Raw genomic sequence first — 144,179 nt, forward strand, 5'->3', positions numbered from 1 at the left:
TGTAAATGAGTACAGATTTTACCAATAAACATGAAGTAGACACGCAGAGAGGCCACTTAAAATGATGTTGGGGACCAGATCATGCCCTGGGCCATAAGTTTAAAATTTGAGATTAGGGCCCGCCATTATTAAAGCTACTGAATGCGAAAAATTAAACTGCATTTTCCCTTCTTCACATAAACAATGCGGACATGACGTCACATCTGAAAACAGAGGGCTGGAAATTCAAACCCTAATCTTGTCTAAATCCTAACTATTGGCCAGAGGCTGTTCCCATTTTGAACAGTTAAGGTCTTAATCTACTAACTAAAAAATGTTTCAGTCATAAATGGTCAAATAAAATAAAAACATTTGGGGGTGCTATTTTAAATGATTGGATTTATTTTCTTCTTCTTTTTTTGGGGGAATAATATGCCTTACACATAATTTGAATTAACCTTACAGTAAATGTTTAAAAAGGACAACAAACATTTTATATTGATCCCAATAACAAAATGCAAAAGAACTATATAAATTTTTATATTTTGTAGTTTTGCCCAATATTAGCCGGGCTCCAGTTTAGCAAAGGTAACATTTAGTAATGCATGAGTACACAGCCAAAGTCTAAACACACGTCCTGGAGATGTTCTTGGAGGAAGCCAGGAAATAAATGTAAGGAGATGTTTTTATTCTTTTTTTCCTCTTGCTCTCTCTTTCTCTCTCGGACTTAGAAGTGATGTGAGACTATAAATGCTCACCAGAGTCTACCGCGCCATCACAAAGAATTTACTGGAGTTGACTCAACAGTCGCATGAGATTAACTTGGGTGAACCTCGGAATAAAGTCACACTCACTTTTCCAGGCGAGTAGAAGACTGAAAAAGTGGACCGGGAAGGACGTTTTTGTCATTTGGTGACATTTTATTTATTTATTTATTTTTTTAAAAAATCAAAATGTTACTGCCAATGAGTAATGTTCCAGGAATCTCTTTAGTGTTTGTGTTTGCTTCTTGTCTGTCCCTCTTTCTTCTTTTGAGCAATGGATGCACAGAAGCTTCTATATACAACATAAAAGGTACGTTTTTTTTTCTTTTTCTTGAATCTCTCTCTGGCCATGATAGAATGAATCAACACTTGCTTTGGGACATTTCGCATTTGGGAAGAAAATAGAGCTGTCAAACAATTACATTTTTAAATCAGATTAATCACATCTCAGAATTTTGATTAATCATGATTAATTGCTTAATTAAAAATACTTTTTTATCAACTTCTTTTGCCCACCAAATTTAAAGAGCAATTATTATGTGTTCTTTCGACATTTAATGTTATGAGGACGTCTTCAAAATTTTTGATCCACTGTGCACACTCATCCTCCTCTTTTGCTAATCAGTTAATTACTTGCATAGTTTAAAATGGAACAAAAAATGACCCAAATATTTTGACATGAACAAATATTCTGAATGTCATACACAAACATTTATTAAATGCTTTAGTTTAATGCATGTGTACAGTCAGCCAAAGGAGTGATTAATCTGCGATATTTTTTGTGATTAATTAATTAGTTAACGCTTTAATTTTGACAGTACTAGAAGAAAGTACAGAGGAGTACAGCGTTAGTAAACAAACAAAAATAATAATACAATGTGGGGAAAAAAACGAGAACATCATTTGAAATAAATGAACAAGAAATTATCTTTTGAAATATAAAGCTAAATTTGTGATGTGGATAAGGTTGTAATTTCCTGTAAACTAAAGTAAATGAAGTCGTAACATAATGACGCCGAAAAAAAGGTAATTTAACTCAAATACAATTGTATAATGTGAGGGAAATATGGACAAGGTTTTGATTTTAAGTGACTTAATTTGTAGTTAGAGATAAAGACATGAAAATGTAATCCGATGAAATTAAAGTATACTTGCTAACCCATTAATGTTGGTACTTTGTTTGATTCTCAGGTCTGTGTTCATATAAGGACAAGTACTACAAGCCCGGGGATTCATTCAGAAGAGGCTGTGACAAGTGTTATTGCCACAATTTTGGCTCCTACTGCTTTGCGTGAGTAGCCTAAATCATTCACTTCAGGTTGTATTAATTAATTCCACTTATTTAATCATGTTTCATTCATGCGCAATGCTGTCTGGGTGGCTGGTTCTCATGGAGTTTTCCTTCTCCTGTGTGATCTTGTCTCACCTCTTTCCAAGCAGGCCCATGAAGCCCACTTCCTGGCCCAGGAAGTGTCAGCGACTCATGACTGAGTGTGGTTACAAGGTCGTCTATAAAGAAAATTCTCTGGTGGCATGCCGAGCATACAGCTGGATAGGATGAAAGGCATGGAGAGGTTTTGTTGATAATGAACAAATAGGAAACAACTACAACAAGAATAAATGTCAGAAAAGTCTGAGGATGCCACTTCAGTGTGTTGTTGTTTTCAGATCGGAAGTTTTCATCATTTGCCAGTTGAAAATGCGATTTTCTTTGTTGATTGAATTACATTTCTCCCCCTTATGTTGCCCCTGGTTTTGGGCTGTGCAGAAATAAAGCCTTATAGGATGTCACTCATGTGTGAGTGGAATTTGGGATTTTAGGAAGTCACAAATGGACAAAATAGAGCTGCTGTATGTCAGTTAGTTAGTGAGAAAAAACGTCATCCAAATAAAATGTTTTTTTTTTAATTATTATTTTTGTTATTTGCCACTAAGTGAGCATTCTAATCCAACAGGCCTTGTTTTGGCATTTGGAGACAGTGAATGCAATTGTTTGGAACTATTTAAACGTGTTGAATAATAGCTGGGTAATGTTATTATCACTTTTATAATCTCACTTTTTATCAGTCCAAAACCTTTTCCATTTAAAATGGCCGCAACAGAGAACTTTGTGTGAAAAGCAATGCACTGTAAAACACACTTAAGCACATTTAGATGATTAACAAGATCAACATTCTGGGAGGTTACTTTAAAAGTATGTTTTGAAAATAATAGTACTTTTTAATTAAAATCACTTCAGGATTATGACAAAGTGCAATAATGTTATTTAGGCATGTCCAAGTCGCTGATAGAGGAGTGGATCACTCGCCTTGCTTCTTTAGGATGGGTTCAGGTACCACTCCCACTCAGTTTGATGTGAATGAGACCCTAAAGACAATGAGTGGTAAGAAGATGGATGGATGGATACTCTATATTTGTGGACTGAAAAAAAAAAAAAACTCAAAAAGAAGAACAAACTGCTTGGCCAATGGCCGCATTGTAACCCACCTTTCATCCTCTAATTATGTTAATAAAACATATGTATATTTAAAATTGTAAAAAGAAAAAAAAAAGGCTTTCTTCTTACCTCCTGGCCACAACTTCAGTCTAATCTCAGATGTATAAAAAAAAGAAAAGATAACAATGCTCAATTTTGATTGACACTGTAATGATAATAATAATAATAATAATAATAATAATAATGCATCGGATTTATATAGCTCTTTTCTACCTAATTAGATATTCAAAGACGCGTTACAATTGAGCGGATACATTATTCATGCACTCACACATTCACACTGTGGTGAAGGTAAGCTACTTAAGTAACCACAGCTGCCTTGGGGCAGGCTGACGGAAGCGTGGCCGCCACCAAATCGCCACCAAACCACCACCAAACATTCGCACCTTCCATTCACCAGTGTGAATAGCACTGGAGGCAAAAAGTGTGTGAAATGCCTTGCCCAAGGACACAATGACACATGACTTGAGGAGAGCGGGGATCAAACAGCCAACCTTCTGGTTACTGGATGACCATCTCTACAACCTGAGCCACGGCGGCCACTGTCACAAAGGTATTCATTTCATTTATCCGATTGCTGGCATATCACGTTTGGTCTAATCACAAGGGGAGCCTGTGGACGCACTCTATGGCCTTTCCAGCGGGTTACATCAGCAGGTCAGCCAAGGGTGAAGGAGGCACTGTGCTGCAGTAGCTCTTCTCTTTGGGTAGTAATCCAACATGTCAAGTAAGAAGTCAGAGAAAGTGGTGGCCTCGTTCAAGTGGAAGTGGTATTTCTCCACCAGAACGTCGTACAGCCTCCAGATACGCAGTGGTCCAACACGTCGCAGGTCGCCTAGGTAACGACAAACATTGACACTAATGATACCGTCTTATTGTTATTCTTCCATTTGTTATGAATGCACACATCCAAACTTGAAGGACATAATGTCGCGCTTGTTTACAGTAGTATAGTAGTTCCTTTATTTATTTATTTTTGTTTTTATTTTTTTATGTATTTTTTTATTATTATTATTATTATGTTTTAATTTTTTTGTATTATTATTATTATTTTTTTAATTATTATTTTTTTATTTTTATTATTATTATATGTTTTAATTGTTTATAATTGTTTTATAATTGTTTTATTTATTTTTTATTATTATTTTATTTTATTTTATTTTTAGTTTATTTAAATTTTTTATTATTAATATTATTATTATTATTTTTATTTTTACTTACTTACTTACTATTATAGTTATGTGTATTAGGTGGAAATTGGAGGGTTAGGTCAGTGCTTCTGCCTCACAGTTGAGAGTTTCTGGGTTTCAAACTCAGGTTCGACCTTCATGTCTGGAGTTTGCATGTTCTCCATGTGTTTATGTGAGTTTTGTCCAGGATCTCTGCTATCATCTGTCACACAAGGAGCGCAATCAAGGGTGGAAGGCGATCTCCAAGAGCTCACCATACGGCAGCCAACTTTACACCATCTGCGAGTGGAGATCTTCTTGCAGTTCCTTAGAAATGTGATTTACGTGTCAATCTCCTGCATTGATTACATTTAGTCTGTATATGTCTCCGCCATGTAGACTATGCTCATATCCTGCGCTGAATTTAAAGGGAATGATTGGCCAGGAATAAAGTTGGCTGTGTTCACTCCCACAATGGTGCAAACACTAATTTATAACTGTGCCCGTCAACGAATATACCTAAAAAGTTAGAATTCTTTTACGCTCAGCTTGCGCTAGGCATGAAAATAGGGCCCATAAAGTCAACACAGTTCACGCAGTTGTCACTTTTGAGGCAACATGACTGGAGGTGAAATTTGCTGGTGTTGGAAAATTTGAATTCACGGCTGCATCATGGCGCGAACAGCTCATCAACATCATGAATGTGTTCACTACTTCACACATTTAGCAGCAGATAGCGGCAAACACACACATACAATATGGTGAAATAATCAATATAGGACGATATAATGGTCTGTGGGACCAAGAGGTATACAATGAAATGATCTGTATTACAATAGGAGATGAAATCAAATGCACTCTTACCTCGGTGGTTGAAGTACTCTGCAGAGTATTTCCCAGACATAGCCACGGCAGGTGGGATTTTGCCAAGCAGCTCCATGATCTGGGCAATGTGATCTAAGCATACAGATTGCGTTACTGACGGGTACGAAGGATATTTCATTTAATCTAGTATGACTCATCATCTGTAATGGACACGTACCTTCCTCCAGAGAGAAGGTGGCGCCTGCTTTGGGTTCAAACAGAGAGTCTCCTGTGAGTAACTCAAAGGCCTGAGTAAATGCAAAAGGAGATTGCATCATGAATAGTGTGAACTAGCGAGTATTCATTCAAAATAACCTGCCGAGACATTCAGCATGTTGAGCAGCTGACCACAAAAACCTATTGTATGTCATATGACTTTTCTGCCATGTCGAGATTCCAGTGCGCGACTAGTGAGCCGCATTTCAAGGAGCCACTTTGATAGGCTATGATTGAAGTGGAATGTGACCACCACGCAGCACCGCATGCATCACAGATCTGCCGGCCTGCACTCATCTGCAAAATTACCAAGGTTGGGTCTAACCTGCCTCTGAGCATTTGCCACATGTCGAGCAGGATTTACTCCAGTCATAAAAATATAGCGCTAGAAAACTGTATGAGTAGTTTATTGATTGAATTCTTAACTGACTACTTTCTAACACGATGAGTGCCTGAACAAGCTAAAACCATAACAAAAAGGAACTCATGCATATAAGTAAAGGGTAAAATATATATGTTTTAGCATCCTATTTGGAAATCTCACTTACTGCCAAGACGCATTCATAATTGGTTTCTCACCATGCAGGCGACGCTCCAGATGTCTGCTGGCGGGCCGTAATCGGACCCCAGTAAGACCTCCAGTGAACGATATTGTCGAGTTTGGATCTCCTCACAGAAATGTTTGTACTGTTCAAAGAAACAGAGCAGAAGAAGATAAATAAAAATATTGGCAAGCACATTTTGGCTCAGAAAACTTCTTTTTTTTAACTCTGAATTATGTTTACCACTATCCATTTGTTTTTACTAGAATATCAAATTATAATAGTAGCATGATCCCTGGAGCAAAAATAAATAAATAAATACATAAATAAAATTGTTTCTTACTTCTACTTTGATTAAAAACACATTACAGTACATGGATAATCTCGTTAATACTACAGTGTCACGTATGCTAATGAAGCTGAAAGAGGCTCTCCTGTCAACATGGTGGGAGTTATCCACTGATCCACTCACTACGTCACATTTCACTCTTTCATTAGTCCACCTTCTCTCTACTCCGATTCCATGGATACTTTTCCCCAATAACTATCAATCTTTTTGTATTTGGCTCATATACATAATTACTGTAGATGGATGCTGTACATTTTTTGCATCTTCTTTTTTTATTCCTTTGTTTTGGGTTAATTGATGATATGTTATTTCTTTAGGGATCCAAATGACCCAATTAAATTAGAATAAATGGAAGCAATATGAGTGACTGACCACCCAGCAAGAACTGCCAAGGTCAGCGATCTTCACTGTAGCATCGTTTAACACGCAGGGAATCAGATCCTCTTCTCCTAGAAGAAAATGACGAGGAAAAATAATGAATCCAGTTTTAATCCATTGCAATAATTAATGAAATTTCATCAGAGGAAAGTTGTGAAAAGGTGCATTGACAATATTGATTAGAAATATATATACATATACTGTATATATTTTATTAGGGGTATTAAAAAAATCGATTCTGCAATATATTGCAATATTGCAGCGCACAATTCTCGTATCGATTCAAATATGCAGCCGAATCGATTTTTAAAGATCACTTTTTGATGGAAATATTCAACAAAATGTGTTAATTAAAGTTGGGGTTCACACTTGAAGCATGGAAGAATGTTATATTAATGGAACATTAAGCCTTAAAATTTGATTTGTTTGTTTGTTAAATACAGTGGACCACAGTTTATAAGCCTGAAGTACATTTACAGTGTACATGTCCAAGTTTATTGATTAGTATTTTCTAATTTTGAGTTAAAAAAAAAAAAATCACAATAATTGACTTACAGATTCGTATCGGGATTAATTCACACCCCTAATATATATATTTATATATATAGAAGCTTACAGTAGAATACAGGACACTGAATCTCAAATTAATATTTTAACATAGTTCCTTCAACTGTGTGGCAGTGAGAATTCATTTTTGAACATCACTCAGCATCTGTAGCAAGAAAATAAACAAACGGTGCCTGTGGACTCAGCTTCATTTCCACTCGGTACAGTGGACACAGTGCCTTTTCCCACTGGACCGGGATGCGACTGCTTTTTTGGACACAGCAGGATGTTCTCTGGCTTGATGTCTGTGTGGATGATTTTACACTGAGCGTGAAGGTAATCCAAACCCTGCAGAACCTAAGAAAGATACATTATTATTATTATTTATTTATTTATTTTATTTAAGATTGCTTCCACCGTACTTTACTCATTGTTTGTCACTGATAATGTTTATGTGTATGAAGATGAATACATAATTAGTGGTCCAAAACTATATGGTAAATATTTTCTTCTTTTTTTTTTAATTTTTATTGAGAACATTCAATCCATCAAAGTGTAATTAAGAAATGAAGTAGTTTGGTGAGACGGTGACAGATTTCAAACAGATTTCGTGCTGGCCCAAGTGTGAACATTTCAGGCACAATTTTCGGATTTTCGGATGTGTTAAGTGTTTTGACTGCACAGTTTCTCCCAGCTAACCAGTAGATAAGAATACTCAGTCATCGAAATGTACCTGGGTGAGGATCTGTTTGACAAATGGCTGCAACACTCGTGCATTCCCAGAGCGCATCTGCAAGCTTCTCAGGTCTGGTCCGAGCAGCTCCAGCACGAGACACGTGTCTAAACAGCTCTCATTAAGGTCCATCCAATGACCAGGAGTGCAGTGGAACCTCCGATATGAAACACCTGTTATCAACATCTGTTCTGAAATGCGGCTTCACCTGCAGCCATTTATTTACATTGGGAATTTTTTTTAAAATAGGAAATAGAAATAATATGTTACACCGTAAAACTCTCACCCTCATAAAACCTTTTGTTTATTGTCCAGTCAAATATTTTAACAATTTAACATTTTTAACATCTATCTATCTATCTATCTATCTATCTATCTATCTATCTATCTATCTATCTGTGTGCTGAAAACCTGGTGTTTGACCTCAAAGGTTCCACTGTACACAGGCTTGGGGAGTAACTGAATACATGTACGTAATTAGATTGCAAAAAAGTTTAACTGTATTCCATTACAGTTACAGGAAAAAAACATGTAATCAGATTACAGTTACATTTACTAAAAATGGGGATTACTTGGAGGATTACAATTTCTACGATGAGAGAGAGAGAGAGAGAGCATGCACGCCCGCGCGATTGGGACCGTTGCCACATGTCGGGGAGGTGGGAATGAACGAACTGACAAGTCGTGTCCTCCATACGCAAGCAGTTTGAAAAAGCTTCACGGACGGGAGGAGGAAATGGCGACCGGTATTCACTGGAACTTACTCGGAACGAAAGTTTGAGCTGAGAGTCCAGCGGCCTGCTACGCGCTGTAGCTTCTTGCTAGCTAGTCCGCTAGCCTACAACCATAATGTAAGTTACACCTTCCAAACAAATCTTCCTCCCACCAATTCACTATTTAAACATCATACACGACATACAAACGGCTAAACTTGTGACTGGGATAAAAGTTAATTTTGCAGTTGATGTCACACATTGTCATCCTCATTGGATGACTATCTATCTATCTATCTATCTATCTATCTATCTATCTATCTATCTATCTATCTATCTATCTATCTATCGATCTATCTATCTAGCCATCTATCCATCTGTCCATCTATCTATCTATCTATCTAACAGAAGGGGTGGGGCTGCTGAGACAGGGGTAAAGAGCCAAGCAGTAACTGGTACGTGGTGGGAGTGGCTATTCGGTGCCAAAACAGCCCTTTAAGTCATGTGATTGCAAATGAGAGCACTTTCAACAGACTTAACCAAATCAAGGGCAATTACAGTAGAACGGATGGATGAACTGGTCTGTGAGGATACGAACACCATTGTCTCCGGCCACCTTGAACTCATCCAGCAGACGAACGATCCTCAGACTGTGCGGATGTCGGCTAGCGGGACCAGCGGTCTGTGAAGAAGCCAGTGTTGCGAGCAAGAAGCGAGTGAGTCAAAAGAATTAGCCGCCGCATAGGAGAGGAATAAAATGCTTGCACTGACACATTTTAGGAGAGAGAGTTCATCGTGTCCTGCTTGAGCAAAACCGTCTCCGCTCTTCAGAACTTTCACTGCAACGTGCCCACCCAATCTGAAAACAGCATCATTAGTATGATTATTGTTAACTTATTAGTACGTACTGTAAAAGGCAATAGTACTGTTGTAGTCTTTTTTGCTTAAATTCTACTCTCCATGTCGAATACTCATAGGTAATGTAGTGCAAACATTTTTGTACAATTTCCTAATAAATTCTCCTGATATCATGTTGACTTTAAATGCAGGTAATGAAGCCCTTCACTTGTTATTATTATAATTTTTTTTAACATTAGTCTAAGCGACACCTGATGGTAGTATATGGTACTGTTTTAACTGCCTAACTACTGTGACTCTACTTACCTAACCATAACCGTACGAACCCTACAGGTAGCTTAATGCATAATATCAGTTGAAGTTTGAATCTACCCGAGGTCCACGCAGAGCCAAACAGTGGCAAAGTAACCCCAGCCAAGCTTGGAGAGCACCTTGTATCTTCTGTTGAACACGTCACCGATCTGAACACGGTGGTAGCCACCTGAGAAGATAAAACAAATATGAGGATGATATTTTGTGGCGAATATTATCTTCAAGTGATTGAATCTCATCTCTTGTTATAATATTGGATGTAAAGATAAAGACTAGTCCATCCATCCATGTTTTCTTCAGCTTGTCCTCATTAAGGGCATGGGAGATCCCAAGCTTGACTACAGTACATAATTGCAGTGGGAAACTAAAACCACATCAAACAAAAATGGGATCTTCATCCAAGATCAGACCGGCACACCAGTTTCTTCCGTTGAAGTCAATCCTTTTTATTCCAGTCATCTTGTGTTAACTCATTCACTGCCATTGACGGCTATAGACGTAAAAAAAATATTGGAACTATTTCTTAGTTTCACATTTTTTTCCACTTTTGTTAACACGAGTATGAAAACCTAGAAATAATAATAATAATAATAATAATAAGCGCGTGTGTAAATGATCACGGTGTAATAGGGGGAAAAAGGAAACGTGGTCATACCATAACAGTATTCTCTTGGGTTCTCAGCGTCCTTGAGTTTCAGCTGCTTCAAGCATCCCAGGGCCGCGGCACTAAGAGATAACCCAGATTTACTCCTGACACACACACACACAAACACACCATCGACAACAACAAGCCCAGTCATACTCAGCATATTATAGCTCCATCAAGGCCAAACAATTCTAATTTGAAGCCGCCAATATAGTACCAATTGTATATGCTTGCATTTTTTCTCCTTTTCATTAAGATGCATACATTTATTCACTGAGATCTAAAGACACAATAGATTTTTTTCCTAATCCTGCTGCGTGACAGCAAACACAAAACCTCCAACATGGAATTGCCTGCATTGGTTGATTGTGCTGACGTCACAAATTTCGGGTGGGCTGGTGTTGCGATCGGGTCCCTGAGGACGAAGGAACTACTTTTAAATATAAGTCCTCAGCGACCCCGCATCTCTTCATGGAAACTTGGCTTGCCGCAAAGCCTGCCAAAAGCGGATGTGCGCAAGTCACACTATTTACAACTCAGATGTGAATGCACTCTGTAGCCTGACAATTAGCTGCAACAAGAGAATAATGAGACCGAGAAAAAATGGAGAGCACTTTGCATGTTGATTAAAAAATACCTTCATGTCTCAAACTGGCTGCCTGAAATAATGATGACATTCTTCTTCTGTGTATTTCAAAATTGTATGGCCAAGTCATAACACACTTCAAATTCTATTGGAATTACTCATGACTTTTTTTTTTCTTCATAGAAATGTTAATTTAATTGAATTAACAGCAGAAGGGTCAACAAGACACCAAATTGCACAACATATGAAATTTCACTTTCAACAAAAGGCTTGCGACTCACGTGGGATGTTGAAGAGGGGCGACGTAGCGCGAGCGGCGACTCCTCTCCATCGTGTCCGACCCGCAGAAACAACAGCGGTCCAAGTGCAAACGATCTCTAAGTGATAAAAGTCATCATCAGCTCCATTCAGCCACAAATGGAAACTGAAACTCTTCCTGGTCCTGGTTGCTGGTGTGTTTCTCTCTCGTGGAAATCCAAAGTCCAGTCTGACAAAAAAAAAAAAAAAGAGTTCCATGAGTTAACAGCTGCTGTTGCTTTTTATGTTTTTAATTTTAATTATAGCTGCTTTGACCTTGCGGTTATATGAGTCACCTGGCACGAGAGCGGGATCCCCGTCTTCCAACACACCAAAAATAGAATAGCAGACATATGGCAATGTATCCTGAGACGTACAATCCATCTTTCGTATCTGTTGGAATGTTGTCACTGGGATTCATTTGTCATTCTCTGATAAATTTCTTACTAAACTTAACTGTAGGGCGGCACATCATTGAATCAAATCCAGGCTCTGGACTTCCTGTGTGGAGTTTTTTTGTTCTCTTCGTGCCTTGTTTGCTTTTAACTCATTCACTGCCATTGACGGCTATAGACGTCAAAAATTCATTTGATCTATTTAGTTTTACTTTTTTTTGTTAACAAAAGTATGCAAACCTAGAATTTTTTTGTATTAAAACAGATATAACATTTATGATTAATCGTGAGTTAACTAGTGAAGTCATGCGATTAATTACGTTAAAAATTGTAATGGCCGACGCTCCTAATTTTTTCTTTAAAAAAAACCATTCATTTTTAAAAAATTTAAATCTGGAGTTAACTAGTGAAGTCATGCATAATAACATTTAAAAATTGTAATCGCCCGACGCCCCTAATTTTTTAATATTTTTTTCTTTAAAAAAAAAAACATAATTTTTTTTGTTTTCATTTAAATCGGGAGTTAACTAGTGAATTCATGCGATTAATTAGGTTTAAAAAAAATTATCGCCCAACACCCCTAATTTTAAATATTTTTTTCTTTTAAAAAAAAAATAATTTTTTTTAACAAATGTTTTAAAAAGAAAACATTATTAAAAATTAGGGGCATCAGGCGATTCAAATTTGTAATCGTAATTGATCGCATGACTTCCCTAGTTAACTCGCGATTAATCACAAATTTTATATGTGTTTTAAATGTGAAAAAAAAATCTAGGTTTTCATACTCTTGCTAACAAAAATGGAGGAAAAAAACTAATAAAAATAGTTTAAATGATTTTTTTACATCTACAGTATAGCTGTCAATGGCAGTGAATTAGTTAAATGAAGACTCTAAATTGCCCCTTGTGTTTATGTGAGTGTGAATGTTTATTTGTCTATATGTGCCCTGTGATTGGGTGACGACCAGTTAGTACCAGTTAGTAGGCCTACCCAGCCACTAGCCCAAATTCAATCGAGATAGGCTCCAGCACACCCGTGACTCTAGTGAGGATAAGTAGCCTAATTAAAAGGGATGTGCCCCAAAAATTGACTCTCATAATAATCGCTATTCTCATTTAGTACGATTCAGAATCGATTTTAAATGTCCCGAAATCGATTTTATTTCAATTATTTTATACCGTCTTGCCCTTGAAGCGTTTTTTATGAATAGCCGTTCTTTTGAGAGATAAAAGTGCCGCAAGTAGCATTAGCGAGTCCGACTGGAGTAGATCATGACGATTCTTTGCTCATCTATGAATTGAAGCAGAAATCATTGTTAATCAATTCATTTTGAATGGAAAAGCGATTCTGAATCGAATCACAGACCCAAAAATCGGGGTCAAATCGTGAGAAAGTCCGTGATAGAACTGTGGAAATGTACGCCTTGCCTTCCATCTTGTGCACAGCTGTTTTCTCAGATGACACTATGTGGACGCACATTCACTTGTACTATTCTTACCTTGGATCACAAGGAGCCGCTATCACCTTGAAGCCAAAAGCTAAGCAGAGCTGCAGTGCTGTTGGATGCACACATTAGTGTTACCTAAACTTGCAGATAAACAAAAATAAACATTGTGTAACGTTACACTAGCAAAACCACCGCAGTCAGAAATTTTTTACGAGTTTTGTAACGCGGCCATCAGTGGCTGAAAACGACGCTGATGTGTGAAACCCGGAAGTCGGAGGTTCGTGGCATCAACCCCATTCTAGCCACTGAAATAGCAGCAACGGCCATTTTTCCTTTTTTTTTTGCTTCAATGCTTAAAAATGTCTGTGTGTGTCTTGAAAGGCTGTATAGGCAGTATATAAAGTGCATTTATTTTTATAATTATAAATAAAAAAGCGCAATGTATCTACGAGTAGAGTAGAGTAGAGAGGTCCACCTCCTGTAAAGTTTGGTGATGATTGAAAACAGTTTTCGGACATTATAACAGAAGTGTTTTCAACGGTGCTAATTGTCTCTAGTTCTTTTTGCTGATGTCACACCAAAACTTGGATGCTATTGATTATGGCAATAAAAAAAGGCGTGTTTCACATCCAATTATTGATTTACAAACGGCTCCAAAACAGAAAAATTAATGCCTGTTTCATTTTGTTGAGCAAAAAAAAAAAGAAGTAAAAAATACATAAAGCTTATTTGTGAAAAATTGACAATCTTGACAACACATAAAACCTACAGTATAAGTCGAATTTTTTTTCAGGGAATTTACTTTTCTGACAGCTTCTTACTTTTACTCTCTACATTTGAAAACAGATTTCAGTACATTTAATTAATTAATTAATTTGTCAAAATAAGATTTTGGCAGATAAAGACATAGCTTAAAAAAAGACAACTAATGTCAACAAATTGTCAGGTGTTAAGATGTTAACTCATGTTATGTACAGAATGTAAACACTTCCCAAATAAAAACAACTATTAATCTGTTGTGCGCCAATGGATGATAAGAATTCAAAGCATTGTTAGAACCGGGAACACTTTATTCAGCCATTGTTAGGTCAAGATTACTTTGTAAGTGTGTGCATCTACAGGAACAAAGTCACAATTAAGAGTGATTTTGCATCCGCACGCAAGCTACAAGCAACACTAACGTGTATGTACAGGGTGAGGGCTTGCAAAAATACACGTACCACATAAAAAAAGCGAAAATTTACATTTCTTTTGTTTGTTTAAATCACAGCAAGAGCTCACATCTTAACTCATTCACTGCCATTGACAGCTATAGACGTCAAAAATAAATTTGATCTATTTCTATTTGTTTAACATTTTTCCCACTTTTGTTAACAAGAGTTATGAAAACCTATAATTTTTTAAATTGTATTAGAACAGATATAAAATTTGTGATTAATTGTGAGTTAACAGTTGAAGTTATGCGATTAATTACGATTACAAATTGTAATGGCCTGATGCCCCTAATTTTTAATAATCTTTTCTTAAAAAAGAGAGAGAAAAAAAAGATTATAAAAAATAAATAAATAATTACAATTATTGTTTTATTTTTTTTAAAGAAAAGATTATTATAAATTAGGGGCGTCAGGATTTTAATTGTAATTAATCGCATGACTTCACTAATTAACTGACGATTAATCACAAATTTTATATCTGTTATAAAGGTACAAAAAAATTATAGGTTTTCATACTCTTTTTAACAAAAGTGGGGGGAAAAAAGTTAAACTAATAGAAATTGTTAAAATGAATTTATGACGTCTATAACCGTCAATGGCAGTGAATGAGTTTAAAAAAAAGTCTAAAATAAGCATAGCTCTTTTTTTGTTTTGAAAATAAAAATGACATACATTTATGTTGGAAGGGCATCTCAGTGGCAAAAATCCACAAACGTTTATCATCATAAGCTATTAAATAAATAAACAATAAATTAAAACAATCAAAGCAAAATAATTCAAAGAGGAACAAAGGAATCTACGTCAACCTAACATAAGACGTTGAAACCAGCCAAAGAACGAGTTAGCTGTTTTGCGGAGACACGTTTTACGCACGTTTGTCTTAATATGCTTTAGTTTGGAGAGAGAAAAAAACTGGATGTATGCTGCAAAGAATTTGATGATTATATGACAAATCACCAAAATAATCATGAACAGAATTTGGCACAGAGGTGCTAAATGCTAATGTAAGGATGCCAACAGCAAAAACAAACACTGTCTCTGTCGTGCCTGTCGACTTACTCACAAAAATGAACTGCACAATTAAAAACAAATATTGAAAATGTTTTTTAAGACGAGCGTCAATGACGTTCACTTGACCTCTTGTTCTTAGTAAAAAAGAAAAAATAACAAAAAGATACACAGAACGTGACCTTATTCATAAACTCCAATAATTCTTTTGTAACTTTTTAAGGATAAACTGGATCGACTTTGTACCGATTTCAGAGAAGGGGAGGCCCAAATGATTTATTTCACATGTTACATGTTGGACGGATCAATTTTCGAGTGAAAAGTTACAGTATAATGTTTTGGATCGATAAAACCTTCAAAATTAACTTGGTTGAGTTATTTGGCGTTTCTGCGAGTGACAATAATGAGTACAGTATATCCAATAAGAAGTAGCAGTAAGTGGGTCCACATTGAATTGAGTAAGACTTGAATGAATGACTAAAGGAATTTTGTCTGGGGGGCAGTTTTGCGGTAGCCGTTCAAGTCAAGTAACTCTTGCGTCATTTTCTTCATCTACTGTGTCTTCTTAGAGGACTAATATATGTACTTTGTACCTTTTTTTTTTTTTTTAAGGAATGTTCCGTGTGGTTTTTCGTCAAGATCCACCAAGGAAAGCAAGCATCCTTCCTTTTCCCATCTTTCCCTTTCTCAAAAATGCTCCACCACGCCTCCTCCTTGTTTGTGTATAAAATTGTTCTTTCCAAGAGGTGTGCATATTTTCCTTCCAAAGTCTTTGTCGTTAAAAGGGATGCTGGGTCATAGGTCTGTGACTTTGTTCTCGACGGCTGCAGCAATCTGTTGCAGCCTGTATCCAAGCTGCATCTTCTGGGCTGTGCAGTCCTCCTCCAGGGCTGTGACGATCTGATCGCGTTGGATAGAATTGGTCAAATTTGAAAGAAATATCATATGAATTGCATTTTCTTTTTTAAACTACAATACAATATTCCTTATTATATTGATTGCATTGACATTCCTTTTATGATGTTAAATTACTATTATTAGGATTTTGTGAGGGATTCAATATTTAAATAATAATCCAGCATGCCCGCGTCCCTCGTGAGGCGGAGCGGTTCCGATAATGGATGGATGGATAATAATAATAATAATAATAATAATAATAATAATAATAGTAATGAAGTCTGGATGTGAGACTTCCATTCACAGGCAAGCGATGTGGCGTCTCGCTCAATAGTAACCACCGTGATGGGTGCGAGTGACGGCCTGTCAACGCGGTGACGTCACATCCCGCCCCAAACTAGGCGACGAGTATTAAAATTACCGAGCCAAATTATTTGGGCAGACAAAAGACTAAACACAAAAAAAGTGGCAACATCGGGTATTTATCAAATTTTACAATATGTGCTGGGTTTCTCCATTAATAGGCTTATCTTGAAATGTAAACGAAATGAATGGAAATGTTCAAAAGTAACTTATCACCAAAACCAGTGCCCTGCTAATTTTTTATTTTTAGCTTTACCCACGAATGTGTGCCAGTGATGGCAAAGAGGAGAAAATGCTCTCGTCGAAAGAAGCATGTATAGAACTTCTCACAATGTAACGGTACACATATGTGTCCTAGACATACAGTCCTTGACAAAAGATATTCTCTGCTACTGTATATAGCCTACAGAAGTCTTGATGTGCTTGTGTGTCAGCTTATACACGGCACCCACTGACAGCTGCTAGTGCAAAAGAAAACAGCTTTCAACAAGCTGGAGAATGCATGAAAGTGTTAAATTCATCTTCACGCTCATATGAAATATTAAAACTGACTATATTTTCTAATTGTACACTCTAACTTGCGAGAACGTTACCATCTACACAGTCTACATGAAATCGGCAAAATGGATGTTTTTTATTTTTTTGGACACTCACTTGATCATAGTACTTGTTGATGTACTTGTACAGCTCGTGCAAAGCCACCAGGAAGTTGACCTCACCGGCGTAGTTCTGTGTTAGACGGGTGGAAACAGAGATTAACCATCGGGGGAGGGGTGGGGTTGTTGGGGGGTGAAAGAGCCGCATTGGTTTCCATTCATAATTGATTTTAAATGCCACAACCATCTCAAAAGGAAACCGCAATGAATGATTCACAGGTTCTAAGCAAGGACAACATTTTCCAACATGGGAAGACATGGAAGGTAACATACACGGGAGAGCTCTGCCAGAGCCGAGTTCATCTCCTGGTCACTGGCTGAGATGGTCTGACGGATGTCGGCGTAGTACCTGCAGCAGACAGCGGAAGGTGTAGAATGTAGAAATAACAACTAGTAATTATATTTTCATATTTTTTAACTATAAAAGGTCAACTGCTCAATCCCACGGGAAGGTCTTGCCGGTATATATATATGCTTCAAATGTGTGTTTAAAATATAGAGAACACAAGAGCCACCCTTTCTACAATAACAAGACTAACTAGACTATGTGCAATTTCTGCAGAAATTGCGTGGGAATTAGCTGAATGCTAATAGCTGAATGCTAAGGTGAATGCTTATGAATTAAATTCAAAGATAAATCATGTGAAAATTACAAAGTATTAATTGTAGATGAAAGATAAATGAATAAAAAGAACATTTGAACCCAGGAGGCGTGAATTTTTGAAGCAAGTCGACATTTATATGGAAAAGTGGAAATAATAATATCCAATGGAAAAATGCAAAAAATAAATAAATAAATACATAAAACTACTCAATAGCGCCACCTAGGCATGCAGTACCCTCCATTCATTTAGATGACAAAGTGGAAATAATAATATCCAATGGAAAAATGCAAAAAAAATTAAATAAATACATAAAATTACTCAATAGCGCCACATAGGCATGCAGTACCCTCCATTCATTTAGATGGAAAACTATGATAGTCTGTTGGTTAGCATGTAATCACTTTGCATAATTACCATGTATACATTTGCAGTGTACAGTCATAGGTGGTAACTGAACCCGCGACCTCCTGGTTACTGCACAATACATTTTACCAAGTGCGCCACTGAGCAGTATCAAAGAACTGGTAATGATGATCAGTTGTATGTATGGAAGTGGGCGTGTGAAGTGGGACTTAGAAAAAGTCCAATGTCAGTCCTATTGAAAATGAATGGGGAAAAGTTGATATTAAACGTTAAATTGTGCTAATACTGTAAGTAATGTGGAATCAGACGATAAATACCCCGGAAGGCGTGAATTTTTGAAGCAAGTTGAAATTTGAACGGTGTAAATCAAAAGTATTGTTATTATTGGGAGTTGTTTCTCAGCCAAAAAAGTGAGAAAAATTCCAGCATTCCCACAATAAAGTAGACGTTTTTAACAAAAAAAAACAAAAAAAAACTTGTCTAATGAAGCTTCAACCCATCAACAGTGTAAAGTGCAGCAGACAGCAGTGAGTGTGGCATGTCTGCTTCGAGAGCATCCAAGCATGGAAGCCTCGCAGGCCTCGTCTACCCACTGTCTGGCCCTGACTGATTGTCCCAGACCTCTCTCTCCTCCAGTGCCCCGGGTCAGTAGGCTGCCTGCCTGCCCAGCATTTCTTACCTCTCCACCATCTGTTTGTAGCGTGGGATGTCTCTGGCGTAGAGCAACTTGTTGATGGGGGAGTCCTGTGAAAGCAAGACAAATTGAAATGGTGTCCTGAATAAACATTCAGGAATGTTATACAGGACTACTGACTGACTGGCCTCAAAAAAAGAAAAGAAAAAAGTTTCATGGTCAAGTAATGTAATGTATAAGAGCCGTGCACTCACGGATTTTAGTTTTAAGTACATCTGCTCTGTGGAATGCTGGCAAATACAAACCACAGAAAATGGAATCGTGTATTTGCTCTCATCAGACTGTACAGGTGTACCTAATAATGTGGCGAGTGGATATGCAGTAATTGCAGTGACATACTGGCGTGCTGCTTTAAGATTGCTCTGCGCAGCGGTTTTATATTGGCTGACTATGATTAGCTCACCCGTCCCAGTTTGTGGTCAGCAATTGTGCAAGAGTCCATAAAAGTCTGAGCGATGACAAACAGCACAGCGTCCACGTGCTCCGAGGTCTGCACGTTGAAGATGAACTGCGGATTCTTCAGGATGTTGATCCAAAATCGCAGCGGTAAGCTGTTTGGTGAGACAATAACACGCATCAGCTGTATCGAAAGAAAAACTAAGCACGAGAACCATACAGAATAAACAGTTCTGTAAACTGTATACAGTAAGAAAAGGATCATTTTGGTTTGATTTATATATTCAATGTTACTAGATGCTCCTTTTTTGTCAATGTATGTTTTTATTGCAACAGTGCATTTTAATATTATGAAACCTTTTGCTTTTTTTAAGATGGTCATTACCTGTTGGTTTTCCAGATATGGATGGTCTCCGGGTCGCTGATATTGTGCTGCAGGGCCTGCTCATCCAACAAGTCAAAAAAGTATTTGACAGCCAGAGGGACGGGACGACTGGTACTGAGGATGGCCGTGAATAAATCATCCACAAACTTTTGCAGTGTGCCCTGACAAAGAGTCGAGCAAGTCAAATAGATTAGAAAAGAATATACATTCAAATATTTCAGTTTGCGGCAGGACAAAAGTGTCACGCGTGCACTTAAAACAGCGTTGATCAGAATTTTTGGTTTTACCGACATCATTATAACCTAAACTGTTTTCAAAATGCATGACAAAACCATCTACAGAGCAGCTGCCTGTATCTGGATTAGAAATCATTACAGTGCATCACATTTTCACAAACTTTAACTCATTCTCTGCCATTGACGGTTATAGACGTCAAAAATTAATTTGAACTATTTCTATTAGTTTAACTTTTTTTTTTTTCACTTTTGTTAACAAGAGTATGAAAACCTAGAATTTTTTTATTGTACATTTAGAACAGATATAAAATTTGTGATTAATCATGAGTTAACTCAAGTCATGCAATTAATTACGATTTTAATTGCCCGACGCTCGTAATTTTTAATTGTAATTAATCGCATGACTTCAATAGTTAACTCACGATTAATCAGAAATGTGATATCTGTTTTAAATGTACAATAAAAAATGTTTTCTAGGTTTTCATACTCTTGTTGACAAAAGTGGAAAAAAAATGTTAACTGATAGAAATAGTTCAAATGAATTTTTGATGTCAATAACCGTCAATGGCAGTGAATGAGTTAATAATGAACGCTGGGGTGCTCTTCATTTGTGAGGTTTCACTCAGTTACCTTCATGGAGAGAAGTCGCGTGAGGTAAATTTCGGGGATGGCCTTGGCTCGCTCACCGCCCTTCTCCCTCACGCTGCCCCTTCTGTGCTTAGGCAGCTCCGACTCCTCGCTGGCTTTCACCAAATGCCACAATTTAACGCCTCCTTCCTCACCATCATCCAGCATAGGAGTCTCTGATTAGAGGTGAGGGGAAAAAAAGAGACCGAAATAGTATTAAACACAAAATGTTAAGGTATGACTCACAAAGATAACATGGGTGTGAGCGTTGCATTTAATTAGCATTATTGACATAAGCAACTACAGTGATTTACAAAAAGTAATTGCAATTATTTATAACCTTATGCTTAACAGTTTACTCACGGGTTTTAAGTCACAAGGTATCCAAAAATTGCCAATTTAATCCTGCAACAATGCAGACTCTCTACAGTATTTAACAGAAATTATTTATGCAGTCAAACAGCGCCCTCGTGTGGTTTTTTACATCATCTTATTTTCTTAGCCACTGCCTCCTTTAAGTGTGTATTTGTATACTATTTCTGTATGGAAACAAACTCACTCTCTCCCGGCATGTAATCATGGCTGTCATGGAGGTGATTTTTAGTGCTTCTGGGGATGAGGGCGACAGTGGCTCCATCGGGGACCTGCACCACCGCAGAGGGAAAGGCATACTATTTTCAGCGCGCAGCATCAACAAAGAAAAGCTAAAAACAACATCGTCATGTTTATTTATAACTCTTATTTCCAGTAGTTTTGCCCAGTTGTATTCAGTCGGCTCATGTTGGGCTGATTTGCATTTACAGTATGTTTGTGTGAGTGAGACTGACCTTGTAGTGTTGCAATGTATTGAGGCGCTTCCACAGACCCTGCACAACTGATGTCAGGTCCTCATCTGAGAGGATTAGGTGACCTGCCACACCCGAGCGCCACTCTGAATGGAAAATAATCATCACATTATAATAGGCTCTTCTTATGATAACTTGTGTAAATGAAAACAATTTGCACCCATCAAGGGACTCTACACATTTTAATGGAAAAAATATCGGCCTCAAATAAAAAACAAATATCAAAATTCATAGAAATATGGTCTACGTATATAGAATATTTTAACCTAATTCTGGTTATTTAATTCTGCCTGTTAGCGAGAGCCACCACATTGTGATAACTTACATTGATGTCTCTGCATTTGGCAGTTTGTTACTAATGGTTGTGTTTTTATAGTCAGGAACCCAGTTGCTGCCAACAGGATCGAACAGATTCACCTCCAATGGGCACTAAAGGCTAATATTCGGATTCACTGCATGCCAGGGGACTAACGCTACAGGTGCTGTCCCCCCTGGCTGGGCGTGGGCGGGTCTGCCCCTCTGTTGGCTGCTGGGTGGCGGCTGCGTCTTGGTCGTTCCCTGGGTCTCGTGGTGGGTGCTGTGTTGCGGGGCTCTCCCTGGTGTCCGGGGCGGCGCCGCCCCGGCGCGGTCCGTCGCTCTGGGTCCGGCGACGCGGGTCGGGGCCTGTGGGCCGCCGGGGTGCCCCGTGGTTCCCTCTCCCCTCCCCCTTCCTCCCCCTTGCTTCCTCTCCCTCTTCACCTCTCCCCGCCCGTCCTCCGCCTCCCTGTCCCTTCTCCCTCGTCGCCCTTCCTCCTCCTCTCCCCCTCTCTCTGCGGCCCTGCTGCTGCCTCCTGCCCTTCCTGTCGTCTCCTTCCCCCGTCCCCTCCCCCTCCCCTGTCCGCCCTCCTCCCCCTCCCCTAGGCCGGGGGTTCCGTCCGTGGCCCGGGTCTCGGCGCTCCGGGGGCCGGGGGAGTGGGCGGGATTGGTGTTGTGCCCGCCCCGCTCTGGTGGGCCTCCGGGCACTTCGGGCGGGCCCCGGTATCCGGGGGGCAAGCCCCGCCGGGGTCCCGGTGGGGTGGGTGGGGGTTTTGGTGGGCGGGTGCGCCTCCCCCCCCCCGCCCGGTTGGGGGGGGCCCAGCTGGTCGCTCCTCTTAACTCACTGCACTAGTTTTGCACAATACATTTTAGGGCACATAACACACTTTGGGGGGGAGTGGGGTGGGGTGGAGACACCGTCTCCGCCCTGCAGCTCCCCTCCAAATTTTAATGCACCACACAACTGGGGGGGGGGGGGGGGCATCGGTTGGGGCGGCCGCGGTATGAAGCAGTGCTGCGGTCGCCTGTCCGTGTGCACCCCCCCCCCCCCCATTAATTTATTTTAATGCACCACATACGCTCATTGACATGCCTGGGGGGCGGATGGATCGGAGCAGGGGGGGATATCATTTCCCTCTGCTCCGGTTCACCTGCCCCCAATTTTAATGCACCACACACACACACTTATGTATATACACTGGGTGGGGTCACACACACGGTTTAGGGGTAGAGTTCGCCAGTCGGCGAGCTGGCGAACTTAGTAACAGGGTTAGTTTTTCACTTTGATCGTTGGGGTGACGACCGGGGCCTCTCCCCGCTGGGCCTGGGGTTCGGGGATGCCGCCCGTCCTCCGGTGCCCCCATCTCCCCTTCTGCCCCTGGTGTTCCGTCCCTCCGCGTGGTGGGGTGGGCGCGGGTGCCCTCTCCGCTCCGCTGCCCGGCCCCCTCTTCGGCGCGGATGCCTGGGTGCGGTGTGTCCCCGGGGTCTGGGTCGGGGGCTGGGGGGCTGTCGGTTGGTGGGGGTGGGGGCGGGTGGCGGGGGCGGCTTGGTTGGTGGGGGGGTGGTGGTGGGGGTGCCGGGGTGGGGGGTGCTGGGGTGGGGAGGGTGTCTGGGGATTTGGGGACCTGGGGGCGGTTGGGGCTGGGTTGGGGTGGGTGGCGGGGGTGGGGGGGGCGGGGGGTCGCGGGGGGAGCGGGGGTTGTGGGCCGGTGGGGTGCCTGGTGGGCCTGCAGTGCCCCGTCCTGCTGCGTTGGGTTGGGGGCGCGGGCCGCGTTGGGGTGGGGGGCGCTCCTGCTCCGGGGTTTGCTCTCCGGCCGGTGGCCCCTGCGGGGCCCGGGGGTCGTCCTTTGGCGCGGCCGCGGCCTGGGGGGCCCTGAGGTGTTGCGCTTGCTCTGTCCTGGCGGAGGTCGACGGCTCCCCTCTTTGGTGGAGATTTTCATGCATGCTAGATCCACCACACCAGCATCTATCGAGACTCAGACACAATTTGTTTCTCCCTCAGGTCATTGATTCGGTGGAGGCTGGTGTCTGTGGATCTCACTCTGCTTCGTCTGTCCTTTCTACCTTTCCTCAGTTTCTCCTTTGGGCCCTTGAGGTTTCCCTGATTTGTTGGAGTTGGGATGTCTTTGGGGTTGGTGAAGGTTAGTGGCCCGGTGGGTGGTGTCTGGTCGGTGCTGGGCTTCGCTTTTCTTTCTTTTCTTTGGTCCCCCTTTGGGTCTCCTGGCGGCCCCACGACTCTGGCTGGATTTTGAAGTGTTCGGTTTAGGTGAACGGTATGGGAATTCTTATTTATTTTTATTTTTTTTCGCACGCACGCACGCACGCACACACACACGCACGCACACACGCACAAACACACATACAAAAAAAAAAAAAAAAAAAAAAAAAGGGAGAACAATGATGATGACATTTCAAATGATCAATACTGAGATCTCCCAAAGAAGAAGAAAAAAAAAAAAAAAAAAAAAAAAAAAAAAAAAAAAAAAAAAAAAAAAAGGGACTCTACACTGATGTGTCTTTTGTAAATTAGAAAAAGGGTACAAGCATAATAGCATCCTGAAGGTGAGAAATCCCTTTGGAGACAATTTTGTTCATTTATGTAGTGATTTATTTATTTATTACAGGAAAGGCTGAATAAAGAATATTGTACCTCCTTCAGAGGCCTTATGGAGCACATTGGCAAAAATTGTACAATTAGGTACACCTACGTACGGTATCACGACCTTTAACATTGGGGAGTTTAACTTATTGGAAACAAGTTATGATCCCGGATACAAGCGGCCGAAATGAGTTTCCTCCGCAGGGTAGCCGGGCTCTCCCTTAGAGATAGGGTGAGAAGCTCGGTAATCCGAGAGGGACTCAGCGTCGAGTCGCTGCTCCTCCACGTTGAGAGGAACCAGTTGAGGTGGCTCGGGCATCTGGTTCGGATGCCTCCTGGACGCCTCCCTGGGGAGGTGTTCCGGGCATGTCCTACCGGCAGGAGGCCCCGGGGACGACCCAGGACACGCTGGAGAGACTATGTCTCTCGGCTGTCCTGGGAACGCCTTGGGGTCCCGTCGGATGAGCTGGCTGAAGTGGCTGGGGAGAGGGAAGTCTGGGCTTCCCTGCAAAAGCTGCTGCCCCCGCGACCCGACCCCGGATAAGCGGAAGAGGACGGACGGACGGACGGAAACAAGTTATTTTACATTGGTATTATTCAATTACGTAAAATGAAAAAACATTCAACTGAGAAAATTTTTGTGATCCAGAAATATCCTCAGTACTCATAAGGAAAATTCTTCATAGCTTAAAAATGAAAAGGGAAAAAAAACATATAAATATATACCATTATATATTTGAGTTTCATTTTTTTTCTTAAATGATGTTCCACTCACCAATTTCAGCTGCACTTTATTTTTATTTTTATAAAAGGTGCTATGGAAGCAATGTTATCACAGATGAACTATTATTTAACAGCAACAACATCTTTCTATCCATCCATCCATTGTCTGAACTGTTCATCATCACCAGGGTCGTGGGCATATTTCTATTTCTAATCAAGTCATGTCAAATCACAAAAGAGCCTCAAAAGGCTTCAGAGGCCAACAGTTGGCAAAGATCAGAGAAGATAATGTCATTGATAAATTTATTTGGTCAGTTTTCACAACATTCGAGGTCTATGCTAATGATATAAGCAATAAGGTGCTCTAATGTGTTCAGTTCATTCTTAGTGACTGTCATTGAAGATAACACTGATATCAAAACTACAAATTTATTGACAAAAGGTAAGAAACATATTTCTATCCTACAAGAAAGATTTCATAAAAAAACAACAACAAAGAGCCTAGTGCCCACGAAAATGTTTGTTTTTTCTTGTTTTCCGAAAACATTCAGATCGAACTTAGGACAACTATGCTGTTAGGCTAACGGCGCACACAAGACTTACCAAGGTGTAAGGAGTCAGCATGTGGCCTCCGAGAGACGGATGTCCCCTTCCAAGTTTGGTCCAAAAGTTTCTCCTTGACTTGGGTGATGGTGTCACAGTCCAGGACCTTGGCGGGCATCGTCTGAGTAGACGTTCCTCCAATGGCAGCAGCAGATGGCATCACAACATTTAGGGTCTGCATTGATAGAAAACAATTGTGAGCATTACTGAGGAAGAAAACAAATCCCTACCTTGTGCCTCATGTTAATGAAAGATTTTTCAAACGTTGACTAAAACGCTGCAGCAACAGGCGAAGTCTTAAGCCAAATATCAAAACAGACCCATGTATATGATGTGAATTTAGCTTCAATCAATTTCAATTCTTCATCAGATTGGAACATAACATTCCCCCATTGCAAGGGAACAATGTACAGTAATTATACTTCAAGTGTGTGCTCTGACCAAGCTGCGGTACTCCACATCTTCTCGCAGCAGCCGGTTATCATTCAAAGTGTACTTGGCTTTTCCTGTTACAGCATCCACAGGTCCCTTGTCCACCTGGTGCTTTATTGCCCGGAACAGCATGTAGAATGACTCCCCTGCTGATTCCTAGCCAGAAATTATTATGGTGGGTCAACAATGTCAGAACGCAACAGAATTTCATTCAACACTTGTTCAGCGACTGTACTGAATGGAAATGAAATTCCCAATTTATAGCGATGAGTAACCATCCAGTGAGCATGTGAGTCAATATTATTAAACTGTATTCTGTGTGATCACAAGTAGAAGCAAACTAATGTTTTATTTGAAGCATCTAATACACAGTCAACATGCTACATACCCGCAGGAAGTTAAACAGGCAAATGGACATCCAGTTTGTCAAGAGCTTCTCAACCACAGATTCAGTTCTAGGAAAATAAAAAATAAAGTACAGGCAGGTATAAAAAAATCAGCAAAATAATAATTATTATAAAACCATTTATTAATAAACAAATTGACAACTGTGCTGCCCTTCTGACCTCCTAAGCATCAGCTTTGGGTTTTTCGCCACATACTGTTCCACCAGGTCATTAAGTAGAGTCTTCAGGATGTCTGTGAAGTACTCCAATTTACCGTGAAGGGCCACCGTCAGCAGAGAGGCCACATAAGCCCGGTCCCTTGGGGAAAATGTCTGCTGGGCCTCCAGTGTGTGAATAAACTGCAAGAGCAAGACATAGTGAGCGTCTGTAATTACTACATTTCAAAACCACCCGCAACTGGTGAAAAGTCACAATATAGAGTACCCATTCAAATAAAAAAAAGATTTACCCCTCATCCTCTCCTTTAATTTAAACACATTTAAACTCATTATAACACACTTTCAGTTATGAAAGCACACTTTTAAAACACATTATAAACATAATAAACACACAGAAAAATGCAAGCATAAAATGTATACAAAAGGTGGCAAGTAACTTAGTACAAATACTTTGCTGACCTTGGTGAGAAACAGTTTACTGTTGAGCAGATGAGACAGCTGAACAAGCCCTTGTTCCACAGTCTGCCTTCGGCTTTCCGGGACATCCAAATCTTGCCTCAGTGGCGTCTCCTGGTGGCCTGGGAAGAAAATGCGCTCTGCATACGCCTTATATTCCAGGAAGGGAATACCTGAGCCCATCAAATCACTGGACATGTCCATCATCTCGGTCATCAGGTCTGATGGGAGAAAACGAAAAATTGACATTTTGAAACAACAGCAGATTGTAAAAATTCATACCAGTGAACTCCTTCTTGCAGCGGTCTCGCACACTGGTCTCCAGATTCTCCAACTGGATCTGGACCTTTTTATAGTCCCTCATAGCCTGTTTGCTCTTCTTCCTGGCAATCAACAAATAATAATGACACAAAGGCTGGGCTACATGGAAAAAAATAGTTCCAAGGTGTGCTCTGTGCAACCTGCAGAAAAACATTGATATCTTATAACACACGCTGTAAGCAATATTTGACTTAATTATTACCTGTAAATGAGGACTATTATGAGCACAATGAGAACCACTATTGAGGCTCCCACTCCGACTCCCACTTGTGCTTCCAGAGGGAATATGGACAGGGCATTGCTGTCATACTGAACCCTACCTAAGGAGAAGTTCATGTTGCCCATTTTCACCTGGAAAACACAAGGACAGAGAAAATAATGAGTCTTACCCATTCACACTGGGCCAGTATGTAAAGTGCTAAAAAAAAACACAGTATGGCACACTAACGTAAGCACGTTTTAGCATGATATGGAATGTCTAGTGTTAGTGCATCCATATGTGTCGGCAAGTAAGATTATCATTCAAAACATCATGTGCTGTTTAAGAATGATCATGATTCCACAATACTGCTGTTTGTATTCTTCAAAATCTATTACAGATCTTGGGTGAGTCTGGACGTAAAGAGTTGTGTTTACTCACGGTGAACTCAGGCAGACTGTCCATAACCTCCTTTTTCTGGTTGGTGCGTACTGATGGCTGCTTGGCTGGTGGTTCACAGTACAAATGGTTATGTGTCAGGGTCTTCACTGAACATAGGCCGTCCCCGATCCGGGCCTGGACCTCATGTTTGTAGATGGCCAGGTCCAGATTCTCTCCCTAAGAGAAAATGATTGTGAAAAATGAATAATCTGCAAAATACATTTAAAAAAGATTCAACCTTATTTTTACACTTTTGCGATGAATACAGTTTGTTCACAAATATTTGGTTTCGGAACAGCAGGGGTAGACGAGTGAAACCAACATTTCCATTGGAAAGGTTAGCGCAATTAATTAAAAACAAAATGATACATGAAAATGATAATAACAAACGAATCATGAATGTGCTAGAGTCTATCCTAGCTCACTTCGAAAGGCAGGGTACACCAAGGACTTGTTGCCAGTCATTTGCGTGGCACATACAGACAAAAACAACAAACATCCAAACTCACATTCACACTTGAGACTATTTAGAGACTTCAGCAAACTTAACATGCACTCTTTTAGGAATGTGGGAGAAAATCGGTTTGTAAATCATGTCCATCACTACACACCTCAACAGAGATGATGCTGCCAGGTTTGTGGTGGTAAGGTTTGTCAGGGTTATTGCGGTTCAGCATGTACAGCTTTGGGTTGGGTTCATAGCTGAACGCTTCACCGCCCACAGTGTTAAAGTCAAAATGAAGACTGTCCAACAGGAAATGAACTTTGACCCTCGCTCTCCTGGCATCCGAACCCACAGCCGGCGTCGGGCACAAGATGAGGGAGGAGCTGTTCACTGTACAGCGAGACTCATACTGGAGTGGGCAGAATGAAGAAAATACAATAAATATTCATTTGTAGAAAGAAAAAAAAAAAGAATATTTTTGCCACTTTGCAAACCTGTTTGACATGGCAAAGTGCACCCTGAGAGCAGTCCGCCTCTGGGATGATCCTTCGCCGTCGCTTGAGTGGCGTCTGCTGACCCTGTCCTTCTTTCAATCGAGCTGTGTTCCGCCTCCTCCTGGGAGGAAGAGAATCAGGCGGGCTGAGGGTGACCCGAATTTTTGGGTCTTGAACCACATCCAGGTTTTGACCGGAGACTCTGATGATTCTGCCTCCGCTGCAAGGAAAAAGCAAATGCTTGATAGATAATCTTATGTACTTTGTCATCTAAGTGACATTTTGCACAAAATAGGCACCATTTGATCTCAGTTGCATATACCAGCAAAGTTCAGAGACTTTTCTTCTGATGTTGATTTTTTATTATGTTATGATGGCTCACATCCTAACATTTAAACTTGAAAAGTGTTCAATGTCTAACTTCAGCTAAATAAAAGGTGAGAAAATCATGAAAACTTGTGATGGAGCATTCTCATATAACATTCCTTTGATATGAATTTAATGAAAGGGATAATCATATTGATATTATTGTTCATGTAAATGAACACAAAAAATCAGATTTTATAAATACCGAGTAATTTATTTTGGGCCAAATGTTTTGCGTGTTTAATCGTACGTTTCACTAACTTACTGCTTCTGTTTGAGTAATGAAGACGAAGGGTGAGCATTATAGAGTTTTTACAGCAATTCTAGAGAAATTCATTATCTCAGTAGATAATAAAAACATGACTTACATGTCTCATTCAAAATGTGATGGCAAAACATTTGACCATGGCAAGAAATTAAGTGTAAATTATAAATTGAATTTCATTCTGTTAAGATCTTTTTAAGTACTTTACATATTTTACAGAGCAAAATGCTGCATGCGCTACTTACATAAAAACAAAAACAAAAAAAAAAAAAACAACAAACATAAAAAAAACATTCAGAACAATTCTGAATATATTTTCAATCAACTGAGAAGCACCTGAGAAAGCTTTTGGATGGTGCAGCCCACGAAATGTTGGGGTTGGACGTGTAGTGATACACAATGCCCTGTAGGTGGCGTTCTGCTCCTCCAAATCGCACCAGGATTCCATGTTCGCCTGTTCTGTTACTGCCTCTGGTCAGACAGCAGATCTGATTCTCCTCAATGCTTACCCTGAGCAAAGACAGCTCACATTTTAGCAACCGTGAGCTGTATCCATGAAAATTTTAAAAAAGTACTACATCAATAATGTTGGTCCGACACGTACACCATACATGGTATTCCTCCGATGAGAACGCTGACATCACTTGGGTGGCCCGTCTTAAGGTTACGACCTTTGATGGTGACAGACGAGCCCCCTGCTTTAGGCCCTCTCTGGGGGGAGAGACCGCTCAGTATGGGATCCTAGCAATGAGTAACAAAAATACAGCATGAGCAGAATGCACAAAGAGAATAAAAATGTATGCTTCAATAATCCACTAGCAGGCGGCCATGTGGTGATTTATTGTCAAGATAAATGGGGCAGCGGAGGAAACACTGGAGGGTTGTTTCACAGCCTACAGCCTTCAATTTGCTTATCACTTTGTGCTAATTAATTAGAGGCTGGTGTCCTTTTCCTGTTAATGCAACTAAGGAGGGACAAGCTGCTTGATTGAAAGCAGGTTGCTCACCAACTATAATTTTGACACCTCGTAAAAAAAAATTAAAAAAAGAATTGCATAAATACAAAATATTTTTAAGTAGTAACAAACACGTCGTTAGAAAAATATTTTAAGCACATTTTAACAAATATTTTGTATTTACCTGAAACCTGAAAGTCTGAGCAGACACTCCAAGTCCTCCGCCCCTTACTTTAACGGAGGCCTGTCCACTCTTCTCTCCATGGCTGATTGTAGTTTCACACACGATCCTACATGACAAATGTGTAATAAACAACCTTGAATATGCAAATTTACCTTTGGCATACATTACTCACCTTGAGGAAATCTCATATCTGCTATGGATGACATTGCAGGGAACCTCAGCAAGCGTGACAGAGTTGTGGATGTCCTCAGCCCTCTGGCCAAGATTGGAGCCTGAAATAGTCACCAAGGTTCCTCCTTCTACAGGGCCAGACACGGGATCTAACTGAAACACAAGACAAAACACTCATTTGATAGCTTTCTGATTTACACATTATTTCACACACAGTCAAAGCAACCTTGTCAATCTAATATAATAGCTCACTATAACATGTCAAGAAAGATATCCGGAAGAGAGGTGCTAAGATTGATAGAACATGAGTTTATGATTCTAGGTGAATGGTGAAGTTGATGGATGACTGTTTCCTATTTTGCAGCTTAGTGTTCACTGTCTCTCAGTGGGCATATTATAGAATTGTGTATGAACTGGCAGCCTTTCTCATGAAGCAGTTCCAAAAAGGTTGGTGACCGCTGCTTTAGAATGGGTGCTCCAATAATGTACTTACTCTATTATTGGCTATTATCTTTTCTATATTTCACTTTGATTTTTAAGTCAACAAGTTTAAAGACAATAACATAACATTCAAAATAATTCAATGGAATAAAAGAAAAACAGCGTGAACAAAAACTGATAAATGAGTAATGGGAACTGCTTTTTTAGGCAAATTTGGGGACACCCATTCTACAATGGGGGTCACAAACCTTTTAGAAACTTCAAACTACTTCTTGGGTATTGATGAATGAGAAGAGCTGCCAGTTCATATACACTTATAAAATGTAAAAACCTAAAAAAAAAATTTTTTAATTATCTGCACGACCTTGCCCTCTTTTCTCCACTAACTCTACACTACAATCCCTTCCTTTGAACAATCCTGTAAATCAGTTAACTATAGAAAAAAAAAGTGTCACAAATGAGATCAAATGCCTAAAAAATTACTAACCAGCACTGATATAATAATCAATAAATCAATAAAAAATAAAAATGGTTCATGCTGAAATTTCGGACATCAACACAGTCAGTAAAACCTTAAAGATGATTTATGTAAATGAGGTAACAATGTACATCTTTGAGTGGAAACATATCGGCAGCAACACTTCAAACAAACGCATACAGTATTTATATATATGACATATGCACAATAATTATGTATTGAAAAAATTGTTGATGTTGGTATTATTACTCATATTATTTTTCTACAAACTACCCCTAAAAAGTCCAAAGAGGATATCAAAACTTACAAAATGAATGACAGGCGCAGGACAGGTGTGTTTGACGTCATTGGTACAGGACCCGCGGTAAACACAGTGGGAGCTCGCAGGTCCCCCGCACCAGACGCAAGCATACTTGGGGTCTGCCGTACGACATCGACTACAGTCGGATCTCCCCACGGAACAGTTATACAGAGTCACTGTAGCAGGAGAGAGAGGGGGAGATCAGTGAGCAAAAAAAGGTCACTGTTTGGTTAACACACAGGACATTCTGCGTGGAAGGTTGCCCACGTGTTTGATTACTTGTGACACATAAGGAATTAGCCCCCCACCAAAAAGGTCATCGGCGCTGTCAATGAGAAAGTTATCTTTCCTTCTCACGTTGACCATGGCTGGATATTCCTCCATCAAAGCAGAATAAGCAAACTGAAAAATAAGTAGTAAAACAACATATATGTTATTGGGCTTATCAACTAATGTTATGCAAAGTCAGGTGCGAGGCACTAATATCGTCTGTCTGGTTAAGGCTGATAATGGGTATCATTTATGCAAACACTACAGTATATTGATAAGGAAGTGCAATTTACTGATTTTTCAAAACAAAATGTTTTATTGGTGTACAACTGAGTCCTGTTTTGCTCTGTTTAGACTACTGAAACACATCATTCTAACAATTAGCAAATTGGATCTTTATAAATGTAGCTTAACAAGCCGTAAAAAGAGAAGGGTCAATTCAAAAACGTATCCGTGCGAAATTTAGGTTTCATGTATATAGTGTATAAAACAAAAAATGCTTCAAACAAATAATGAAAATGATGGCCTGGAAAATAAATATTCTGACCTGATGAGGTTTACAGGTTATCAAAAAGATGGAAGGCTGTCTGGCATCCGGTTCCACAGACGCTTCGACCACCACTGACTGATTGTCAACGTCCAGCACACACTCGTAGTCCAGATTTTCATCCTATATGTAAACAATGTATTTTTTATTCAAAACTTTGAGAGGTACATATCAATGACAATATACTTCAAACAACCTGCTTTGCAAAAAAAAAGAAAAAAACTTGTAAGGTTAACCTAACCTGAAACAGATTGAGGTGTTGCCCAACCAGTGTAATCTTCCTTTCCACATTGACAGGAAGGAGGGAGGAATCCTGAACTTTCTCCACGCAAGGACAGTCCTGGAAACACATGGACTCAATTTTAAATTCAAGAAAATCAAATATGGAAAGAAATTTAAGGAAAAAAAAAACATTTTGTCCTTATAAAAATGCAGGTTGTCAAGCACATGGTAAAGGAATACAGTACACGCATGTTTGTGTTAAGTGCTTCGTATATTGTGAGGCTATCGATGACGATACTGAGATGGGAGTTTTGGTCGTACTGCACCTAAAAGGTCAGTTTTCAGTGATGTAATAACTAAAATAGACTACTAACAAAAGTTTGAGATACTTGACTTTCAGGCAACATTTTAGGATGACCAATGTCCTGGCTGTAAGTAACATTTACAGGTGAAATTCATTTGACCTTTATGAAACTTTTAAATGCACATTCAACCAACTATTTTTCCAGAACTTGCTGGTCTCTCTTATGGATTCACAACACATTTGGTCCATGAATGAACCAATAAATGCCCTGCTTCATTTAGAATGGGTATTTAATTATATTTGATATGTTCATCATTTTGACGTCATGAGACTAAGACTACATCTAACAATTGATCAACGGTATCTCGCCGCTGTGGATGTTCTCAGAGCGAAGTGGTCACAGAAGTTAAGAGCTCATGATGTCATCAGCAAGTTATGGACACAGAGAGACTGGAAGAGTCACACAAAGGCAAATAAGTTGACTTCCTTAAAAACATCAAATAACACCTGTTTTAAATGTTGCCATTACATTTGTTATTAGAGAACTGCAAGTTAAGTAAAATGTATTGAAACATTTGGACAGCTTGACATGTGCATTTAAATGTTTAGAGAAGGTCAGACTAAAGGTTTTTATAGTGGATTTTACATTCACCCTGACGTTTCACCTAAATCCGACTACCCGACTTATCCTATTTGGTCACAGAATTTCTTGTTCTTTTGATTTCCAATGAGACTTTGCCTGCCTTAATACGATCTAATCAACTGGGGTGAAATGTGTCTACACAGCTTGTAAACTCACCATAAAGTAAGAAACAGAGGAATCTGCCTGGTAATTTTCATCAGACTCAGAGTTGGGCTCAAACCCCATGTCAGGTGATTGTGTAAAGGTGACGTTTTCGTTTGTACCTGTCAGAAAAAAGGGGACTTTATCCCCATCTACCCCACCCTCAGGCCTTGCCCACTCCCATGTTGAAGTGTCACTCTTATCAGAGCTTACTACTGGGATTTCCTCAGTGGAGTCACTGCCAGCAAGGTCTGGCAAAGTAGCAACTTCACCAGATGTGCTTGAGCTTATACCAGAGGAAGAGCCTGCTACCTCACTGGAGGGCTCTACAAGGCCCACTTCAGTGTCTATGGGCACAATTGTGCTGCTAGGTAATGTGTGAGATACGTTGCCAGCGTTCCCTCCACTTTCCATCAGCCAATCAACAGTCTCATCCTCTGAAATATGTCTAGTTGTGGCCATATTTCCATTAGGAGTTGTGAGCATGTCAAAGATAAGGCTGTCTGTGGTGCTGGCATCTGAGTGCAAACTGGTGGCCTGGCTGAAGGTCCCGATGAAGTGGGGTGTGGTGTCCGTGGCATGGCGTAAAGTGGACTCGCTGTTAAGAGTGGGAGGGGTTGTTGCAGTGGTGGCAGCTGCAGTGGTCGTAGCAGGAGTCATGGAGGGTGGCAGCTGCGTTGCTGTCACTGCTGTTGTTGTTGTTGTTGTAGCAGTCGTCACAGTTAAAGTGGTCTGCTTTCTGGTGGGTGGTGGAATGGTGGGTGTCGGCGGTTTGAACTTGTTGATGGAGAAGCGCAAACGAACAAGCAGGAAAGGGCAAGAAAAAAAGGCAGGGGAGGACAAAATTAGGATAAACAAGAAGACTGAAGAATCCAAAATGATAACAAAACAAGACTGGAAATGGAAAATGTACATACAGTAGGTGGAGCAAATAAGACAAGGCACACAAATGTACATACATGGCGAGATGCAAGCCGGTGATACTAGACAGAGCCTTGCCAAAAATCTTCACTCACATTTTGATTGTAGATGGTGACTCCTTGGCTGCAGGTGTGTCTGTGCGTGCAGACATGCTCATGAATACACCAGTTACACCCCCAGCGACTACTCACACACCCTTGGCATCTGGTTAAAAAAAAATAAAAAATTACACACAATATGCTAAGGTGAAATGGCTCATTAACATATCTATGACAACATATGGATTTTAACAGTTCATAAGTGTGTCACTAATAAAAATCCAAAGAGGAAAATGGTACTCCTAACACAAACTAAAGCAAATGTATCATTGAAAGTGTCGTCTCATGAATGTCATTGTGCTTGTTGGCTGAATAAAATAGTCTCACTCAGGCAAGACAGCACATGATGTATCGGATGTAATTATCTTCTGGTGACACATGCAGTGTTGTGTGTGTTTTTGTCTTTGCTATCATGGGGCCCATACTCCCGTTTTTTCCCCCCGGTTTAACTACCATTGTGGGGACCGACTTGTCCTTGTGGAGATATTTTGGTGGACCTCTTGAGGCTCAAGACTTTGTTTTAGAGTTTATGTTCGAATTGGATTTTGGTTAGGGTTAGGCTAAGGTTTAGGGTTAGGCAATCGTTTGTGATGGTTGGGGTTACGGTAAGGGGCATTATGTCAATGAGATATCTCCACTAGAAATGTAAACCCAACATGTGCAATGTGTGTGTGTGTGTGCCCCTTGAGGATGCATATACTCACGGCCTCCGTTCAGAGAGCTTCTGCACAAGGCTACAATCGTACAAGGTAAATTCCGTCTCTGCTACCGTTACGTTGAGAAAACGTAGGGAGAGGATCACCATCACAAATTCTGGATGACAATGACGACATTGATTAGATTCCTATACTAACTAAATAAAGTGTATTTTAATCATGGCAGCTATATTTGTATGTGCGTACAGTATGTAAGTTGGAAAAATATGGTGGGATGCTCAAAGGTAGCTGTGTTTGGGGGGAAAAAAATCACTGCACATAGCCATTGTTTTTGTTTTTTTAAACAGGATTTTCAAGACTTCATTTTGAACTGTAATTTTTGTAACCTGATGTTAGGGGGGTGAAGGGAGGGGGGTGTACTTCTAAAATATAGCCACATACAAGTGGCCAAAACCTGAGGCTCACCGTCTCCATGACCAATGGGGGGTAGATTACTGGCATCAGGAGTGGGGCATACAACACCAGCGTTTGTGAACAAGGCATGAGTTTTTGTATCATGAAAGAAGCATGAGTAAGCCTCTCCTTCTCCCAAACTAGGAAGTCCTTCGACTGACACTGTTATCTGTGGGAAAGGAAAATAATAATCATTAAAAAAAAAAAAGTGTTAAAGCTATATTACTGTAACTCAACCTTGAAAACACAGAGATTACATTGTCTAGTTGTATGGCCCCAAAAAATAAGGAATTTATGAAGTAGTTATGATTAAAGGTATTTTTTTTAAATGCATCACAAATTGAAAATCAACAACATTTAGAGATGAAATGTAAATTTCATAGTGAGTATAGTGAATACTATTGATAAATGATCATGGTTATCAGTATTATTGCAATATTGAATGACTATGGTTAGAGTGATCTCGGATTTCTTTCCCGCATTCTCTGCACACGATAAATACATTGGATTAAGTTGCCATTTGTAGTCTAGTCCTCTTTGTAGATGGAAAAAATATTGCCATGACCTGTGCTGGCTTCCATCATGTTTTATAGCACATTAACATGTGTCTAACATCGAGTCTTCTTCCATGATTAGGTATTCTTCTTTTTCCTTTTCATTTATGTGCATCAGATGGGAAAAGCCAAAAGACAGCTGCAACTCTCAAATACACTTACTACACTAGTAACAATAATTTCAGTTTCAACAGTAGCTTCACTTAAAATTGTTATTGCAGTTAACCCCCCCACCTCCCCAAAAATAAAATGAATAAATTATTACATCCCAATGAGCATTTGTTTTAAGGTTAGATGACCCCTAATGGAGCATTAAGGACAAAAAAAAACATTCACATAAGACTATGGTTGGCTATTTTCCAGTTATATTTAGGGCTACCATTAGAAGATGTTACTTCCTCTCCCCCCAAATTACATTTGTTTTCTCCCCGCGGCTGATGTTGTACAGGCTGAGATGCTGGATGCTGAGGCACTGCTGTGTGTGGTTGAAACTCCACAACCACTGACCCTTGACTGACCCTCGCCGGCACTCCCAGCGTTGGCCACACCTGAAGTACCAATGTGAGTTGTAAGAGTCAAATGCAAGGATATAACATGAGAAAATAATTTAATTAAAGAGTGGCCCAGTTTGCCACAAACAAACTAGCACACAGACTCACCGCCCGTCCAGGACACACCAGCCGCAGTATGGGTCATTGGCCGACAGACAAGACTGGCAATCCAGGTGATCTCCACATTCTGCCACAGGACGCTTCTCTACCTGAAGATTTTTTTTTTTTAACCAAGGTGTATTATGGTTACGGTACATTCATTAAGGATCTGAAAATTTATAGAGTGAACCCTTTCAAAAAGAAACAGTTTGGCGGTCTAAATCACTGAAAAAGCCAACAAAATGTTCAAGGTAACAGGTGTTCAAAAGTGAAGTCGGTATCCCATTAGAGGATGAATGTTTGTGACGCTAACGAATGTTGATTTCACCGCAGGGTTCGTTCAGGGTCACAGCGTTTCCTAAACGTTCTCTGCACAGCCTTCATGTTCATGTTCAAAATTTCCTTGCGAGAAGAAAGTCCATTAAGACAGTTTAGAGAACAATTAAGGCCGTTTAGAGAATGCTGAGGAAACGCTGCGACCTTGAACGAACCCTGACGTGATATTTGTTAGCGCCGCAAGTTTGCCCATCAGTGGGATACGGGCTTTAAGAACAACTTTGTGTTTACTAACTTTTAAGTTAAAGTGTACAGAACCAACACATGTTTTCAAGATGTGGAAATCCAAAAGCTACTGTTCAGGATGTTTATTAAGCCATGCTGTGTGTGTAGTACTGTATAGCAAAAAGCTGTTGCTGTAAAAAAAGCATAAGGAGTTGGAGTAATCCCGTCAGATAAACCAACTCACGAATATCAGTTTCCCATACATCAGCATCTCATAGTTTCCCACACAGACACTGTATAGGGAGTGTTCCTTCACAAAAGAGGCCACGTTCTCTGATCAATACTATTGTTATCTGACCCCCCACACCTCCCGCTGACTTTTATATCCAACACAGAAGGTGAGTGCCCTTTGAACTCGACTGCCAGCTGCTCTCATTTTGCTATTATGCTCTTTGCCTTTTAATCCTTTATGCCATTTTTTTCTATGGGAGACGCAGCTTGAGGAAGAATCAAAGTGTGGACAATTGTGACAAACAATCAATTATCTGGTGACAAACGATGGACCATGTTCAGTCTTGTGCATGGAGGCATCTGGGTGAGTGGTTGAATGGACAGGCCACCACACTGGAAAGGCTACAGCTGTTAAAGTATTTCAAACAGAGCACTCCGAGAGAGCCAAGATTTTAACACCTGCGAAATCAATAAGCTGCTAAAATGTTAATACCTGAAATGGAATCAAATTTCATCCACATCCAGAGCTTCCTCTGAATGGACCAAAATGCATATAAAATGGACTTGCAGCCAAATCTGGACCAGGTATAGATGAAAAATGAGCTGGATTTACACTACATGGCGAAGTAAAAGAATTGCAAATTGTGTATGCCTATGTCGCCCAGTTCAATAGATCACAAAGCAAATTTTCACCCCAAATGGATAAAATTTGACCAAAAAGTTCCAGTCATTATAATAATGATTAAAGAACAACAGAGAATACCTTCTCATCATGACAAAAAAAATTCAGGTTCACAAGCTAAAAACTGTAGACTGGTACCCATACCTCCTTGATTAAGGTATGAGGAAAGACGTGAAAACAGACTTGCTAAATAATCTCTTTTATCCATGAAAGTGTAACTATCCTCTGAAACAACTTACAGAAGCTTTGGTCATGATGTAGATGTGTGCGCCTTTCTGGTCCAGTAAGAGGTCACGGTTAATGGGGGATTTGGGGTGGATATTCACATTGGCATACACCTCCACTTGGCTATCTTGGCCCAGATACACCTGAGAAAGACCATCAGAGGATAGAAGATATTTCATGAAATGCACACAGTAGATTGATCGAACATCAGTAACTCTAACATCAATTATTAGACACATAAATTATGAGGTACAGGATTGTATTTTTGCATTGCATTGCATTGACAAACATTCAAGAGAAGTATTTATTGGTTGCTTTGCATCACAGTTTTGAAAGTACAAGTATACACAGGGCCTGATTTCTTAAGATTCCAAAAAGCGGGTGCGAAATTTTAATGCACCACACACACTTGTATATACACTGGGAGGGGTCACATCCACGGTGTAGGGGTAGAGTTCGCCAGTTGGCCTGGTGGGCCTGCCGTGCCCCGTTTTGCTGCGTTGAGCTTGGGGCGCAAGCCATGTTGGGCTGGAGGGCGCTCTGGGCTCCTGGGTTTGCTCTCCGGCCAGTGGCCGCCACAGGGCACGGGGGTTGTGCCCTGGCGCTGTCGCAGCCTGTGGGGTCCTGGGGGGTTGTGCTTGCCCTGTCCTGGCCGGGGTCAACGGATTCCTTCTTTGGTGGAAGTTTTCATGCATGCCAGATCCATCACACCAGCATCTACCGAAATTCAAACACAATCTGCTTCTTCCTCTGCTCGTTGAATCGGTGGAGGCTGATGTCCGTGGATATTACTCTGCTTCATCCATCCATCCTTCCTTCCTTTCTTCAGTCTTTCCTTTGGTCTCTTGAGGTCTCCCTAATTTTTGGGAATTTAGATGTTTCTGGGTTTGGTGAAAGATTCTGGTTTGTAACCCTGGGGGTAATAGGTGGTGTCTGGTCGGTGCACTTTTGTTTCTTCTTTTTGACTTCACGACTAGCGGTATTCTGAAGTATTCGGTTTGGGTGAAAGGTATGGGATTTTTAATATGTTTCAGGTGAATTAATTAGCACAAACTCACACGCACGCACATACGCAGAAACTCGCAGACACTACACAAAAACAATTTTAAAAAAGAGAGAGCAATGATATGTTCAAACGGTAAGATTACTGAATGAACAATACTGAGCTCTCCCCCAAATTTTTTTACTGATGGTTTCCACCATGGAAATTTTGGGAGATCGCTGCAAGTGCAAAAGGAAGTTTGGAGTGATAGAACTGGAAGTGCTAGTGGAAGGGGCAAAAAACGTATTACAAATATTAAAAATAATATTAAAAATATATTAAAAATATTACAATAATTTCTGGACTACAAGCCGCTACTTTTTTCACTTGCATTCGACCCTGCGGCTAATACAAATGTGCTACTTATCCATCAGATCACAATGGGGTACACTATGAAGGAAGCGCAAGAGCGTCAGCCAGAGCAAAACAAACCAAGTGAGCCCAAATACAGTAGGAGAGACAGAGTGAGAGCGAGACAATTTGCGCCCTTGTTATGGGGGAAAAAAGTAGCGGGAACCCTGTGTGGTAACATTAAAACACCTGCGGCTTACAGTCGGGTGCGGCTTATATGTGTAATATATTACTAAGTTACTGAAAACTAAAAAGATCACTTTGACAAGTTTGGGGAAGAAAGCAAGTGCAAAAAAGCCATGTTTAGAGTTAACTCGCCTTGCGTGTGTGGCTATTCAATGTACAAGTATGTACCCATTCTGCGTAAAAGTGCGTTTAAAATTTGGGACAGCACACCCAGAAAACTGCTCTGGGAGAGGCCAACACCAATTATCAACAATTATCTGTTTCAATAACCCAGATATACGAAAATGCACAGTTGAAAGGATTTTTTTTTCCTGTGGGCGATATGGCATGACCCCTTCTCGTGACTGGCACCACGTCAGCCTGGGTTGGATCATTCAGAAGCTCAAATACTCCATTGCGGAATAGGCCATATGGGATGATACTTTGTGTTGATGGGATAAAAAATTTTTTTACATGGGTGGAAAAGTTCTTGCCGCCACTTCTTACTTTTCCGCCGTTAAATTGGCACTGCTTTCCATGCGTGTTTGTACATGTCTTATTCAGAGACACTATTTAAAGATTCAAAATAAGCCTGCAAAATTCATCTCAGGTTTGATAAATCATAAAGTCAATCAATTTGTACATATTCTTTCTAAAACTCACAAAATGAAATCCATAGCAATGTAGCGTGTTTGACACAACAGTTACGCTCGGGTAGTAGATCAGATTGTTACTTATTTTTACAAATGCAAATGTTTTGCAAATCAGGCCCATAGGGGGAAAAAAAGTGGACTTCAGGTTGACAGTGCAACCGCAATATGATTGGCAATGTACTTAAACATTTTTAAGTGTAAAGGTTTAACATTTTAAGTAAGATAAAATAGAGTAAATTTAAGATAAAGTACAACAAAAGAAACATCTTGTGTAACATGCAGATGAAACCTAAACCCAATTAAACTTGTGGAGTATCACAGTCGAAGTGGCTATGAATGTGATTAGCACACTGAAAAAATCCAATACATGCACAGGAAGACACCTCTGGTTTCAAGTGATTCCCCAGCCTTTAAACTCTCATATTACCTCATGTTTATAAGATTAGGAGACTTTTTTTTTTTTGCCTCTCTCCATCTGGAGGCCACGTGATCACTGTGAGCAGAATACCATTATGAGGATGCACTCAACACATAATGGCAGTGAAAGTTGCTTTGTAGTGCTTGGTGGTTTAGAAGTACTCCTGGAGATTTTATAAATTCAACCTGTCATTATTCATTAACTACATCAGTTTTGAGTCCTTATCAGATGGATGAATAGTGATCTACAGGTGGTGATACTCAGCTGCTGAGTTGGCAGCTACGAATTAAACTCTTGGAATAATATTTCTGTATTTCCAAAACAAAGAAAAATATATTTCTAACTTACAGTTTCAGCACAAAAATGCATTACTTCCAAGTGGCCAACAATCACATAATGAAGTGCACATAATAAAAACCAAATGGATTGGACACAGGATATGGAGCTATGCTTGTCTGTGTATGCTGGAGTACTTTGAAGCATGGAATGATCGGAATCTTGAAGGTATTTTAAAGTCATTTATCCAACTTCCAAAGACAAGGTTTCAAATAGCCATTTTAAATATTTAGTAGAAACATCTTGGAAATAATTATTTTACCACCTAATAAACAGTTTAAGGACTCAAGGGTGCACACAAACTGTAGGTAGGTAAGTACTGAGTGAATGTGTTGAGCTACCTTGTGAAGTGTCCCTTTGGAGTCTCCCAGGAAAGCAATACTGTGGTCGTACCTCACACTGACAGCCACAGCAGTGAGGTGGGAAGAAAATGTTTGCCACACAGCCTTGGCTACAACAGGTACTCTGCTTGCCATTGGACTTGGGGTGTGATCAGATCCACAGGGATACGCTTGAAGGGTGTTCTACAAAATATACAGACAATTGAGGACTTTAATAAAACTGTTTTTCATTGATCCCAACTACAATTCTTCAGTTATTTCTGTGGCCATGTTTCTAGCATCCCTTTTATTTTGTCCTTTCATGTTGTCCTTATGTTGGTGACCTTGTTCCTCCTTACTAGACCTCATTACATTTCTGCACAGCTGATTCCAAGCTGCCTCGTTTTACTGATCTCTATTGATCCCATTCAAAGATTCTGAGGGCTGCCAAGATGTAAGCATCTGTGGACAGCACAGGGGCTGAACTAGACGGTTGCAGCTGGCCAAAGCTACTTCTGGGGCATCTACGCTTTAGTCCTGTGGCCTAATTACAAGACGTGACTAAAATTCACTTCACTTCATTGTGCATATCATGAAGCAGCCTAATCCCTGTTGGCTGGATTTATACGATGTTTACCCTTACCGATGTTTACCCTTACCGATGTTTACCCTTCCGCTGACCACTGAAACCAATTGAGTCAATCTACTTGTACTTCAGGTAAACAGCAGAAAATGATTTATGGTGATGGCTTGCATTAAGTTATTAGCCAGTGTACAAGCTGTTAGAAGAACATAAAAAAAACTGTTTCAAGTGCAATTCTTCAATGAAGCAGGATTACAGACACAAAACATGTCTATTTTATGCTATTTCTATGTACTGCGTGCATACCCGGAGCAAGTTGGCACAGCTAGACTTGACCTCATACTCTATGTAGGCCACCTCTCTTCCATCTTCCAACATCCCGTCTTGGGTGTAACACAGGTCTCTTATGGAGTCAATGCGTCTGTCAAGTGCATCCAAAGGGAAGATGCACAGAGCTGAGCCATCCAAGGGATTTTGGTTAGTGGAGCTGACACGGGTGGAGAAGACTCCCAACAAGTCCTCACCCTCTCTGTCTGCACCATGACCCACCTGTTAGATAAGGTCAAAATACAAGAAAATTCAAACAATTAAGTGTCATAGCAGTGGTATCTTCAGGGATGTGATTTGACCAAAGTGAAATTATCTGAAAATTTAGCCGGGGGTCTGGGGGCCCTGAGCTCATGGGTTTTCCGTGTTTTTAAGTACTTTCAATGCACTCACATGACAAAGAAATAGACAAAACAACAGCATACATTTTCAATGTCTATTGAACTATCCCATATAAAATGGCAGTTTTAGTCAACTCAAAATCAGTCACATTCAAAAACATTGGACTGCCTTTGCTTTTAAAAACTATCACTGAGAATATCATCATATCTAACTAATGTGATTACTAAGTTAACACATAAATAATGTTGAAGAGTTCAAATTTCATGAACAAATAATTGTATCATGACCAAATGAAAAGTAACTCATATTAGAGCATACCACAAATGTCTTTGTTATAGCAGAAGATGTTATCTGTCGGAGTCATGTGCATACACAATGAACTACTAAAAAAAAAAAAAAAAAACGGATTTTTTTTTTTGGGGGGGGGGGGGGTAAAAAAAGCGGAATTCCGCGAATTAGCGGAAAAATCACATCCCTGTATCTTAAACTGAAGACAGAAGCTACAAATATGTTTTTTCTAAAGCAACACCTTTCAAAGATAAATTATAAATTTACCTGGGCTGCTTGGAGCAGGTTGTAAACTCTGGAAGGAGAGGATGGTGATCGACAAACGAGAGGAACTTCCACATAGGAATAGTAAGAGGTGTCATCAAGGCAAACTCTGGCTGCATAGGTCTGATATTCCCTTGAGGACGACTTTATGTCTCGGCGGTAAAACAAGAAGTACACATATGTTCGTCTTGTGAATGTGGCTACAAAATGGTGATCATACTCTGACAGACGGCCTGCGACGGCGAGCTTAGCCGTCTCTTCGTAGGAAAAAATAGGCTCTGATGAAAGATGCCGGGTGGAAATTGGTGGCTGGCTGGCGGTGTAGCCCCTACCCACATACATCACAGACTTTTCCTCACCCCGAAGCCCCACCACAAGCCCCACGGTTGAAACCAACGGATCATTGGCTGCCACATACTGAGTGTCCATTGGCCTCTCGGTGGAGAAAAGAACCTCACTGATTGACGTCAGGCTCCGTTTTTGGCAGGTACCTTGGTAAACACTGCCACAGGTGATCAATTCCAATCCTTTTGGATCCACTAGCAGTAATTTGTTGTGGTTACTGGTTCTCCGGGCCTGGGCACAGTTGGACTCTGTGACAGGAGGGATGCAGTCTTTGCTGTCCCTCACAGGACCTGTCCTTTCCTCTTGTTCCAAACGAAGTCCATCTAATCCATCAAGCTGGAATAGGTGGTCTCTGGCCCCCACATAAACTTTCCCTATGGATGGGTCCGGATGGAGCACCAGGTGCTGGAATTCTGTGTCATCACGGGAAAAACTTGGGTAAGTGTGACCATGGACTAGGGCTACGATGACGATGATGAAAAACAAGAGTAAGGTGGAGTTCTGAGCCTTCCCATGTATCATGGCAGATATTCTGAGGAGGGAAAAGCAGCAGGATTGATTACACAAATGTTTTTGTTGTGTTTAAGTTTTATGCAAAAATGCCATTGCTTATTTAGGTGGGGATCTGTTGTACAGGGTACAGGGACAAAATTATAGCGACGGAGGGGAAAACTTAATTATGCACACTTCCGTCCGCCCTCCACCATTTTTTTCAATAACTCCAATGACGAGTGCAAACTAAAGTTATGCTATTGAGTAATGCATGCTTGGTCGAACCTGACAGATTGAAACACGTCAACAAACCACGTTACACTGAGTGATATGCTAAGACCACCACAGCGACTCCATATAAACTTGTTTTTTTGTGTCATCCATCCTTAAATAAATCATTGTGGAAATCTAAATATGCAGAGGTTCATTAAAATTGCAGCTCAGAACGGTTCTAAACAAATGCTGCAGATGCCAGTTGCGTAAGAGATTATTTAACAATGATAGTACTGTAGTTGCAATTATATTAACAGTCCGACTTACCATCTATGTTCTTTGTTAAACCGAAGACTCCCACCTCCTAATCATATCCCATTTCTTCTAAGTCTGTCAAGCTGAAAAAAAGAAAAAAAAAAGAATTAGCCACCAGGTGCAAATGTTAAATTGAGAGACACATAAGACATGAGCATTCCTAAAACGATTGGGGCAAGTTGGATGATGACCACATAATTACATTATTCATCTACTTGTCACCTCTATCAGATTACTCACACAGCTTTGAATATGGACAGTGTTCTTTACAGTTTGAGGATTCAAAACAACTCTCACATCCCGTCTCAAGAGTCATCACTCAACACCTCTGAAAGAGTACTTTGCGAATACTGAGAGTATTCCCATTTGTGCTAAAATCTCTTTAATTATTGAGCAGGTTATGCAGCCCTTCCACTGACCTCACAAAGAAAAGGTCAGAGTGATGAATGAATGAAGTCCCAAGCACCACAGAGTTTTACCAAACCTTTCAAACCGCTTAGAGACACAAGACACTTACAAGGATCATCATTAAGATTGATATTCATTTCTAAGTGTTGTTTATAGCTTGATACTCAACAATGGCAGTGGAATCAATGTATGTGTGACATAAAGCCTATTTGTACACCATTACATAAAATTATTTTGAAATCTGACATGATTGTCCAGACATGAGACATGCACCTATCCATCTCGCTTAACACTTCTCCACTCACAGCAACAATAAGGACAAAGCAGGGGAGGGTTGAAAAAGGAGGAGAGATGAAAGAGTGTCTAGATGAGTACATGACCGCAGGCCATCAAGGAGCAGCTGCAAGTGTTGTGCCACACGTCTGGTAAGGGGGGTGCATAAGGATTGTTCTTCACTTATTCATGAGCTGAATAAGTATAATCCTGCATGCCTGCTGTCATCGGGTTGGCTAAATACTGTATGGACAGGAATTGGTCTATTATAGAATCTTCAACAGGCCGTAAGCACTTCTGAGACTTTGAAATCTGGAAAATGAGTTTTCTCTGTTTACAGCTCCCTAGAAATACTTTAATTTAGAATACAGTGCTGTAAATACTGTATACTGTAAATACTCAATGTGGCTGGGAAAGATTCCCACTATGCTGGCGTCCTCACCTGCTCTTTGACCAGTAAACACGCAGCGGTCAACTTATTTATAGCTCGCAAATGACCCCATCACCATGGGAACTTCCTTTTGCCAGTTATGATGGTTCCCCGTGAGCGAACATGTGGTCGGACTACTTACTACGAACAGGGAGGGAAAGCCTTGGGATTTTTCTTTTTTAAATCACCTTATTCATTGGATGACACACACAAATTTATAATTACCCATGTTTATCACTTGTTTTATGATGCGAAATATGGCACAGCCCAAGAAGATTTATATTCTGTGGTGGTCAGTAATGACATTATTTTAATTTCGTTTGGATCACGTGCTACCTTAGCTACTTTATGCTTGTATGTTCCAGCAAATGTTTCTATGGATTTCTATAATAATGTGTTTATCTGTGACCCCTTGGCCAACCCATTCTTATGTCTATTCTATCTGTTCACATTCATAAATCAGTGAGTGACTCTACTGTGCAAGTTCATCACTAAAGCCCCTAATGAGCCATGACAACTCACTGAATGACTACGACCCCATAAAATATGTAGAGGTCAGCAGTAGCTGTGCTAACTGGGAGACTTTGGGACTGGAGCCATGGAGCTTGGCCTTGTTTTGTTGTGTTCTGGTGGCTAGGATTGGGTTTGGGCCCCAGACTCTGCACATTTACAGTAGCATGTGTGCATCCAATCCACAGAGTACATGAACGTAACGTGCCTGTTTGAGATCAGCAAAAGCAGGCACTTAGTGAGAAGACGGAGAGCAGATACAGTACATGGCTGGGCATAACAGCCAGAATTAACTTAAAAGATAAAAGCAGGATGAGGGTTTTCTATTTTCTTTTTGTCTTTTTGGGATGTGTTGTACATTTGTAGACAGATTGGTTATGCCATAGCCCGTCATGACATGATCCTCCCTAAAAATGAAAATATAGCTTGGAGCTACAACACTATCTTGTGAAAACGGAAGGCTGAGGCAGCCTGGGACAAGCAGTTAGAAAATTGGCCGAAGGACTGCGTTCATTTTATTTAACCGGTATAAGTAATGTGCTAGGGAAGGGAATGAGCATAAGTGGCACCCCTAGGTCCCACCACAGCAGAGGTGGCCTGATTCAGGTACTCAACACATACAATTATTTGGTGGGTGCTAGAAAGCTGGTGAATGCATTTTTTGGATCACTAAGTGTGTGTACAAAGAAAAAACCTACAGCATACTTCCCTCTCTATATGAGCAATTCAGCTTTCATCTTGCAAAATTTGAGCAAATTTTAATGTTCACTGTGAGTTTTCTCACCTTAGATATAAAGCTACTGAACACAGAAAATTCAGTTAATTCACTACTGCCACCTGTTGACGAAAAATAAAACTGCACACACCCTTCTTCACATACAGTACACAATGAGCACATGACGTCACACCCGAAACAGAGTGTGGGAAATTTGAACATGGATCTAGCCTGAAAACTAGTGGCCAGCGGCTTGCAGAAGAACCAATTGTGAACAGCTAAGGTGTTAATCTACTAATTAGAACAAATGGCCCAAAAAAGGCTATTGTAAAAAAAAAATAAAAAATTGGGCCAAATTGTTACAGAGAGCAGCATTTAAGTTAAAGAACCAGAGCTCGTACCATTTTAAACAGTTCTAGATAAAGGGTTTCAAAGAGTCTCTATAGAAAGCTAATGAAGGATAGCAAATTACAATTACCGGTAAATATAAACCAAAAGTATTAACCACAAAATAAAATGAACATAAAATGGGGCATGTAAAATGCGTTCTACACACTTGCTTCAAAAGTGCAAAGGAGAGAATTTCTGGCTGGACGTTGGCATCCTGCAACATGATCAAAGATTCTCTGCTACTACCATTACATCATTGCAAGACTTATCTGGTAGTTGTCACTTGATGGACAGAGGCTGGACACTATCACAAAACTCTGCTCCTTTGTTTATGTCACATTATATTTTGTTATCCAATATTACTAAGGGATACAAAGTGTGCCGTAATACTGTTTGTTTTTACTACGACCACAACAAAAAGGCCACAAGATAAAACTCACTCCATTCTTAGTCAGAAAACCGCCAGATTTTCTTGGACACGTTATGTCTGACCTTAATTTGTTTTACAGCTTTTTGCTTCTGTTCTGTTCTGTTCATCCAAATCATCAGGAAGTATTAACGCAAAACGTCCGAGCAGTTACAGGTTATGAGCAAAATCACATTTGTACCATAACGAGACCACTGAGTCATGAGTTTGATAGTGGTACAATAATATCACTTCACAACCAAGTTTGACTCTGGTGTTCAGATCAAACCAAAATAAATGGAAGGAATAAACCACTTCAATACACTTACTTGATTGTGGTAGGTGTTTACTTGGACAAAGGCTGGCACTTTTGGCCACTAATCAATCTTCCGGGAGTAAAGAATTTAAGCAAATAACAAAAAATTGAAAACCTACGATACAATATAAAGCTGTGCAAGTTGGTGAATCGCTTTTGAATCAGGACCTATTTTCATCGTCTGTGGCCATAATCATCAATAAAGGTGCATACGGGTAAGCAAAGAAATTTCCTACTGTTCTTTGTTTCTCTGAGTATTACCATACAGATGAAGGCACATTTAAAAAAAAAAAAAAAAGTTGATAGATTAGATGAATAGACAAAGTAGACAGATGCTTTATTAATCCTTTGAGTGATACCAAAGTGTCCTTGAGCAAGATACTGAACTCACAGTAGTTCCTGATGCTCAGTCATCAGGATGTGAATGAGAGGACAAAGCAGTAGTTTGAGGGCTTTGAAGGTACAAAAAAAAATAGCTCATTTAAAAAAATTTGACAGTCGACATAAAATTCAACACTTTCAGCATACAGCAATAACTTTATCTCAATCACTCCCAGCCATTCTCACTGAAGGAACCCCCCTTCGCTCCCGGCTGTTTTACTGTTTTACTGGACTGACTGATTTTGCAAGGCCCACTAAATATTGTGTTCTATTGCTATAAAACCATGGAACCTACCAAAAGAAAGATTAGAGTCTCTTCTTTCATCAGGAAATAATATATATTTGTATCTGTTTCCGACTTGCAGTTATTAGCATTAGAATATTGCTAAGTTTCATCATTATTCAGAAATGTTTAAAGTTTAAAACACTGGTGCTTTTTTGCACCATGGCCCTGGTTGATCTCTTATACTCTGCTGTTACCTGCTGGCCGTTTTTTGTAATAACTACCATTGCTTTAGGCAACCTCTTCAGGTCAGAGGCTGCATCAAAGCCTTCTGTATGCTCTAGCATAAAAAAAACCCATAAATGTATAAATGAGTTTTTGGGACCATGGCAATATTTAAAATAGAACGTTTCTATACGTTTTTGGCAGGAAATGAGTTAACATGCAGTCAAGTTGTGGATCTCAGTCAGGATTGTACAGTGTGAGCACTTTCTGTTATGGGCAATTAACTCACGCGAATGAGTTACGAATGAGCTGGAATTAAAAAACACATATAATACCACTGAATTTGATCACTTTTCAGTTTCATGAGTAACCAACTAACATTTTTTTACAGGTTAAAACTCCAATAAACTAGTTGCTAAACAACACAAAAATTAATTGGTAGCTTTATCTCATTTTACTATCCTTTCCACCTACAACTTCACATGGGAAGAGCATATTGACAAAGTGTCTGTGTTTGTGTGGGGGCGGTCAAATAACTGAAAGCGCTAACATTATGAGAGGCAGATGTGGCCATGCTTGGCCCCTTTCCATTTCCGTCACCTTCTTTATTGTCAATGGTTATCTCTCTGTCCTCATTTCACATGCAGATACAGAAGGGTCTCTCTCTCTGCTCCTCCGGTGGGCTGAAGGAACTCTCTGTGTGCCGCCACTGGAGGGAATAGTGTCCTTTTCACTGCTCTCTGGCCGAGAGGTTGGCCGGAGCGGACACAGGATAAAAGCTACTTCCCTTGGAAAGCGAGCTAACACACAAATCCACATAAGTGCACAGACACAAACACACTCACTGAGGCCGATTTATAGCAGGATCCTTTCACTCCAGAGTCTCTACCAGGGAAAAGCAGGTGTTGAGCCTAGCTGCATGGTTCTTGGTATCAAATGAAATAAGATCTGCAATCGACACATTGCATAACTTTATTACCATAGGGGTAAACAACAGGTTAGCAAAAATGAAGGTGTTTGAATAAAATGATTCAGATTTTGTCACAAGGAAAGAGTAAGTTTGTGGCATGATAAGCCATAAAAAAGAAAGGGAAAAAAAGCTGTAATTGTGCAGATTCAGGTTGCAGAACCAGGATTTGTGGAAACTTCGAGATTAGTCGTCAACCACTTTGTTGTACACACGACTGCCACCCTCAGGACAGGAGTAGTACAACCCAAATTTAAGACTGCAACCATGCTCTGCAAGTGCAAAGTACTGTATATCTATTTCCTGAATAGAAAGTTTCACAAATGGCTCAGTCATTTTCAACACTTGGTTTCTCATTGGCATGGCGCATACCAAGCCATGCAGATGAAAACAACTAAACTGGACAGTTGCAAATACATTCAGAGACTCCCTGCCTCACATCAGGTTATTGACTCAAGCGCATATAAACAAACTTGCGGCAATAGAAAAACTGTGATCTCCGGTGTTTTTATCAGGGGGAAAAAAAGACATTTTGATTGGATATGCACCGCCATTCACCATTGATTACAATTTTAAATTGCAGCAAAACCAGTGATCACTAGACGGCCACTTATGAAAACTAGTTCCGGAACCCCACAAACAACACAACAGTTTGGTCAGTTCCAGCTGCTTTGCGAGCCAAAATTTGAGGTATGCGTAGGCTTAAGATATGCTGTGGCTCAAATGAAGTAAGAAATCACTTTTAGCTATTTATTTGATGAAACAAACATCCAAACTAAATGCAAGGAGCATAGAGGAGATTATCAACCCCCCCAACCCCACTAACTACAAGCTCCTGATGACATACAAGGCGATGCTATTTTAAGTCCCTGTAAAGTGAAAATAGAAATGTTATTGTCTTGTAATTTCTAAACACCAAACAGAAGAGTGCTGTTAACAAAACAGAAGTCTCTTTCTATCGATTCTATTGTGTACTGTTACTACTGTATTTACTTTCCTTGATTAAGATGAGAAGCATGTACCACTTTAGCAAGATGTTGATCAGGCAAAAAACAGACAGATACCATTTAACTGAGAAATTATCAAGACCGCATAACCCCTTATGATGAAACGGAAAAGACAATTACCGTACATGTGGTCAAGAAAATACACAACCGTGCAATAGCTTGCCACAATTGGTCAGGTAAACAAACTCTAACCTAAAAGTCATTTAGGATAAGAATGACAACGGAGAGTATGATTGATAACAGCAGCTGAGACGCAATTTTAACTTTATTTATTTATTTATTTTTGTTTTTTTACAGGACAAGTGACCAGCTTTGAGATCCAAATGGCCCTGGGTTAAAACATGTTTATTGGATGGTGTTGTTTTGAAGGCTTTGTTGCTTCTAATACAATGCAACGCCTCTAACCATGTAGTTAATTCTATTTGCAGCAGTCACTGCTGCTTTGCAAATCAAACTACTGGCATGATTTCTGCTGTTTTAAGGCGTTTCAGTGCCTGCCTTAAAGCTAAGAGGATTGCTGAACACAATTTAAAAACAACTGAGTGTCCTTTTGTGTGGTATCAGAAATAGGTGCACAAACTTGATGTAGCAGAAGCATGGAAACTACATTTGTATACCATCGCAAACAGAATTGCACTTGAACGCATGATTGGATGTATTCAATTAAGTTTAAGGAATACAGTGTGTAAAGAAAGCCCATTGTATTCTGTTGTTTGTATTGCTGTTTAAAAAATAATAATAATCTGTAGCTCAATACAGTCTGGCCATATGCTCAGATGAAGCATGACGTCATTGAGGACATGCTGTCAGGGTCATTGTGTCGCAGAATGCTAAGGAGGCGAGCTTGCCTACTCATTTGTTTGTGGATCGTCTGAATACATTACCACCTACCTCTTGTACAGCCAACATCACTCCATGTCACTCGCTCTTGCTCTCTCTCTCTCTCTTACTCACACACACTCACACATACACAATCACACACATGCCCACTTCTCCTTTCAGTGCACTCAATCGTCTGAGGGAGCCCTTTGTCACCCTTCGTTGTCATGACAACCAGACTGGGACGAGCAAATGCAGAGTGGACGTTTCGCTCTCCTGGTCTGTGGGCATTTTAATCAGCTTGTCACACTGTCTGCGGTCAACCAATACACGTGTCCCCAAAGGCAAGGATGCTACTTAACTTGTTTTAACAACATTATACGGTCAGTTAATTTTATGCTTGGGCTCTGGGAAACATCGAGCCTGGTTTTCTGCTGCGTTATTGAATTCCAGAAGCTACAATGAAAAAAGGTCTCATATCCAGCCACAACGCAAGTGACACAGAACCAGAGCATTATTGCTAATATACCAGATCTGCTTTCTGCTGAGCCGCCAGTTCAAATCAATTCTATAGTTATGAAAAGCAGTCTCAGGGGCTCTTGAAAGAGTCATACAAATCCACATCACATAACTTAGTTGGCTAGTGGAGATTTTGAGCCCATGATTTTTGTTTTATTCATGGACAGGTTTTAAAGCACACCTTTAACTTGTAACATGTTAAGTGGAACCAGTCCTGTTGAACCCCTCTCACTAAACCCTTGACACTTCTCTGCGTCCCTGGCCACCGTGGCTGCTATCTTCGGCGTCCAAGCATTTTCTAAATGTTTAACCAGGCATGGTATTCTCTGTGCCCTCGTGATGAACACTGGTGCACTATCAGCACAAAACTACCAACAAACAAGTCAAAAAATATTCAAACTTGTTGAGAGTCTCACTTGTTGCCTTTGAGAAATTAATCAATAAAGATATCTGTTACTAATGTAATTCCTCATATTTGAGACACTTGGGTTAAGTTGAGATCAATTCCCATTCAATGACCCATCCACAATTTCCCTGTGATTGAACAGCAACTAGTCCAACTTTTGACCTAAATCAACCAGGATAGGCACAAGCCGCCATGGGCTGGGGGATGGGGATTTGGTGTGTGTGTGTGTGTGGGGGGGGGGGGGGGGGGTCATTGAAGGGCTGTGAACTGGTTAAAGTTAGTGATCCAAAACCATTTGTTTTGTATATAGCTGGCATTGGGTCAAAACCTTGTTCCTCCAAAATTGTCACTTTTCAAGGAGACCGCAGAAAAGTCTTCAAAGTTTGTTCAACCATTAACATTACATCATCAAAGAGAGCGAGACATTTTCAACACTTTAGATTGGTCATTAATTCATAACCCATACGTGTAGACTGACCAAAAGTACAAGTTTTGGGAAAAATATTAAATTTGCCAAATTGTAACATATGCGAGTTCGGCCTGTATGTGTAATAATATAATGTATTTAAACATTTGTATGGTTTCATAGCCATAACATGCCTACAATGTGGCCGGTGACAAAACTACTACAGTATAGACAGGGCTCAAACTGCCCTAAACGGTGGCATTTTGTCTCTAAAATTTGTGCAAGGAAGTTTTTCATTTACTTGCGCATGTGTGACCTGTATATTTTCTGATTATATCTAAAATTATTATTCATAGATATTTGTTGTTGCTGACAAACATTGGCTCCGCAATTCATCCCATTTATCAGTTATATGGTAATAATGAAATGGAAATGTGAATATTTACTTTGCAATCGATTTACAGTGTGCGCCCCTAAATTTTCCACAAAGTTTTCTACTATTTTCTAATATCAAGGTAAGAGCCAATGTGCTCCAAGTAAAAAAAAAATCTGGATGGAGCCGTGTATAGATCTGCACTAAATTGTCCACATTCATAGATTTTGAATTCAATAATGAAAAATGCCCTCTCTTTTCTAAATAATAATAATAATAATAATAAATGTGATTTGCATAGTATTATTAGTAGTAATACAAATAAATGTTGAATACACTATACAGCCACATTTTTAGTTGAATTGTTTAGGTAGTTTATGTGATTGGAAAAAGACTCCTGAGACATAACTTATTTTTGCTTAAACCAACAAGCTATGAATTATTTATTGTGTGTAGACAATGTTTCAATATTGTTATCTGATTCAAGAAGACAAAATCAATTAATCTTGATGGCAGAGTGTAACAACATACAGACAGCTCATTAAACAGTTATGTGCTGTCGAGTAGCATTTTACTGTACAGTACTCTGATTTGCTTTATTTATTTATAATTGAGGAGTGCCAATCTGGGTTTTGAGCAAATCTGGGAGTGGTAGACTGAACTTTTAACCCCACTGGCAGTCTGATGAAAGGACAGTTGTTCTACCACCAGACTGTCTACGCTTTCAGTCTGGGAAGAAATAAAATAATAATGTGGGAATTGTTTGTGTGTCATTCCTGAAACAGCTATTAGGAGTTGAACATGAAAGGGTGGTCCCCGTTAAGCCTAGCTACTTGTCAACAACATAATTTACATTTTGAGTATTGGACTATCAGGCAGAAGTCAAATGTTGCCTAAAGAATGCACAAGAAAAAAAAAGACAACTAACACTTGGTCCTAACAGTGTACTGGCACACAGAGTGTTTTTCATCCCAGACGATGTTTCATCTGAGGCCAGGGCACCCATGCAGACATAATCCTCCTGGAACCCCCAGAAAGCACCAGTGACGGGTGTTCCTAATTCACCTTTCATTGTTGATAGTGCATTAGAGCCACCAAAGGCCTATTGGGAAGCTACTGGTTCAAAGTGAACATCCTGGTTTGCAGTGTGGTCATCTTTTTGAGGGTACAATGATTGGTTAAATACTTTATAACATTTTCGCAATTAACAAAATATGTGTGTTGCCAAAATTTCACTAATCCATCATTCAATTGCAAATTTAAGAGACTTATGATGCACAACTGGTTGTGGGGCACTCCGTGAAGAGCAGACCTCTGCCTATATGCAGAACACTCATGTCCTGTAGCCTCTAAGGTCCTCCATCGTCTGTGGTTGAGGGTGTTTACATTTTGATTAATGCATGCCTCCTGGATCCCCCTATCTGTATTCTCAATGTTTTTATGTGCTCATGCAACACCCCGCAACAAAGCTTCGTGAAATTCAAGTGAGTTGTTAAGGTATGCTGGTAATAAACCTACATAAGCAAATACTATTCAATCACAATGAAAAATCTTCTGACTGAACAGTGTCTCCAAAATGTCAGTGACAAAGGGCTTAAAAGGCATTGAAAATATAAGGCTTTAAAAATTCAAACATGACAGTAAAACACTTGCATTAGGATGTAAAATGAATGGATATAGAGTAAAGTTAGTGAATAATAATGTTCTAGTTCGGGACCATCACAACACATCACAATGGATATCCTGTAGGGGTTAAATGAAGAATGCCACTTTTGCATGTTCTAATAAGTGACTGACTGAATCCAATTTCCTCATACTTTCTTCTATTGACAAATGAGTGGCATTTTGGGGTGGGTGTGATATTCTGTCCTTCTGTCAGCAAGCTGAGTAACAGACAGCTTCATTAGTAAGTAAAAGAACGCCCCCAGAGACACGCCTTCAAACCCAGCTTCCACCCTCCTCAGCTTCCTTGGTCTGGAAAAGAGAGGACAATCGAAGCAGGTTGCTTTTGAGTGGGAGGTCGTCAATTGTCAAATGCTTAATAGACTGCGCTCTCTCAATCTTGTTCAATGTGCAACATAACACACACGCACGCACACACACGCACGCACGCACAGTGTAGTACCACTCACACTCGACGTTGCCCCACTATCTGAATCGCTGGCAGAAAATCAAAGATGATTGATGAGAGGAGCTTGCCTGTGTTAAAGCTCAGAGGTGTGTGATTGTGATCTGGAGACAAAGGAGTTATTGCCAAAGGGTTAAGCGCCCGATAGAACCTGCAAGAAAGCAGGCAGAGGATTCTCGATGTCATTAATCACAAGGACAAAAACCCTTTTCATTTAACTGTCATCTCTTTCAAATGAATGGCCACCAGTGTCTCTGTCAGCTGTAGCTGGTCTCACTGACTTAAAAGTATGTAGGCAATGTCATAAAATAATAATGAAATTAAAAGCATGAAAAAATAGTAATAAATAATCAGACAGCCGCAACGATAGACTCTGTTTCCAACAAGCTGCAACACTACAGATCGGTCAGGCCTGACAAATTCCAACCAAACTGTGCCACGAAGCATCAAGATGTCTTTGTTCGAGAAGGGTATGGGCATGGAACCAACACTAATATGGCTAATGGCTTAGGGAACCCCATTGCTTTTTTAAATGAGGCCGCTGCTCCCCTCATCCAGTGGGGGAAAAGAGCAGAAAGCAGAGATAAGAAACAGCCAAGGCGGCTGGCAGATTTGGGAGAGCAATATGGTTTAACTCTGATCTTAAAAAGCAAGGAGGGGCTAAGGCGCAGAGGCTGTGCGTGTGTGCGCGTGTGTGTGTGTGTGTGTGAGAGTCTTGAGGGGCAGTCTACATAAGGACTGGCTAGCAAATTAGAATGTCCCATGAGACATTAAGACACCTGGGATCATCAATGATTGATCATACCTGGGGGATTTAACAAAAACAGAGTAAGGAAAAGGGAAGAAAAACACTTAAAATGTGTATACAAGTTGAAAATTTTTAGAAAGTGAAAAGGACAGCTCAACAGAAAAAAAAGGCATTATTATTATTATTATTATTTTAAATACAGTAGGCCTAACACTGCTCACACTGTGCCATTCAAACAGAGCTGTATAAGTAGATCAAAATATTGGTGTAATTTCACTTTGTTTGCATTTTGTACTGTATTGCACAAAACAAAGAGTTCTGGTAGGGTGACTCAATAAATGTATTAATAATATATATAGTTTTAAGTGTCATTTTCTAAAATAAACATATTTTATTGGTCCAACAAAAGTAATGGAAATTGTGTAAACCTGTGGCTATGCAAGTATTATTATTTTTATTTTCATAATACTAAATGTTGTTTATGCATTGTTGAATTCAAACGCATCCGCAGAAGATGAATAGCTTGCAAATGTATGTCAGGCAACTTGAGAAAGCCGTAGAACTGGCTCTCACTGTTGCCTGGCATGAATGCTGAATATTTGAATAAAGGCTTGGATGCACGCTCAATGTCAGAACTGATGCTCAGAGATGAATTATTAATGAAAAGAGACTCAGTGATGTTTTGGATTAATTGTTATCTTTGAAACCAGACCTTTCCCTTTGTGTTTAATGCAACAAAAAACATCAATATTGGTCTTTTCATTTAACTTCACCAAAGATGTTGATTCATGTCATGTCAATAATTGTAATTGATAGAACTGTGTTTTACACCATCAAAGTATGTTCACAGGCACCAAGTATAAAATTGTCACTGTCCAATGAGAACAGTGTGTCATTTTTGGGGGGAAGATTTTTAAAGGAGAAACTGCATTGTGGAAAAGGCATTTGGCATATTAAATCTGAATAGGAGCCATCACTTTTTGTGTTCACCATTTTTATTCATTCATCTTCAAAACAAAGGTGACTGGAAATACGTACAGAATAAGTTATACAACCTTTTTATTGTCTTTTAACCATACTGCATGAGAATACAGGGAATACTATTTTGAAGAGTCAAAATAAGATGGAGATAAAGCAAGGATATCAAAGTAGAATTCAAATTCAAATTAACACAAGTGTTGTCCTTGCAGCAATGCACACCAAAATAATAGTGCCTATCATCACTACAAAAAGATGGCAGACATGCTGTACTTAGAACAAACAAATAAACAACACACTGGATTAACCATTCATTTGAGGCAATTGAATCGTTTAAATCAGACAAATTAAAAGCAAGGAACTAAAAAAAATTATGCAATGTTAGTACATCACCCCATGCAAAACATTTAGAAGATTAACAAAATGTGTTTAAGGATATTCTATCAAATTTTTAAATTGCTATTTAATTTATTCTGTTTAGAAGAAAGAAATAAGGATAAGGACATGCTTCTAATCACAATGTAATACCTCTGTCAAATGGTTGTTGGGATTTTCTTGTTGTTGCTTTTCTTTCCTAACAAAGGCTCATGACTAGTGATCACCATGTGAATGTGACAGATTTTCTATCCTCCACATTCATCACCCTGACACACACATGTGCCTAAAAATGCTCATTGTCGTCTACTGTGGCTTGTTGTTGGTTTCAATTAGTGGACTCAACATCTGACACTGGGCCATAGTAGTTTCTATTGATTGGCTGTCGCCACACAAATGCAAGTGTCAATGGCAACTGGGGTCAAACTGTGCACCCTGGAAAAAGAAAAGATGCAACAAATGGCAGCTGGGAGGGAGAGAGGGAGGAGAGGGAAGCATACATGGCCTGGCCTGACAAGGTTCGGCTCAGTAAGATGCGGGGGAGAGGAAGTTCCATTTAGCCAGAGAAGAAGAGCATGATGGATACATGACAAGAAATTGTTACAGTCCCTTAGCTAAATCATGTTTGATGTGATTATATGATTATTTTGGCAAAATTGTTTTATCAACAATTTTACCACCTTTATCACTAAATGATCAAATAATGGATTCAATAATACTATACTGTGTTTTTTTGTTGTTGCATGTCCTATAATTTAAAATGGTTTTGTTTGGATTCATGTTACGTAAAATTTGTCTGTGAAGAAAGTAGATGTGCTTCTTCAGACTCCTTAGTGGTCTCCTAGTGGAGCAGTAATCGGATCAAGTCTGTTTGTCCAGCTGCTAAATTGCCCCCTACTAAGTGTAAACACACACACACTCACACACTCTATGAAAGCAACTTCTGCCCTATTTTTCAAGCTTCTGTCCCACACCTTCAAGTGAAAGCATGTTATTAGAATAATAATCATGGTGTTTATGCGGGTGGAAAGCGGAGGACCGCACCTGGAGACAGACACACACACAGTGAGCCGCTACCATCTGTTTGTAACTGAGAAGATCATGAAGTCGACTGGAAGATTTAAGTGTCGTCTTCGCAATGAGTGCGGTATTAGTGGAAAATGCATTAGTTGACTTCAAGTCATTTTTAGCTGTTGTCCAAACAACTAGTGTTTATGACACTTCCTATGCTAGTTGCAATGGAACTTTAAAGGGATAAAACAACTTTAAGGAATAATGAGAGTCTAATACAATGATAAAAGCTGTGTTGCAGATGCACCTCATACCTCTCATGTTTTGATAACAATGGTCACGAAAGTGTAAAAAGTTTAAGGTGGTATTAAATTTTTACGTTCTAAAAAAATACAATATTAACTAACAAACTTGTGTTTGGGTTTCAGACAAAAAACCCAATTTATCTACAGTATTTACCTATTGCAGTGTTTCCTCTAGAAAAATAATTCAGTAGTGGGAGCAGGCCATACTTGCCAACTTTGGGTTTGTAAAAATTTGGAGATTTGACCGGGATGGCGAGGGGAGGGCTTTATATAGAAAAAATGTCAGTATCGCAATATTGGCCCATGCAATATGCATATCGCAAAGACATGCAATAAGTTTCTTATGGAATTGTTGACTAGACAGACAAAATTAAATATGCATCACCATCCTATAGTTGAGCATCATCTAGGGTAATAACAATGAATTAACTAAGAATACATTGAACTTGCTTATTTTGCCACATGAACAAAATGTAATTATTTCATTAGATTAAAATTTCTTTAGATACATGTTAAAAATTGCAATAATATCAAGACCACGATATTCAACTACTGTATATGGCATATCACATTTTTTTGTTTTGTTTTTTTGGTAGGCCACCGCCCCTGAATGAATTATTATAGCAAAAAAAAAAAAGATTTGGCAAAGACGGACCTCTCAGTTTCGGTGCGGGTGGCGTGCGCGGGTGCAGCAAGGGACGACACCGCCGACACCTCCCTTTCAGCCCTGCACTGATTGCAGGGAACCGGGGACATTGCCAGCCTGCGTCTGGCGCGGAGGCTGTCATGCTTCATAAACTGTATTTGTTTGGCTTGGTGCCGCAAAAATCTCGCTCGTTTGCAAACCCGGTCAGAATTGTATTCTTAGCGTGTGAAATCCTGCACAAGTGGGTGATGTCAGTACGCTGGTGTATGGAAATGTTGCGTTCCAGTGCGCCATGAAAAATCGTCAACTGTTGTACTCCCGCACAATCACAACTTAGAAAGAGGCGCATCAGAACCGAAACATGGCACCGTTTAATTTTACGTGAATCGGAAATACCAACCCAAATTGGTCCATACCACAAAAAGTACAGTCTTCTGTACCCATCACTAGCCTTTGGGTAGCAAATGTAAGAGCTATTAATAAGCTTTCTGTGGTATGCCAATCTCATTTAAAACTGTGTTTAAAAATGTAACATACTGCACATGTACATATATATATTATAGGCTATGTTTAAACAAAAAATGCTTTATTGCTTTTAACTTCTATAAAATGGGTCACAATTTAGCAACAATATGACAATGCGGGTGGGTCCCATGGTGACAACAATGCTTACAAACAAAGTTTCCTGCTACATCTACAAATGCAAACTCTACCATGCAAAGCGAAAGTCATAATCAGTATCAACAACAACCTGAAACACCGCCGGCTCTTCTGGGCCTGAGCTCATCCGAGATGGGCTGACACAAAGTGCTGTGGTCTGACGTCTCCACATTTCGTATTGAGAGAATTGCGTTAGTGCCCATGAGCATGGGTGACTTGTACATCTGTGAAAGCGCTATATATAAACTTATATGTGGGTTTTGGAACAACATATGCTGCCATCCAAGCAACATCTTCTTCATCTATTTTTTTACATAGAAAGGATTCATATATCCTAGTCGTTATGTGCTTTGTCAGAATGGAAGATCATTTTTGCTATAAGAGAGTTCTGAAAAATAAACTGATGTTGGCCACTTGGAAAATGACCATCATGGTCGTAACCGAATAAAGACTGAATAGAGAAAATCCCAGTTTATTCCATGTTTGCTATGTTGAAAATGTTGGCTTTAAGTTAATAATCACACCTGATTTCATTGTGGCTGCACCTCATAGAAATGAGTCATGAGACTTGAATTGCTATGATCAAACAAGTCAAACATTTTGAATGGCATTCATCACTCAGTTTATATAGCAAACATGAATAATAATAGTTTCCTGTGTTCACTGGTCATAGGCTAAAATCCTTTATTATATGGCTTCAACTGTTGTTGACTATGGAAATGTATCCTCTCTCTTACAGTGATCTTCTCTCTATATCTAATAAAACAGTCAGCCACTTACGGACTGGATATCCCATGAGCCTGAGAAATGAGTAATTTAAAGCCACTTTCAGGTTCAATACCAACTTGCCAGCGAAATTTCAAACTAAATGGGAAAAGCATTTCCTGTTGAACTGTAGTTTATGGGTAAGTGGAATGCAACATGAATAGTGCAGGAACTGCATGAGGATATTACTGCTATTTACGATCAGTTAAGTGGAGCCTAGGATTTAGGGCTAAAGGTAGCTTTGATAGATGATCATTATTCATCAGCAGCATTAACATAGAGTTTTAAAACAGCGAATCATTCACACACACATTCACACCTATAGGGAATTTAGAGCTGCTATGGGGGATGAAGTCGGAATACCAGGGAAGAATCCCTGCAAGTGAAGGTAGAACATGCAATTTACGGGTAAGCAAAAATGCCTGAGCCAGAGTGAAACATAAACTTCTTACATTCACCGAATAAAGTCATGCACTTGTGTGTTGCCGACAATACAACTTACTTCAATATAAATAACAGAAGGCCATTATAGTACTGTACATAATTTGCAGCCTGATAGAAAAATTTAAAGAAGGTTACTTTTAATTGGTAGTTTATATAAAAAGGTTCCCATAAATGAGGTTATTAAATAATAATCAAATCAGTTGTGTGGGGATGGCTGCTATGCTACTAGAATGAGTGGAATGTCATTATTCATTTAGCATGCTGCTTGTGCAAATAGCATGAAATATGAAGACATGCTTCGAGAAAGTGTGAGTGTTCAGATCAATTCGTCACGGTAGGTTTTGAAACTGTAAATCCTGATGTGGTTTGAATCGTCATCACAGGCTGAGTAGGTGGATCTATGTCAATAGTGTTCATCCTATTTCTTTCTCATTTGCCTCGCAAAACCGGTAATTAATCATCAGACTGCCTCTCTACATCTAGTGCTGTAACTCTGCAGTTGGTAAACCAACAAAATGGTGACAAAAAGGGTCATAGTTCTTATATTACCCTATACAACTGGCAATTGGCAATTAATACATGAAAAAATTCTATTAATTACATACATTAATCAAACATTTTCATTTGGCCGTACACTACATTGGACTAAGACATTTGCAACTTACTTGCTCTCTCTTGTCTACTAAAATTAAAATAATTTTTGTAATTAAAAAAACATCAACAACAACAACAAAAGTCAAGCCTGAAGGTTTTTGCAGGAATTTTCAATTAAAGCACTGGCTGAGATACCACAAAACTCAGGGAAAACTTTTGAGTGTGTTGATTCATACTGGGTGGCGGGCAGCCTGGAGGTTTTATAGCTTAATCGTCAACCTTATTACTTCCCCACATTTTTTTTTTTTTATCAATCAGTGAGACTTAGGAGGGTTTTGCTGCCCTCAACATCACAGCGTCAAAAAGTACAGTGTAAGCTGATTCACCAATGTAAACATTACAATAATCCTCTCAAGAAGGGAAAAACATAAGAAATTGTCAACCGCTTTATTTGATGAACGCCCACACTATTAAATGTACCCCCAACAGTGGAGGAAACACTGTCCTTCTAGTCAGCATATTTTACAGGAAGTACAAGAACAAGTCTTTTTTACTAGAACAATGTTTATCACTACATGAAAACACCCTAAAAAAATGTGGAGCTCCAATAACACTAACATTAGTGACCAGCCAGAGTTGACGCCAAGAACATTTTTAACAAGGATCCAAGACAGATGTGGCCCTGAAGGGGAGAAGATTCCTATTCATCCTCTTCTCCTGAGTAGCCTAAAGAGATTTGATCAATGTACTATCTTATTGCATCTATATTGATGTTCTCAAATCCCCTTCGCTGCTAATAAACATAAGGATCAAATGAACCTCCTCATAATAGCGAGCACCTGCAGGCCCAAGAGTCAGCTCTGAGTTGAGCAGGACTTAGCAATGGCCTGAAGACCTGCTTTGTATGTGTACAAACACGTAATCCTAAATCCATTCGCTATACTGACAGGAGAATAAAGCAGTTGAGCTGGGTTTGCCAGATCAATCAATTCCCAGGATTTTATCTTGACACTTGTGCAAATTATATTGATTACACTGACACTGGTGGTTTGGTAGAAAATATAGTTCATTTCTATGTATTTATTATAGGGAGTGTCATTTATGTGCTGTAATGAATATGGCTGGCAGCTGCCTATGCCACCAGGTCATAAAAATGCAATGTACGTACTTCTCGATGGAGAGGAATTCTCCAGCTGTGAGTTAGTCTGGCATAGTTCTGCAAAAGCAACTGTCCTGGGGTTTGTCAGTGGGTATTAGGGCCAAAGGCTTAAGGGGAAGCAGGTTTACGTTTCTGGCTTCTGGCAACTGATCTTGCACAGGCAAATGACGGAAGGGGCTAAAGTACAAACATGTTTGCTCTTAATTATTGTTAAATCTAGTTCAGTATTACAGTAAGTCAGATATAATTCAATTTGTAACAGTTTTCATAACAGGGCGGCATTATTTCCTGTAGCAATTAATTTAGATCATGTGTTCGATCTTAAGAAACATCAGATAGGGCAATGAAGCGCAGCATACTGCCTGCGGTACCAGTTACCCACACCTGATTTAAATGATAACTTCTTAGTGAATATACTGTATGTGGTTTCTAGAGAGGGTTAAAATTGTGAGTTTTGTGACTGTAGGATACCTTTATCTCCAAACTTGTGTTTGCTAGGTGACCTAACAACAACTGACTTACCACATAAACAATTTCAATCTACACTTGTAGCCCTTCCTATCGCTAAAAAAACAATTCTTGTTAACTGGAAAAATAAACAAACTCTGAATATCGACCAATGGTCTAACCTCCTCATAAATCACATTTTAATGGAAAAAATATCTGCCTCAAATAAAAACCAAATATCAAAATTTATAGAAACATGGTCTACGTATATAGAATTTTTTAACCTAATTCCGGTTACTTAATTCTGTCTGTTAGCGAGAGCCACTACATCGTGATAACTTACATTGATGTTTCTGCATCTGGCAATTTATTATTATATTATATTATTAGTATGGGATTTTTTTTTTATGGGCTTTAGGTGAACTGATGAATACACACACGCTCGCACGCACGCACGCACACACACACACACACGCACATACACTTACTCACCCACATACAAAAAAAAGGGTATATATATATATATATATATATATATATATATATATATATATATATATATATATATATATATATGTGTGTATATGTGTATATATATATATATGTATATGTATTTAAAAAAAAAAATTATTAAATTTTTTTTTAATTGATTTGTTGGATTTTTAAAAAAAAAAAAATTTTCAAAAAAGGAGAGCAATGATGATGTCAAATCGAATGAACAATACTGAGCTCTCCTGTAGAAAAAAAAAAAATTGTGAGTTTTGTTTCAGAGGTCTAGGTTATTGGCTAAACTGAGGATCTCTAGAGAATTGGGTACAGGGATAGAAGATGGTGGCAAAGGCAAATGTTGGGCTTGAGGCTGCTTCCTTACAATAGAACCACACCCTCCTCTTACTCTTACTTCTGTCCTGCTGTAAACAGATTATTTTTGAAAAGTGTATTACATTGCAAAGGTTTAATCTTGCCCATGTTGCATTAAATTCATACACAAACAGGGGTTTATCTTGCTGATTAAATGAAACCGCAAAGTAATTTAATTCTACGAAGTGCATGGGCAAATATAAAAAATGATTTTATTCTGAATTTGAGGACAAAGTCAGACCAGCAGATATGCTGAAAATTTTACATTGACCAAGCAGGACACTACTGTTTATTTATTATTTACAATATTGACATTTTTTGGTAGCTGTCTAGGAGGTCCTGAAGTAACATTTCACAGTCGAGTTGGATAATAAGGTGGGAAGAACCATGATATATTTTCAATTATTCTATGAAAAATTATACAACACACTATGACCTGTTCTCACTTTATTTTGAAGTGGCATTAAAGAGGCCTATATCAAATGAGAAATGCGTCCAGTGGTGCTTCTATATAAAATAATCAAATGTACAGTACTTTCCAACAGGCACAGTAATCAAAATCAAACTCAGGGCTGTATTAGGGAAACAAATCCCATTAGTGATATTAAAGTGAGTATATGTATTGAATCCATCCATCCATCCATCCATCCATCCAATTTGTGAACTACTTAATATATTAAACTTCTAGGCCACTCCTCCTACCTGGCGTAAACCATAAGTGATCGATTTCAGGTCGATTATTAAATCTTAAAACAGAAAAGACACGCTGACAAACTTTGAACAATAACTAACTGCAACCAAGCACATTACATCTGTGAGCTATTTTCTCTTTGCCTCTTTGTGTGCAGTCAGCATGAGAGGTTATTGGGGATTTGCATGTAAGTACAGTAGGATGGAAACTTGCTGCTCATGAAAAGAGGCATTCATTTGGCTGCCAATGTGACAGTCAGCCAAACACCTTCACAGGCTTGACTAAAGCCCCACATCCAATCAAGGGAGCAGATACAGCAGTGTGTATATCTGAATCAACTATTTGAGAGGCATTTTGACTGTGTGGTATGGGGATGGGAAGAAAATATGGGTCCGGGATTTCCTTATCTAACCAGCGATGCCTGTGGCCATGGTACTGCTCCAGCAAAAGCAAATTCTTCACTCCCACACCCCTCAGTAGCACAAACACCCATAAGAGAAGAATGCACCATGCGAGACCACCAGCTGCTGCAAGGGCTGGTAAGTTAACGCCCAAAACACTTCTAATATCCAGATCTAACATGCACATTCTCACAGTGGAAATATTCAAACTTTTACTGGTCACCGCTCTTTATCAGGACTTTTTCCAATGGACTTCCACTGGCTCTTGTAAAAGATGGAATCTAAGTACAAAGAATGAATGACTGCTCACCAAGAAAAGGAATGACTAATTTGTAGGGCTGTAATGAATATTGAAATCGAAAAACATGACATTCTAAGACGCAAACTTGTCCTCTTTGAAATTGCATGACACCCATGAAATGACCCATCCAAATCACAGTTTGTGCCTCCAATCTAGCTACAGCTATTTGACCTTACAGACAGTGGAGAGAAAATGAATATAAAATAACCATAATTAATTTGAGAAGAAACATAAGACTAGCCTTGGAGCCTGGAAATCATGTATTCAACTAGACCCTATTTGCAGCAGGTTCGGAGTGAATCGTGTATTGAACTGTTGTGCGTCTGAAATCGAGAAATTAATCGAGCCTAAATTTTGGGGTAATGCTGTAACAGTCCTAGTCCCATTTAGGAATGGACATTTAAATTGCCTTAATCAATAGTAAAAAATTAAGTTAATTAATTTACTACTGTAGTAATCTCCCGACAATCACAATTACAAGTTCTGTTGGTCTTCTGCATGTACTGCATTGTTGATTTAAAAAACATCAAATAAAAACACTTTTTGTTTTAGTATCTGCAATGTTTGGCTGAACTGTCCTTCACACACATAATTCCTCTAAAACCACCCCTCCCTCTTCAATTTGTTTTGAAGATGAGCGCAGACCCTCAACATCAAGACAAAAGCTGATCATTATTACTTTGTTTAAACAAACAAAATACTGACAAGCATGGACAAAAAAAATAATAATAATTGTTAGCAGATTCGTTAAAATAAAACCATATGTCTGCTGTTCTTAATTATATAGAGTATATTCCTATACTTGTCAGCCCAACAGCTAAATACCCTGACTCTACCAATGTTGTGTGTGCACAACAGCCTGTGTGGTAAATTGAAATAAAAATAGTGAGCATATTATTTTTACATTGACTCGAGTCAAAACAATGCTTAAACGCACAAATCGGATCAATCAAAATCCACATGATCACCAGAATTTCTATATGAATGTTAACCAAAGCCAAAACGAATTCCTTGACTATACATACAGAACATCTGACAAAATGAAGCACTAAAACATTTTTGCATGCCAACTTATTGACACCTGAGATTTAACAGATGCAAGGGAGGGTTTACTAGGCGTTTCTTTTCAAAAGCATTAGGATTCCTCATTATTCATTGTCCTGGTGCTGCTCAAAAGGCAGCCGGTCCAACTTGGCAACTATAAATTATAAGAGCCAGTTGACTGCTGTGTTCATACTTCCACAGTCTTACTTATATGATTCATTGAAAAGCCTAGAATATGGTCGTTTCAGCTGCATAGCATCACTTTTCACTGACCAGCTGCCAGTTTAAGTGCCCTTTCAACCTACTGCTGTGTGTGTAGTACTAGTGTGTCTAAGGGGTTGAAGGTCCAGATGGCAACCAAAGCACTTCCTGCATGCCACCTATTGACAACTGCACTGTGGAATAACTTGAAAAGCTCTAAACAGGGGGAGCCAATTGTCGTATAATTGTGAAAATATCTGGTTGCCGTCCAAGCATCTGAAATGGCAAACGTGACAGACATGGACTGAATCCAATTCACACGAAAGTCACTCATAATGCCACAAATATGCACAGTTTTATTCATATCCTTTAAATAAGTCACGAGTGGGTAATGTGATCTAGCACTTCTGGAAGCGACCCTCAGTTAGCAGATGGCCAGCTATCCAAGAATGTGTGGAAGCTGGAACACCCTGATCATGAGGGAGCAGAGAAAGGGCAGACTGAGGAGACTCTGGAGTTGGCATATGTCAGGACAAGAATCTTTTCAATGGTTGTAAACGAGACATAATCCATAAATCTTTGGGCTTCCCCAAATAGCCTTTATCACATCGTTTTTAACTGCCAGTAAGGCAACAACAAATTAGGGTGATGCTTCAAAAGCCACTGCTTTTGCATCCTTGCATGTTTTTGAGTTTGGTCTAGTCCTGTCAACCAATAATTAGTCCTAAAGTGTACATTGGAGGTAAATTTTACCACAAGGTACAGACATTTGAAGTAGGGCTGGGCAATATATCAAAAAAATATCGATATCGATATTGGCCCTTGCAATATGCATATCACAAAGACATGCAATAAGTTTCATATGGAATTTTATGCTTTTATCTGAATTTGACCAGTCAGACGCAGACTTGAATGTGCATCACCATCCAATAGTTGAACATTATATAGGATAAATACAATTAAAACTCATTTGCTCCCAAAAACATATAAAAAATGCTCTATTTTAAATGTTTTAAGTGTCCCAAAGACGTATTTATACAGGTTTTTTTTTAAACATTTTTTTATGCTATATCATACAGAAAACGTTTGATGCAGCCTCTCAACTGCAAAGAACGGTTGGAGAAATGGTAGTTATTACACAAACGGCCAGAAGGTGTCAGCAGAACAAACGAGATCAACCAGGGCCATGTTGAAAAAAAGCTAATTTACTCACAGTTCTAAATAGATTTGTGAATAAGGATGAAACTTATTATAACTTTTATATATTACAACTTATTATAACGTATTATTATATTTTAATGCTCAATGCTGCAAAACGGAAAATATAGAAATATACTTTTTTTTCCCTGATTAAAGAAGAGACTAATCTTTCTTTTGGTAGGTTCCATGTTTTTATAGCAATAGAACACAATATTCTGTGGGCCTTGCGAAATCTGTCAAAATCCAGTAAAACAGCCGGGAGTGAAGGGGACTGCTTCAGTGAAAATGTCTGGGAGTGAATGAGTTAACTAATAATACATTGAACTTGCTTATTTTGCCACATGAAAAAAAATTCTTTCATTTTGATAATAAAAAAATAATTTTTTTAGGTACATGTTAAATATTGCAATAATATCGATATTGCAACAACTATATCGCATGTTTTTCTAATATCGTGCAGGCCTAATTTGAAGACATTTTGCAAGAAAATAATTCTACTCTACAATTTTTACTATATTTTTGTTTGGATACCAATTACAGAAGTAGTAGATAATAGAGGTAGGGTGCTTCCCAACACACTCTGCCTTCTTTACAATGTTCCAGATGGAATCTTAAAATTTACGTTCATTTCTGATCACATCACTCCCCTTGAACTTTTGAAGTTGAGTGAGATCAGATAGGAAGAGAGAGTATCACTGTTTGTCTAAAAGGTCCCGTCCGTGTATGTCCTTTTATCGAATTTGAAAGATAATCTGGGTTGGAAATGAGCCCTTTTTCTTTGGTCAGAAATGCCTGCGATTCTGAAAAACCCATTTTGTCATTAATATTCAAAATTATAGAAATTACGTAAATAAGGTTTGCTCCAATAGGGTCTCTGTTCTCCTTAATATGATACAGAAAAGCTTTCCTCTGATTGGTTAGTTCCCATGCAGGCGTCTTGTGGCCAACATGTCTCTTCATTGTGGGTGCACTCTGAGGTGGCCATGGCAGAACGACAACCCCGGGGGGAAAGACATTTTTCCTCTTTCTTTCCCTCTGAGGTTGACTGACCAGCAAGAAGTCACGGTCCCTGGCTGGTTCTCAGTTGAAATCCATTTTTGTTTTTTTACAAACCCCTATGGTGACACTGCTGACTGATCAATGTGTGTGTACTGATAGATATTATAACATTTTTAATACTTCATTTTATTTTATTAACCATTGTTACACATTATTAACATTTTAATTCTTTATATTAACCTTGTCTAAATGTTTTGTGTCCTGTGCAGAGCAGATGGTGTTGACTTCGTATAGGCTGACCTTAAGTTGGGACATACTATTTAGTCTAAAAAAGTTCCTTCTCAGCGCTTTGTGCGAAAACACATTTGGTCCTTGAGAACAGAATCTGTTTTGAACACCCACACCTGACTCTGTTTTCGCCATCGCTCATGGAAAAATACCAGAGAGTATGTTTTGTCTACAAATGAAAGAGAGGAGGTCTTTTTAACTATAAGAAACCGTTGTGCACGCGGAAGAGCTACATTTGACGCTCTGAATCCCACGATGTTTAAGTGATGATAGAGGCTGTTATCTGTCCAGAGATCTCTGATTGATTAAAAATCATTTTTGCAAAGGTGTATTTTTCTTACATTAAATCTATCTTCATTTTTGGAGCACACAAAGAGGACAAAATTCCTAGATTCCTCTTCAGTACCAGGGATGCAATGAAATAAAAACCGAAAATGAAAAATGCTTGGCCGAAAACTGAAACAGCGAAAAAAAAACTATGCCAATTTTTACTATCATTGCATTTATTATAATTAATTAAAAAAATATATATATTATTATTATTAAACACCAAACGAGGGTTGAGCATTTTCTGGCGGTGCGATTGCACTTAATAGTCAATGTAGTTCGCACAGGTGGACATGCGGCGGGACAAGGTGCGGCGCACTTAAAATCGGCACATTCCCATATTTACCAACGTTTAAAAATAAATAAATACATTTGTTCGGGAACGGACTGCTAAGTCGCACACAGCGTCCTGTACAGTTCTATCGCCACCCGGAGGTAGCGGTAAGTGTTTCCGTGTTTAAAACTGTTGACAGCAATAGTGCTAGCATTAGCTAAAGTATTTAGCACGGCCACTGGGATGCGGGTGAAAACGCGGAAAGCTCTTATTTAAAAAAAAAAAAAATTAAAAGGGGGAAGGTGCTGCAGGAGAAAGAGTGGCTCACCAGTACTGCTGTACATGGCATTTCTGTCATTTTTCAACCCTCTTAAATGTTGTACACCAAGCAACACCCCTCTCCTCCGTTTGCGCAATGAACCCAAGAGCTGCTGCAACCGGTGCAAACTCACACGGTGAAAAGCCAGCGAGTTTAATACAAACAGACGCTTGCTTGCAGCGTTTTTTTGCTTGCGTCACCACAACCTATTTCGGCCATATTCTTTCAGCTTTAATTTTATTTCGACGAATGCCGAAAATGGCGAAAGTTGCCAGTTTCGGCTGAAAATTTTCAGTGGCCGAATATTCTGTGCATCACTAGTGCGTACTGTATACTGTATGTGGCTGTGTCACTAAAAATCCAGAAATATTTTTTCTATGAAAGCTTACAATGATGAAGCCCTCCAATTAGAAATGTACCTGAACACTGCACTTTTAATTGCTGATGCCCCATAAAAATATTATCATCACAGAACACTGTACAATGACACTTTCTTGTTTGTTAAAACCACTTGACGATTTGGACTCTGTTGCAGCTGTCTCCATTACGCCTACACGCCCCATGGTGGTCACTAAAGCCAGGGTTTGCCATTCAAAACTGAAGTTACATTGCTGCACCCCCATACCAAACATTTGTTTTGCTGTATCATGACACCCTTAGTGTTTATCCATTCGTGTATACCATTATAATGTACCCCCTCAGGGGGCTCCAATGTGGGCCACGCCAAAATGAAAGCAAAGCTTTGACACCCCTGCTCTAAATTATCCGTAGGTGTTAATGTGGGTATGAATGGTTGTCTGTTTAAGTGCCCTAGGATTGACTGGCGACCAGTAATGGGTGTGACTCCTTTCTTGCACAAATTCAGCTGAAATAGGTTCCAGCTGACCCGCCACCCAAATAAATACAATGAGCATAAAACTGATGAAAGGATAGTTAAAATGTCTTGTTTTTCTTTCCTCAGTTACATAGATAGTGATTAATTTGCTTTTCCAAAATACACACATCTATCCATTGGAACTGACATTATTGGCATTTGCCAGTGACCGCGATTCACAACTCTATTGGAAAGGGCTAAATTGAACAAAGGGACACATGATTCATGATCCATATGAGACATACTTTCCAGATTGCAAAGTAAAAAGACGCAAGACTTCACGTACTGTACTGCAATAACAAGCAAGCCAAGTTCAGCAGCGAGTGTGCAACTTCTGATTTTTCAACTAAGGCTTCAGCAGAGCAGTTGTGCACATGTCCACTAGAAGACACTGTTAGCAGGTGAACAATAAAGCATAAGGCATTTGGCATTGGTGCACACGCCTGACACATTCCTTTGTCAGCTGACAAAAGAGGGAGTCCGTCCAGGGGTGTGTAGTTGTGCGTGCACAAGATGCTCAAGCTCACGAGACAGCGAAATAGCAATAACAATGGCGTTTGTTTTGATGAGTCTGAAAACGCATAGTCAAAAAATAAATAAATACATATATAACATAAAAGCCAGACAAAAATGAAAGTGTCAAACGAGTGTAGCAGACCACAAGAACACACAAAACAGTAACGATTTAAGAGTTGGGAAAATCATCAATACCGATGCTAAAAGTTATTTTTTTCTTAATTAACTTCCTCCGTGTTGTTTCAAACGACAGTGACGGTGAACGTACCTGTATTTTGGGCCAAGAAGGTCCCTCGGCTGTCCAGGATGGTGAGACGAGCAAAGCGGCTCACTTCTCACCTCGACACAACCAGCAAAGTAGATCCACCTCCACACACTTTGCAGCTCGTCGGCTCAGTCTTTTTTGATGGGGTAGGACAAGTCGTTTGCTAAATTGTTGGTAAACAACTTCAGTGTCCGAAAAATGTGTAAGACTACCTCTGTTTACTCAGAAACCAAAGCAAAGTCTTTTCGTCCAGCAGGTTGTTGTAATGCGAGCGTCCACTGTCCAGTCTCAGAGAGTTGAATGAAGAGGAGTCAAGGCACCAGCAGTATGACGGAGCGGGACAGGAAACTGCATATCATGTCAAAATAAAATCAGGTGCGAAAGCGGCTACAAAGAAGACCGTGTTGTTGCAAACAGCGCGACGCTGCATTATCAAAATATCATACACCGTATACATATGCCAGTACAGTAGACATTTTGGAATATGGGTCATTAGTTTTAATGACACCCATGGACAGTTTTGAGTTTTCAGTGAGTGGCAGTTGGGAAGATTAATGGGCCTATCACAAATGGAAATACAGTATACCAGTTTTGAATTTTCTATTACACACTGGTGAGATTATGAAAATGATCAACTGTTCAGAAAATGGATTGATAGATGCTGTGTTTCTTGTTAATTTTAATAAAATCAACTGATCACCTGCAGGCAGTGCTTCCACAAGTCTTATACTGTATTTTGAAAGGATCATCCATATGAATTTGTCTGCATTTGACGTGCCCAAAACAAGTGTTTGAGCTTCATTGATGTGTTATGCCTAGTTTATCCTTATCATGGGTTTCTGTGGTCACATAAAAATCAATAAATAAATAAACAAATAAATAAATAATTTTACCCCAACATAAGAAGGCCAACATCTAGTATAGTTTGGTGACTATTATAGCGGCCAGTAAATTCGCAATGTATTTTGAAATGTTCGCTAAAAGGAGCCTGTTGTATGCTGTCATTTTCAAGATTGCTTGTCGGCGCCCTCTGCTGGCCAGAAAGTTTGAGTTTGTGTTTAGTGAAAGTGAAATGCTTGTTGATTCTTTTTCTCTTGTCACGGAAAATCCATAGTTGTCAGCAATCGTCGTTATGAAGGGTGCTCCACAAAAGTTGATGTTACCTCGTAAACATACTGTACTACTTTATGCCGAATTTGCATACTGTATGTACAACCCCAAATGTTGTCTTATTGATGAAAAAAATAATAATATATATATATTTTTTAATATAGGTCTATACATTTTTTTAGGGGTGGGGGGCAGAAACTGTTGCTCTGTGGTTCACCCACAGAGATATAACATATTGCTCACTCTTTACTACAAGGGGTTCATGGTGGACAGGAGGTTAGCATATTCAGGTGGTTCGAACCTGCCTTCCTGTGTGGAGTTTGCTTGCATCTTGTGCTTGTTCCACAGGCAAACCATTTTAGGTTCAATGGAACATCTAAATTATCAGAACATGTGAACAAGAGTGTGGGTGATTGTCCTGCGATGAGTTGTGAGTGTACCCGGCTTCTCGCTCAAAGTCAGTCAGCCGAGACAGACTCCAGCTCAACTAACCTAATCAGGATGAGCGGCACATAAAAGGGATGGATGCATTATGCATAACAGCAAGTTTATGATGAATTTTTATGGTTTGCAGAAATACCCTCACTAGACTATACCTTTGCTTGAAGAGGAAATGTCAGTCATAAATGTGAGTTTAACTGAGTTTATGGACCCTTTGTCAGACACATTAACCCAGAGGCAAGTGATTGAAAAGGGTATACTGAAAGAGAAACGTCAATGTCAGTCGTGACTCATGAAGTAATAGCCATGTGTACTATGATATAAGTGAATCAGACAGTTCCAGAGATGCTTAGAAAACGAAGCCTGCCTTTGGTGCAGGTAGGGTTCAATTCCTGTTCAGTGACAGTATAAATGGTGTATCATGTACCCTGTGACTGACTGGTGATCAGTTCAGGGTGTAGCACATCTTTTTCCACTGCTAGAGGGTTGCTAAGTTGGTCACTATCAGACTAAGGTAATTGTGTCTTTTTTCCCCCTTTGCCAAAAAAGAGTATGGTTATCTGCAAGTTGTTAAGCCTAAAAAAAAAGTAACATAAATGAAGACAACACAGCTCCTAAATTCATTGTTCCCTTTTCTCCTAATAGGCATTGACTGCGACCCAACCCCGTGCAAGTAAATGGATGGAAGGATGGTTTAGTTTAGATAGTAGTACACTTTAACAACCATTGCTGTTATTGTTGTTTTTCATAGTACACATTTATCAAATGCATCCCATCTTTCAGAAGACCAAGAAGGGAAGGCTTTATGTGTCACTCGCAGGTTAAGTTCCGCACAGAGAGGCGTGGCTCCTTCAACCTTTGCTACTCTCTCACCTGTCTGGTTACACTCACACACTGTGTACTAGCCAGACTTCTTAGAGTATACATTTCAATTGAGTTATGGACTCTCCACCGAGGGACTCTCCAGTTAGACATGGCTTCCAAAGAGTGGAGATCCAGAAGACGACGTGGGAAGTCCCGCAAAGATACACGGCGCTGCGGGGAGTTGGCTCTGGTGCCTACGGGACAGTTTGGTGAGTTTAACTGGCACATCATCCATATCTCAGTAGCTTCTACATTTACATTGGCTGCCTCTACTTTACTCAATTTTAATGTATATACTAATGGTTAATATTATGTAACACTTGACACAGTTTGCTATGTTACTATCTTAGAGAAGGTAGCATGTCAGGGACATACTGTATGTAGAATCAACATGACATCAGTCCTCTAAATGCCCATAAAAGAGATGCGCCATTTTCTCATCCTGTTTATAAATGGCCAGAGGTCATTATTAAAGCTTCTTGAAACTCACAGTCAGTACAGTAATGTGACTATAGTCAATGCAGAGTGTGTATACGCTTAAAGTATGCATTCCACTCATCGGTTTGTTGCACCCGCAGCTATCTGCCTTCTGCAAACTGAAGCACTATTGTGCGCCTCAGGCAAGTCAGCAAGTCAGTGCAGGTCCACTGATATGCAAGAATCTCATCCGCCAGCAGAGAAGCACTTAGCCCACAGTGATAACATATACTGCATCTTACGATAAACCACTGACCAACAAACTTGCATTAGCTACTCCCCAATATATATAATGCGCTCAACAGCTATGCACATCTCCACAATATATCTGTATTGTAATGCAACTAGTTATTTATTAACTCATTCACTGCCATTGACGGCTATAGACGTAAAAAATTCATTTGAAGTATTTTTATTTCACATTTTTCCCCCACTTTTGTTAACAAGAGTATGAAAACCTAGAAAAAATGTATTGTACATTTAGAACAGATATAAAGTTTGTGATTAATCTTGAGTTTAAATAATTAATTAAGCAAAAAAGAAAATATTTTTCAAAAAATTAGAGGCATCAGACGATATTTTTTTTTAATTGTAATTAATCGCAAGACTTCAATAGTTAACTCATGACTAATCACATTTGATCTGTTCTAAATGTACACTACATTTATTTCTAGGTTTTCATACTCTTGTTAACAAAAACTGAAACTAATAGAAATAGTTCAAAATGAATTTTTGACGTCTATAGCTGTCAATGGCAGTTAATGAGTTAATACATTTATTAATATTCATGTAGTTTCCAGCCATGTTGCAGTTGCAAATTCTATCCAACTACCTTGTAGCCAAAAACACCCCCCCCCCCTCTATTTTTGCATTCTCAACTCGTACAAGATTGTCAGCCATTTTTTTCCAGTCTTTGTTCTTCATATACTTTTATATATAAATATGTAATTATTGTTTATCACCATCATTATCATATCTTGCTAGTGACAGTTTTCACGAGATGTAGATGAGAAGACTGTAATGGTTGCAAGAGTCTCTAATGTCTTCTCTAATGTGTTTGTGGTAGCTCTGCCATTGACCAGAGGACCAAGGAGAAGGTGGCCATTAAGAAACTGTATCGTCCTTTCCAGTCCCTCATCCACACCAAACGGGCTTACCGGGAACTCAGGCTTCTTCGCCACATTGAGCATGAAAATGTATGTGTTTTTTGTTTGTTTGTTTTTTGTTTAAAAGTTCAGTCCTATATTTAACTGCAGTGTTCCCAAGTGCAAGTACAGACCTCAAGGCTGGATGATGAAATTTAGGTTTTGATGCATTCATAACAACTGCATTTTTCCTCATCTGTCTCATTCAACAAAGTCGATTGTGAGGACAAGCAAACTTTGTTGACAATTCAACAAAAGCCTATAATCTTATCCAAGCCCTAGGCCAGGCTGGGAGTGCTGTTTGTTGTTAGAACCCGCACGGTCCATGCAGTGTTTCTGCCTGTGACGACAGGCTTTCCTGTATACAGCACTATATAGCGGTTTGGTTTTGCGGCTAATCCGGAAAGAAGGCTAAAAACTTTGCTTCATAATTGTCCTTGGATGTCATTGTCTTCAAACAAAAACAAAAAAAACAAGCTTGCTTTGAGTATGAAAATTCAGCATACTCCATAAGTACCACAAACAGAAACAATTTACACAACACATAATGACAATTTGTATTCAGGACACAGATGCCAAACTATATCCAACGCTTGGAGGTTGACAGATACTTTTTCTCATAGATAAAATGATTCCATTGCAAACTGATGTGTAAATGAACTCATGGTAACCCTCCTTTTTTTTTATTGTGGGGCAGCAGAGCCTTCTGCCCAAATGATGCCAAGGCAACTATTGTGGTCATGGATGCCACATGCTAATTTCAAACACACCTTTCACACTGACAGTGCTTGTTCAATACTGGTTGTTAGTGCTATGAATCAGTTTGTTCTAACCTGCAAACCAAGATTCTGTTATTAGTCAGCCCATCGGTGTAATGTGCATACATCACTGTATACATAAATACTTCACATTCTGTGCTAAAATATTCATGGAAGGATCCTGTGACTGCATGCTACTGTCAAAACAGCAGGCGTACTTCTGAATCAGCACTGATACCATTACCGCAGTACAATTGAACTTTTGGTAACAAATGATTGTGCTTCATGAATTCTACCTTGGAGCAAATGTCCTGGACAACATGTTATGTGACTAGGAAAAAGCAATTCATCTAAAATGTTATTTCACTTTTAATCATTTGTTGTTTCTTATTTGGCAATAAATGATGTCTGCATAAGTCATGCCACATTTTGGTGCAGGTGAGCAGAGGACAAAATGGATGGAAAGATGGATTTCAATAAGAACCGAAAAGTTTTGTAATATTCAGGGTTTGTATCTTGTGATTTATATTTGTGTTTAATGGATGTGTGTATGAAGTCTCTCGTACTGAATGTGCCCCTTTCCCCTTGCTTGCCACCAAAGGTCATTTGCCTCCTGGACGTCTTCACACCTGATTCCTCTGTGGAGAAATTTCAAACCTTGTGAGTAAACAAGCAAGCACATTCTTCTGTTAGCAGTTGCCTACAGTTGTGTTGCTAATCATTTTTTTTTACCCCCATGATTGTCTTTTCTTTTCCTTTTCCGAACATCTAGTTATATGGTGATGCCCTTTGTAGCGCAGGATCTGGGCCACATCATGAAGAAGCGCAGATTAACTGATCGCATTATCACATACCTGTTCTACCAACTTCTTCGAGGACTTAAGGTATGTGTGTGATTCTGTGTATTCTTTATTCCGTACGCAAGTGATAAGTCACACACACACAATACTAGCCCTTTTTTTCAATGCTCTAAGAGAAACATAACAAATAACACATACAATACAGATATGCTGTATGCATTCCGAAAAAAATATTGTATTGAATTTTAAATCCTTGTAAGTAGTGAAGGCAACCCCTGCTAAGCTGAGGTCATCTGCTTCACATGTAGGCTACCTGAAACCCCAAAGGTCATACAGCCAGACAATGCAGATGGAAAGAGAAATGAGAACACGCGATAACAGTTGCTATCTACTACTATTAGAAAGTCTGAAAATCATTGTCAAAAAGCTTTGTGTGTAGCTACTGTCTGCACAAGTTTGTTCTTTAACTCTGCTCCAGTTTATATGCTTGTGCATTCAATGTTAATTTAAAATGATCAATGTTAAGTTTGCTCTTACATTTTTCATGATAAAAAAAAACAACGGTAACAATTTCTGTATCAAATACAAATAAATGACATTTTTTGTTAGCTTGTGAACATTGAAAAAAAAAAACTTTGCTCAGGATGTTTTTGTTGTGATCCAAAGTATCCATTTTTAGTAATAGTGGTCCTTTAATAATAGTTTAGCCTAAATTTAACTATATTACACTGTAAAGGCTAGTTTTTTGTAATATTAAAAAGTGAATGATTTTGATTTAAGTATGAAAAAAATATGCCTTTCAATAATGAACATTTGACACATAGCTTGTCTTTGGACATAATGTACATAAAGAAAATATATATATATTTTTAAAATATCGTTATCTTTTACTTGTGTTTTCCCTCTTTCAGTACATTCATTCTGCTGGCATCATCCACCGGGTTAGTATGTAAAAATGTTGATTTACACTGCATGGCATTTTATTTGCCGGTTAACAAAAATCTGAAAGGTGGTCATTTTTGCTTAAGTGACTATATTTACTGCTAAAATCTAAACCTCTAATCCAGGGGTGCCTAAATCCAGCCTATTTTAGATGTTTCCCTCCTCCAATACACCTGATTCATATGATCTGGATCATTATCAGGCTTCTCTTCTGCAAAGTTTGCTGGTGAGCTGATCATTTGATTCAGGTGCGTTGGAGGAGGGTGACATCTAAAACAGGGGCTCGAAAGGACCGGACTTGGGCGCCCTTCTTTAGTCAGTATGACTTACCAATAAAAAAGCTTGAAATAGTAAAAATTTTATTGACGCATAAAACAAGATAAAGCTTTTTATATAACATTTACCGGTAGATGTGTTTATTTAGATTTGATCTTTATGGATCAGAGAGTGGTTTCAACTGTCAGCATAATGTTTTTTTGCTCAAATTCTGTTGCCTTGTGCTTTGCGGTTCTTCTTGTAATACTGATTCTGTTTTTAGGACCTAAAACCTGGTAACCTGGCAGTGAACGAGAACTGTGAACTAAAGGTATACTTGAGTAAAAAAAAAAAAAAAAAACATCCAACGACATGCTCCGCAATGTTTTAGTTCCGTTTTTGAAAGCACTTCATGGTAAATGTTTAGTTTCTTCTCATCAGATATTGGACTTTGGGCTTGCAAGGCAGACAGAGGTTGAGATGACTGGTTACGTGGTGACCCGCTGGTACCGAGCTCCAGAGGTCATATTCAACTGGATGCACTACAGTCAGACAGGTAGGTTTTGGTAACAAATATTTCTCAAATAGGTCACTTTCAATTACATCACAGCAAAATATTTGTCTTCCATATGTCACAGTGGATGTCTGGTCAGCTGCCTGTATCCTGGCCGAGATGATCACCGGCCAAGTTCTCTTTCCTGGACATGACAATATCCTCAAACATGGAGACTCCATTACAAGAGACACAAGCTTGAACACTAACTGTAGGATGTTTATGTCTCTTGGTGGATTTTTTCAGTGATTGTCTTGCTTTGATGTAGAACAAGAGGATGATGATCCATTGCAAATCATAAAATAATTTATTAAATTATCTATTAATTAATTTCTCATTTTACCCCAGACACCTTGGGTCTCTTGTGATGTGCGGGATATCAAAGAAAATAATTAATATTTTTGATATACAGTGTCTGGAAAAGCCTACTGGAACAGCTTCACTTTATTTGGGTTAAATCAAATGGACTTCAAACGGCGGTGTGTGCTGACTCCAAAATAATTAATTTGAGTGTGCTTGGTTTATCATGAACACAGCCACTTACACACAAAAACCTGTTGTACTGATTATAGGTCACATTAATTGTGAAAGAAGTTTAAAATTATTTATCTTAGTCTCATGTTTTATATCATAAAAAACTGGCATTTGAACAGGGATGTGAATACTTTTCATGTCCAGTTGAGTGCAGAACAATGGCTAAACCATAGTTATCATGTATGCAGCATGGTGGTGCAGGTATTACAAACAGCTCTAAATATAAAATGTAATACAGTTGTGCCAATGGGGACAGTTGCTTAAATGCCTTTTAACAGAATTCTGTTGCTCGCAAGCTGAGATTTCTTTAATTAGCTTTTGCAGGTATTGATCAACTGAAAAAGATCCTTCGTCTGACTGGAACACCAGACTCCACTTTGGTGCAGAAGATGCAGAGTAAAGATGTGAGTTTTGTATGTGGTGTTCACGCCACAGTTTGTATCTGGCACATGTTAGTGGGCATTTTATATGCCAAAAAAACATTCAATAATGGAATGTATTCACGTGTTTTCCAGGCACAGTCTTATGTTCAAGGTCTCCCTGCGCAAAAGAAGAAAATTTTTAAAGAGGTGTTTCCATCCATGGAGGAAAAAGGTGGGTAGATCTCCTTTTATCCAAACTATGGACGAATATGGATGTTAATATGTAATTTGACTTTTTGTCCACATGTGAACTGTTTTTAGATAAGTGGAAAGTGTCTTTTTGAAAACTCTGGCCAGGTGACATTTTCCATAATGCATCTGGATAGCTTGGCGTTATCTCAATCTGTTAGATAATTGAATATTTTGTTAATATTTATTCCTAAATGTACAGTAGTTACTTTATTCATCCGAATTAAGTAGTGTCATGTGTAGTTTCTGTTTTCCTTGTGTGTCTTCCTTGTCTTGTTAAGTGTGATCCTGCCCTTCCTCGTGTTATCCAATCAGTGCCTTCAGCCACTTGTGTCTTGCCCAGGTGTGTCTTGTTGTGTCGTTAGTGTTTGTGTATTTAGTCTGCTGTCTCCCCTCTGTCTGTCTGTGTGGGTTCATTGTTTTTCCCCATGTCATGCTGCTCGGTTTTTTCCGTGTCAGTGTCCCATGTCATGCGGCTCGGTTTTCCCTTGTTCCCTCCCATTTGTTTTATTTTGTACTTTGGAAGATCTTTTTGTTTCATAGAAATTAAATCCTTTTTTTTGATTGGGCCTCTGCCTCCTCGCCTTGTCTTCCCGCGTTTGGGTCCCCAAGCTTCCCCGTCCTGACAAGTAGCACTACATGCGTGTACCCCACCTTTCGCCCAAAGTCAGCTGGGATAGACTAGCTAAACCAGTGACCCTAATGAGGACAAGCAGGTATATTCTGTTAACTTTATATTCATGTGTGACTAATTAGGTCCATATCACTCCAGTTTTAATGATCTTATCCCCCCACTCAATTTCTGGGTAAACTTTTTTTCCCCCCCTGTCAACTACTACTAATCGAAAGTTTCGTTGGGGAGGTATTTTGTGGATAAATATAGCCAAAGTTAGCCAAAGATTCAGTCTTTAGCTATATTTCCTTCACTGGTTTCAGCTACTTGGTGGTAGGCCTATTACCGGTAAATTATTAGTGCTGTTATAGACGGTGGTGCAAAAGTAGCTTTATAGTAGTATCTCATCAGTATAATTATAGTGACAAAAAAAGTTCACAAAGCTTGTTTGTATAATAAACACAATAAGTATTGAATGTATTGTTTTGTTTTTGTTTTTACAACTGTATACCTAGTTTTGCACCCCCTCAGTTAACTGTTTCATTTCAGTGACAGTTCGAAAACAGCATATGGCCTTCAATCAATCAATCACTCACGCAATCAATCAATCAAACTATCAATAGCCTACATGCTTTTTAATAGATGTTAAGTACACAAGGATTTTTGCTATTTGTAGGCTGCCCGGGTCCCTATCACCCGCAAAAAGCAGGGGCACATTGTATATAATATATATTGTGGTGATATTTTTTTAAATTTTGTCTTCATGAGCATACTCGGTATTGGAGTAATCCAAAAGTTATCCAAACTAATCGAGTTACATTATTTTAATATTATGGTACTTGCATTACGTTAATAACTACATTTTTTAGCAGGTAACTTGTAACTGTAACGGAAAACATTTTAAAAGCAACCCTCCCAACCCTGTTCATGGATAAAGCACTAATGTTGACATCATAAAATGATTGAGAGATTTCGTGCATATTGGTGCCTGCAGCTGTGTCGCTACTGGAGGGCATGTTGCTGCTGGATCCGGACACAAGGCTGACAGCCAAACAGGGACTTTCACACGCCTTCATGGCCGAATATCATGACCCGGAGAGCGAGCCCGACTCTCAGCCTTATGACGACTCCTTTGAGAGCCTAGAGCTTGCCATTGCGGAGTGGAAAAGTAAGTCGAACTGTTTTGGTAGTCTTATAATGATGGATGAGACTTTTTCACAACTGAGGCTTTTCTCCTATATATTATTTTCTTCATCCTCTCAGGTCTCATCCACATGGAGATCATGACTTTTGACCCAGATGACCCCAGTCAGACAGCCTTATAAGGAGATATGTCGGCACCAACAACGTCTTTGATTTTTAATACTTTTAATATTCTTCTTGCAATCAGATACAAGCTAAATGTAAATGATTATGAGCTAGCTCTGCCCATGTGAATGTTATTCTATGAGTTGTACACACATTTTAGAAAAATGAACTAAAGTTGGAGGAGTTGACATGCAACAAAAAGAAAAATTGAAACTCACGTTTGGAAATTAAATATACTGCTATGCGCTAACACAATAAATCTCTGGCCAGTATTGTATGGCCATACTTTGCATAACAAATATGATGTTGAAATGTTCCATTTATTACCTCTGCCATAATATATTTATGTATGTGTTATACAATGTTTTTTGCTGTTAATCCCTCCCCCAAACAAATGTGAGCATGTAAGTATTTAAATATTTGTAATGTTGAATAAACCTAGGCTCCACCATGACCCTCGTGAGGCTAAGTAGTTCGGATAATGGATGGATGGATGAATAAGAATTGTAGATTCTATGAAGACAGCTCTCGCAATTATGTGTTTATTCATTTATATATTGGTTTATTTTCTTTATCTTTTGTGCATAAATAAGCATTAGTGTAAGGCTTTTATTTGAACACTAAATATGATTCTCTCAGTAGCGGTAGTCATCTGGAGTTATAGTGATGACCACTAGGGAGCAGCATTAGATCAATTCAAACAAGCCAAAACAGTGTGAAAACAATATAAACAAGTGTTGGGTCATGTACAGCATATGTTTTTGACAACTTGAGGTAAATTGTGTATATGTCAAATAATTATTTTATTTTATTTTTGTAAATTCTGAATCAATTGCAGAGCTCATAATTTTGATTGCATGAGACAGACAACATACAAAATAATGGAATTCAGTTCTCAGTATAATGAACTGCAGTCTAACACAACTGCAATAATAAACTGTTCAAATGAATACCTCTCTGTCTCTGATCATGCCAATAGAAACTCACCTTTTGTTTATCTTCTTCTTTTTTTTTTTTTAAACAATCTTGTCTCAGATTTTACCAACATTATGGTCAGTGATTATTCAATGATTCATAGCAACAAAACAACTAAAAATGCAAATGCTTCTAAATGAGATTTAATGTCAGCTAATGATGACCTACAGCACAAGTCCTGCATTTTCTTTTCACGTGTATTTCTCATGGAGTGTTAAGAAGACCTTTGACCCTATTTTTGTGTCTAGCACAAGTCTAGCGCAAATAGCAATCTAACAGTGGGGAGAGTATTCTTTTGTTTTTTGTACTTTCCTACTGTAGACAAGCGCAGGCAGAAGTGAGCGTTTTGCTCCGTTGTGCAACGTTATGGAAGGGAACGCAGCCGACTCCCAGCTAATCGAAGCAGCTCCCTTCATTCTCTTTAAATTGATGGCAGAGAGAGCTGCCATGCAGATGCAGGAGATCGGCATGTGCAAATTATATGAATATATGAATAGGAACTATAAGATCTACTTTTGCAGATGATGTAAAGTTGGTCTCTGTGGATGGGCATTTGCATGGAGACCGCTTTTTACCCTCAATCCGGCATCACCCCCACTCCACATAGTTATGCCATGCGATCAGTGCTATGCTATTAAAAATACTTTTAAAATAACAATGCTAATAATTATTTCGATGAATTGGTTTATACAGGCTTTTTTATTCAAATGTATATGAATAAAATATTATGACCTGCACCACACACATCAGCTCAGTGACATAGTGATAGAGTCGTGGGTTCAATCCCGGGTCATACCAAAGACAAAAAATGGGTCCCTTCTTGACACTCAGCATTATGGATTGGAATTGAGGAGTTAGATCACCAAATGATTCCCGAGCACGGCCCCTACTGCTGCTCACCTCTCTCTTAGGGGATGGGTCAAATTGTGGAGAATGAATTTCGCCCCACTTAGGTGGCTGTGGCAATCAGTGGTAGTTTAACTTTCAACAGAGGAATCTGCCTGCGCCTCGATCAAATCCCCCAAAATTGCGTTACGCAAACCTGCGCCACAACTTAGACCTGTTTTTAGCTTGTCTAAAATGTAGTCTCCAAATTGCCAAATGTGCCGGGGTTGTGCAATAGAATATGCCGGAATGGCCAGCGAGGTGCAACGAGGTTTGCCAAATTGCCAATAATGGTAAACTAGACTTGCCCCGGCACGAAATGAACACGTGCCTGTCTACGAAAAGAGTGAAACATGGTTTCTTACCACAGGGTTTTGCGTGGTTGCATTTGCACGAGAAACTGAGGGGTAAAAATCCGGTTCTTTCACATCAAATGACCTGAAGTGATGTGTGACAAAGACTCATTTGCACGTCAAAGTGGATTTAGTCTGTCAAATTCCTAGGCCAAATTTGAATCCACATTGATCTTTCACAGATATGTGTTGTAATTTACATGATCTGACTTGTTCCTGAAAATAGCACGCGATGATGATTCACTTTCAAAATGACTTGAACATTTAACATTTAGGAGCACATAATTTTTTTTTAAGGAGCCATTCAAAAAACACATACAAGAGCAATGTCATTGGCTGAAGTCTGAAGTCTACAATTACAATTCATTTCAGTCATATTTGGTGACTTTGCTATGTTATGTTGCTATGTTTATACATATCACACACGTTGTTTTAGTTCTGTTTGTAAACACACTTGTTTTTCAGTCTTCATAGAAACCGCTGTTGGTTACTGCAAGCTTACAGGAAAGCAGCTAAATTAGTTTTCAAAGTTTGATATTTATTAGATTGGGGGTGGGACTTAATATATTTTTCTTCCTCTCACTCCTTTTCAAGCTAATTGATATATTGTTTATGTTGATTGCTGCTTGAAATAAATTAACAATAAATAAATACATAAATATCCTTAAGCATCAAGTGCCCATACTGCTTACAGTGTCTAGTGGTCACATTTACATTGTATTTTATTGATTGACACACGTAAATATGTTTTAAGATAGATGTTAATTTTCAGCAATTCTGTGCTTTACATTTCAAGATACCGTACTACAATTTCTGTATGTAAACGTCCCCCTTGGAACAGTAACAAAGCAGGCATGGAACAGACTTCAGTGAATGTTATCTAAATATACACAAGAAACACTGAAAGTCAGATTGACTCAATTGACCTTTATTCCAGGCTTAGTAGAGAACAACATGGTTGCCCCAAGTGAGAGTTTTCCATTCATAATCAAGCGGAAGTGATGAAAATGTGTCTGCTGTTGAGCTTACTCTCTCAGACAGATATGCCAGAAATCAAGTGAACATGATGTATGGTGTATGGCTGCTTCATACACGCTGACATGTAAGGCAGTAGAAAAGAGGACCATGTCATACATTTCTAGGTTTGAATTACTGTGTAAGACATCTGAACCTCCTCCTGTGTCTAACATGTTAGCATGCACTGATTAGTTGCATTGCAGGGATTCCGATTCACTGTCATGCAACTACAAGTTTGTGCTTGTCTAGCAACTAAAAGACAGCCACGAGCACAAGAAAGGACTGACTCATCTGCATGCTCTGCTTTTTGTTGGTGCTCTGAAAATGGTTCTGCCTCTGCTTGGATCGTGATGGAACCTCTGACTCTCTGAGTGTGTGTGCTGCTCAAACCAAAGAAGTATAGAAGTATAGAGAACAGTAAATGCATTGGTATGTGGAAGCTAAGGAAGGTTTTTCCAAGTAGTGGCCTGATGACAGACAGGAAGAGGGAAAATGGGCCCGGGAGGACTATTATCAACGGCGAGAGATCGTTGTGGATCTCGATGTCATCATGGAGCTGCTGCCGCCAACGCCGCCGCCACTGCTCATGCGGGACATGCTGCCGTAGCCTCCACTCATACTAGCGCTTCCACCCCCCATGCCCATACCCAGGCCTCCACCCAGGCCCATACTCATGCTTCCACCATAGCCCATACCCATTCCTCCTCCATATCCACCTCCTGCACTAGAACCTGGTGAGGGAAATGTGACAAATGAAACAGAAATAATATAAACGTGGTTTGAAAATGAAAGAATTGAATGTCAATACTTACTGGTGCCGCTACTGGATGACTGGATGTGGATGGTGGCATCTGAATTGCCCAGCCTGCAAAGTAATTAAAAAACAAACTCTAGTACTGCACACCAATAATGGATTACAAACATCTTCAGAAGGGAAAGCTGCCAAGCCAAGTACCTTTGCTCCTCGCCCTCCAGCAGTTTCCTGTAGGTGGCGATCTCAATGTCAAGAGTCAGTTTGAGGTTCATGAGTTCCTGGTACTCGCGGATCTGGCGGGCCATGTCCTGCTTGGCTCTTTGTAGGGCATCCTCCAAATCCTTGATTTGGAGCTTGGCGTCCTTTACAGCCATCTCACCGCGCTCCTCGGCCTCAGCTATCTGAGTCTCCAGGTTGGCACGCTGCAAAATAGAAAGTTGGCCGCCATGTGTTCATGAAGGTTTGAAAACATAGGAAATGACCTACGTTGTATGCAGAATTAACTTCAACTGAACGACCTACCTGTCCCTTGACTGCGTCAATCTCATTCTGGAGACGGCTAATCATGCGGTTGAGTTCAGCGATCTCGTTCTTGGTGGAGCGAAGGTCATCTCCATACTGGCCAGCAGAGGCCTCCATGTCCTTATACTGAAAGGACAAGAGTGGAAACATCACTGCCACCGATGTTGTGTTTTTGGACAGATGGTTATTTGAATGTTTTTCCCAGCATGGTCTAAAAAAAGAATTATGGATACAGGATTTCCTGCATGTTGTAAAATATTCCTTACTGACACTCACAGGACTGAGGTGGAACATTATCAACCAAAACAATTTACAATTACATTTATTTCCATTTGTGAACAGAACCTGTTGGCATATAGTATCCGCACTTCCAATTCCAAGCAATGTTTTAAACAATATAAGGAGTCTACGACCACCAAGCATTATTGCTTGGCCTTGGCTGAGGTCTACATTTGACATTGCGTTCGCCACCTACCTTCTGCTGATACCAGTCCTCTGTGCTTTGACGGCTTTGGTTAGCGATATCCTCATACTGAGCCTTCACTTCTGCAATGATGGAATCCATGTCCAGATTGCGGCTGTTGTCCATCTCCACGATAACAGAAGTATCCTTGACCTGACTCTGGAGTTCACGCAGCTCCTAATAGATTATATACAAACCAAATTTGAAGTTTGGTTGTTATTAAGTTACAGGTTAAACCAGGACAGAATCGAATCCTGTCGTCATACCAAAGGAAAATGAGTCCTTATTTCCTGGGCTCATTAAGAGAACTGAAGTGAGTTTGTTTTACGTACTGCATCGTAGACAGCTCTGAGGAAGTTAATCTCATCCTGAAGAATATCGACCCTTGACTCAAGATCAAGCTTGTTCATGTAGGCGCCGTCAACATCCTGTTCAAGAAGAGGCGATGATAGAGACAAAACGATAGTAAATTTAAATGTCTTCACATATAAGTTTTCCACGTGCTGATTTATTTTTAAGATTCATCCACCTTCTTAAGGAGAACAAATTCATTCTCCACTGCAGCACGCTTGTTGATTTCATCCTCATATCTGGAACAATGGAAGCACGGACAAGATCATTAAAAATAAATTGCGGCTATCATATCCTGTTAAGACATAAATAAACGGGACACACTTGTTCTTGAAGTCCTCCACCAGGCCCTGCATGTTCTTCAGCTCAGCCTCCAATTTAAATTTCTCGTTACCAAGTCCATCCAGCTGTCTGCGCAGGTTAGCAATGTAGGCCTCAAACATGGCGTCAATATTGGAGCGGGTAGTGGTCTGCTCCTGCAGAAGGCTCCATTTGGTTTCCAGCATTTTGTTCTGCTGCTCCAGGAAGCGCACCTAAATGGAAGTTCAAATCCACTCTTAGTAGAGTAAGGGATGGAATTCCTTTATGGCTTGCAAATAGTGTTACACAGATAATTCCTTGTGTGGTCTCTGTGGTGACTCCTTGCATGGCCCCTCATCACCACCACCACTCCAAATTATGTACTTATATTGTCGTTGCTGGAATTTCCAATTTCCTTAAGGCACCCTCACACAACATCCAATTTGAACTAAAATGCTGTAAAATGTAATGAAATCATTTCAGAGCATGCGGTGTTCTGACAAACATGTTTGAACTTCTGCTTCCTGAACATGAATTGAAAGCTGAAGTAAAGTGCCCGCAGGAGGTTGAAGCCCATCCCTCCATTTTGGCTTCCGCACCTCATTAAGCCCCTCCCCCAAGACAACTTGCATTTCTGCTTTTTGGCCCGTAGGGAGCACACTTTTATCGAATGCCCGTCCTTGAGAATTCCTGAAAAATCTCAAGCACTGGAGTGTCACTGATCAATTTCATCTGACTAGCGATCAGTCCGGGTACTTTTCTGCCATTTGCCCTAAATCAGATGGATTAGGCCTCAGCTTGCTGAACTCTGAAATGATACGCTAGTCATTTATTGCAGATAGGTGCATTATTATCTACAGTCCAACAAGGTAAATGCACATTATCTTAAACTTTCACTTTTACACAAATTCTATTGGTTGTAGGTCAGGTATGCTGCTTCACTCTGTGGGCCTCCAAGTCCAATCATTTATAACCTGATCTCCCTTGAGTTCAGAAGCATCAGACACTAGATACGACCACTCTCGAGTTTCTGCCTCCCACTGTAGAGACAGGTGGCAGAGGGCCAGCTAAGGCTATAGATACGTAAAATGGGAAGTGGCTTTCCTTGTAGCGTGTACATTGAAGAAAGCAGTTTGGAATTATAGTACAGTATGAAGTCATTAATCTATATTTAGACATCATATGCAGCATCCGCATTTCAGTCATTATTTAAAGAGGCGGCACTTCAGATTAGCAGAAAATGAATGTTCAGTTTTGCATAAACACACCAATTTAAGTTATGGGTTTTTCTTTCCAGATGAACATCAAAGGGCCACGTACCTTTTCAATGAAGGTGGCAAAGCGGTTGTTCAGACCCTTGATCTGGTCTTTCTCTTGTGTACGGACCATCTGGATGTTAGGATCAATCTTAATGTCCATGGGGGTCAGCAGGTTCGGGTTGACTTGGACGCTTGTAATAGGTGGGCCCATCATACCTCCACCGATCATACTGCCAGCACCGAAACCAAAACCACTCCCATAACCTCCACCACCACCATACGCTGAACCACTTCCAATGGCATAACTGCCACTGCCACCACCACCACCACCACCACCACTCATGCTTGACCTAAGCATAGTGACACTTGAGGCTGCCACTGGAACTGATCGATAACTAATGGCAGATTTTGAGCTGAATGACCCTTTGCCACCGCCATACATTCCATAATTACCTCCATAGCCACCACTACCACTTACGGCACTGGTCCGCAAAGTTCTAGAGCTACGCATGGACGTCATTTTGAAGAAAAGGAGCCACAGAGAGAGAGAAAGAGAGGTTTGGCAGAGCAGGGGAGTGCACTAAGAGGAGAGTCAAGTCCCTCTAAGTACCTGCTCTCAGTCCCTGGTGGGTTTTTATGGGCCCCTGACAGCGAGGGAGGTACTAACTGAGCTCCACCTTCTCTGCCGCTCCCAATTGTGCTCCAATCACATGGAACGTGGAGGGTTCACCTGCAGGAAGGAAATATTGGGGCTGTGAAACAAGCAACGTTGCCACCCCTGTAAAAGGAGCTGACTTGACACACCTAGTGGGATGAAGAGTCTGCCAGTGTACAGTACGTAGAAAAAACATGCAAATTTGTCAAAATTGTTGCTGTTGTGACTTTCAGTTTGTCCCATGACAGGTCACCACAGCAAGTTGTTTGCATGATTTATTATTATTATTATTATTATTTTTTTAAACGATATACCCTACCTGATGCAACCTAACCATTTTGTATAAGGGCTTGGGAGTGGCATTGGCTACTGATATGGTATGACTGGCTCAGGGCCGATCCCGTCATGTACCAGTACACACCCAATGCAAAAACTGTATATTATTAATACCAAATATTAAAATTTCATACGAGATCTCCAGTAGCCTCTGTAGTACACATATTAGATTAGGATATTATGAAATCTTCTTCTTTCCCTCAGTAATTTCTTATTCCACCAATTTGGGATTATTATTTTTTTAGCACAAAAACTCATTTTAAACACGCTCCAAAGTTATTATGCATTCTGGTTCATTAACAAATCCTGAAGACTCTCGCCAACCCCGGATTAGCCTTTACCATGACTGCCATGTTTACTGTTCTTCTTTTTTTAAGTAGTTATAATAGTTATAATAAAGTAGAGGGTGCATCTAGAACTTAAAATAACATTCTCTGCGACCCCGAACGAGCGGTATTTAAAAATGATTGCTGGATAATCTACTGTAATATACTAGACTGTTTATAAACCCTCAAAAGAAAAAATCCACTTCACACTGTGTTGCACTCTAGAATCAGATCACACACACACAAGCATGCAAGGAGAGAAGACAGAGTGAAAGGCGTATGCAAACAGTATGCACGTCAGTATTTAGGAAGCAGACTAGCATCCCTCCAAGAACTAGTAGCTTTTGTTTTTGAACAAAAAAGAAAGAAAGAAAACAAAAATAATGGATTTACCCGCCTGCCATTAGTCTACATTAGCAATAGTGTAGATATGTTTCAAATGCAGGTCACCATAAATACTTTTTGGTAGTTTGTAAATTATGTAATTCTTACGCATGACCTAACATCAGAGGTAAAGAGAAAACAAGGTTTCCTGCTCTGTTTCTACCTGTTGAAACTCATCACATTCAATGTGGCTGAGGTGTTCTGTCTTCATAGTCTCTCTTTGGCAAATGTTCCTTCTTAAAAGTGCTGCAGGGCAAGTCACACCCCACAAGCTATTCCATGGCTTCTCGTTTTAGATGCAAAATGCTCTCATCGAAGGTTTTTACACGTTGATACAATTTTGTGGTTAGGCATAGTAAGTTCATATGCGTTTCTCAGTAGTAATTTTGCTGCCTCAATTGCACTGCTACTAAAGAATATAGCCAGAAACACACACACACACACATTTCTTGACTTAAAGTTGGGTCAAATCGACCCGAGTAGAGGATCGGTCCAACTGTATGGGAACCTAATCATCGATTAAAATCAAATCAAACATATGGTATTTTTGGTGTTTTAAGATTTTTGATGTTATTTCAATCTTTCATATGACTGGATTTCATTTTGTAGCATTGGTTTTATCAAATTGGTTGTATGTACAGTATTTACTTATTGCAACCTGTTCCATAGCCTATTATTAATTTAACCATGTCTTATATGACCTTGTATTCTTTGGTTTATGGTTGTATTGAACATATAAACATAAAGAAAATACATTACAACTCTAAAATATAAATTGAAGTAAAAAAAGAAAACAAGAATGGGAAGAAAGAAAAGAGTTTACATGCTCAAAAGGTATTTTTTTGTTAAGGCTAAATGTTCATTTGGAGCAGCAAATGCGTTTGCTGGGATCAATAAAGTTGTCTGAATCGGGAAAATTCACATTCTCTTCTGCAACATGAGCTAGTTCATCTGTTTCTCAGATGCAAAAGTTTGATCAGAACATTCAAGTCATTTTAACATTTCATTACAATATTTACAAGACCATTAAGCCCATTCAAAATTGTTCAATTATGAGCTGTACTGGTAGACATTTACATACAAAAACAATGCACAGAATGACAGAGCAGAATGAAGACATTTAAAAACAATCCATTAAGAATATGTAATTTTTTTCTTTTTTTGTAAGGTCCCAAATTGCCTATTGACTATATCGCCTTTTTTTGCAATGTGGATTCTAATGTAGCTGGATAGATATGAGTGACACCTCAAGCGGTCCTGTTTGCACATGTGGTGGAATGTTTGCAGGCTCATGTTCTTTGTGGGAAGTGTCATAGAGACGGGAGTTTACGCTGATAAAATCCTGGCAAACCGACAACCATAATTAAATGTGAGCTGATTCCCTCATGTAATTGTGTATTCTCCTTCCTGCTTTAATACAAGTTGCAATGGCAACTGACCCAAGATGTTGTTCATGTACTCAGTAAAAAACAAACAAAAAACGTAGTAAAAATGCATTTGACTATTTTCCCTCATGGAAGTGCGAAAGATGCAGCCACCGTTGTAAAGTATAAGAACTACTCGAGGATTGTGCTCACTTTCCTTGTGCCTGATATCCCGCTGCTATCTGTGACTTTCTGGGATCTCTCTTTGAGGAAATCCAACACAAGCATCCTCTCAGCCAGTCGAATTATCAGGTGTCTGTCGCGATTTTGTGGTGTGGAGGCAAATGGTAGACCCAAGTATAGGGAAGCCTGGTTATTCCAAGAAAAGCATTTATTCACAAAAAGGCAAACAAGGCATGAGGGACCATTTTACAACAGGACATAACATGAAACAAAATGAAATCTATTCAAAACAATGCAAAAGCACACAGTTTTACTCTAGGACCTCTTCTCGTTTGGTGCTACTGAAAATAGAGTCAGGCTCCACAATCAAGGTGTGGTCATGAGAGCGGCATGAGAGGCTTAGCCTCTCTTTCACAAACACATGAGCTAAATCATCATGTTCAACAAAGACCTTTGGGTGCGTTTGTGGCACAAGCCCAAAACGGGCATCCATCCATAAAAAGGACTTACAGTTTGGGAATTTCAATGGTAGCCAAACCTTGAATTGGAAAAGATTTCACCAGGAAATTATAACTATCATGCATGGTGAGATTGGCAATTTTAATAGTCGTTGATAATCACTTATGTGAAAAAAGATGGAACCCTAACCCCAATCACTGTAGTCCACTTTATGCAGATTGGATTCCTGTCCTTGTCACCTTCTGGAGTCAGCAAACTGCACTTTTGGAAAAGGTTAGGGACATGTTGGAAGCAAAGTTTGTATGTAGGCGTTGTGTTCATTTGACACTGGTGACCATCAGTTTTTTTTTACCTGCTTTAATTTTTCTGCAGACACTGTCACACTTATTGAACAGAGAACAGTGTGTGATAGTCAACACTGTCAAGTCTGCTTATCATGAGAACTTCAGTTCGAGTTGCACAAGGATCCATCCGTGGGGCCATTGTTCTTAATGACCTGTCTGATGTGTGTGCTGGACCATCAAGGTTTAACAATAAAAAAGCATTATCATGATAAAGTGTTAGAAAAACACAAATTTTATAACTACAGTACATCTACACATACAAGTTAAAGATCTACCATCCAAAGTATGCTGTGGTCTGACGAGTCCACTTTTCAAATTGCTTTTGAAAATTATGGACATTAGATTTTTGAAAGCCGGCGTCTATGAAGGTATGAGGTTGTGTTAGTGCCCATGATATGGAGAACTTGTACACCTATGAAGGCACCATTAAGGCTGAAAGGTACATAAGAGTTGAAGAGAGATACACGTTTTGTAGTAACATATGCTGCTCTGCAAGCAACATATTTTTCCAGGGACTTATTCAATGCTCTATGTGACACAACAGCATGGCTTTGTAGTAAAATAGTACAAATACTAAACTGGCTTACCAGCAGTCCAGACCTGTATCCCATTAAAAATGTGTGACGCATTATAAATACCATGAACTGTTAAGGAACTGAAGATGTTCATCCAGCAAGCATCGGAAAACAATTCCACCCTACAAAGGTTCAACAATAAGTGTCCTCAGCTTTTAGTGAACGTTAAAAGGAATGGTTAAACATGCACCTCTCCCATTTTTTTTTTGTGAGCACGTTGCATGTGTGAAATTCAAAACTTGTACATTTTTATGAAAGACGAGTTTATCAGTTTGAATATTAAATATCTTTTCTTTCTAGTGCATTCAAGTGATTATAGGTTGAAAATAATTAGTTTGTATTTTCATTGTACAAAATGGCCCAACTTCATTGAAAAAAAAGTTTGTATTTCACAACAGACAGAGATAATTCAATTAACATTAGCACTGCAGCTTCCTCCGTGGGCTACGAATATGAATCTTTTGGCAATGAGAAAGCTTGTCTTGACTTTCTCCTACTCAAACATTGCAAACCACACCCTTGACCACAATAGCCGAGAGCAAAATGGCAAAGCTGAACATGCAGAGCAGAATACGAGCCTAGCGCAAATATTTCTTTGCTCCTTTCATTTCAACAAGAAAAAAAAAAAAGATATGTTAACGTGAGTGGGTGGAGAAAGACTTTAGAAATTCATTTTATTATTGTTATAGACACTTTGGATTTTGGGTCCCGTGAAAGAAATTTAGTTTGAGCCCACAAGTGCCACAAACTGGAAGTGTTATTTTCTTGGGCCCCTGTCAGACTTTTGTCGCCCCTACAGTACTCCTGGTGGTCAAAGTGGGTTACAAATTCATGGTTAAAACACACAGAACTATGTGAGAATCTTGCAAAATTAACATTCCAAATTTTGTGTGGATTTGTGTGGATATTCTTGTGTAATTTATATGAAACATAAAAAAACAAAACAACAACCCAACAAAAATCCCACCAGGTTTTTGTGGTAAAGAAAAAAAAGAGAAAAATATGTATTTTAAATTTTAACACATCAGAGAGAAAATGCTGACAAATTGGAATAATAAAAAATAGCAAGTACAGTTTATAAAATGAGTTTTTAATATGAAAAATCAAGCCCTTCTCTCCACTCTCAAAAACTGTGGGTGTGTCTGCTGAATGTGCTGACATTACAACAACTGTCAATCACATACTACTATTAATACTAAAAATAATACATCAGGTTTATATGACACTTTTCAGTTGCACACTCAAAGCATATATTCACACCAAACATTCGCCCCATCCATACACAAGTACGAGTGAAGTGTCTTGCCCAAGGACACAGTGACACACGACTTTAGGAGAGCGGGAATCAAACAGCAGACCTTCCGTTACTGGACGACTGGCTCGACCCCTGAGCCACAGCCTCCACATACTACTGTGAGCCGAAAAATGGATGTTACCTTGTTTATCACCTTTCTTAGACTGCACGCTGGGTGTCAAGTCTGACATTTTTCCTCCCTCACTCTTCTGTCTTCTCCCTGTGATGGGGCTGACAATGAGGCGCTCTTAAAAGTAATTGTAACTTAGATAGTGGCAATGTAACTGCTAAATGAACATGGTTTTTCAAAATGTAAATGCTTGGTTTAGCTAGTTCTCTCTTAACTCTCCCCTACTGTCCCCGTCTTCTATCTGCTATGTGGTGCAGCAGAATGGATAGAATATGCCACTTTTTTTTTTAACAACATCAATATTGAATGAATTTGGTTGATTTTTTCATTGTACGTAGCCTATATAGTGATATTTGCACTATTCTCTCTGTAATGCATTGCAAGCAATGTTGCACAATCAGTGAAAATCTATAGCAGATAAAATAGCAGCACCTTCTGGCAATCTAACAAGAAGGCTGTCTCACCCCATAAATCACGCTTAAATTTGTGAATTTAAAGGAGGGAGGGAGATTATTTATTAAGCCATTGGTTCGGCAGTGCTGTGCCTCTACCTGCTCATTACCGCTGCATGAGACAACTTGTTTTAAGCTCACTTCTTATATAATAATCATTGCAGCTGCATCAACCAGCGGCTCCGCTTCTTTCCCTAGAGCCACGTCCGCAGAGACAAGCTACATACTCATTTCATTACTCGTGCATTGGACTGCTTAGGGTGGGAGGTTTTACATTGGAATTGTTATCATTCAAACTGTCAGTAAATTATATACAGTATAGGGCACAAATACAACATAACTGGTTATCGGATGCATTCAATCATCATATGGCTAATCTTCAAATGTTACAGTTTGGTAAAGGCTTCAACGTTCTGTTGCTACTTGTTTGTGAATCTTACTGCCTTCATTTAAGTGTGCATTAAGATAACAGCAATGCTTTATTGGTTTCAGCTAAAGTGACTGATTTGGCCAGGGCACAATTTAAAATTTGTTTGCCTCGAAACGTTTAGTTTTTTAGATCACTTTCATCTGAAGTGAGAAGCGCAGTAGCATCAGCTCTGAGGTTTTTTTTAATGAATGAATGAATTAATTAATGAATTTGAGCAGAGAAAGCAAGATGGTAAAGTTGGGGTATCCGGGTTTGAATTTTCATTTACCATAAACATTCTGCCATTGTTCACTTCCATTGTTGTCTTTGTAAGATTCAAGGAAAACTTGATTTGGCCACATCTTGGTTTTTATTTATCTCTTGGAAATTGAGTTGTTTCATTTTGGTCCAATGATGGATTTCTTCACTTTCACTGAGATGCTCATGGATTTCACATTGGTAGCTCCAACAGCCTCCAACAACAACTAAACATCATTTGGTTAAGTTGTCGTATAATAACAAGAGAATGGGCAGCAACTGGTTAAATCGCTTATTGGCCAATTGTCCAAACACCCAAAATTAAATACAAAAGATTTTTCCCATAACACAAATGTACACGAAACTTTTTAGTGATTAATGCTTTAAAATGGGCTTGAATTACTGTCATCTTTGATTTCCACTTACTCTACCTCAACACTTTGGTTTAGGGCTTGGTTTTGGGGGCCACTAATAGGCCAGAACTGTCACTAAAGAATGCAAAGCACCTCCAGGTAGAACCACACCTCCAAGCATAGCAGAAAGGAACACAATGAAAATCTCCTCCATTTGCTGTCACGCTTGCGGAGTGGAGGACCCAAATGCAGGGAGGCAGGAGAACCACGGCAGGGATCCATGTTATACTGAAAATGATTTTATTTAACAAAAAACACTAACAGGTGTACTGGGTGAACAAAACCAACAAAGATCTGAAAAGACCAAAAATCAAAGTAACAACAAAACACCAGTGGTGACAGCGACAATGATCCAACCCAGACAGAGGGGAGACAGGAGACTATATACACACACGCTAACGACACAACAAGACACACCTGGAGCAAGACACAAGTGGCTGAGGGCACGGATTGGTTGACAAGACACAAGTGGTTGGGGGAGATGATTGGATGACACAAGGGAACAGGATGATGAGTACAGGTGCAAACAAAACCTTACAAGTCAGACAGGACACCAATCATAACATTCGCATTGTCTTAATCGTACCTTATTTGACATGTTATTCAAAGTCAGCGAGCTGTAGAGACAAATACAATACATGTTAATGACAATATAGAGACTTCTACAATTTCTTCAATGATTCAGAGAGATTGGCCCACGCTGTTTTCATATTTATAGATGAAATAGGATGACATCCATTACATACGTCCGCGGATCTCAGGATCCGTCTACCTGTGCCTCAATCAAATCGCCACCTTCACCACAACTTAAGGCTGTTGTTACCTGGCCTGGGAACTCCTCAGGATCGTGCTGGATGAAGTGGCTGAAGGTGAGAGAAGTCTGGCCGTTCTCTGGTTAGGTTGCTGCCCCTTGTCCCGACCCAAGATAAGCAAAACAGGATGGTTGGATGGTTGGATGGCTGTATGGATGGATGGATGGATGAGCTACTGTTAACTTCTTTTTTTTTTTTAATGAGAGAGCTCAGTATTGTTCATTCTGTAATTTTACCGATTCGACATGTCATCATCATTGCTCTCTTTTTTATTTTATTTTTTATTTTTTTATTTTGAATGTGTGCATGTGTGCATGCATGTGAGTGTGTACTCATTAATTCACCTAAAACCTATTAAAAATCCCATACCATTCACCTAAACCGAATACTTCAGAATCCAGCTAGAGTCGTACTGTTAACTTTTAATTCTGCCAAGTGACAAATGGTCATGCAAATGCATGAAATGTTGTTGGAACAAGTGTTTCTGTTAGCTGGTCCAATTCAATGTTTTTGTGAGATATTATATGTGTGGATAGCAGTTATTTATTTATTTTGGGGTTGTTGGAAAATAAATAATAGGGCTACTAAATTAAACAAAACACAGCAAAGTAATTTTTTATCATATATAATGGCACAACTTTTTCTTTGCCGCATTTTATGTTATGTGAAGAGCAATATCCTGTGTGTCTTGTCTCCAGTATTAGTTAATATACAGTAAGTGTTCCTTAATTCATTCCTTTCAGTAGAGCTAATTCCTGTCAAAACAACTGCCTCTGTAAAAAAAAAAAAAAATCTGTTTTGTCCATGGCAGTTGACACAAACTTGGCATTACACATTTAGTCTGAATTGAGACTACTTTCATGCAGTGTAGTTTTAGGAAGGAAGACATAAAAGCAGAGACTGTGTCTCTTCTGAAAAAAAAATGCAGATGCTTCTAGCACTAACTATCTTTCTGATATCACCAAAAAAAATGTTAACACTGAATGATGGACTTTTCCCCTTGCGTTGAAATTCTTTAGGTGAAAAATCAGTTGATGTGCCGTTTATCATGGACCAGTGGCTGCTTTAAGATGGACACGATGATAACAGAAACACTGTATGGTTTGGATGCAACATGTTACACAGCATACAATTGTGCTCATAAGATTACATACCGTAAGGCTATGAGCACAATTGTACAATAAGTATAAAATGTTGTTACCTTGTGAATTGTATTTAAATGCATGTATTTAAAATTTTAAAAATATATATTTGAGGATTTTAACAGCACACCAGTAGCAATTTCAAGGGGCCAGGCAAATAGGCTGGCTGTGGGTATAATAGTGTTGACACATGGACATTTAGTATATTTATGACAAATATGTAGTAAGTGTAAGTGTAAATGTAAGTGTGAGTGTATAGGCATGTCTTATAATAAAACTGTGTGAATGAAAGCTGGGCATGATTGTCTTTATAAAAACAGAATTTTCAATGCAACTCTTGAATTGGATCTCATTCAATTGCGCAGGTGTACCTCTAGTGAATCTGTGCAGCTTCATCATTGATCATTTCATTCCTTTTCTGTCACTGTCATTTTTATATCACTCCAAAAGCACTCTGGAGGTCCTGACTATCACCAAAAGTAACCTCTCGTCTCCTCCTCCTCCTCCTGATGCTTTTCTATATGAGCTGAGCAATCATGCTGTCTTGTCTCAACTTGCTTTTTGCTAGCAGTGGCATTTAAAAAAAATATATATATATAAAATAAAAAACCTTGCCCACAGGCACCACTCAGTGAAGAACGCAGTCTGCAAGAAGAGTGCTGACTTTTGAAATAAAGCAAGCAGTGATAAGAGAATGCACGTCTCTCTGTCATTGACAAACACAGGATAGAATTACTAAATTAAGACAGGCATCACTATTATTTTTTTAGAATCACAAATGTTGGAGTCAAAGTGGGATGGGTCCCGTCTACGTTTGCACTGAGACATGAGGAAATTACTCTGGTAAGCGGTTGCACACCTTATAAGGAATTGTCCTTGCCACTGATCATCCATCAACGCGTTTTCTACTGCTTTAACATGTTTTGGGTGAGTCACGGGGAAACTGCTGCCATCTATTCCATTTAACTGTGAGGATAAAAGGCAGACTACACCCTGGATTAGTCGCCAGTCGTTCACATTCACACCGCCATTTGCAGAGCAGGAATCAATCCCAGGCTCCCTGCATAAATCGTATGTCTCCTCGTCTCTCATCACCGCTAAGGCCACACCATATGAATCAGAACCTTACATTACAGTATTTCCTCAAATAGTGGACGGAAAGAGTCACTGGCTATGTTGAAAAAAATAAATGCCGCACCTCAAATACTATAGTAGATGCTTCCCTTTTCCTCTCGAAAAAGAATATTAGGCAAAGCCACTAGATCAGGGATGGGCAACTGAAATGATTGCGGGGCGTGCAATATTTGTTCAGCGCTACAAGGACCACATATTTCCCAATCAGATGGATGACAAACATGCCTTTTTTTTTTAATATGGACAAAATATGTGCTGGCCCACAAATAGCAAAAATCCGTGCCGCCCATTAAAATGCATAGGGAAAATTGGGCAAAAAACTAAATAAAGACTCTAAATGCAGAAACATTCTTCAAAACACTCTGCGTTTGCCCATGCACAATCACAAATGCACACACACCAATTCCAGAAAATCATGATTAAAAAAAGACAACATTCCTGGTTCTGAATCTTTAACCATAAATAAATAGCCTACATTAAAATCATATATGTTCTTTCCACTCCTCCACAAAGTTTTGTGACAATCTTATCTTACACAGAAACAGCAGTGTACTGTATTTCTTACCAGCTTTAGTGCATTGTTCAATTCACCATTTAGTACACCTTAATTCAATTTAACATCCACCTAACCAAGTGCATGAACATTTAGCACACTTTTTCCTCAATAATAGTACGGTATACAAAATGTTCAATGACTGTAATAAATTTTGGTTGCTCCATCTCTGTATCCTTTCTACTATATTCTACTCATACATAAAATATGTGAAGCACACTTTCAGCGATTCAAAATGTATTTTCTTTTAAGTTCTAGTGGATAAGATGGTATGATTCACTGGCTCTACTTCTGGAAAGCAGAATTACATTTTAGTACATTCATGCCGCTACATGCTCTGCTCCACCCTTGATGGAATTCTTCTTTAAAGGTCTTCTCCTTTTTGTAATTAGATATGCAATTACATTTTTTAGGGTTAAAATTTCTCAGGCATAATGTCTTTGATCATGACATGATTGTGTGTGAGCTGTTTTTGTGCAACACATTTTGCCAGTGTAATTAAAAACAAGCATGTACTATGTTGTGTAGTTGCCAAGGCTTCGTTACAAAAACCAATGCAGTGTTGAATTATACTGTCAAAGAGGCATTCCTTTATTATAAATTGCTGTGATGTCACGTCCCTGCATCACATCAAGAAGTGTTCCTAATATTTTGGGGAACATAACAGTTCACACTCTACACACTCTAACCACATTAAAAATCATATTATGGGATTAAGTAAAACTCACTGATGGTGTACAAAAACATACAAACAAACAAAAAAACTCACAACAGTCTAGATGTCATCAGGGTGTGACCAGGCAGTGCGACGTGTAGGACACCAGGACTCCAATTTGATGGTAAATTGTCGCCCCCTAGTCGTCATATTGAGCAGTTGCAAGTGTTACTTCCCAAATTCAACTAACCCTCAGAAGGTTATGTTTTCATTCCCATTTGTTTGTCAGTAAACACTAAACAGGTTTTTGATTTTCTAATTTGTTGACATCATTCATTAGGTATCAATGCATGGATATTTATGACCAAATGCACATATGTGTGTTTATCTGTATTGTATGTTTCATTTTTCAGTGACAATATTTCAGTTTTAATACAGGTTTTTCTGTATTGACAAATTTTATTTAGACTGGCGAAACTTTAAAACATTTATTGGTTGATATCAGGCATTCCTGCAGGTGTTGCTGTGGTTTCATATTTGGTTGTGTTCATTTGCATTTTAGTCAGTGTGCATTTAGAAGACTACTGGTTCGTTAAACCCCCTGGAGAAAAAAATAAAATGCAAATTAAAAGGATTCATTGCACCATCATTTAAGGTTGTTTTTTGTAAAAACTTCATGGGTGGTTTAAGCAGCCATTATGGATTGAAGGCTTTTACTACAGTTTGGCAAACACAAAGTTGACTTTATATCTCTTTTCCACGAACTGCTTTGAGTTTCCACCCAAAAGAAGAAAGCAACAAAGCTATGCAAAGATGAATGTGCAGCCATATGGTGGTTCCTCAGCAGCCGCTCTGGCCGCTTCTGAAGAATCCTACTTGTAAATGCCAAGAGTGTCTCGGTAACTTGTAAACTAAAACTGTAGTTTGGACTTTACAACTTTTCCTTTTTGTACTTGAATCCTATAAGCTGAACTTTCACATTTCAATGTAAACATGTTGTTGTAGTATTACTATGTCCCGCTCCTCAGTATACAGAATTAGGAATGGTACTTTCTGTGACATTTACATTTAGGGGTGTGTCTTAAGATGTTTTGAAAATAAGTGTCTGGCTCAAGCTAGTTTGGGTAACATCAGTCTAGGATATCTGTTTCCTATTGGGACCCATATGGCCAAATTCTCTAAAGGGAAACCCTGAAATTTGTAAAAATAAATAAATAAATAATAGTAATACAAAAAAAAGGAGCTTCCCATCTGACTTTGTGTAAAAGGGAACACACTGGACGTTTCACCATGCAGTCAGGGCTCAATGAATCTAACATGTTTGCTGTTAAAACCTACACCTGAACAATTTAGAGTCCAATTATATAGATTATATACAACGCATGTATAGTAATTTTAGATTCGGTATCTTTTGGCTCTTTGAAATTACATTCCCTAAATTGTGTATACTGTAAACAAATCTTTATTAAGGCTAAGCTGCTGCTTTGTTGGCAGAAGTGCAAGAGTGAAGTGTGTAGCATTAATCTATAGAGAGCAATAATGGCTGGATTTACTACCTCCTCAAATTCTGTGCCATCATGGCATGTTCATCTGTTCGCAACAGTTGGGTGAAGAATAATGGCACAGAGCAAAGATCGACATACTTATAATAGCTTTTACTTCCATACATGCAAAGACATTGCGAACGCTGCACATTCTATTCAAATTTTAGAACATAGTCGAATGGTCCTTACCATTTTTTTTTTTAGCTTTAGGTAGCTCAATTTTTAAAACACACTGCTGTACGCATCACGTAATATTAAATCATTCCGCAGAAAGGCGGTCAAGTCAAAGTAGGTTAAAAATATACTATAAATATTATTTTTTGTTACATCACGCAACCACACACACAGAAAACAACTATGGCTATGAGACAAGGACTTTTAAATTGGTATGCCAGGGGTGTGGAATGCTGTCAAGGCATCTGTTGCAGCTATGAAATCATGAATTTATCATTTTATTATTGATTATTATTTACATTAGTGTCTAATTTAAAAATGATTACATCTGTAATATTTTTTTGTTATCTTCTTTATAAATTCTGGACCCCCCACAATCTTATTGTAATAGTGCATCATGTAATCTGTGAGTTGTACAAATGGAAACCAACACAGCATGTTGAGACACATTTTTATTTGGTGTGGTAGCAAAAACAGCACCTCGGGACTACACTATCATGTGGGCGCTCTCCTGGGAGGTCAAATGGTTAAGGACATGCATGAGGAAGACATGCACTACCTACTGTAGTAGGTATTTTAGAGACATTAGTTAGACCATCGACAAGTCAGCACATTCACATTCCTTCGACAACACCACTGTTCACCAGAGGGGGCGCAGTCCTTTGTGAGTGGAGTAGCTGTTGCGTAGATTCAAATTTCGGATTTGCCTTCACTTTGACGTCACTTTCAGAGACAACACTCAAGCATCAGACATACAAAATAGATTCTTTGGTCCCTTTCAGGTAATTGGTAGCGTAAAGATATTTTATTGCTTGTCGGCTAAGGCTCTACGGGAGAGTGACTGGCAAGCTTCAGACATGTTAATTACAAAAAGTTAGGTGGGAGTTGAAATGTAAGTGTAAAAACTACCAAAGAAGGGCAAAGGGAGCTCAGAGCACGCTGAGTTGCCTGGAAACTACAGTAGCTCAATCCTCGATGACCTCGGAGGACTCAGACACAACTCGGCCGTCCTTGGTCTCGATCATTTTGATGACCACGTTCTTCTTGGTCTGAGTGCTATAGCCGCTTCCGCCGCTGAAACCACTGCCACCGCTGCCGTAGCTGCCGCTGGCGTAGCCGCCGCCGCTGCCGTAGCTGCTGCTGCCGCTGCCGTAGCCGCCGCCGCTGCTGTAGCCGCTGGAGTAGGAGCTGGAGTAGCCGCTCTTTAGGTTGTCCATGCCGCCGTAGCTTGCTGTAGAAACATACGAAGGTTAAAATGCAGCCATGATTGGTCGATGACTGAAGCGCTGACCTACTTTTACAACCTGCATTCTAATATTTGGTCCATGAAATGCTTTTACTTTATTCCCAACAGTCTACCCTGCTTCCAGAATGTGTATGCATGTGTTAGTTTTTTTTTTTTTTTGTCCAACTAGATTTCAAATTTGCCTTACAGGACTAGCTAACTGTCGCACAATAACATCTGCATTTTTTCTGTCCTCTTATTAAGTGGTCAGAAAAAAAAAAATTACAGACAAAATTTGACTAGCAAAACATCAATACATTTAATAATTGTCGGTGAGTGTGGTGCATTTCATTTAAAATGTTTATTTATTTTATCTTACCATATAAGTGCTGATTCTGAACTGCTCCAGATATTACAGTTTTGCATAGTAAGGATGGTTTCTACAGTACTATTGGAATGTGACCATCATGGCCTAAAAGGGTGCCTTTTATAGTTAATACAGATTATGATTTCAGTTTTGTGATAAATAAACCCATTAGCCCTATCATGCAGTTTTGGGGAAATTTTTGTTTAGTTAGCTGGCACACAATAATGTTAGCATTTTTCTGTCCTATAATTTTTTTTTTATAGCCAAGTTCCCTTAGCAAAACAGGTCAGCAGGAATCTGCATCCATTAATATTTATATAATAATCAGCATTGTTGGTGAAAGTGTGGTGTAGTTCATTTAAAATGTCATTTTTTTTTATCTTAATGATGATTCTGAACTGCTCCAGATGATATATGCGGCATAGTTGCATACTGTTATCTTTCAGTTTTTGCATACTATTGATGGTTTCTACTCGGGATGGGAAAGTACTGATAGCAGGTATCGGTAACGGGCTGATACCAGGCCTTATTTCAAGGTATCGGTACTCACGACGGAGGCTGATACCAGTACCGATTCATCTCTTGTGGCCGTTTTAAAATCAGGAACTACACATTAGAAGAATATAAAATTGCCATTAATTTCATTTTTCAATTTTAGGGGAAAATGTTGTACAGTAGTGGGATATATAGGCATTTCTATAATTATTATTTTTTTATTCATCAGAAGTACTAATCGAATCAGCGCTTGGTATCAGTATCAGTGACTACTCAAAAGTTGAGTACTCGTAGTGGTATCGGTCTGAACAAAAGTAATAATGAACATCCCTATATTCTACTATTGGGAGGGTCATTAAGTAACTTCTTCTTGTTTGAAGAATACAGATAATATTGTCTGTTTTGTGATAAATGTGCACTGTGCTACATTGGGAGCAATTTGCGAATTTGTGAAATGTCTCACCTATATCCCTCTCTCTATATTTCTCTTTGCAAAACATAAAATTGTATCAACTTTAAAAAAACAGCAGAAAGTAGGAGCCTTCTCCCCAGTGTTCTACCCAAAACAACACTTACTGCTCTGTTTGGAGATGTTGATGGACTGGATGCCGTTTGCCAGCCTGTCCTCCTCGCCCTCCAGCAGTTTCCTGTAGGTGGCGATCTCGATGTCCAGGGCCAGCTTGACGTTCATCAGGTCCTGGTACTCGCGGATCTGGCGGGCCATGTCCTGCTTGGCTCTCTGCAAGGCGTTCTCCAAATCGTTGATGCGGCCCTTGGCGTCCTTTATTGCCAGCTCGCCGCGCTCCTCGGCCTCAGCGATCTGAGCCTCCAGGTTGGCACGCTGCGAGAAGGTCACAACGATGAATGTGAATGCACTTCTTCTGATTACTTGGGTTTCATGCGTGATGTGAACGATTCATCCTTACCTGTCCCTTAACGCCGTCAATCTCGGATGTCAGCCTCTGGATCATACGGTTAAGGTCGGCAATCTCCGTCCTGGTAGCCCTCAGGTCATCTCCATATCTGCTGGCAGATGTCTGCATCTCCTCATACTAGAGGAATGTTGGCAAAACAAACAAGGGAAGCTTCGGATGAGTATAGCTGGCAAAATAAAACATCCTACTTTAATTCAGCCATTGAAGCAACGTGATAAAAATAGCCCAAAAGTTCCTCTTCACCTTGGTCTTGTACCATGCCTCTGCCTCAGCACGGGTGCGGTTGGCGATGTCCTCGTACTGAGCCTTCACTTCTGCTACGATAGCGTCCATGTCCAGGTTACGGCTGTTGTCCATCTCCACAATGACTGATGTGTCCTTGATCTGGCTCTGGAGCTCATGCAGTTCCTAGATAAGAACAAAAAAAGTCTTTAATTTCACGCAGCGGAGAAATGCCATCTGCAGATGCTGAGAAAAGCCATACGGGCAACAGAAAAAAACAGCGATCATGTAAACATCAAGGGCTTAAAGAAATTAGTTTGATGCACCAGTTTTTTGTTTCCATACCTCCTCATAGATGGACCTGAGGAAGTTGATCTCGTCTGTCAAACTTTCCAGCTTGGCCTCCAGCTCTACCTTATTCATGTAGGCCTCATCAACATCCTAGAGGAAATATAAGATTGTATTCAGTTTGGACACTGATGCGACATTTTAAACATTCCATTGTTATGGGAGAATGGCAGGAAGGGAACTGACGACATTTTTCCAAGACTAGAAGTTGAATTAATTAAAAATACATGAGTTTTACATATTTGAAAGATATTTAAATACAACATTTATTCAATTTAATGGATTTTTCCACAATAAAAACATGTCTTTCCTTTTATTTATTTTACCCCCCCCTCCCCCCTGAAATACAACGTATGTGACCAAATTCTTCCATCCATCCATTTGCTCTAGCACTTCTACTCATAAGGGTGATGGGTGAACTGGATTTAGTTTTTAGTCACGTTTCATTTATTTATTTATTTATGTGGAAGTAAGTTAAGACCACCCTATAAAAATACATGCAATAACAGGGAGACGTATACACTCTACTCAAAAAGCCTCAAACAAGATTCAAGCCAAGAAATGAGAATCTGACGCGCTAACCACTAGGTCAATGTGCTGCTCTTTTTCTCTTTTCAATGAAAAAAAAACTGAATTTGGTGATAAAAGTTTGTTTTCAATTGACAGCAACGCATTACTACTTGGACTATATTCTGTTTCCAGGGTCTACTCCTGAACAGGTTCCTCAAGTCAACTTTTCTTGCGGTTTGAAATGCAATTGAATTGAATCCAACTGACCTTCTTGATGAGGACGAAGTCATTCTCACACTCTGTACGCTTGTTGATCTCATCTTCATACCTGCCAGACAAAAAGAACACATCTAAGTAAGTACTGAATTTTATCCACATGATTCTGACCGGTGAATTATACACAAATGTAACACTAGGAGGTGCAAGTCATCCATCCCAATAGCTCCCTGGGGAGTCAGCTGAACTCAGCTGCTTTGTGGAAACAAATGAATACCAACAGCACATCAAGTATTTGCATTGGAGACATGTGCAGGCCTGCATGCTGCTGTGTGCAATGTGCAGCCACTTATGTATTATTATTATTTTTTAATGTGGTGGCAGTGGCACTCACTTGTTCTTGAAGTCCTCCACCAGGCCCTGCATGTTATGCAGGTCGGCCTCCAGCTTCATCTTGTCGTTGCCCAGGCTGTCGAGCTGTCTGCGCAGGTTGGTGATATAGGCCTCAAACATGGCGTCGATGTTGGAGCGCGTGGTGGTCTGGCCCTGCAGCAGGTTCCACTTGGTCTCCAGCATTTTGTTCTGCTGCTCCAGGAAGCGCACCTGAGGAAAAGAAACAACACCAAGACGTGATGAATGAAGCTGGGAGAGCTTAACCTTAATTAATGACTGTATGTTTGTATTGACACACATAATGCATGGTTTGTGTATTTATGTTTATGGGCAAGATTGGCCTATAATAGATGAGATTTTCATAAAATGTGACTTAATGGATTTCATTTAAAAAAAAACAGCTATATATATGTATATATATTTAAAGTCTTAAAATGGTATACTGGCTTGAACTAAGCATTTTTATGAGTATCACTGATATTATAAATACTCCTGCCACCTCTTAACATCCATCAACCTCGCCATGCCTCCTGTTCGCCTTCTATAGTCTTTGTTGATCTTATCTGTCTTTGGAGCTTTGCAGGTTGCCTTTTTAGAAAGGAAGGCCTGACGTAGTACATGCATCCCGACAGGGGATGAGGAGGTGGGAGGGTCAGAGGGGGGCTGGGTGGGGGGTTTCAGGGGTGAAGTTAGCCAGGCTGGAAAAAGCTGGTGATGGAGGAATGGAGTGAGTTAACCCATCACCCCTGTACCTTCCTGTTTTTGTAGTAGGAAGCCTTTTGCAGGCAAATGAAAGGGAGGAGAGGAGGGTGAGTTGGAGCAAAGTTTCGGAGAGAGAGAGAGAGAGAGAAAGAGAGAGAGAGAGACAGACAGAGAGAGAAAGAGAGAGAGAGAGAGAGAGAGAGTAAATATTTAACCAAGCTAAAGGTGTGACAGAACAGGTCGGGAGTACGGTCCACAAGGGATTCTAATTTACAAACAGTTTTGGGCCTTCAATATAACTTTTTGACTTGCTCAGTTTGATCTTGTTGCACTACACAGCTTCACAGCTGCTGTTGAGCAGAACATGAAACCAGCAGGCCTTTTTAAATATTAACCCACTGCTGTGGCCTTAAGAGGGCACACGGTCCTGAGAGTTGCATGGATTCTGTAGATAAAATGCTGGGGGGTGGGGGGGCGCTACTCTCCGTTCTAAAGTCCAGTGGTGGGGGCCAGTGGGAAGTAAGAAAGGGCCCCACCCAGCTAAAGGGAGGAAAACAGTGCCAAGGTAACGTGTACTTTGGCTTGACACGCCCTTTGCTATCTCTCTTGTTCTCTTTTGTGTTCCCGATTCAGTTTCTGCATGTGCAAAGTTGTTGGCTATTTGTAACTGTTCTGCTTACCTTGTCAATGAAAGAGGCAAAGCGGTTGTTGAGGGTCTTGATCTGCTCCTTCTCTTGGGTGCGGACAGCCTGGATGGTGGGGTCGATGGCCAAGTTGAGAGGGGTCAGCAGGCTCTTGTTCACACTCACGGCGGTGATGGGCGCCTGACCGAGTCCCATGCCACCCCCAAAGGCCATGCCCGATCCACCCCCCATGGAGGATCCGAGGCCATAGCTGCTGACGCTGGTGATGCCGGCCCCTCCGAAGCCGGCCCCTCCGTAGCCCCTGTTTCCACCTCCGAAGGAACTCTTGACACTGTAGCTCTTGCGGGCAGAGGTGATCCCTCCCGTTCCGGAGTAGGAGCTGCTGCTGAAGTTCCTCGGGGCACTGGAGCTCCTTACGGTGTATGAGGTGGTCTTGTAACTGTTTGCCATTGTGAGCTTGAGGTTTTTTTTGCTTTTTTGGATGAAATTTGGCAAGGCAAACAGGCCAGCAGAGGGAAGAGAGACCAGAGTGGATAGGAAGAGATGGGACTAGTGAGGAGTTTTAAAGCGCCTGTTGCTGTGGGAGGAGACTGGGGTGAACTGCCATTGGCTGCAGGTCTGGGCAAGGGCCTGGAGGCAGGGCTGTAATATTACACTCCGATGACACATTGTCAGCCACTGAAAACCATTACCTGACCTTCTTGCAGGCCTCCATGTTATTCCAGGAAACCTTTTTTGGAGTGAATTGTCATCTGTTTTGATGTTTGGCTTTGTTTCTGCTTAATTACTGTGAATAGTGTTTTGTGCGCTATAAGCTTTCGGAACAAACCTGTGTACTTCAGAGGCAAGGTGGAAGCTTTTGCTTAATGAATCTCACAAAAGTTAAGGCAGAATGTAACACATGCAACAGGAGTTTGTGTGAAATTTAAAGGAATCAAGCATTTTTACCCATCCTGTTTCTTTCACTTAGTATTAGCGCTATTTTAACTACCGTTTCACTTAACAGATTAACATGCATTTCAGTATGACAGCAGGAACTCTCTCACTTGTTTTACATGTCAAAGTAGAGACCGCAAGACAGGTTTTTCAGTGGTAGCTCCCAATCATTCAATTTGTCGTTGACTTCCTAAAATGAATAATAGCTGTCATTTATTTATTACAGATTCACAGATCATCAATTTAAATATATGGTTCCACTATAAACATCCTGCCATTAGCTCAAATTTAACGCAAAGGTAGGTTTTGTCACATTTAAGGCATTCCAGTCTTTTTTCCTCCTCTTGTATAGTCTTAACAGAGGTTCACTAAGCTAATTTGCTGCATGTGGTAGCCTAATATTTATGAAATATGCAAGCTGGACAGGGTTATAAACACACACAAGCTAACATAGTCATTTTGAAATACAGTACATAAATGTGAGAAATCTTATATTTGTAACATTATACATACATTTATATATTATCGTTGCCTATATGGGTAGATGTAAAAATATGTTAAATGTAAAAAAATTATACAATGCTTTACCACTATGAATAAAAAGAAGAAAAGTAACACCCAGTCGGCAGCTAACTAGCAGCTCATGCTAAAGTTAGCAGTGACCCCACTGCCTGGACCACTTCCCAGAACTTAAGTGTACATTTCTCCTCATCTTGTCACCTTGTTGAGGCTGTTGAACCATAAGATTAAATCTAGCAAAATGAATATGCTGACAAAGTTCATGTGAAAATTATGTTCACATTCCTAATGTTACTTTTAGCTTATTTTAAAGATTTTTATGATGATGGAGCATGTCTTTACATTCCCATAACAATGACCTTTCTAATAAGAATGAGTATTTGCAGCGATGCCGTCTATTGATGTATAAGATTTAGAGTGGATTGTGATAAAAGCTGACCCAAGAGTGGACCTGTTGGGTTTGGCGAGGTCTTTGCCCTTTACTTCTCATCAAATAACATCTGAGGTAATATTTCGCAGTAGTGTGAGCAGTTTTTGAAGGCTTTAGAGCTCAAGATTCTTTGGTTATTACGGTCAAGTTTTCAATAGCACACTGAGCAAATGCACACCAGGTGAGCTGCACTGTGAACCAGCTGTTTTTCATTACTGTTGGACAAGGAGCATGATAGACAACATAATGCAATTTAGCATGAAGCTTTCTAAATTGTTAAAAAGCTATTAAAAACAATAGTCAACTGTTTGTGTTTATGTCACTTTACATTACAGTCATGTAAACATCTGCATTCCGTTTACTATAGGCTACTGTATACATTTCTAACTCCCTCGTCTTCAAGCATTCAAAAGAAAAGTTAAGTCTTAAAATAAGAACAAATATAGATTTGATTGAGACCTACATTGCAAAACAAAATTATAATTAAAAAAAAAAGTCTATGCAACATTGAAGTACCTATGAAGTAATGCTGACTCCTGCAATAAGCTCTTAACATTTTACAATTTTCAACAATAATATTGAGTAATTTTTCATATTGAATTTGCCTTTTTATATGAAAATTTGAGCTTATCTAAAAAATTAGAAATTCATCAATGATAACACTTTTCTGGTCAGGAATAATATGTCAATTTTTCCACCATTGTAGTTATAGGCTATATGTTAAAACTGTACTGCATCATGCTATCCAGTTACTGTACCTTATTTAGCTAGCTGACCTTAACTCATTCACTGCCATTGACGGCTATAAAAAAAAGTTAATTTGAACTATTTCTATTCTATAACATTTTTCCCACTTTTGTTAACAAGAGTATGAAAATGTAAATTTTGAACAGATATAAAATGTGTGATTAATTGTGAGTTAACTAGTGAAGTCATGCGATTAATTACAATTAAAAATTTTAATTGCCTGAGGAGATGATTATTTTAAAAAATTAGGGGTATCAGGCAATTAATCGCATGACTTCAATAGTTAACTCACGATTAATCACAAATTTTGGATCTATTCTAAATGTACAATAAAAAAAGTCTAGGTTTTCATACTCTTGTTAACAAAAGTAGATTTTTTTTTAAACTAATAGAAATTGTTAAAATTAATTTTTGACGTCTATAACCGTCAATGGCAGTGAATGAGTTAAAAACAATTCTCATTATCATTTAGGGCATTACAATTAGCACAGTATGTGGTGTGGCCGATTCCTAATTCTTGCATGTTTTCAATACAGTATCTCACTCATAACTTCCAGCAATGTAACTTCACTTTTTTCCTTACTGGGCTGTGATCCACCAAGACCCGCCCTGCGTTCTTCTCCTCCCTCCCCCAGTCCCTGGCCATGATGAGTCATGTCTTACATGAACCAGTCCAAGCCCCAACGCCACAAACCCTCTCCTCCATCTTTTTTTCCTTTTTTTTAATCAGTCTTTTTTCCCGCCATTGGCCCTCAGCCGGCATCATCGTCATGGAAATATACAAAAATAAAACTCCCATCCTCCTTGAACCACAGCGGATGCCAGCGAGAGCAAAGGCATTCGACACAGGGCTGCGAAAGCACGGAGAAGTCTGAGCAAATGCCCCAAAAGAACATGTGGCAACACTGATACCATGTTGCGAATGTGACTCGGAGAGAGTGAGAAATCAAAGATCAATAGAAGAGTCGCTCTGAGAAACTCACATGACTGAAGTGCGACCATTGTGAATGTGAGTAAGCAGTAGATTTTGAATCATGTGGGAGGTTAGTTCAAATCTACAGAAACAGGAACTTTTGTTTCACAGTGCTCGGAAGAATTTCACTAATTTAGCAGGCACTCATGAATCATAACTCAGTCCAGAGTGGACTCCCATATTTCGAGATAAATGCTCTCTCATGTTTTAGTGTGTATTTTTAATCATTGGCGCACTTTGCTGAGTTGTAAATTTTAAGAATTTAAATTAAAATTTTTAGAATGGTGTACATCATATAGATTTTTTTCCGAAAAGATTCCAAAGGGAATTTACAAGGATTTTGTTCAAAAACTAATAATAGGATGGGGGATTTACATTTAGGGTGAGAAGTTCGGTCATCCGGGAAGGACTCGGAATAGAGCCGCTGCTCCTCCAGGTTGAGAGGAGCCCCAGTTGAGGTGGCTCGGGCATCTGGTTCGGATGCCTCCTGGACGCCTCCCTGGAGAGGTGTTCCGGGCATGTCCCACCGACGGGAGGCCCCGGGGACGACCCAGAACACGCTGGAGAGACTATGTCTCTCGGCTGGCCCCGGAACGCCTCGGGATCCCGCTGGAGGAGCTGGTTGAAGTGGCTGGGGAGAGGGAAGTCTGGGCTTCCCTGCTAAAGCTATTGCCCCCGCGACACAATCTCAGATAAGCGGTAGAAGATGGATGGATGGATGGATTTACACTGGGATTTACATGAAGTAAGCATTAAAAAAATGGTTTATATGAAATTATAGTGATTAAGAGTGTTAATAAAAGTCTTCTGGCAACAATACAAATTTGAAATTCATTATTTCAATAAAAAAAAAAAGTCCAATAAAATTGAGAAGGTAATCAACCAGCATACATAATAGATTGTGCTAAATGGCTAATATTTCATCACATCATTTACTAAAAATTTTACTTTATCAAAATATGTGGGTCATTTTGTGTAATGTGAGCGTGCATGTTTTTTCTTCGTTTTTTTTTTTTTTAGAGACATTAATGTTGGATGTAATACAGTGCCAAGCTCGTGATACACATTTCAACTCAGTTTCTGATTTATCTACAAAAAGTGGCTACTGCCAAGGCCATTTTTGTTACACAAGCCCCTGATCGCACAACACTCTAATTATGTGTTCAGTGTACAGAGGTTAAACCTCAGCCTCCTTTACAGAAGAAATTCTGAGGCTGAAGCTTACAATTGGTAATTCAACCGACATTTCGGGGTTGGGGGGGTAATCGGAAGTTACATGGAACTTTGGAGTTTGAATAACCATGACGTTACACATGACATCCACATATCGTACACCCTAAAAATTTTTGTCAAATAGTTGGTAGTTATGTGTCCGACAGATCCTTTGGTTAAAACAACCACTCTAGAATGGTAGGTGTTATCAACCAATATATATTGGTGATTAGGCCAACTGATACAAATTGGTCATTCTGACCAAAAGATTGGTTAATCTGTGTTAGAGGCTGAAATTTTGTCAAGAATCCCATGAAAAAAATGACCACTGATTGCCACACCCACCTAAGTGGGGTGAAATTTGCTGTCCCAATTTGACCCATCCCCCAAGGGAGCAGTAGCAGGAGATCAAACCCCCAATTAGGACCCTTTATGCTGAATGTCAAGCAGGGAGGCAAATGGGCCCCATTTTTATCGTTTTTTTGTATGATCCGGCCAGGGACACCTGACCGAGTCATACCCACAACCCACAACCTTCCAGTCTCAGGGTAGACACTCTACCACTAGTCCACTGAGCTGGTCACACCTAGTGATCTATCTAGACACACATTTATACATTGTAATCACTAATAATAATAAATACATTGAGAAAGCAACAAATTGATACAACAAATATATTTCCAAGTGACATATCTAGACTTACTTTCTAATGTAAGCAATGTCATTAGTTGTTTGGCTAACCCAAAAAATTGGTGTGCCCGTAATCACCCGGAATGGTCAATGTTTGACCAATCTATTGGTTAATCAAGCCAATATGAGTTTAACCTACTAGATTGGTGTTTTTTTTATAACCAATCCATTTTTACAGTATAAGGGAACTCAACAAATAATTGATTCAATTAAGCAAATATGTGTGTTTTTGGAATGTGGAAGAGAGCTGAGTAACCGAAGAAAACGCATGAATAAACATACAAAAGAACTAAAGCCAAAATTTGAACCCATGACCTCCACAATGTGAGGCAGAGGTGCTAACCACTAACACACCATGCTGCCCTGTGGAAACAATTGTATTCAAATCCAAACAAATTGGAGCTTGATAATTAACTCTTTGACTGCCAGACGCTTTCAGAAAAGGGATGCCGTGGGTGCCAGCCGATTTAAGCATTTTGACTGATCTTTCAAGGTCCATAGAAAATTATGTGTTTGGACTATGGAAACACACATACTACCAAACGAAAGACTGGACTCTCATCTTTCATCAGAAAAAAAAGTTTGTTTCTACCTTATTCCGTTTTTCAGTAATCAACAATAGAAAATGGTTAGTTTCACCTCTGTTTTGAAACAAACGTCTTTTAACGTCTTTGGCACTCCTCCATAGGATTTTACTAAACGTTATTTAACGTTTTTGGCAGTCAAAGAGTTAAACTGCTAAGTCTCAGGGGTTCCACTGTAATTCCCACAGGGCACCAAAACAAAGCCATATTAGTGGCTATTGATAAATTTGATGATAAAATCAATGGAACATGTTTACAGTTGCCAGTGTCGCTCATTGCAACATCTAGACATTAGTCTGCATGATTGCGTATCATCTGTCTAATCACAAGCAGGGGGCTGATATTTCTTGTGACTGAGGTCAAGCAGCAATCTGGAATGTGCCACACCAAACATGAGTGGATACGCAGACACAAGATGGAACTTTACCCTCACAATACATAAACATCCCAAATCTCTGTCAGCTCTGTAGTATGTCACAAGTTGCCATTGTGTGTGTGTGTGTGTGTGTGTGTGTGTGTGTCCGTGTGCATGCATGCGTGTGTGTGTGTGTGTCTGTCTGTCTGTCTGTGTGTGTGTGTGCCAGAAAGCACAGACAACCTGTGGTGAGGGGTGTGACCCTCTATCAGACTTAACCACAAAATACACACACGGTGGACACGGAGTTGTATGTGTGGTGCTAACCACCCAAGCAAATGTGATGAGTGCTGAGGTCAGACTCCTTGTGACATGTCACAATAGACTTTCACAAGATGTTAGGAAGCTGAAAAAAGGAAAAATCTAAAAATAAATAAATAAAAGAAGTTAAAAACAAGTCCAAAAAAGTTTACCACCACTCTCTATATTAACGTTGACATCATTGCTTATTGTCAACTTGGTCTAGATTGATATCGGTTGACGGTTTTGTGCAAATTTTAAGGCATGACAAGCAACTGAAGTGGACCATCACAAAAAAATTACAGTTGGTGACTGTTCTCCACACAACTAGCGTTAAGTACCACACATCGACTGAGGCACTGCAATGGAAAAACTGCCACCCAATACAATGTTTTCAGGCTATTTATTCACTGTATTATTATTATTTTTTTTTTTTTGAACTACAAAAACAAGGTGGAATTGTCAAGGAAGAAACATTTACATGGACACTTGTGCATTTTTGTTGGGCTTATACATCTGTGACATTGTGACGCTGTGCAGCGGCAATTTTGAATTACGGATCATATCTGTTATTTATATGCCCTGCCCCAATGCAATTTATCAGGAACAGCAAAAGGTGTCTACGTGATTCCTTCTGAAGAACAGCACCAAAAAAAAAAAGCTTGGTGATTTAATTTAAAATAATTAGAGTAAAATATGTAGGCTATGTTTTCTACTCATTGCATTACTTATTTTCCTCATGAGAACAGGCTCAGAGGAACTGTTATAATTGTTGTGTTTTTGCTTCAAGTGCCAATGAACACATTTGAGTTAACTCGCTGGATTTCTGTTTCACAACCTGATTGGATTTTTTTAAGTTAACAACAACATCAGGTTGTCCAGCAGCCCTTCCTGTCAGGATACACTGTAATCACCATGCACATAACAAGCCTTTGTGTTTTAAGACCCCATTGTGTTGCGTGTTTGAACATTGTACACCATTAAAGCTGCGTAAATGCACCCTCCCTCTTGGATGGCATGGAACTCTTTTACTACACTTTCCTCTAGAACATCAGGTTCTTTGGAAAGTTTTCAATACATATTAGAGTGGAAAACATTGGGAGGTGGCCTAGACAGGAGCTTTGGCCTTCACTGGACCACATGTCAAAAATGTGTTTGTGAGAAAATGATTTAAGAGCGGAACAGTGGCCGACTGGTTAGCACATCCATCTCAGTGCACAGGTCAATAATAATAATAATAATAATAACAACAACAACAACAACAACAACAACAACAATAATAATAATAATAATAATAATAATAATAATAATAATAATAATAATCATCATCATAATAATAGACCCAACAGTAGCATAACTGACAATAAAAACAATCAATTACTTACATTATACTCTGTTGTCGCCTAAAAGTTTAAAATGTTCATTAATAATACATTATTTTTGTTCTTTTTAAGCACTTTCTTTTCAGTAAGAAAGAACACAAAATGTACAGATATCAGGCTATAAAGTCAGATAAAATGATCAAACGACCAATTCCAAAAGCAGGAAGTTGTAATAAATCACAATAAAGTAATAAATACAACAACGAGAACAATAATAATCAATCATAACAAATGAAGTTTAATAATGTCATGTCAAATGTCCGCTGTTTCACCTCACATGAAACGTGATGGCGTACATATGAAGAAAATATTTGACCTATCAAGAGATCCTTGTTAAACAGAAGTAATTGACACATAAGAATTTCTACTGTTTTCAGGAAGATGAGGCATGTTTTAAAATGGACACAACCCAATTTTGCATACTACTCATGAGAAAATCCTGGAGTCAACATTTTGTTGATGAAATATAACATACAGAAGAAGCGTTGCGGTTGCTGACAATTTCACACATTTTCCTAACGTACGTCTGTAAAAATTCTACACTTTCTGGCAAGTGAATCATTTCAGGTGTGACATATCTTTAGAGGAATTAAAAGGGAACGTCCCTTCCAAGTGACGTAATGACAGCAACGACGTAATCCAGAACTAGATCATTCAGTCGGGAGTGAGAAATGTTGACATGCTGTTGACCCTGATTTTACAACAGTGATGTCCTTCATTGCTGGTTGTTTTAGCATTCAGCATGTTTTCCCCAAATACAATCAATAATGTAATAATATAATGTCAAATAATGTTGTCAAATTATGTTAATAAACATTGATTCATTTGACGGCTAAAAATAAATGTATTCTGTTGTGCTTTTAATCAAGGTTTGCACAAGATTGGAAACAATTTCTGCAATGTTTTGATCCCAAGCAGGGAGGATTCATCACAATTCAGTGCATGACACATTGAGAACCGTTTTAAAGGCAGTTTTTTTTAATGTGATATTTCTCCATCAAAACTATATTATTTTACCATTAATAATAATAAAGAATAAAGAGTCCTGCAGGTTTTGGATATTTCCCCTTTTCAACACAGCTGATTCATGATCAGCTCATCAGCAAGCTCTGAATAAGCCTGATAATGATTCTGTTAATTGGAATCAGCTGCAGTTCGAGTAGCAAAAATCTCTAAAACCTACAGGACTCCGGGCCCCGAGGACCGTAGTTTGACATCCCTGATCTAAACGCATAGCTCAACATCCTGCAAAGGCATGTCTGTAATAATGCAGTTGGTTAAAGTGGAGCTACACAGACTTATTTCATTGAGTGAGGAAAGTTTTGTTGTTGTGTGACAAAGCAGGGTTGTATCCAACACCTGTGTTCACTTCAGGATCAAGTACAATGGTACCTCGGAGTTTGAACATAATTCGTTCCTGCGAAGTGCTCAAAGTCTGAATTGTTCAACCTCCGAAATATTTTTTCCCATAGGAAATAATGTAAATGCAATTAATCCGTTCCCAAGCCCCAAAAACAGAAAATTCCTATTTTAATTTCTATTTCTATTTTTTACATTTACAGTACAGTATGGTATTTAAACAATAAAAATACCTTACCTGTTGTGATGGCATCAGTGGATGATAAATGCTATGCTAATGGTAGCTTTAGTTTAGTGCTGAGTTTGTGTATTTTACATTGGGCATATTGTTAGACTACTAAGTGGTCCTTGTGTTGCGTTGTTTAACATTAGGCACGTTGTTGAACAGCTAAGGGGGGTCCTCGTGCCAGTATTTACAGAAGTCACCATCGCTCCGCATCGCTCTCCTGAGGGAGCGGTGAGCAGCAGCAGGGGCTGCGCTCGGGAATCATTTGGTGATCTAACCCCCCAAAATCCAACCCTTAATGCTGAGTGTCAAGCAGGGTGGCAATGGGTCCCATTTTTGTAGTTTTAGTATGACCCGGGGCAGGGATTGAATCCACAACCTCCCAGTCTCAGGGCCGACACTCTACCACAAGGCCGTCAAGTTCGTCAATTGTCAAGGTTGGTCGGCTTGACGCCAGGTTTCTTAAGTGCAGGAGTCATTGTGGCTGTTTTGACAGCGGCTGGAACAAGGCAGGTTGTGAGAGAAAACCTGATGATCTGCTTGGCGATGAGTGACAACAAGGAGGGCATGCATGCTATGAGCAGGTGGGCGGGCAGTCAAATTGGAAGATTGAGGACTTTTTAAAGAGATCCTGGTGAGAAGACCTTATTAATATTTAAGAAAAGTTCAAGATAATACTTCAGATCTGGTCTACATTAAACGGCCCACCGTGTGGTCCTTGAGTACAAACGTTTGCCCACCCTTGTTTTTCATGTTAACATTTCATGCACTTGCAAAATTTGCTCACGTCTGGGTTTTCGTGCCACTTTAGGAGTGTACTCTATCCTGCCCACAAATTTAATTTGAACAGTTGTTGTACGTCATCTTAAGAATTCAATATTAGAGGTTCCACTGCACTTATGTCGAGACTAGAGGCTTTAGCTAGCTTAACCTTAGCTCCCTGTGCCCCAAAAAAGACATTTTCACAAATCACATTTCTCTTTTCAATTCCTAGACTCACTTCCACCACAGCACTGAGTGAAAGCACGAGACTTGTGGCCTTGTGTTGTTACTGTCACCAGGACAACAAAAGCCATCGAAGAGGAAGTCACTTTAACCCTTCACAGTGCCCTCATTGGAATACATGCACATAGTCAGTAAAATGAGATATGTCATTTGAAAACTTTACTACTAGAATGTGGAGCACATGTGTTCATAAACCAAATATAATTTTTCAAGCCCACATGAAATACATCTTCATCACATTGATGCTATTTTTTACACAGATGCCACGGAGCCGTGATTCATGCCAGGCCCATTCCTTGTTGTGTCTTGAGCCAATCAAAGCAAAGCTTGGATCTGGACTCAAAGCAGGAAATGTGGGAAGAGGGAAAACCAACATGTCCCGTGGAAAAACTTGATGGTACGAGCGGTGCCCACATAAAAAGAAAAGATTGCTTTTTTTTAATGTGATTCCGGCTCCCGTGCTCTCTTCACTCTCTCTTAGACTGCAGCATTTCCTGTTTATAAAAAAACTAACAAGTCCACAAAGAGTGATTATTTACTGTTAACACACAGCACATGTTCTACTTTTGTACTCCCATGATCCCTCTTGCGTAGAACTTTTTTTCTCCCCGCCCACCACCGTTCTGACTCTACCCACTACCACACCCACGGTCGCTATGGCAACGGGGTTTACCACAGAGCACTGATGACCAAACCAGAAGCATATGTGTCTGCCGTGGAAAAAGTTTTGAGTGTGGTCGCTATGGATACGGATACACGAAGCTTGACTTATGAAGCATAGCTTTAGTGTGATGGCGATTCGATGTGCAAATGGCAACACTGTCCTTAATTCACATTAATATCGCAATGTCCTTACTTGGAAGAGGCGGGGTCTGAAGTGTTCCCTTTGGCACTTTTTATAGTGTGAGGAATGTCTGTTATAAACCAAACCGTCCCTCGGGATTGCAGAACAATACAAAGGCAAATAAACAACACATTTTTTAACAGAAAAAGGAAGTCGATGAATGTGTCTGCATCAGATGGCGTGTTTATTGTGGTACCTGAGGGTAAAATAAGTACGAAAATGTGTTGCCAATCAAATCTTTTCTCGCAAAGGCTGCTTTTACGCTGACAAATGAAGTCATTGACCAACTAAGGCTGTGATGTCTATAGATGAATTACCTAAGGTGATAACTATTTTGCAAAGACATCATTGTCTTAGTTTCCTGGGGAGGTACCTGTCTGGACATGGAGGTTTCCCAAACAAAAATAATGCAAACACTCTATAGGTACAGTGGAGTGTTATGTAACTGGGGGAAAATGCTGAGGAATGCTTTAGACACTATGCACTCATTGTTCGCAGAGACTCATGGAGAGGCACTCGTTGGGCTTATTTGCGCCACACTTAGCATCTGGCAGCAAAGTGAAAATGTAATTATGATATTTACAGTGGGTATGAAAAGTCTACACACCCCTGCATCTGTGTATACAAAGTGACTTGGCTTGAGTACCTTTGCCTTATATTAGTAGCCAAATTAGACCATGTGCATTTACAAAGTGAAAAGACATCTTCAGTTATTTGAAGCAGTATCATTGATGTTGTTGATAACAGTATAACAAAATAACAACTTGTTATGGTGGCAAAGTGTGGAAGAATTCATCCTGTTCAGTAAAATTGAGTATAATGGCTTTATTTACGCTTGCAGATCTCATGTGAGAACAAGAATCAAGCAACACAAATCTCTCAATACAAGCTGACATGATCACTTGATCTTACTAAGTAAAGCCAATGAACAGATTACGTCTATTGACACAATATTCAATGATGGCCTAAGTGTCAAAAGTCTTGTATTCCCAATCAATGGAGTCACGGGACAGAACAATAGTACCAGTGTATGCAGTTTAAATGTCACTGCAGTACATCCAAAAAGAGTGCTTCTGAAAAGGGTCCGGAAAAAGGAAAACCACCCTGGAGTCAAGCCTGGAAAAAAAGAGTGTGTGACGTTCCAGCTGGAATGCTCAAAGGAGGGTCTTTGAACCTGGTTGGCAGAGCTGCTACCTTAAATGCGTTGTGTATGACAGAGGGATGAAACAAGTCTTGATTATTTGAAAGCAGTGGCTCTTAAAGAGGACATAAGTTGCAAAATTGACTGTTTCATTGCTTGTATACACATATTTGGCTCGCTGGAGGGCCGCCCCAACCATCACGAGTGAAATTACACAACATTCGTTTATCCGTGAGCTGCCTTGTTCAGAAAATGTGCACGCAGTGGATCGTTTGCATGAGACAAAACAACCAATCTGAACCGGCTGCTTTTCAAGATTTTTGAGAGGGTGATAAATGTGCTGTAATTCTTTATCCTTTGATCAGTCAACTTATATATTGTAGGTCGCCCGGGATCTTTTTAAATTTGTGGGAAGCAGTCGTAATGCAATATAACGAAAACTTAGTACTGTAGTAGAGTATGCATCCCTCAACGTGAATTGCTTTTTCGCACTTCATTCCCAAATTTGAATATCTTGCATTGATTGAATTCAACATCTCTAATTTAATCATCTATAATTCAATGTACCTATTCATGACATGTGACATTCAGCAGTTAGTGCTTGTAAGTAAGGATCTCTTTTCGTTCCTGTAATGATGATCCAGCAAACCTGCTAGGAATGCAAATCTAGTGACTGTGGTTTATTTGAAGTTCTGCATCTGCAACTTCCTTTAAAGTCCACTTGAAGGGACAACATTAACAGTTATGTGACACAACAAACTAGAAGACGGTTTCCTCAGTCACCATGCTTCAAAATCCATACTTGCTTTGGCATACAAAAGCAGTTAAAAAAAACATTTATGCCTCCATCCATTGTTCATACATTTGCTCTGGCTTATCTTTTTTCAGAGTCACGGGGGTGTCGGAGTAGTGTCCCGTGACTCCCATCTAAATTTGGGCGAGAGGTGGAATACACCCTTGAACAGTGTTGGGCAGGTTTTGGATGTTTCCATGCTCTAACGCAGCTGATTCCAATTAACAGGATCGTTATCATGCTTATGCAGAGCTTGCTGATGAGCTGATCATATATCAGCTGTGTTGGAGAAAGGAAACATCCAAAACCTACAGGACTCCGGCCCTCGATGAACGAGTGTGCTCACCCCTGCCATAGAATGGTGGTCTAAAAATACGTGGGCTCATTCACAATCACTACGGCGGAGTATTAGGGTCGCCTAGTGAGAAAAAAAATAAAACAAGACGAGGTTTGAAATTATCATGACAAGATTTAAAGATGCCATTGTGATGACAGTTGACGAGAAAACCCTTAAGTCTGAAAGGATGGCTGTGGCAACATTAAAGTCAACTTTTGTCAACTTTAAAGCTCTTTTCACACTGCATTTAGCAGGGCGTAGCGTGCCATCGTCAAACTCTAACCCATTCATTGTGTATGTGGTGAGCGGCAAGTAGCATGGAATGGAACGTTGCTGGGGGGCACAAAGTGGAGTGGCACAGCAAGAGGACTTCTGCTTCAAATTGGAGTGCCGCGGTGGCGTGACGTCAGACAAGCACGAGTTCCCACCGAGCCACCAATTATTCCTCTGCTGCTTGTGTCCTCCTTCTCCTTCTTAAAATGAGCAAAGTCAGGGCTTCCTTTTGTAACAATAATGCATACATCTTGTCAAGTTGTGTTTTAATCAGAGGCAAAATCTCAGTTTTTATTTCCTGGTAGGGTGCTATGTCAGCACTTCCAAATATAGGCAATCTTTTCAGATTGAGCAAGTGCAGTGTGAAAAAGGCTCTCAAGGGCATCATAACTTCAGGATTATCTCGTCAACTGTCATCGTGATGATGACTTTAAATTCCATCATGACGAGATTTTTCTTGTCTTTTTTTTTTTTAGGTGACCTGAATATGCCGTCGTACATTCACACCTTTGGACATTTTATATTCAATTAAACTACAACACGTGTTTTAAGAAAGCAAAATAAATCCAGAACAGCCTGAGAACCCCCCGTAAAAGCACAAGAACATGCAAACTCTACATAGGAGGGCTCTTGCAGCGATTCAACGCTAGATACGTCTAATTGGGAGTTAACCAGATGCCTTCTGGCCCAACCACTTTTGTCTATATAGAATGTTGATATTTTATCGATATTCATGTGCTTAAATAGGAAATATTAGTAGCTGCTACAGTGTGTCACTATGGAGATCCCGCGAGAGTAAAATGAGTGACATGCTCCCTCATCTGTCTCTTGTCTCTTCTCCCCTCCCACCACCGTGCAGCCTAAAACTGTTTTGACGAGCATTAAGTAAGCAGTCATTCAAAAAGAATGTTCCTTGCTGTTAAGCATCACTCATGTCATAGAAACAGGAAGATTAGCATCAGAACAAGCTTCATGTGACCACCAAATACTGTGTGATTGATTTGCAGTGTTCAAAGGTTCAGGAGGCCATCTGAAAGCTGAGGGCAGCAATTGATTAGGGCTGACTGATACAGTGTCACATTTCTTGTCTTTTCATAAAAATTCTGTGCGACGTGTCATGTTTGCTTTGTATACTTGCTGGGTGTGTCTGTGCTTAAGCACGCTTACAAAAGTGTGAAGCATACAAAGAGTACAGTGTTTGCGTTGTGTTCTGAAGATTGGTGTAATGAAAGTCATTTGGATTTAAATAACAAAAAATGTTGGCCACTGATTACTAGTGATATACTGAAAGTGTAAATCTGTGATTAAAATGTGCTAATTAATTACATAAAATTGAAAATATTGTTGAATACACCCCATTCTGCAATGCTGACTAAAGTGGAAAAAGTCAGATATATATATTTTTTCTTTTTTAATGTTCACATTAAAAAGCAATGGACCACGTATAGTTTTTACGTAATCTGACAAACTAAAAACAAACATAAGCTACTACCTCTGCACAACCTTAACCAGCACTTAATTACGGGTAGCCACCATTTCTACATCATACAGTACAATCATGAGTGCTCAGGGATTAATTATAGCCTAGGGGGACAACAGGTAGAACCAGCAGGCAGTAAATTAACTAAAGTATTTAATCCGGACAAAAACGTAAACATTGACAAGTGCTTGGCCAGGAATACAGTAGATCATCAGGATCACCGTGCCAGTGGTTGCATGGATACCATGAAGTGGTGAGACGACTTCAAATTAGAAACTACTGTATACATGGACTCGAAAAACAGTTGGGTCAAAAGTAACCCAATTATGGATCAAAAATGGACTGATCCACTTTATGGGTCAATTTGACCCAACTTTCGGGGTTGTTTTATACAAAATGACCCAATTTTTTGACTCAAGTAAAGGATCTGACCAATATTTATTTATGAGTTGTTTTACGCTGAAAGACCAATTTCTTGACTCAACTCGGGTCAAATCGACCCAAGTCGACCTATAGTTGAGTTATTTTTGACCCAACTGTTTTTAGAATGTATATACATCAATTTGGACTATTTTTCTTTTGTCTTTCTTTCTTTCTACCTCATTTTCAGTGACGGTATGAATGGCGGGAAAGGCTCCAGTTTTTGCAACCCTAAACAGGAAAAGTGGTTGAAGAAAATGAATGGAGATATTTTACAGTACCATACAACAAGACATTTTACATCAGTCGATCTGTTGACACCACTGTTCAGAATAAATGTAATCCCTTAACGGTGATGGCATTGATGATAAAACAAACATGTCAGGTTGTGGAGACATGACTTTGAAGCCCCCCTTCATCGAAAGAAATGATAGCAGTGTTATGAAAAAAATGCGGAAAATGCCATGCTTCACCAATAAAGAACAAAGCGTTGCCTTGGAAATAAATCAGGAGCACAGAAAGGAGGATTTTTATTTTAGACATGCAGGTTATTCCAAAGCAAATGGAGGTAAGAGAGGACATTGTGGTTGACGGTTGAGTTTGTTTGCTACAATGTGCGGAATTTTTCATGGTTGTGTTGTATTTATATGGAATGAGGAGAAAGTCAGGACAGTAGGAACAAAAACACGGTAGTGAGGCTAACTTCAAGGTTATTGTGCTCTTTAAAGGTGTGTCGCCTTGGCACTTGCACAATAAGATGCACGCCATTGATAGCCCACATTCTCTTTTCCTGCTTGATTGTTCTGACTTCCCACTTTTATCGTACATTTTCAAAGCTTTCCCATGCTAAAAAAAACACTTTAATCAAACATTATATTTATCTTCACAACCACAACTTTAATTTTCAAACACCCTCCAAAGCACTTTGTAAAGGAGAACACTTGAGATTTACACAATAATGTGGCTGGCACTCTCAATAGGGAAATAGAGTTGATATGACTCATCCCCTCGTGCGCTACTGCCTGGAAAAAATTAATTTGAAGCCCCTAACATGATCTTGGTTTTGGTCTCCTGACCAACAATGAGTCATAAAGAGTTGTTAGATGTGCATCAGGAGATGAGGCTCAGTCGTAGTAAAAAGGAACCCACAAGTTAAACAACTGTCACGCAATGTGAATTGAATGAAAATCCTTGAAACCAGAAAATAAAGTATTTGTAGTTTAGTTCGGCATTTTTTTTAATCGATGGTCTTTCATTCTGTGCTACAACTGGCAACTGTGAACACACTAACACCAGAGAGTCTTTGTCCAAAACATGGTTTACTGGAGCGGAGTAAAACCCTGCGCTGCAGTCAGTGCCTGGATGATGACTGCAGAGCATTGGAATGTGGCCGAATGGGCAAAAGGGGTAAAGGAAGAAAGCAGACGGGAGCGAAAGTCATTAGGCATGGAGAGGAATGCCTGCAGAAGGGCGGAGGCGCACTGATAGGGAATGGAGAAAGGATTTGCAGGATGGATGGCTGAGGGGAAGACAACAGGCCAGTGCAGCTGTAGGTCAAGCTAAAACAACATGTTGGCTTTCATGACAAGAGGACTTTACCTTCCCACGCACTTTGCATTCAGCATTCAGTTGAGTGCAGACCTCCGCCAAGGTGCGAATATTTATATGAACGCATATCAGTGAGTGCCATCTTTGTGTTGTTGTTCCGACTTTTGGCTTGTCCCATTAGGGGTCGCAACAGCAAGTTACTCACAGGATTTGTTTGGCACAATTTTCACACCGGATGCCCTTCCTGACACAACTCAACTCTTTTTTTCTTTTTTCTTTTAATCTTTTAATAATAAGCGGTTAAGAAAATGGATGGATAGATGGATGATGGATGCCTGTGATATTTGGGCACTGGTTGGTAATCGAACCTGCACAGTCTGCATTTAAAACTACACAACCAGTTAGGTGTCATTTTTGGGTAAGTGCAAGCAATCCAAAAAAGAAGAGCCTTTATTGCATGATTTTTTTTTTGTTTTTTTGTAGGATTTTGTACTAGAAGTAATGCACTGTTATTAGTAGTAGGGCTGAACGATTATGGAAAATAATCTACTTGCGATTTCCCCCCCAAAAAATTGCGATTGCGATATCATATGCGTTAATTTTTTTCAAGGTCCTTTTCAATAAATTTTCTACCCAACAAAAAGTTAATTATAATAAACAATATCAGATCTATTATAGATGACAGGATATTAAGATAAAGGCAAATGAAGCCATTATATCACATTTTTTCTACTACAATTACTTTTGTTACAGCGGTGATGTTCCTGCTCCCCCTCCCTCTTTCTCTCCTTCCGCTACACTTCAATGGGCATTTAAATCGCAGCCTTTCACGATTACGTAATCGCATTTTGTCAAATGCAATTATTCGTTCAGCCCTAATTAGTAGACAGCATTTTACTATAGATATCAACTGTGTTGTGTCATTCATTTAATATTATGGCTTAACACTCCCCACAATGGTAGAATGTGCTTAACTTTCCCAAAGATTTCCTCCTACATGCCTGTCAAACCAAGTTGATTGGAAACAGACAACTGGAGTGAGCTCAAAGGTTTTCGAAAAAGAGCCGTACATCAAATATTAATGCGGCATGCAAGCAAGGTAAGTTTACAGGTGTAGTATTTTTTATTTTTTAATAATATACCCATATGTATAAGATATCAACACAGAATTCAACCAAGCTACAGTACGGACTGCATGATCGTGACGGAGACCGGTACAAAGTGATCTTTTTGGACACAATTGACCTTTCGCAAAGGCCACGCCCCCTTCAGTTGACGCTTCCGTATCCAACATCCCTTTGGACACTTTATACAACAATGAGCCTAATTTCTTCCATTCCTTCTACTACTACTTGTTCTACTACTTTTTCAACTTTGGAATTCCTGTCATTGTCAAAGCTCCGTGGCACCTCTCACAAGTCTGTCTTTAAAAAATGCAACAGACATTGTTACACGTGTGGTGTACAACACACACAATAAGCGCTTGTTTTGTTTTTTTCAATTTTCAAAATCGGCAAAGATGTTCATATATGTGCGTTCTCTTCTGCATTACCACGAAAAAAGTTTTTGTAAGTAGTTTTTTTGTTTGTTTGTTTTCTTCTAAAAATGTTTTGCTAATCATCCATGTTTGGATGCAAAATCGGAAAATGCCAAACTTGCACCACAGACAGTGAAGTTAAAATTCCATGTAACATTTTATCAGTCTGCTGGGAAGTAAACAGCTCTTAGCCAATTTTTTTGGACATGTTTTGAGAGTGCAAACATGTTCCTGGTGCAACATTAAACTGTCTCGCTGCAGACTTGCTCCTTCTGGACGATACACAGACCCGCTCTGCACTTGTGCTGGATAGAGTCGAACTGCCAAAGATCAATTTTCCTACACAGCAAAATTGCCAGTGTTAGATTAACACCGAGAGTGTTAAATCTAACACTAGAAAAGTGTTTATATGTGTCCACACCAATGAGTGTAAATCTGACACTTTTCAAATTGATAAACACTGAATAGTGTTGAAATTACTCTACACTAGCGTCAGTGTTAAAAATTTAACTCAAACTATACTTTACTCTGGTAAATGGTACTTGATTTTTTACAAAATAATAAACTCTAGTTCTCGGTTTGTGTTTTGCTATTTCCTTGTATTTTTTGGTTTGTTTGTTTTTTAACAACACAAGGAGTAGCCTCAAAAAGGGTTGCTAAGTAGATACGAACGAGATAATTATACTACACCAGTAAGCCGTCTGACATTCAAAGAAATTCAACATCTGTGTCATGCCTTGTGGAAATGAAGGCAGCATGCTTTTATATTTTACACAAAATTAACATTATTTTACACTTGATGTTAAAAAAGTAATGCATGAGGCATAGCACTACATTTTATTGGAGTGAACTGAACACTGAAAAAAACGCCGTAACAAATGCACCATATAAACCAGGGGTGTCCAATCTATTCTGGAGAGGGCCACATACAGGAAAAAAATGAGGCATATAGGAAGCTATAAATATCAGTCTGATAGTGTGATATCTTGTAACAATCAACACGTCAACTTTGACTTTGTTTCACTGCGGTGTAAATCCTCCTTCGTATTGGTCTGATACGAGAGCGTTCAATGTCTTTTAACACAGTATGCTGCAGGACACACATCTGGACCAGACTTTGGCCACCCCTAATATAAAACACATAAAAAAAGAGGAAACAAGATTAAGCCCAATGATTTAAAAGTAAACAGTAACAGATAAATCAATAAAAGAAAATCTGAGACAATCGTGTACTATAATAATAAACATTTATAGCCTTTTTAGGGCTTGATGGAATGAACCATTGCACGTCGTTTGTTTGATGTTTATCAGCTAAGCAACTCACCTTTGCATGTGAAGAACGAGTGCTTAATTGTTTTTAAGATGGACTATTAACAGTGGTTAATTTGTGTGTACACTTGTGACACAACTAAACATAGTTAGAAACTCCCTGTATTAATAAAATCTTATGATGACCACAGTTTGAACTTGGATTATTTTTACTTTACGTTTCCGGTGATTCATATGCGGGAATTACACATATTTCAGTGTATGAAATTAGTAACTAGTTGCTGGTCAGTAGATTTTGCGACGGAAAACTGAAAATGGCAAAGTAGCTTCGTAGAAGTGATTGATGCAAACACTAGAGCAGGGGTGGCCAAGTTCGGTCCTCGAGAGCCACTATCCAGCCTGTTTTCCATGTCTTCCTCCTTCAGCGCAGCTGATTCCAATGATCAGCTCATCAGCAAGCTTTGCAGAAGCCTGACAACGATCCTGATCAATCAGGTGTGTTAGTGGAGAGAAACATGGAAAACAGGCTGGATAGTGGCCCTCGAGGACCGAACTTGGCCACCCCTGCACTAGAGGGATGGCAAAGTGAAAGTGTAGGTAAAGAAATGGAGGAAGGGTGCGCCTCATTAAATAAAAGCTTCAGTGCGCATAAGACTCAGATTTATGGCTGAGCGAAGAATTCCTCAGTTGTTTTCAGTCCACAATCAAAGATACTTATGAACCTGAGCTGACTTGTAGTGCAACCTTTTATTTTCAAGGTCAATGCAACTAGCTCAAAGCCAACAGGTGGGCTCTCATGTGAGTGTAATAGTGGAAGACTTACTAGTTGTACTAAGTATTTGTATAATATCCATTCAAGTTTTACCATGCATTTACAGTATGTACGTTGACGTTACGCCCTTACTACTTGCTTCACTTTCTTATCACGTGTTACACAAGTGTGATTCATTCCCACTACATTTCCACACCCAGGTCAATAATTCTGTCGGACATTTGGAGTGAATTAGTGGGCCTGACCCATTGGGAGAGGACCAGCAAGGGAGTGGCGTGTGTGCATGTGAACACATATGGTTTCACGTTCCAATGCGGACTTCAAAGTAAGTTCACCTGTTATAACAAAGAGATACTCATGGGTCAGTACAGCACGTTCTCCCTCCTAAAAGTCCTCCACACAATTAGGCCAAAATAGTGTGGTTTAATAATAGACGTACGTGCTTAATAATTTGTGGTATGCACTGCGTGTGTGTGTTTGTGTAAAGCCATCCCAATATGGCTACCGCAAACACACCGTTGTGATCATGTGCAAAGAAAGCGTGTGTGAAAAGTGCAGATTCACTTTTGCAGATTAACAGGTTAAACCACTGGTTTCAGTTTTTTTATTGTATTGTGAGTTCGTGCGCATGTACGCGAGAATAAAATACTGTAAATAGCCCACTGGCTGACTTTTTCTGTATTTTTCTTCTGGCTTTTTTGAAAGGAAGTGGAATTGTATTTGGCACCAGATAAGGTGAGCTTCCTTGTGTAACAAACTTACATAACTCTCACCGTGCCTTTTAAGTTCACCAACCCAAACAATCACATACTGTATGTTGTTTCAGTATAGGTTGACCTTTGACCCTGTTACTGTCATCAATGGGAAATAGTTGCTAGAAACAGTTCAAAATGCGACCGAAATTTTTTTGCTGGATGTGACTGGTCAAATATTTTGGTGAACACAAGACTGAATTTGATTATGCACAATAATAATCTGACAAAATGAATGTACAGACAACAATGTTCATATGCATGCCAGCAGTTAGCAGTGTCATGTAAAACTTCTGGATGCGTTTGATTAGGTGGATGCTGTAATGAGGCCCAAATGTTGACCGATTTAAATCTGATTAGCATGTTTAGATTATCTCAAAGTCGAGCGGAGCGACCAAATAATGCAATTTTCTCAAACATCATGTAAACATACTGAATGTTTCTCACTAAAGCGCAATTAGAGCGATGAGTGAAAAGGTTCGTTCAGTCAACAAAGTTCTTGTCTGGTGTCCAGTGCTGATAAAACTGCTGTCATGTTAGCATCCACGCTAATCTCTTGTTTTTAAGATTTCAGTCAAGGTCAAGCACCACTTAAGGGTATGTTTACGCAACAACATTTAAGTATTTGAATATATGAACTGGGTCAGTCACGAAAGCAGCAGTTGATGGTTTCGGTATTTTCTTATTGTTGCTACTCAGCAACCCACTTCTTTAAAATAAAGAAAAAATAGTTTTCAAAATTGCCTTTTAAAATACGCATGTATAATATTTCTCAATGTAACTACAGATTTATATCTTCAAATAGAATTTCTGAGTGTTGTTGTTGGCAATGATTTTTTTTCATTTTAAAAAACTCCCTTACCTAATGTGTTCTGTGTGGGGACTCGGTACACCGAATGACAATAGATTTACACCAAAAATTTTAATGTTTCTAATGCATGTATGTCAAAATGTTACTTTTGACCTGGTATGCACATCACATACTTGAATGAATGCTCAGTTTACAACTGAGCATGTAACCCAAATGGGTACCTCAGTCAAAATTAGTCTCATATGGTCAAAATTACAGTAATTATTTGGAAACCACAACTGAGCCATACATATAAAATTTAGTTACTGCCACACTAACTGAGAGGGCCTTCTTGGGAAAGGTCAGTGGGTAAGGTCGTAAGGATTATGGTGACCTGGTGCAACCTTGCCCGTATTTGGAAGAGATGATGTAGCAGCATACCAGGAAGTAAACAGGGAGTCTTTTCCTGTTGGTTTTGATGAGAAGTAAGCCGCACCTCGGCAAGATGTAGTTGTCATTGTTGCAAAACAAGGCCCTGGTTTTGTTATTTTAAGGAAGTGGAGGAGGAAGAGATGTGCAGCAGAAAGAAAAAAAAAAAAAATGGATATGCATCGTATACTAATGACTCTACAATAAGGTGAAGAGTGTAATGTGGTTCATGAGCTATGAAGATGGCTTCGCTTCAGGCTGAGCAGGGAGCAGTTTATATGCACTTTTGATATGACCAAGTGTTCGGGTTAGAGAAGGGGTCTTATTTGGATTTTTAAAAACCGAATAAGAGCATATTCAGATTTTTGCGTCTATACATGGCCTTTCAAAACCCAAATAGTGGCAATTGACTGCATGTAATTGTAATGTTCCTCCATTTTCATCTGGCCATTTACTGTAAAAGTCTGCCAAAATAGCATTCCGCTAGCCAATCTCATATTGGAGAAACTTTTAGTTGTCACCGAAATGCTGCTCTAGAATACTTTTTTTAAACTTGAGGAGTAAACAATGAATGGGTTCTTCAACGGCATGCTGTGCATTACTAAGTACAGTGTGAAAAGGCCTTCATGCCACTGCACAAACTTCATACATAAAGTTCATGATTCAACTAATTCAATATTGTTCGTAACTTCAAAACCTTGCATGTTGGTGACATTGTAAACTAGGGACCCCTTCCAATTATTTAGTTCGTGACCAAGACCCAACCGTAATGGGGCCGCAATCCAGTTTTGAGTATCAACCACCAGTTGAAAATCAATGCCCTAAAGTGTTGACCCTTCTCAGTCCAATCAGTTTGAGTTCGCTGAGGTTAGGTTACTTCTTGATATGATTAAGACCATTCCAAAATAAATATTTTCTCATCTTTATTTATTTTGATTCCATTAGATTTTCACAATAAGACCTCCATCAAATAAATGCAACCAAGCCATTGCAGCTGTGATGAAATTGATAGTGTGTTGGTGTTGCATGAGTGTGCGATGATACAAAGCATTGTGTAGACTATCACATGACTGCTGCAGACACCTGTTGTGGGTGCCCGGGCGACACTGTCAATAATTGATACGCATCCACACCTGTACAATGTGTTAATGCATAATAATTAACACATTAGAGTGTCCTTGCACGACTTTGCATTTTTGCCTTATTAAGGTTGGTGAATTGCTTTTTACAAGCTGCGAAAATACGATAACCTGAGGTGTGTTGTGCTATCACCAAGAAAATATATCATACCTTAATGGGAGTGTCTTCCTTTTCATCCACGCCACAGTGTACATTCACACACTGCACTACACTCAACAACTGCATTTAATTAATAAATACACAAAAAATCATAGTCAAATATGACCTATTTTTAATGAAATGATTGACTTTGGGTCCAACAACTTTGTTAGTCAGCAAAGGTAGCATGAACTCACTTAGCACATTTCCATCAGAGCACACACTGTGTACATTGTGAACGTGTCCGGTGTGTGAATTTCAACAAGGCCGTGTTGCCACAACTGGAGTGCAGCCATTGTGTACAGTACTTCCCAGAAATGAGGATTGCGTAATCCCTACAGTCAGTGCAAGCAACCAAAGAAACTGAAAGTTTGCATGGATGTTGACTGACTCTACAAACAATTTGCGTCCGCCTAGTCACATACACTCACACTTTGTCTGGAGCAGCATTTGTAGCACTTTTGTTTGTGATTAGGGTTGGGTTAGAAAAAAATCCAACATGGAAATGATTGGATCAGATTCATTATGGGCGAATTAGATCAGCCTTTTTGAATTGCTGCTTGATAAATTTATCAGACCACCATAAGCAATTTGTCCAAGAAACAGTTTGGCAACATTAAGTGCTCTAATGTGTACTCTTTCAATTGCAATTTGAACAGTAATGAATAATTCTATCTTGAATTCACCTTGTAATACCCACATTTCATTGAGCCGGGCTTCTCTTATCATTCAGAAAATAATCAAGCAGAACATTCAACTTGATAAGTGATTGATAAGAAAATGCAGTTCATCGAATCTGAAAGATTGGACTTAAAGGAGAGAAAATCAATCATGCAGCGAGTGATGTGATGTTTGGGCTTAGCAGAGTGGTTCTTAACCTTGTTGGAGGTACTGATCCACACCTATGTGCAGTCACCTTCTTTATTGAGCAATAAAATGTTTTATATAGCTAGATAGATAGATAGATAGATAGATAGATAGATAGATAGATAGATAGATAGATAGATAGATAGATAGATATAGGGTGGGCACACTCGGTCTTCAAGAGCCAGAGTCCTGCAGGTTTTGGATGTTTCCCTTCTCCAACACAGATGATATATGATCAGCTCATCAGCAAGCTCTGCATAAGCCTGATAACGATCCTGTTGATTGGAATCAGGTGCGTTGAAGCAGGGAAAAATCCAAAACCTGCAGGACTCCAGCCTTCGAGGACCGAGTTTGCCGTTTGCAGTGATGGTGCAGATATTGGGTGCAATTATGCGAATGTTTAGAGTCCAATGAGACAACAGCATTACTAAATTTTTATTTAATTACTTTTTTTTTTTATAACAGAAATTACATTAGGACGGTGGATGACTGGTTAGCACGTCCGCCTCCTAGTCCAGAGGACGTGAGATCAAGTCCGGGCTTCGGCCTTCCTGGGTGGAGTTTGCATGTTCTCCCGGTGTTTGCGTGGGTTTTCTCCCACATTCCAAAGACATGCATGGCAGGTTAATTGAACACTCTAGATTGTCCATAGGTGTAATTGTGAGTATGGTTGTTCGTCTCTGTGTGCCCTGCGATTGGCTGGCAACCAGTTCAGGGTGTACCCCGCCTACTGCCCGAAGCCAGCTGGGAGAGGCTCCAGCACCCCCTACGACCCTTGTGAGGACAAGCGGTTAAGAAAATGGATGGATGGATGGATGGAAATTACATTAACCTTTCCAATGCAAGTACTTGAATCCCATCTCATAATTTGCAGAAGCCTGCTGCTATCCAGCACGGGGTAGAACATGCAAACTCAACCCAGGAAGGCCAAAGCCCGGACTCGATCTCGCGTCCTCTGCACTGTAAGGCGGACGTGCTAACCAGTCATCCACCATACCGCCCTAGCCTGCTGCTAAAGATAGTGACATATGATAGAGGTGAACTTTCCATGCTCTTTTAATGACATCCTGTTAACCATTTCAAACATCTTATCAACCAAGCTTATTGGACTTTGCTTCAGGTTTTTGGTACCAATTAAAGTATAATACTGATTGATCTAATCAAGATAAGCATCCACGTCCACTTGATATTGCATCTGAGCTTCTTTTGAGTTCATTCCACAGAGCAAATTGCAGGTTGGGAAAACAAAACCAGGTCGACAGGTTTGACGACACGTGTTGTTAGCCTGGAGGCGAATACCTGATGATCACACAGCGGGTTGAAAGGAGTGAGGATATCATGTATGCGAGTCAAAGTTTGGGAAGAACATTGCACTGGGATCCTATTAGATGTAGTATGTAACGGGATTGAAAGCTTGAAAAGGGAGGTAAGAGAGCTTAGCAAGGAGGGGTGCAGTGAGCAGAGCTGTTATTTCCTACCCACTGTGTATGCCGTGGCAAGATAACAAGGGAACACTTTTTTAAACAGCATGTGGGAATTTGGAGTTTGTTTTTTCTCGTAGAGGCATTGTTTTAGATCGCAGCGGCTACACCTCCTATGTTGCTCGCTCCCCCTACCGACCAATATGACCCCATGTGTGTGATAACAACACGCTGGCGCCCTGGGCCAACGCTTTGAAAGTCCACCTTAGCTACTTGGTTATCTTCACTGGATGTCTCCGCGCTTCCCTTACTAACTCACAAAACTACACACACACGCATGCAATCAGTCAAAAGTAAGCCAGAGCAGACACATGAACATATTTGCACACAATGGGGAGGGGGCTGCCGGTTACGCAATGGAGAAGAGTTACAGCTCTGTGAAGAAAGGCTCCATATGAATGGAAAGGAATATTGGACTGTACTTTTTTTCACTCCTTACCTGGCACACCTGCACCACACTGCCCCCTACTGCAATAATGGCACACAAAGTTACAAACTTGGATCACTTTTGTGAGGAGGACTTGCTGGAAGTTACATTTAAGCATAAACAAATTTATGCACTGGCCAAATTTTGAATTCAATTGAAGTCTTATTTGGTTAAGGGCTATCTTTATGTTGGAAATAGCACAAGTCAGACTGGAGAAAAAAGTCAGTTTTAGTGACCACTGGAGACAAGTTCCACCCTGTTCTGGCCACCATTCAATGGCGGATCTTGTGTTAGGAGAATTAATGAAAAATATTTGATACTTTTTATTGCCGCAAATTTTTTTGGGGGGTGGGGTGACTTTTTGCATTCTTCCCTCTTTTTCATCATTCTAAAGTAATTCTAGTAACATCTAACATAATCGAAACTATAGAGTTGGAATATTTGATATGCCTGTATTGGGAAAGAAAGTGAATCATTTTTACTCAGTTTTAATATTTTTGTCAAAATGTACAAAAATTACAACAATAGTAACTTTCAAACCCCCACATAACAAAAATGTTAAACATTTTTCAAATAAAAATATATAGTAATTCAACTAATTTATTCCTATATTTGCTATTAACTGTGAATGAAATATATGTAGGGTTACCCTCGCCAGGGGGGATTCCAGGGACTGTTGATGGCTATCAGTAGTACATTGTGCAGCCACATGTTTTCTTTACCCATTCATTCTATTTTTTGTTTTTTAATAGTGCATGTCGTCTTGAGGTTCATGAGGGAGCTTGTGTCATTCCCTGCTGACTTAAGGCGAGTTGCAGAGGTACAACCAGGACTGTTTTATTTGTACTTCTACATGTTTACAAGTTGTTTTGTTAAATGTTAAGTTGACATAAGTAACAAAATCTAAACACGGTACATGCTACTACAGAGGTGTACAGTTTGGTCCGAATCCAAATTAGGAGTTACTGCGCTAACAAATTCCATTCATTCTAAAGTACCGGTAGTTGTCCATGAGACAATGTCCAGATGTCTCCTGAGCGCAGTGGCAAAAGAACAAGCCGCCATTGTGCAGCTCATCTGCACGGGCGTGTAACCCGATGCCGTTATGTAATGCTTGGCTGGGGAGATATGCACATCTGAAGAATGAGATCCCAGGGATGTTAAGCCAATCAACGAGAAAATACGCAGGATGTTTGAAGTGATTTCCTATTTTTGAGGGAAGTAGGATGTTTTCTCCATTTTGGTCAGTGAGTCAGCTTCTACAAAATGTTTCCACGGAGTTTCCGATGCGTCCATATTCGTTGTTTCACGGTAGATTGGCGCAGGCATCCATGACTAAATAGCTTCGCGCAGCTGTTTTTCACTGGAGCTGACTCTCGTTATCTAGTAAACCATTGATAAATAAGTCAGGGGTAAGGGTCGTTTCGACAGTTTGCTGACTTAATGAAATCGGTGAGATGACATCATACTTAGTTTTAGAATGTGTCCACTGGGATCGATTTTGGCCACCTATATATCTATATATATATATGTGTGTGTGTGTATTAGGGATGTTCGATATCACCAGTACATGTACTCAAACTTTGAGTAGTCACCGATACATACTGTACATACATCACACATAAAACAATGACAGATCATTTTTTTTTAAATATCTATATATCACAATATAGCATTCTTCCTTAAAATAGCATAAGAAGTCTAATTTGAGTGACCTAAATGTGAATAAATGTCCACAATTTGAAAATATGTACAAAAATCTGAATTTTAAGAGCTAATCTAACTAATTATTCTCCCCATATTTGAAACGCTGTTAGCATTATTGTATGTGAAATCCGTTGCGTTGCAATTCATTTATTAGTTTCAAGGCTCGAAGTAAGCTACAAGACATTGTGCAATTGTGTTGCTCTTATGCGGATATATTGCTCTGAAAATGTTATTTGCGCACAGTTAGAGGCACTGTTGTTGTCTGGCCTCGTCACAAAAAGTGAAATGTAAAGTGTCTTTTATTTTGGAGGTGCCGCGGAGGCGTATCACGACGTGACGGACGTGTCTTCCTTAAGGCTTAGCATTAGAGCAAAGAGTCCACGTCCCTCGCCTGGAAGTCATTCGCGTTTGACAACTTTGGCAAAAGTAACATTAATCAAAATAAGTAGAGATTTGCAGAAAAACGGCGGCCATGAGGAGCGATTTGTTAACAATTCTGTTCCACCAAGAACCATTAACATTGCGACTCCACAAGTACCTAACAGCGATAAAGAAAAGGTACCGACCAGTAAGTCTTAGCGACACACTCGCCTACTACGTCTAGTGTAATTAATAGCGCCAACAATTGTATTTCTCTTATTTCACAAGTGCTAAACACGTGAAAAGTGTTGAAAGAAATATCCAGCCTCTGTAAATGACACTGACGGAGGCAATGGAGTCGAGGTCTGTCGGGAGCACCGAAGTAATTAAAGTGAGAAACGGTACACAGTTATATAACATTTGTATGTGAATGATGCAAGCCTAGATTTGGGCAGTTTTTGGAAATCAACCATTAAACATGTCTTTAAATGTGTAGAAGTATAAACTGAAGATATATCACCATACTCTCTTAATTGAAAGTGTACAAAAGTTTTTCAGAGAGATCAAGGAGAAGCCTGAAGATTTTGAGGAAGAAATGGAATAGTAGTTATGGCAATGATTTTGGTCATGATAACATTAGCACTGTATATTTCATAGCATTGGTAATTTCTTTTATATATTATTGATTATTTTAGCCCGCAACAATCCTAAAAAATACCTGTGAAATCCTGGAGGGACTGGTTAGGACTGTCTACAAATTAGCTATAGATGACATATGTGCCATTCATAATCACCATTTAGCCAGTATTTATTTTATTGTTATTGTTATTCTGATTGCTGTAGTAATTGGTAGTGGTAGAACATACATCACCACTCCAAATTTAGTGAATTATTATTATTATTTATTATTATTATTATATGATCTGTCTTTATGGAGTGAGGCATTTGTGTGACATAAATGTTCACAAAAATAAATGAAAACACCCTATATAGCCTGGACATAATTTGAATTCCTTGTATAAACTATAATAATAATAATAATAATAATAATAATAATAATGTAAAAAATTTAAAATCTGAATTACTTGATATAAAAATAAATTTTAAAGTAGCGAAAAAAAGTTACTTTGCCTGGTAACGAGTTACTTTTATTATGAAGTAATTCAATTACTAACTAATTTACTTTTTTAAGCAAGTAATGAGTAACTATAACCAATTACTTTTTTAAAGTAACGTTCCCAACACTGTTTATGAGTGACTGCGTGTTGTCATACCAGCGATTATTCATTTCACGACTGATTTAGCAATTAAATTGACCTCACTGTCCACTTGCTGATGATTTACAGTAAGGGGCCTGCTGAATAAACAATCAGGAATTCCCGTCTAATTTATAGACTGCCTTCCTGCCGCCACGGCTCCCTTGATAGGGTCCAGTTTCAGCTGTCCTTGTGGAGACACGTCCTTATCAGTGTTCTTGTTGTGTTTAGGTACAAACAGCACATTCCTGCGGGGGAGATGGGCGTGCGCCGTTGGATCCGAGCACAGCCCTGAAGTTGGAAGGTCAGAAAGCAATGGAAGGGGGGATTGGAGGTAAAAGAGTGTGGGAGGGATTTGGTGAGGGAGAGAGAGTGCGGGTGTGTGTGTGTGTGTTGGGGGGGGGGGGGGGGGGGTGAAAAAAGAAAGGAAAAAAAAGGCGTTGCACACAAACTCTGGGTGGGAATAAAGGGCAAGGGGGAGTAAATCACGGGGTGTCTGAAAGATAGACGACCATGGGAAGAAGGAGCAGTGGCAGAATGTAACAGTAAAATGTAAACTACAGTAACTGGAGGAGAGAGAGAAAAAGCAGGAAGGCGATAAGAGCCAACCAAGGAGAAGAGTGCATAATTAGCACTTGGCACACAGCCTTAGTTGTAGCGTAAACTGTCTTAATGAAAAGCCAGAGAACAGAAGACGTGGGAGGCCAAGAAAGTCTTGCACTTGCATTTTCCTGCACTGTGATTGGTCATCAACTGCCACTCCTAAAGTCAAAAAGTCAAGTGACAAGACATAGTGATCAAATGCAAGAAAAAAAGAGCTTAAACCAAGACGTCCGGAAAGCAACGTGAACTGAGCACACAGTGGTGTGGAGGAGGTGTTTGCATGACTCAAACAAGGAGTAGTTTTTAGTGAGTATTCCTTTAGGATGGTGTAACAGTGCCCCGCCAGATGGCACAGTCTTCCTTTCCTGACAATCTCTATTTTATATTTAATACAGAGAGTATCAATAATTGTCCCCTATCGTCATTAGTAGTTCATTGCACTGCTCTGCTTGATATGCAACATGCTTTCATTATACCAACTAACTATAATTAAACTCAAATTTAACATTTGAATGTATCTTTCTTTAACTGTACATGATGGGGTTGCCAAACAACAAAGAGACTGGTCCTCTTCAAAAAGTCACATCTCCTCATTTTTGTAGCGCCTTTGTGCAAAAAGTCGTGGAGATGAAGAAGAAGAAGAGAGAGAGACGAATAGATGAAAAGATGCTTCCAAACACAGGAAATGAGAGCACTTTTTGAAATGAATTTGACTCCACTTTTACTAAGCGACCTTATCTAGCGTGAAATGACTGTTTTCTGAAAAAGGATTACGAAAAGCACTCCTTTGATCTTTGCTTACTTGTCCTATTTATTTAATTTAACCAGATCGTCACCAACAGTGAGGAACTACATACGAGGCCAAACAGCTAGAGGCATTTTATTATTTTACGGTATAAATTAGAAGAAACATACAAACATACTCTAAAGCTATGTAATATTAACATTGCAGTTTATTGTTTTGTAGTATAACAGCAAATCAAGATTTGCTTTGCTCGCTTCTTCATCATAATGTAGGTGATTTCTTTTGTTTTGCCTCTGTCGCTTAACTTTGTCGACGGCCTTAGCTTTAAGCTACCACAAAGGATTATGTTAAACATGTTTTCATTAAGGTTGATGAGGATTAACTTCTTTCCCAAGCATTTTTAGAACTTGAACAACTTTCCTTCAAATACTTCTGGGTCATTTCACTTGTATAAGATGACAATTTTTTTATGGACTTCATAAAAAATGAGAATACGAAGAGACTCCTAAAGTGGCTGTGACTAATACATGCTAGTTTTTTGTTGTCTGAGGGAGCTCTATGAAATTATCCTGGCAACAAGTGATCACTCCCAATTCTAATGTGAAATGCGATCTACAAAAAGCATATGATATTATAAACCATGATATATTGATGAGTAAATTGGAGGGTTATGGTATTAGGAATACAGCCTTGAATTGGATCAGAAGTTATTTACAAGAAAGGCAACAGTTTGTAGAGTTGGGGGGATTTAAATCAAAATGTTTGGACATAATATGTGGTGTCCCCCATGGGTTAGTGTTGGGGCCAAGATTTTTATATTGTATATTAATGATTTATGCAATGTGCCTTATTTACTGAAGTTTGTGTTATTTGCAGATGACACAACTATTCTAGTTTCTGGTGAGAAAATGCAGCTTATTTTAGATACAATTAAGTAAAAACAAGTTATCAATAAATTTAAACAAGACGAAATTAGTTGTGTTTGGTAATGTTAAATTAGGGAACTGCGTAAGATTGCAAATTGAAGGTGTGGATATAGAAAGAGTAAATTAGATTAAATTCCTGGGGGTAATTGTTGATAATAAAATCTGCTCGATCTAAAAGCATCTCCATTCTGGCAAAAGTCAAACATTTTCTCAACCAGAAATCATTACACATTCTGTACTGCTCTGTAGTATTACCATATTTAAATTATTGTTCAGAAGTTTGGGGAAACACTTACAAGACATCATTACAAATTCTGTTTCTGTTGCAAAAAAAGAGCTATAAGAGCAGTCCATAATGTATGATATCTCCACCACATCAATACACTGTTTTTCTACAATCTAAAACTGTAAAATTCTTTGATCTTGTGGAATTCAATACTGTACAATTGGTGTATAAAGCTAGACATAATTTACTGCCGGGAAAATATTGAAAATATGTTTTCAGAGAGACAGGGAGGTTATGGTTTGAGGGGAGTTCATAACTTAAAGACAAAGTATTCAAGAAGAAGACTGAGTTTTTTTACATCTGTATGTGGAGTGAAAATTTGGAACAGGCTGAGTACTGATTTACAACAATGTCCAAACATAGACCAGTTCCAACGGAAATATAAAATCAACATTTTTGAAAAGTATAGGGAAGAAGAAGTGCTTTTCAATGAAAAGTAACATTGGTTGATGTTATTATTATTATTGTATTATTATTAGTATTGTTGCTATTGACAAGGGAAAAAAATAAAATAAAAGTATGACAATATATGCATAACTTACACTGTTCAATGTATTCATTATTAATAATTACTATAATAAACTTTGTTATTAATAATCAAGATATATTATCTGTATCTTAGCAGTTTTTTTTGTTTTAATATACATACCTACTACCTATTGTGTAACGGATGTAAAAAGGGGTAGGACCGGATACGTTTATTCTTCTTCCTACTACTTTTCGAACATGTATGAGC

At 39.3% G+C, this 144,179-nt stretch overlaps 5 protein-coding genes and 2 long non-coding RNA genes across 8 annotated transcripts in view; 2 read left to right on the forward strand and 5 right to left on the reverse strand.

Moving 5' to 3' along the window:
• The first annotated feature begins 779 nt into the window (after positions 1 to 779).
• On the forward strand, positions 780 to 2,324 carry LOC144057665 (uncharacterized). Its single transcript, XR_013295305.1, has 3 exons — positions 780 to 1,053; positions 1,935 to 2,034; positions 2,184 to 2,324. It is a non-coding gene; the product is annotated as an uncharacterized LOC144057665 (long non-coding RNA).
• Positions 2,325 to 2,457: 133 nt separating this feature from the next.
• On the reverse strand, positions 2,458 to 11,817 carry LOC144057658 (SRSF protein kinase 3). Its single transcript, XM_077575488.1, has 13 exons — positions 11,746 to 11,817; positions 11,434 to 11,639; positions 10,576 to 10,670; positions 9,981 to 10,089; positions 9,522 to 9,609; positions 9,345 to 9,432; positions 8,038 to 8,144; positions 7,499 to 7,661; positions 6,753 to 6,829; positions 6,069 to 6,176; positions 5,452 to 5,521; positions 5,274 to 5,366; positions 2,458 to 4,075 (listed from the first exon to the last, which is right to left on the reverse strand). Exons 2-13 carry the CDS (start codon positions 11,481 to 11,483, stop codon positions 3,891 to 3,893), a joined length of 1,233 nt encoding a protein of 410 aa, XP_077431614.1. The 5' UTR covers positions 11,484 to 11,639; positions 11,746 to 11,817; the 3' UTR covers positions 2,458 to 3,890.
• Positions 11,818 to 14,338: 2,521 nt separating this feature from the next.
• Positions 14,339 to 73,766, reverse strand: LOC144034591 (plexin-B1-like). Of its 2 annotated transcripts, XM_077543462.1 has the most exons (39): positions 73,465 to 73,766; positions 45,879 to 45,949; positions 44,505 to 45,378; positions 43,587 to 43,829; positions 42,719 to 42,901; positions 39,427 to 39,555; positions 37,783 to 37,883; positions 37,539 to 37,671; positions 36,582 to 36,738; positions 36,165 to 36,273; positions 35,458 to 35,566; positions 34,457 to 35,218; positions 33,373 to 33,471; positions 33,132 to 33,254; positions 32,623 to 32,716; positions 32,321 to 32,490; positions 31,096 to 31,247; positions 30,924 to 31,029; positions 30,388 to 30,524; positions 30,120 to 30,293; positions 29,153 to 29,372; positions 28,825 to 29,067; positions 28,214 to 28,390; positions 27,776 to 27,924; positions 27,535 to 27,635; positions 27,256 to 27,473; positions 26,798 to 26,976; positions 26,620 to 26,686; positions 26,241 to 26,387; positions 25,800 to 25,974; positions 21,563 to 21,666; positions 21,295 to 21,379; positions 20,739 to 20,911; positions 19,873 to 20,033; positions 19,495 to 19,642; positions 19,077 to 19,141; positions 17,703 to 17,778; positions 17,428 to 17,502; positions 14,339 to 16,413 (listed from the first exon to the last, which is right to left on the reverse strand). In XM_077543462.1, exons 3-39 carry the CDS (start codon positions 45,366 to 45,368, stop codon positions 16,309 to 16,311), a joined length of 6,513 nt encoding a protein of 2,170 aa, XP_077399588.1. In that variant the 5' UTR covers positions 45,369 to 45,378; positions 45,879 to 45,949; positions 73,465 to 73,766; the 3' UTR covers positions 14,339 to 16,308. The 2 variants fall into 2 exon arrangements, with proteins under 2 accessions (XP_077399588.1, XP_077399598.1); XM_077543472.1 differs by lacking the exon at positions 34,457 to 35,218 and having other exon boundaries at positions 73,465 to 73,765.
• Positions 73,767 to 75,897: 2,131 nt separating this feature from the next.
• Positions 75,898 to 84,759, forward strand: LOC144034601 (mitogen-activated protein kinase 12). Its single transcript, XM_077543485.1, has 12 exons — positions 75,898 to 76,085; positions 77,420 to 77,549; positions 78,858 to 78,916; positions 79,029 to 79,140; positions 79,968 to 79,997; positions 80,537 to 80,584; positions 80,695 to 80,809; positions 80,892 to 80,963; positions 81,665 to 81,744; positions 81,856 to 81,934; positions 83,559 to 83,732; positions 83,828 to 84,759. Exons 1-12 carry the CDS (start codon positions 75,952 to 75,954, stop codon positions 83,887 to 83,889), a joined length of 1,095 nt encoding a protein of 364 aa, XP_077399611.1. The 5' UTR covers positions 75,898 to 75,951; the 3' UTR covers positions 83,890 to 84,759.
• A 2,233-nt stretch (positions 84,760 to 86,992) lies between these two features.
• On the reverse strand, positions 86,993 to 91,343 carry LOC144034607 (keratin, type II cytoskeletal 8-like). Its single transcript, XM_077543498.1, has 9 exons — positions 90,813 to 91,343; positions 89,517 to 89,725; positions 89,371 to 89,431; positions 89,174 to 89,269; positions 88,854 to 89,018; positions 88,379 to 88,504; positions 88,058 to 88,278; positions 87,915 to 87,967; positions 86,993 to 87,833 (listed from the first exon to the last, which is right to left on the reverse strand). The coding sequence occupies exons 1-9, from the start codon at positions 91,269 to 91,271 to the stop codon at positions 87,616 to 87,618; spliced, it is 1,608 nt and encodes a 535-aa protein (XP_077399624.1). The 5' UTR covers positions 91,272 to 91,343; the 3' UTR covers positions 86,993 to 87,615.
• A 13,443-nt stretch (positions 91,344 to 104,786) lies between these two features.
• On the reverse strand, positions 104,787 to 110,948 carry krt8 (keratin 8). Its single transcript, XM_077543510.1, has 8 exons — positions 110,441 to 110,948; positions 109,060 to 109,268; positions 108,717 to 108,777; positions 107,937 to 108,032; positions 107,613 to 107,777; positions 107,361 to 107,486; positions 107,011 to 107,275; positions 104,787 to 105,578 (listed from the first exon to the last, which is right to left on the reverse strand). The coding sequence occupies exons 1-8, from the start codon at positions 110,852 to 110,854 to the stop codon at positions 105,313 to 105,315; spliced, it is 1,602 nt and encodes a 533-aa protein (XP_077399636.1). The 5' UTR covers positions 110,855 to 110,948; the 3' UTR covers positions 104,787 to 105,312.
• A 19,083-nt stretch (positions 110,949 to 130,031) lies between these two features.
• The window catches only part of LOC144034668 (uncharacterized), a 45,929-nt gene continuing 31,781 nt past the window's right edge, over positions 130,032 to 144,179 (reverse strand). The window contains exon 3 of the long non-coding RNA XR_013288263.1: positions 130,032 to 130,622. This is a non-coding gene — a long non-coding RNA (uncharacterized LOC144034668). The remainder of the gene's footprint in view (positions 130,623 to 144,179) is intronic.

This window comes from Vanacampus margaritifer, chromosome 1 (assembly GCF_051991255.1).
Source record: "Vanacampus margaritifer isolate UIUO_Vmar chromosome 1, RoL_Vmar_1.0, whole genome shotgun sequence".
Lineage (NCBI taxonomy): Eukaryota > Metazoa > Chordata > Actinopteri > Syngnathiformes > Syngnathidae > Vanacampus > Vanacampus margaritifer.

What these genes read in the sequence shown, in the direction of transcription:
- LOC144057658 (XM_077575488.1), bottom strand. Translation starts at nt 11,483, where the DNA reads ATGGAGAGGAGTCGCCGCTCGCGCTACGTCGCCCCTCTTCAACATCCC. An exon ending in AAATGAAGCTGAGTCCACAG is followed by an intron (nt 6,830 to 7,498) that starts GCACCGTTTGTT and finishes ATTTTCTTCTAG; the next exon opens with GAGAAGAGGATCTGATTCCC. An exon ending in TTGGCAGTTCTTGCTGGGTG is followed by an intron (nt 6,177 to 6,752) that starts GTCAGTCACTCA and finishes TTCTTTGAACAG; the next exon opens with TACAAACATTTCTGTGAGGA.
- LOC144034591 (XM_077543462.1), bottom strand. Translation starts at nt 45,368, where the DNA reads ATGATACATGGGAAGGCTCAGAACTCCACCTTACTCTTGTTTTTCATC. An exon ending in GCAGCATCATCTCTGTTGAG is followed by an intron (nt 28,391 to 28,824) that starts GTGTGTAGTGAT and finishes ATTTTCTCTTAG; the next exon opens with GGAGAGAATCTGGACCTGGC. An exon ending in CTGCAAGAAGGAGTTCACTG is followed by an intron (nt 27,474 to 27,534) that starts GTATGAATTTTT and finishes TTCTCCCATCAG; the next exon opens with ACCTGATGACCGAGATGATG.
- LOC144034601 (XM_077543485.1), top strand. Translation starts at nt 75,952, where the DNA reads ATGGACTCTCCACCGAGGGACTCTCCAGTTAGACATGGCTTCCAAAGA. An exon ending in GGTGCCTACGGGACAGTTTG is followed by an intron (nt 76,086 to 77,419) that starts GTGAGTTTAACT and finishes TGTTTGTGGTAG; the next exon opens with CTCTGCCATTGACCAGAGGA. An exon ending in TGCCATTGCGGAGTGGAAAA is followed by an intron (nt 83,733 to 83,827) that starts GTAAGTCGAACT and finishes TCATCCTCTCAG; the next exon opens with GTCTCATCCACATGGAGATC.
- LOC144034607 (XM_077543498.1), bottom strand. Translation starts at nt 91,271, where the DNA reads ATGACGTCCATGCGTAGCTCTAGAACTTTGCGGACCAGTGCCGTAAGT. An exon ending in TTGCCACCTTCATTGAAAAG is followed by an intron (nt 89,726 to 90,812) that starts GTACGTGGCCCT and finishes ACTTCCATTTAG; the next exon opens with GTGCGCTTCCTGGAGCAGCA. An exon ending in TCAGAGCTGTCTACGATGCA is followed by an intron (nt 89,019 to 89,173) that starts GTACGTAAAACA and finishes ATAATCTATTAG; the next exon opens with GAGCTGCGTGAACTCCAGAG.
- krt8 (XM_077543510.1), bottom strand. Translation starts at nt 110,854, where the DNA reads ATGGCAAACAGTTACAAGACCACCTCATACACCGTAAGGAGCTCCAGT. An exon ending in AGGCATGGTACAAGACCAAG is followed by an intron (nt 107,487 to 107,612) that starts GTGAAGAGGAAC and finishes ACATTCCTCTAG; the next exon opens with TATGAGGAGATGCAGACATC. An exon ending in TTGACGGCGTTAAGGGACAG is followed by an intron (nt 107,276 to 107,360) that starts GTAAGGATGAAT and finishes ACCTTCTCGCAG; the next exon opens with CGTGCCAACCTGGAGGCTCA.